The sequence below is a fragment of the Mytilus galloprovincialis genome, chromosome 10 (assembly GCF_965363235.1).
Source record: "Mytilus galloprovincialis chromosome 10, xbMytGall1.hap1.1, whole genome shotgun sequence".
In the NCBI taxonomy this organism is placed as follows: domain Eukaryota; kingdom Metazoa; phylum Mollusca; class Bivalvia; order Mytilida; family Mytilidae; genus Mytilus; species Mytilus galloprovincialis.
The window spans coordinates 80,009,021-80,121,414 of record NC_134847.1 but is presented as its reverse complement, the minus strand read 5'-3'; the positions used below and the strand labels follow the sequence as shown (position 1 = coordinate 80,121,414).

Genomic DNA, 112,394 nt, shown 5'->3' with positions numbered 1-112,394 from the left:
ATAGAAACAAATAAAATGACAGTTTTTCGGCTAAATTACGAAGTATTTTATCATTTAACACCATATGCATAAGATTTCAATTTATCTATTACATAATTAAGCAGAACACCATTAGATAGCAAGTCGACCACATGGGTGTCTATTCAGTTGGATCTAAAAAATTCATAACCTCCGATTTAAAACTAAATCTACCAAGGACGAAGAACATATGAATCTATTTGTTCCTTAATTTTCGTTTCTGCCCTTCCATTATGTGACTCGAGAAAAAATTTCAAAAATGGGTAACGATTGCATCGAAAAGAGAAAATTGAGTGCACCTTTTTATGTTAGGGCGTGTTTGAGTTGAATATTTTTGTCTTGAAAACGTAAAAAGCAAAAGTATTTGACTAACATTTCGTTTCAGATTATATGATTTTTATATATTAAGGTTGACTTTATAACATCAAAAATTCAGTGTACTTACAAAATGAAATATATGGGTTAATTGAAATACCTTTCTAATGAATCATAAAAGCAGAGTAGGTGTGTTCGAATAGAATCACAAAAGCAGAGTAGGTGTGTTCGAATAGTAATTTTTTATTTGAAGTAATTGCGGACAGACTTTTGATCTTAAAAATGCATATCTTCGATTTAACGGTTTTTAAAGGTAAATTGGCAACGCGTCATCACTACAATGGCTTCCATTTTGACGGTTGTCAAAATGAACTTGCGTAATCGGGAGGACAATTTTGACGAAGCAGAATCCTGACTGACATGTCAATGAGATCAAATAAATGCCTCATTATCATAGGTAAAATACACATCGCCAACATCACAATTGTCGTTTTTTTTCAAGTTCAGAGTAATAGTAAATTATACTAGTCTATCATCCAACATGTAGGTCTGTTTTTTCTTTTTATAACTTAATTAAGTTGAAATTCAATGGTATAAAAAGTCAACTTAGTCTTCAAATATAAAAAAAACCAGCCCATATCCTTAATAAAATAGGAACATCTCAAAAATTATTTAAATTCTTAATTTAGATAATTGTCATCTGATCATTAAGAGCATTAAAGTAATATGTATGTGTCAAAGGACTTCAGCTATTCCCTAACCGAAAATATGTACTATATAGATCATTGAATGTGTACTTCGATACATATAAATGAACTGAAATTTAAAAAAAAAAACAAAAATTATATCATATTACTTTTTTTCTATTCAAAGTTTCATATATAAATTGCAGCCTTCGGGGAGCGACTTGAAACATGGCAGCAATTTCTTTTAAAGATAAGTGACAATCAAAGAAACGTAAACATATTACAAATATTAATAATCAGAATAGATTAAAATTACGAATCATCCTTTTGAATTGCATTATTCATTTTTAGTAAAAATGACAACTCAACAACAGATCGATCCTTCCATTGGATCGGCAATGAAGGTTATACACCGTGACGGCTGAAGTACATATTATATTCACTAATTACTCTAAATATCAGCAATTATCTTGACCGTTCTTCCATCGACGAGATTCGAATTTATGCTATTATAGGGATATTGTGACAATATGTATATATTTGTCGCTTTAAAATATTTTTGAATGTGGGATGTTGATGAAGTAAGTAAACCATGACAAAGTGTGAATCAGATGTTGAGATAATGCATACGTAAAAGGGTGGCTTTTTATGTATGTTTACTTATTTGATAGTCAATCATTACCCCTGAAGGGTTTTTCGTGTATGTTTACTTCCTATTGACTTATTTAGATTTTCCCATTGTTCATCATATCATCCCAAATATGTTATAATAGTAAGTCGAATGTTCGGAAGTCCTGTTTTTAGTTTAAAGGAGTAGGCCAAGTAAGACCCTTTTTTAGCCCCAAAATATAGAAGTTTTACAAAAATTTTAAAACGTAAACTTTTAGTTATTTATTGGAAAGTAAAATAACTGTTTTTGACAATACAGTGCACATCTATCGGACACTAGCATCATTAAGGCATGCTTCATTACTAAAATCTTCAAAATTTTCGCATTTTAGTTATATTTTAGACGGTTTCCATCTTAGATAAAAGTGGTCGCATTTGTGTTCATTCTTAATATTGAAATATAAGTTGTAATTGATGATAATACATATTATATATAAAGGTTGAGGATGAACACGGATGCGGCCACTTTCATTTTTGACAAAAACCATCTGAAAAGTGACATATTTTGGCAGATTTGATAGATTTTTAATATTTTAGCTACAATTGGAGCGATTTTATTGAGTAAATCAGTTGAAATCTTTCACATAAACTAATTGAATCAATTGAAATGGAAAAGTTTTTAAAAAGTGTCCAAAATCTTTCGTCAGATGAACCTGAAATTTGAGGCCGAAATCGGCCCTTACCGGACCTACTCCTTTACGATTGTCACTCAAATCTCAGTTCATTGCGGAAAAACTATTACATAACTTCTAAAGAGACAATAATTTATGTTTCTAACATGCGTATCTATATGTTAGGTAAATAAAGGCAACAGTAGCATACCGCTGTTTAAAAGTCATAAATCATAAGTCATCGAATGAGAGAAAACAAATCCGTGTAACATGACCCAAGGACGTCCTCGCATGACCTCATTTTTTGCAGATGTAGCAACGCTGTCTAAGTCTCTCAAATCTAAAGAAGGGGATAATCTCCGGAAATACGGGAGGATTACATCTGATTTACATGTAAACAACAAATAAACATTTACTTTTTTATCTTGTTTTGAAAAGAGCATGTTTTGGTTTTGATAAAACAAAAACAAGAAAAGTGTCATTATCTCAACATTCCAAATGCAGTACCACTCTCAGAAGATGTGTTTTGGTTATGGATTTGAAAAGAAATCTTCTTTGCTTCAATTTTGCTGTCATCAAATTGATACCTTATATATTGTATATCTGGGATTGTATGGCAATACGAATCGGTATGCTTTTTGGTATTTTTTTCGGGTTGAAATGCTGAAACCCGAACTTGTTGCTAAGAAATGATAACAGTTAAAATTTATGTAAATATAGCATACACCCCAAGACGTTCATTCGAAAAAAAAAACAATGAACTACTATGTGTTGCTCAATAGAGTTGATTGAAATACATCCTTGTTCAATCATGCCTGTTAAAGACATCAATTTAAACTAAAGTACACATTAACGAATAAAAATTCAAACTCAAAGGATATTAAAATTGCAAGACAACAATTTCAGCTGAAGGGTCCATTTCGACAGGATTCTTGCAAAGTGGTGAACATAACGAATTTCTGTTTAACTATTGGATGTCTGACGTGTGTTGTTTACATTCTAACATATACCTACTGCAGTGGCGATGGCAGTGGTCTGATTGATAAATACCACTTAAACAAACTTCAGTGTTCCAAGAACATTGCAACTTGTGATTAACTGCCGTAGATTGTACAAAGTCGTTTCGAAGCAAGTTTCGTACGATACCACAACAAGAAAAATAAGGTTTTGCAACCGGGTTCATATCTTGTTCAACTTTATATAAATCTGGAACACTCTGTTAACAATGAAAAACAAGTTCGTCTTGCATGTATAAGAACTTACAACGAGGAAAATGTGGACGATTTGATCGCAATTAAAGGCAAGTTGATGTATCTGTTATGATTAAGATCCCTAAACAAGGACAATCACTTTGGATTACTTTTACCAATTGGAAAAAAATATATATTGTCGAGGAACTTAATAGGCTTTCCATTTCTTAGCTTTGAAGGGGCTCAAATCAGTTGAATTCATCCGTCCTAAAGTAAACGCTGTAACATTGTTTGGAGCCCCTTATTGATTTATAACATAAACATCAACCCAACAATGTTAGATCTGTAAATTTGCTTTCGCAAATTTTTTGTTCTTCCCTCGCCTGGATTCAACCCCATGCTACTGAAATATCGTCACACCTAATCTCCTGCACTGTAGCCGTCCCGTTAGACCACACGACCACCTGGGCTTCAAAAATAAAGCTTTCAGTGGCCGTGTGTTACCTTTCCTCGTCAGTTTTAATCTAGCGTCGTACTACAGTACATGATATATAAGGCATGGAGATGTTATTGTTACAGATCAGCTCAATTATCTATAGTTAAAGATCCTACAAATTAATGCAAGATTCAGTCACAGAAAATAATTATATATAATTATATATATGTACGTCTGAGTCAGTGACAACTCTACAACAGATTTATCCATCGGATCACTAGCAATGATGGTGACACATGGCTGTGTACATTATGTATATACAACTCGTCTAAACATCAACCCAACAATGTTAGATCTATAAATTTGCTTTACAGATCTAACATTGTTGGGTTGATGTTTAGACGAGTTGTATATATATATATGTATATATGTATCGCTTCATAATGAAGTTCAATTTTGTAATGTATGTACAATACTAAATAAGAATGCAATGAATTTGAAACATAATAGCTAAATAAATCAAGTATCCGCCGAGTGTTTAAACAGTCAGGATTCTACTTCATCAGAATTATCTCCCCATTACGCCAGTTCATTTTCAAAATCGTAGTAATGGAAGCCATTGTATGGATAACGCGCGCTACCAATTTTGCTCATGGAAACCCATAAATTTATCAACATTGCAACATTACGATCCTTATATGTCAGTTGTATTTTAAAAGACAAATGTATCAACTAGCTAATGAGCATCAGTTAATGATCTTGTCTGCATTGATTCAACTTAAAACTATTGCCTGATCGGTTGTCAGGTGGAATTTCCGAAAATTCATAAACATTTAAAAAAAATCTAATTAAAAATTTCGTGGAAGGGTAGACTAGATTTTTTTAGTGTATAAAGACTATAAACCCTAGTTTTCACACACAAAAAATTATATTTTTTCAAAGATATGCATTTTCATCATCCAACTTGAAAGACTGTCGTCAAGTACTTTCAGTGAAAAAATAGCTATTCGAACACACCTTCTCTGTTTTGGTGACTCATAGAATAGGTATTTCACTTGACCCATATATGTCATCTTTTAGAACTGTTATTTTTTTGTGTAATAACGTAAATCTGTAGCTTTGATATATAAAAATAATAGAATCTGAAGCGAGACGATGTATGAAATAATCTTACTTTGTACAATATCAAGACAAAATATTCAACTCAAACACACCGTAACATAAAAAAGGTGCACTCGATTTTCTCTTTTCGATCACTTGTTACCCATTTTTTGGAATCTTTTCTTGAGTCACATAATGGAAGGGCAGACACGAAATTTTTTGAACTAATAGATTGGTATGTTTTCCATCCGTGGTAATTTTTTTCAAAAAAATCGGAGGTTATGCATTTTCTTCATCCAACTTGAAAGATACCCATGTCGTCGACTTGAAATCTAATTGTTCTGCTTAACTATGTACTAGATAAATTGAAAACTTATGCAAATGGTGTTTTTAAAATAAAACACCTCGTAATTGAGAAGAAAATTGTAATGTTGTTTGTTTCTATTAACTATTAAAATTTTTATCAATATAGAAAATAATACAGTACAAATTTATCGCCTTCTCTAACAAAGAGCTTCGATTCTTTTGTTCTATTTCAGCCGGGTTTCCGACTGTAAATATCTCCATTAAGATAAAATTTCTTTAAAAAGTAAGCAATGAACTAAAACAATACAAACAGATACATATTAATTTTGTTCATAAGATGTTAAAATGCTCATGAACCTGACGTTGGGTTTATTATTACTTCAAAACGTCTGAAATCCTTCTTTTTGTTATCGCATGAAAAAATGTTAGTCTAATTGTGAGGTACATATATATATCTGTATATTTTTTCTGCTATTTGTAATGATCTGTAATAGGGAAGCATTTGGCTTTGTTTGTTGTTGTTTTTTATTGTTTTTTTTGGGGGGGGAGTTATAAATTAAAGATGATATGTCTTGTAAGTCTTGATTACTAGTATTATATAACTAGATTTCGTTTCAATACCTATATACTAAGACAATTTATGCGCCTTATGAGATTGAGCTACGCAGGTTATTTAGTGTGGTCCACATATTTTAGGTTATTTCTTCATAGACAGAAAAAATAATATTACAGTCCTTCCTTAAATATTCTTTGGCCCCGAGTCTTGTTAGTTTCCATCTGTAAGGTTCAAGGTAAACTTCACATTTTTTCCTCAATAATGCAATGGTTAAAGACGAAGATTTGGATAAAACAAAGGATGTTCTGTGGTAAAATGTCTATGTTTAAGCTATTATGGTAAAACACCTCGTAATTGTTGTTTTTTAATTGGTTTTTTTTTTTTTGGGGGGGGGGAGTTATAAATTAAAGATGATATGTCTTGTTAGTCTTGATTACTAGTATTATATAACTAGATTTCGTTTCAATACCTATATACTAAGACAATTTATGCGCCTTATGAGATTGAGCTACGCAGGTTATTTAGTGTGGTCCACATATTTTAGGTTATTTCTTCATAGACAGAAAAAATAATATTACAGTCCTTCCTTAAATATTCTTTGGCCCCGAGTCTTGTTAGTTTCCATCTGTAAGGTTCAAGGTAAACTTCACATTTTTTTCCTAAATAATGCAATGGTTAAAGACGAAGATTTGGATAAAACAAAGGATGTTCTGTGGTAAAATGTCTATGTTTAAGCTATTATGGTAAAACTAGCTTTTTAAATATTGAAAACCTATACATCTTTATATTATATTTTAAGGATCATATGTCTGTAAGCTATTTCTATACATTAGTTCATAACGATTTATATAAAACTCTTCATATGCATTGCATATTAAGCGTTTTCTTTTCAAAGATAATGATCACGCTATTGGTTCAAGACATAACATTCTGGTGGGTACAGATCGATTGCAATTCTTATGGACATTGGTAATCACAGACCTCTGAATATATTTCCAGAGATGATAAAAAAAAGTCCTTTTTAAAGTAAATTTCGTTAATAAGGGGTTGCATGCTATCAATATTAGAAGTATTTTCCCCAAAAATCTTTACAGGAAACAAGCTTTTTTCAATGTCAAAGCTACACCTATCATTATATATACCTATTTAGAACCTATAGTATCTCATATTGCCAACAACAAGAGGTTATTACAGACATTTGTCCTCAGGATTCGAGCCTCAATTATTCATGTACATCAATCCTATACAAATATTGTCCTGCTGGTATTGGAGAAAGAGGCCTTGACATTTGAAACAATGAAAAACATGAAAAGATGAAAGCAAATAGCCCGACATACCCAATTAACCTTTCAACTAGAAGAACGTCAGACTATTGATAGAGCACTATACCAAAATATGGATAATGATGAACCAAAACTGGACCCTTTAATTTCATTGAACACACCTGTTCACTGATTCATTTAGAGGCGCCTTCCAAATCTACGATGTACACTGAACGATTATTTCAAAAATAATTAATGTGGGTGTTTTATCATTTTTTTACAACATATATGTGTTTCTTTCTTGCAGACAAATCCTAAACAATATTGTTTTCTGTTGTTCTGTTGTTTTCCTCTTATAGTGGATGTGTTGCCCTCGGTTTTAGTTTGTAACACGAATTTATTTTCGCTTAAGCGATTTATATTTATTTAACAGCTGAGAACTACTTACTGTTGCCTTTATTTTGAATTAGTATTTGGAATCTCAAATTAAACTTAAGAACTTGAAATAAAAAAGTCCTTATATCATTCACGATAAAGCAGAATAAAACAAAAAAACATAAATCTGGTCTTTTCTATTGGACTACTAGAGACGATTGAAGTCTACTATATTTATACTGAATACATAAATTCCAAAATCCGTATACAGACCGATATTTAGCCATGCCATTCGTTTGACGAAACATCTATCTAAAAGCTTACAATTCTTTCTACAGTAACATATGGCTTTAAACAATATTGTGATATTCAACCAGCGGTGTCAGATAGATGTGAATTTGTACATTTTTTAACAATCTACTCCGATAATCTTCCATAACCATTTTATCAATTCTGAATTTGTATCCAAAGGTTTGATTTTATTACGCTTTACACTGCTATTCTCCATGTCTAATTAAAAGATATATTGCATCCTCTCAATTAACAGAATTTTTTATACAGATTCCGTATTCAAGGTCATTGAACATCTTACTAAGTGATAAACCACATCAATAAATACATCGTAGACGATATCAAAATGCTGGACTTTTGATCAACAACTTCTATGTGTTGAATTTGTATGAATTTTTATCTCAAAAGATATATGATATTCTAACGGATGATAATTGTGCATCCAAACGGGTCAACTTGTTTCCGCAGTCATGTAAAAGAGAGTTACCACCAAACCTCATCAAATACAAAAATAAATAAGCGTCTGTTAGATATAAAAAGATGGTCTGTATAACTCAATAACACACAGTGAGTGCCTGTAAACTGTTGACTAAACTTGGAATTTTTGAAATATCAAGGCTCTATTACCTCAGGAAAAGATGACCAAAGTTGCATTTGACAAAACCTTTAGAAATGTTATGTCATCAATGCTCTTCAACTTCGTTCTTTATTTGGCTTGATCAAAATTCTTTTTATATTCGAACTTCACTGATGAGTCTTTTGACAACAAAAAGCGCGTCTGGTGCAAATATCACATTGCCATCCCTGTATCTATGGTGAGTTTGTTTGCATGTCATATATAGTTTAGTTACAAATGTGTGTAATCATACCATTGGAGAAAGATTTGTAATAGCACTTTTGCTTGTTCCTTTCAAATGTTTTATAATGTTATGCAATAATTTTCGAAATAAAAAGTGTTTAAACTAAAAATACTTCCATCACTAGGGTGTCTGCTTCATGTTCCGATCTTTTTTTTTTTGTACGATTTCTTAGCAGTAACACATCTGTTACTTTACCGAGTGCGTAATATTTCCAATTTTGACCTTTTGACTTGAGTGTAGTCTAGTGGCGGGTGATGCATACATATCATGAGACGGTTGCCCTCTTGACACACTGATAGTATTGCTATTTTTTTACATTCTTGAGATTCCCTTTGACTTTGTCTCTTATCTTCTTAATCGATTTAAGAGATTTGATCATCCAATTCGTTTCACCAGTTAATGTTTATTTATGGACTTCCCCTTTTTTAATATATCCTTCCATTTGCTACTTTTGTTACACTTTAGTTGGTTCGAATAATATTTATTCAGATAAATCAACATTAAACAATACTATAAAAATGAAATGATATTAAGGATTCAGAAACAAGCAATTTGCTTTTACAAATCTGTCTCCTACACTTTTGTTTCTCTGTGTTTTCTTCATGGAAGACTCTATTTCCATATAAGCTTGCGCAAATACAAAATTTCAATCCTGGTATCTATGATGAATTTATTTATAACCATTTAGTCCATGACACTGTTGGTTGAGTTTTTTATTCCCCGAGGATATCCCTAGCTCAGTAGTCAGTACTTCTGTGTTGCAATGAATTATCATTGATATGGTCATAAATATACATTAACTGCTTTAAAAAACTTACCATTATTAAAATACTAACTTGTATCGGCTTTTCTACCTCAGGAATAGATTACCTTAGCTGTATTCGGCAAAACTTTTTGGTCCTCAATACCCTTCACTCACTTCGTACTTTATTTGGCCTTCTTAACTTATTTTATTCGAGTGTCCCTGTAGACAAAACGCGCGTCTGGCGCAAATACAAAATTTCAATACTGGTGTCTGTCATAAGTTTATATTATGACATTATAATTGAGAACAGCTGAAACGCAATGCATAAAAAAATGTTGTATTCTTATTATTTTCAAGTGTACAAGACTAACATTGTTGTGTTGCCAATCAGAAGACTGATTGGTGTTTTTTCCATCTTTTTTGGTAAAGATGTATTATTAAGTATATCAGTTTTTAATCAGATGAAAGATATGAAATAAAATCCAACGTTCAAATATGTACTTGTTTCAAAGATTTAACTTTAAGAAAAACATGTTTATTATTTTTTTTAATTTGTTTATTTCTTTCATATGCATTTTTTTACTTGTAAAATGAGTATGCGTGTAATTGATTTGTTTCCAGTTGTTTCCCTTTAACTACGAAAAGAAGTAAAGATTTATATAAATTACAACATCAAAATATACATTAGCCCTCAGTTCATTTATTTTGTTTTGATGTGACCTTTCATATCTCTTTTGAATAGTTCCTCACTTTCTTATTAGCTTTTAATAACCTACTGTACGGTTTTGATTTGTTCAGCATTGAAGATCGTACCTAGTATATATATATCCACTCATCGTAAACGACCTGCTCCGTTGCATTTGGTTTTCGTGTGCATGTAGTGTTTTTGTTTCATGAATTGTTTCCATTGTTACAGTAGTAATGTATCAGTGTTCTGTAAATGTGCTTTCAGATGCAGCGTGCATTCTTATGTTTATCATAAAAAGTAAAATCACAAAAATTCTGACCTCAGAGGAAAATCAATTCGGAAAGTCCATAATCACATGGCAAAATCAAATAACAAAACGCACCAAAAACGAATGGACAAGAACTGTCATATTCCTGACTTGGTACAGGCATTTTCAAATGTAGAAAATGGTGGATTGAACTGGTTTTATAGCTAGCTAAACCTCTCACTTGTATGACAGTCGCATCAAATTCATAACTTTGATAATAACACTTAAAATAAATAATGTCCGTCTGAAGCCTTTTCTGTCATCATACCGATATAGATATATATAATATATTATCTAATTTCGGTTTTATAAAAGATATTAAAATAAACTTATTTCTATTTTTAACGTGGAAATGAAAATGAACTGACGTCGTTTTGGAAATTACAATAAAAAAGCTGCGGTGTTTTATGATGATTTATAATAAACTGGCATTGACGTAATAGTGGAAATGAAAACAAACAGACTGCGATATTATGGTGCATATTATTAATTGTGTACAAAAGTTATTGACATATTTAAACACGAATATTAAAGAAACAGCACTGCATTATAAAATATCCCTGGAGATGAACGAGTATGGTCGAATTTTAGATTTACACGGTCTAGAGATGTTCTTTCAGATAGATTCATTTGATAATATTTGTTATAAAGACAATAGATGTCGATGGCCTTTTTGTAAATTATTCAGATAGACATAAAATATTTAAACTTGATCTTACATTGATACAGTCAATATAACCAGATACACGCTTCATAAAACAATATAGATATTTACTTTGTAAACATGAAAATGCGTTCATGTTTGCACTGCTTTAGTTACAGTTGATAAAGTGACAATGAGATTTTCTTAAACTTTAATGGGACATTTTAGTCATAGAAAATGTTCCTTAGTGATAAGTTGTTAAATCAATTAATATAAACTTTCGTCGTGTTTTCAGTTTTGAATTGGTCGATGATACTATTCTGATTAAGTGAAATATAATGTACAAAGGCTTTACTCTTCAATGAAAATAGAAGATGACATCGCTTGTGTTGACCAGAAGTACCAGCGCTAGCGCAGATTTCTTTGGTAAGTAGCACAAGACTTTGTTTGTATTTCTGTTTGTTACCACTGTTATGTTTGATTATGATACGTATTATTGTGACTTGTAATTTGTTGGCAAAACATATAGTTTCGCCATTATGTTTACATCCTCTATTCATAAAGCGACAATATATCTTGCATATTTATTAATGTTTTGTACAATAAATCATAACAATAAGACAAACGGTTTCATACTGTAATCTGTACCAGGATTTGTAATTCTGCATAACTCTTTCTTTTCAAACTTACTGCTTGCACTGCATGAAGAAGAATTGTAGATTGCTAACATGTATATATGTAGTTACATGAGATTCGTACCAGATTAAAAAATAATTAGCACGTTTGGAATTTACAAATAGCCACTAAAGTGAGTCAAAGGGATATCATTTCCGTTATTATTCTACACATTAATGATGTCAACTCGGTGAAGTATTACTAATCTAGTACTAGTTGGTTTTACCCAGCGATACTCGAGCACTTGTTCAGTAATATATCTATAAAACGGACAAACAGTGTAACAATGAGTCAGTACGTGACCGATCTTGTGGGAATGTCCAAAGGCACACTGAGCCAACAGTTGCGGCCCAGAAAATCTGTTTTGGTTTGTAGCTCATCACTTCTTATGAAACATCTCGCAACTCCGTTCTGATGTCCAAAAAAAGAAATTTTGGAGGCATTTCTAAACGGCAATGTAGAAGAACGATTAATCAGTGATAACTGTTGAATCATCCGGTTTGCGTCACTAGAAATCAGTTTTATGAAAACAGGGACACTGCCCTAACAGGAAGTCCAGTAGTAATTTGATATTCAATACTCGGTTCTACCGAACGATACTCGATGATATCCCTACTGATACCAACAATAAATACTTTCAAAATATATTAGATAGTGGATTCGATATATTAGCTAGATCTGTCATTTACTTTCTCATATATTAATGTTTTCATAGTGTTAAATATTGCATAAAAGTTAAAATACTGCAATAGTCTTGGCATCATGGAATGTTTTAGTGTAACCTTCAATGTTACAATATTGTCAAGAGAAATGAATATCATAATGAAGTCCGTTTAAGATCACAATCCATTTCTGTTGACACAACTACAGATTTAGTCCATTCGGAACCTTCTACCGGTACTGGGCTTAGATTCGAACGTGCCGCTATAATATATATTGATAACTCCAATAGGTAGTCGTTCCATGACATTGTCCTGGAACAAAAAAGATAATCTTGATGAAAATGTCTGATGAACTATTTGAAGTAGATGTCTAATTACTGCTTATTATGAAATGAAAAGAAAAGAAGGTGCATTATTATGTCAAATGTGACGGGACAACTATCAAAATTGATCTGTCTTTTCTAGATTCGATTTCATATTCAAAGCTTTGAACAAATTGTTGCTTATCAATGTCAGAAAATTGACAACGGATATGATAAAAGTACTCAAGTATTATACATTCATCATGTTTTAAATGGTTATATCAGGATGTGAATTGTCTCCAGACTAATGTAGATTGGTCTTACATTGTTCCGTCTAGCCGTATCCTTTCAATGTAATTGATCCTCAATCTTAATTATATAATGTTGCAATAAATTGACGACCTAGTTAGTGGATACGTACTTAACGTAAACTATTAAATCGTCTGTTGTTCTATCAGTTTATATATGTAACACGATTGTGAGCTTGTTAAGAATGTACTAGTGAGTACATGTAATATATAATTTCAGTAGCAACTTAATATCATATGCGGGTTGTCATGATTGTGACGAAATGTATTAAACATATCATATTATATTCCTTGAAAGTGTGGCATATTGTAGGGTGTGCATGCCTCTTTGACATAATCATTTCAGCAAAATATTACGGGTTTTTTTTTTCTATTTAGCAGGTTTTACTTTTCAAATTTACTTGATGTTTATTCTATAAAAAATCCGGTTTAAAATATACCTTTCGCTGCTGGTTTCGTCGTCCATGGTAAACGTTAGATTTTCTGTAATCACCTTGCCTATATCTTCTGTTTTTACTTGTGACATTATTGCATATCTAAAATAAAAATAGTAATTAAAAATGATTATTCGACCGTTTACTTCCAATTTAAAGTCCACATGCATTCCTTGTTAAACGTTTTTAGCAAATTAATAAATCTCAATGTTAGTGATTCAAATATAAAATGTTGTAAATAAATTTAAGACTCTATCACCTTATCTGAAAAAAAACGTATTTGTAGGGTATGGACGGGGAAAAAATCAGCATATTAGTATTCAGACATGAATAATTTCTCAGACATGTAAATTATATAACTTTATACACCAAATAGTCTTTCACTTGCAGTGTATTGAGACTTGTCACTTATGGCCGGTGCTGGATGTAATATCTACCCAAAGTATTGGCGGACTATTTTTTGTATGGATGAAAAATATAAAGAACCTTTTACAATTTGCAAGTACCCTATTAAAGTAGTGTTCTATTTAATATGAAAGTTGAATGTTCTTTATTATCTTGATTTTTACAAAATGTTCATGACTAAATATTCGCTTCAGCTGGAGAGGAACAAATAGGTATATGCTTAATCAAAAGAATTACCGAAATATTTTAATATCATAATGGCGTTAATAAAATTTACGAAGGGATTATTTCAACTTCAACCTTTGGGAACTGTTGGTTTAATAGCTTCATTCTTAGCAGCAATTATTTATCAAGGAAATCATGATAAGTAATACAAGCCCTGGAATATCGTAGCAGGACAAAAGCAATATTAATTGGGACATATATTAAATAGGCACTGCTGGAATGTTGCTACATATAACTAGAAGGTTCATAATTGGGAAGTAGAAATTATCACTTTTGTCGTAAAGTTTTGTTTTCAACCGACACTCATTGTCTATTTCTAGATATAAGTCAAGATATTAGGCAGACTTAACTGTATCTGTTGTATCCTTTATCGCAAGCACCAATAGCGAAAAGTAAAGTTAAAGGATACTGCTAACTTCTTTTTTCTAAGATGTTTCTGTATGAAGTCCATAAGAACAAAGGAACAAGTCTGTAAGAAAGGGGACATTGGAATGTCGATTGTTTGTTGAAAAAACACGTCTTCCAAACATAACAAATATGTTATCAATCAAGAAACAATCAAAATATGTTTATCTACTAAAGTTCAAAATTTAAAATAACATATCCTGCTATTTCAAACTCCATCCTACCCATGTAGTGTTTCGTCTGGTTCCAGAAACAATGTATACCATGTTGCTATGGCCTTTCGTGCGTTGTGCTCTGATATTACGCCATCATGTTCCTCGTCATAAATCTGGAATAGTCGTCTAGCTAGTTCTATCTCGCGTTTGTGTAGTAAATGTAGCAATGAGTTCTGAAATTCCAAAAAAAAATGTTTCAAGTTATATTATGAAAAGCATATATACAAAGCAAATATGAAAAAATCGTAAATATACATAACGCTATACGATTACAACTTATACTTAGGGGCTCATTGTTAAAGACCGTACTTTATCATTTGGTATCTGGTGGAAAGTTGCCTCATTTTCAACCATACCACATCTTCTTAATTTATATTTCAAATGATAAATTCAGCTCATTTCAAATAATTAATATTAGTTTCCACACTTTCAGTAAAGAAACGCACCGCTATATGAAGATAAAATACCAGTACGGGCAATTAACGTTCATTCCAAAAATGCATACAGCTTATATTTTTAACTAGACTAAATTCTGCATAACTTTTTAAGTGTAAAACTAAATATTATTATTTGAGAACAATACAATACGAAACCACTAATTCGGATTCGGTCTGAAGGACATAAGAAGGTAGTACATATTTTAAACGAACTAGTTCCTTTACATTGCTGTCACTTCGTAAATAAGTAAAATGTTTCTTTATTTTGTTTTTATGTCAAATGAAAGCCGTAAGACAAAGGGCTACTGTAGAATCAGTGCTGAAAGGTTCTTTTGAATGGTTAAAACATATATGAAATTGAAACACATGTTGTTCGTTCCTCAGATCAGACGTGTCTGTTTTCCTACCAATCTTCATTGAATCAGTATGTCGTATAAGCAATTTAAAAAAAGATTTCCTAAATTTTTCAGCACAAGCAAGTATAACATATAGTCTTGACATGAAATACTTTATCTAAACGAGAAATAAATAGCTATGAATGTTTGAAATTTAAGGGTTTAACATAGAAAGCAACGGGGCTATGAATTCGAGGTTCAGGTCCTAAATTTAAATGAAACATGTAGAAAATGGTTCCCAAAAATCGCTAAATTTTATTTAAGGCCTCGTCATAGTATGATGTCACCATCACCTCACACTTTGCTCAATTTTGTACTTTTATGTTCTCCGAAACTAATTATCAGGTATCTATTGGGAAGAACACATCAATGATTTACGATGTACATTGACACCTCCTGTTATATTCCATAATGTGAAATCTTCTCAGACGTTAGGAATCAATATTTATTGCCAATGAAAGACCATAAGTGCTGAAATTATTCCTTAAAATAGGCACATAACATATATTTATATTGTATTCAAACATTAAAGTGTATTTTCGTCTGATAACATATCTTATGATCTATCTTGGTCGGCTTAATTTTGATTGCCTGTCTATATGACAAACCCGTTTAAGTCATTGCACTCACGAAGAGAACTACATTAACAAGGTCACGGAAAGTAAGCTTGTAGTCTTTGAAATAAGACTGGCAAACACATGCCCTTTTAAAGATTTAAGGCAACCAGTGGTTATAAAAATATTCTTTATATAAAATTTGGCCCTTTAATTTTTCATACTTGTTCTTGTCCCACTGTTAATATATTATATATATTAGTATGTATATGTCCCTATGAAATACTTTAAAACAACTATGTCAACTATCTTCAACTATATGCATGTGAAACTAACGTTTCCAAATGAAGATGTTAATTCAATATTCTGTGGTATTACCACCGACTGATACAATTAAAGCTTTATACTTACTTTATGTCTTAGTTGTAATATTCGTGTTGTTTCAAAATTAAGAAACTCCCACCACGTGATAGATCCAGTGCTATCTTTATCTACCCGGTGGTATGTTCTAGTTTCTTCTTGAATCTGTTCACGTTCCATTTCAGAATTAGTCAGCTCGTTATACACTCTTTTTCGAAAATCTAAATAATCCTCTAATGATATACTTGAGTCTGAAAGTAGTAAATAACGTCCATCATTACTTTATATTGAAAGTAGTAAATAACGTCCATCATTACTTTATATTGAAATTTAGGGCGGTGCTTAATCTACAAAGTGTCAATGTAAAAAACAATTATAAATCTGATATTCAGTTTTGACAAAAAAATACGATGGGATCAGTCAGAGTTTTTCTCTTAATGAATGTAAACCCCTTCAAATGCAAAAAGAATATACCTGAGATATTAAGAAAACTTTGATTTTTGCATTGTCGAATGCCGTATGACTACCTAAATGTGCGCATCCTTGTCCTTGTGTCTCTAGTAGATAATTGTCTCATTTCTACTAAAAAAAAACAGTACTTATTGTTTCAAAGACTTGCGGTAGCAAGAGCGGACAACTACGTGTACTAATAAAGGACATCATAAAATCGTGCAGGATTGAAATATATTGTTGAAGCACTGTTCAGTCAGTTAGCTGGTAGCGATTGCCATGGTATCGGAACTGAAATTTATTGAAAATATCCGATGAATGATTTCCAATTTCGTAACAAAAGAATACTATGTTAGAGGTGTGCAATGTCAGAAAGTCAAAACCATTCCCATGGTATGCATGCCTTTATTTCCCATTTAAGTTATATTAGTGAGGTTTGTTGCCATTATCGGCGACAGAAAATATTTCATTTATGCCTGAATTATTTCTCGTCCTCCGAAACGATCGTTCGTACAAGATTACCCTTTGAAGTACACTCCCCGAAGAATATAAACGGCGAAAGTCATTCGCAGAAACCATGCTACAGTTCTGGCATCAAATTAATGATTCACTTTCGTGGGTTTTGTGTTCAAACAATAATAACGCTATGACCTTGAATCTTCAGATTGTACATCTTTCCTTGTTAGGCATGTCGGTAGCGCAGACATTTTAAAATGTTTGACTGACAGTACACTATTTATTACTGTCTAATTTTCTGGAAAATAAATTATTGTCATCGATTTTGTTATAGATCAATGAATGAATGAATATCTTCTTTGTACCTGTTTTATCATTTTTTGTTTTGGCCTTTGATAATAAATCATGTATTTTTCGTAATTCCTATATATTTTCTGTACCTAATTTTAACGGTGATGTTATTTATATAGCACGTAGAATAAGAAACGATCACTGTTATGAAATCTTTAAAAACATGAAAACCCCGCCGCATTTTTTGCGCCTATCCCAAGCCAAGAACCCCTGTCCTTTGTTAGTTTTGCATACATTTCAATTTTAGTTTCTTTTATACATTTCGGAGTTTAGTATGACGTCCATTATCACTGAACTAGTATGTTTGTTTATGGTCAAGCAGAAACACGCCTTTGGGTGCGGGATTTTCTCGCTGTATTGAGACCCATTGCGACCCATTGGCTGTGTTTTGCTCCTTGGTCGGTTTTTTGTTTTGAACAGATATCAGGGGATTGGTTTTCTTCGTTTGGATTGTTTTAAAATTTACACAATAACAAGTCAATGCCTTAACTGGCTTACTGTACATTAAAGGTTTTGTTCATTGCTGAAGGTCGTACAGAGACCTTACGTTGCTGATATCTACGCAGTCTCGTCACTGGGTAATAGTTGTTGTCTCATTGCCAATCAAACCACGTTTTTTTTTTATTTCAATATTCAGACAAAGGTAAAAGAAAACACAAGATAAATGTTCAAATCTGATTTGGAATTTATATTTTCAAACCTGAGTATTTGAAATTAATTACTCAAGTATTAACATAAACGAGATTATTCAGCCAATAAGGTTTTAAACAGTATTTTTCCTTGTATACGAAATATAGTAAAAAAGACTGTTCAAATATCTCATCCAAATAAACACTGCAATAATTACATCTGGAATTTTGTTAAATCGTTCTCTGCTAAAGTGCAGCAATTATAGTGATGAATCTAGTACAAGGACAGTAAAAGTAATAATATAATTACGTCTTACATGGAATATTGTTAAACATGCCTACCTCGCATGACTTCGTGCCGTTCAAACAATGACATTAAATTACACATTTCTTCTTCTGTTAAAACATTACTCAGGTTGTCCTGTTAAAATAGGGGGAGATAATTACAACGATTCGAAATACTCTAAACCATGGTCGACATTTTATGATATTTCAACAATGTTCTCACTAATTATAATATGTGGTGACTATTTTGATCGCATCATTTCTAATTGCAACTGAAATAAATGTTCTAAGGATATTCGTCTTTAAAATGACAAATGAGAATCGGCTGAGAACTAAACTGAGATCTTTTCGATTTTCCTTTCTGAACTTTCCATTTGCATCAGTTACTATGTTTTTGACAAAGTTTACCGACAATAGTCGAAAATATCACATACACTGACTAAAAATCCGGAAAGACGTTACGCTACTTTTATTTAGAAGCCAAATCCATGTCCTTCAAGTTCATAAACGACGAAATTTTATATTTTCTTAATCGGTTTGAAATCTAAGTCTTGACTCTTTCGACTGTACGGGAAAATCAACTCTAAATAACTCATACATTTAATGGGTGCACTCATTTATTTCATGGGTTGACTTATCTTTTGGATGATTAACATCTGCATCACATGCTTGCTTTTTTCTATGTAAAGATAGTTTACATTTGTTCTGTAAGCAGTATGAGCATACAATTGACCAAGCGTCCGAACGCTTCTTACTTACACATTTATGACAGCTCCATCCAACAGGTTTCACAGCTCGTTTTAACAAAGCCGAGGAAGCAGGATCTTTACACTGTCCTAGTTTCCTCAGACAGCCTTCGTGGTAAACTTTGTAGCATATACGACAAGGATACGTCTCACGTCCGGTATAAACGCTGCATACATGACAAAGTTCTTCTGGCTGTACCTGGAAAGATATATCAAGGATCATTGTTTTATTCAATCTGTTTACGGCTATTATCTTATTTCTAAAGTGCAATCAAGATAATGAACGAAATTCAGGTTTTTTTTTATATTTGTTTTTTTTTTTTTTACTTTTAGTTTGCATTTTTTATCTTTTTCATTACAACTGAATTAATTATTTCTAACTTGATTATTGCAAAAATAATGCATTTCCCGGGAAGATGCAGAAAAGACTAATTACATGTTTTTACTTCACCGAATTATTTTCTCTGCCTTCATTTCCATACCAAACCAATAACGCCATGGTAATTATTGGACAGAATCTAACAATGTTTGATCATTTTATAAATACGTATTCTCTTTTAGACAATATTACTTTTTTTCTTAGATTAAAGATGAAAATTGCGTGATTTTATGTAATATTACATCATATAGGCGATATAGGAATTCGCTTAAGTGTTGCTGCAGTTCACGCGGGAATTAGTAATAATAAAGATTGATGTTTTGAACCTGTCGTCTGCTGGCGAAAAACATATACAATATTGCATAAATGAATTTAATCATTCCTCACGGGTACACGTCTTTCGATGTGACTGGGTGATTTATGAAACTGCTGCTGTGTTCTGTTTTCTTAGAATTCTCATTTGTTATTCTATTCTATTAGATAAATTAATGTGTCTCTATTTAGTTGCACCGTAAATGGTCAACTTTGCTTTAACAGGTCATTGACAACATAGTAAAGGTTAAAGCAGACGAACTTAGCGTTTTCGTTTCCGTTTTTCCTGGAATTGTTTTATTTTTATAAATGTGTACCGCTGTAAATACATCACTTTTTTATTTCTGTCATCCTTCGTAAGATGAACAGCTATTTCAGTAAGCATTCATCTTTCACTAATGGTTTACTACATTTATACAGATAAAAATTTATTTTGTACTGATAGAAAAGCATTTCTATTATTGTATTAGACTAATGTATTGTAATACAAAATTTTGCTTCATGTTAACTTTTGTTTTGTGGGACGTGCATTAAAAGAAAAAAGTTTATTAGCAATATCTTAGAAAAAAAAGTTGTTTTTTTTTTCAAAGGGAGTTGAATATAGTTGGTTTATGAATATTTGGGTAAAAGAAATCAATGTTTTAAGAGAATCTCGTTCCTGCATGTGATTGATTTCCCGTGCCCCAAAGTTGAATGATTGGTCCATAATATCTGTAAATGTTGAGGAAAGTAAAACTGAATACAGATGTTTTTATACCAGATTTTGATCCAAGAACTCCCAGATAACAAGAATATAAATAATCTTTGAAAGTTTTTATAGTACTTGCTTCAAGTAAACACTATTTTTCCATGTCATTTGTCCTACAGGGATTGTTACTGGACATTGACCTTTAAGATATTGAAGATGTTCCTTCTAATGCATATACATTTGTTGATATCAAGATTATTTACTTCAATGATCTAGAACACAAAAGTTTATATCTTTTAGCCATGTACATGCATCATGTATGACTTAGAGATTCACATTTAAATGTTTTGCCGAAACCTGAAATAGTAGAAAACTATACCAAAGTGGAGTTGTGATAATTGAAGCCAACAAACTACACAAACAGGAATGACAAAATCTATGGCTTTCTTGGAAAACTTGAAATCTAAATCGAATCAAGGAACAAAAAAGGAGGTGCATAATGGCTTATTATGGTCAAGTTTTGTCAAGCAGTTCAAATGCGGATACGAAAGTTGTACATAAGGTCGAACGGGCGAACAAACCAATGCACGGACTCTCATATCACTATATAACAACTGGTTTAGAAAGTATGAAAAACGGTAGTAAAGAATACAAGAATGACACTAGTGAGTCAAAATGTCGAACATTAATTATCAATTATATGTAATGAATCTAACTCCGAAAAGATTAACATTGCGGCAATGATGTAAAAGAAGTTCAGGGAAGAAGACATCATCATCTTCGATTATCAATAGTATGAACAAATTATGGAATAAAACTAAGAATGCGTCAGCATAAACTCAGTAGAATAGGTATAAAATACATTTCAGTGCTTATTCGACCATGTCAAGGACATCTTGAATACGAAAATTACCCGCGTCATATACGAACGTAATGAACTACTTTGCCATGCGAATAACTTCCATTAAACGCATAATTAATACTTTTTAATCTGTTTTACTGACATGAAATTTTAACAAAATCAAACTCCTGGTGTATAAATAGATCCTTTAAAGTGTAATGTGTTAAACATATACTGCCACATATACGGACCTCAATGCATTAAACTTCTTGATTTTTTACAATCCAATTTATCAAACGTGTACTTAATGTCAGTAATGTTCATTATATCATTTAATGTTTAATTAAAAAAGTAGCCGTTAAAATCATTTTAATACAACGACTACTAGATAAATTTCACTCAATTTGCTTTGCACATCGAGGATAATACACAGCTATTTTCGGTACTGTTATTAATATTTAACTGTCACTGAAAAACAACCATACTTTTGAAACTTGAGATGCCTAATCTTTATAAGTACAATTTACTGCGTTTACTGAAAAGGTATATTAGTAAAATATCTTAGTTGAAGAAAATCGACATTACCGTGCAAACTATGAAAACGACAGAAATGCAAACATGTTCGCACGAAATGAGGTTCATTCTGTAGCAAACTATAAAGGGCACTTAACATGTTAAATCATTAAAACAGAGAAATCAACAGTCTTATCTACATAAACGCTGAGAAATTACAAACACTTATGAACTGCATCAACAAACGAAAACCACTGATCATCAGGTTACTGACTTGGCACATGTGTAAACAAATGCAGCGTGTTAAAACGTTTATATAGGTACCAAGCTTCACCCTAAACTGAAATAAATGAACATCACAATATAGAGAGACAAACTATAAAATATCAATTGAAATAGCTTAATTCAATCAAATAAAATAAACAAATTATAATTGTTGACGTCGTATTTTGCACTCGACCTCTTGAGATTTTATTCCAAGAAAAGATCACAGCTCTCAAACAAATTATTTACTCTCAATTGTTTGTATTTTGCCTACTTCGGAAACTCTGTCGTCAAACATAATTGCGGTTTTGCGCCTAATCCTATAAATAAATGATATATAAATACATTACAGCAACTGATTATTTAAAACATTTTCGTCATATCAAAACCCACGGATGATCAATTGCAAAAGATTTTTTATTTTAAAGGAGACTTGTCTTTACTCCCGCCTTCGGTTGCGGGATTTTCCATCTGAGTGGCATTGGGCTGCTTTGCTCTTTGGTCGGGTTGAAGAGGCGGATTTAAGGGGGGGCTTATATAGGGAATCACTGAAGCATGACTGGAGCGGTCCCCCTCTTAGGCAGTCAGTGGGCCCCCACTTATGAAAATTTCTGGATGCGCCAGTGGGCTGTTGTCTCTTTTGATACATTAATTTCCCGTTTCCATTCTCTTTCCCATTTTGATAGCTACATTTGGTTTTCAGAAGTTGTTGCCATAATTGCATTCATAACGAAGAAAAGCTTTACCTTGAAAAACTAATTTGGATAAGAAATACATATTAACAAATGACTAAAGATATATGATTTGTGATATAGCCATGTTGACAGAAGTAAATTAAAATAACACCATAGATGTAGAATTCTTATTAAGCCAATGCTTGATGAATGTCTGTAACATCGATACACAACCTTAATTATAATAGTTTTACTTCCAAAGGTTGTATTATTCTTGACCTCTGTCCAAGCAAAATATGCATCTATATCCAACTTGGTCAAATGATAGACATTAATAACTTCCCTTATACAATTAGGAATTGAATACAAGTAATCTCCTAAAAGCGTAAAGTCAAGATATTGAAGCACAAAAGAGAACATTTACCTCACAACACTTGGCTCTAACTTATTAGATTTTCGCATTACTACAACAATAACCTTCAATGATTATTCAAAGTCATAATTGACTGATGAAAAAGAGTTGAGATTACAAAATACAAGGTTGAGTTTCTTCTACGTTCGTATCTCGATCCTTTCTGTTAGTTTCGGGAATACGGTTTTAAGGCATATCTTTGACAGCCTCAGATGTATTTCTTCTTACTTTTTAGATTCAGGAGTAGCAATAGTGCTGATATTTTAATTCATGATGTTAAATTTCCCATTTTTTAAATTCTAAATCGGGCCCTTGACTGTTTATTATCTGCTCTTTGGTCGGGTTGTTGTCTCTTTTACATATTCCATTCTCAATTTTAAATAATAATGTTGAAATTTCCTCTAATATTTAAATTCATGATGTTAAAATTTCCTTGTATATTTAAAATCATGATATTGAAATTTTTAATATATTTTGTTTTGTTAATTCCTGAAACTATGTCATTGTGATTTCAGTTTATCAGTTATAGTAGTTTTTTCCTTGTGTTTCACCAATCCGTGACGGCTGATTGCTTTATGACATAATATAATGATATCAGAAAACATGACTTGGGAAGTAATATTACAAAGTAGGATGCTAATTCATTATTTTCATGGCTCTAAAATTTATCTTTCATTTTCAGAAATGAATCACGACACGCACAAAATTAATTGAAAGAGTGTTTTCTGAGAATTCATATAAATCCAGTTCTGTGACTAGAGTACATTTTTCAATTTTTTTAAAGTTTAAGCAGAATATGCATCGTAGACCATTTGTTAGATTCTTACAACTAATCTCCAAAAACCCGTATGAAGTGGTGTCAATTAAGACAAACTTAGTGTATACACTTATGCTAAACCAGTCAGATTTTTTCTGTACCTGTCCAATGCTTGTGGTCAAGTGGATGTAGTTGGTTAATTGTTATAATTGTTATTTTTGTATGATGACCCTGTTTTGTTTTTTTTTTTTCGCATTTTGTTTTCCAAGACATTTGATAGCTTACTTTCTCATATGTTAAGTAGTAAATACAGTAATTTTGAATATTTGATAAATAGCCTGCTGTTTAATCCATATCGCGCAACTTTGATGCGCACCCTTTATCATACCTTTTATTACACCCCTACTCTTTATCACACCCTTACTTTTTTTTATTTTTATTTTTTTTTACATAAATTCAGTTTTTATTTATGTAAGCTTAAGAAATATTTTTCCTGAAAATAGGTCCAAAATGAACTATCATTCGGGCGTGACGCAATTAATTGAATGACGTCATTGTTTTGCATGTGACATCAGGAACGTCAAGTTTTCATATTTTTTGGCACACTAAATGCAACTATAAAAATACATAACACACAAAAAAATACAATATTTTTAAAACAACACCACGCAAATAGTAAGGTAACCCAGTTCTTTTAAAACAAGACAAAAGTCAGAACTGAAGGTAACCCAGTGCTATGGATCAGAAAACAGTTCATATAATATAATACTCTCCTGTTGAAATATATGATAAAGCATATAAAACATAGCAAAATCCGTCTCACATGCCGTATCACCCTCGACCAATATCATCCCTCGGGCCTGAGGCCCTTGGGCTGATATTGGTGTCTCGGGATGATACGACATATGATACAGATTTTGTCATGTATTATTCTCTATGTAGAGTATAGGTTATGATCATGTGTTTTTCTTGCTGTGGTGAAGACCCTTTAATGTCCATGAGCTGTTTTCTGCTTTTTGGTCGAGCTGTCTCTTTGACACATTCCAGTTATATTGATAAAGCTATACATTATCAAGAAAGTTTGTACATACTTGTCAGTGTGTTTTTTTTTCGTAGAGGGTTGTCTCATTGACAAGTTTGCTACCAACAAGCCTATTGTATACTAGCATAAGAAAAGACCAATTGAGTAATAGCGTATGTAATAACTGAAATGACCCATTAGCATTTTATGGACTTCAAAATCATAGCAACAAATTGACCAAATAAAATTTTAAAAAAAGATTTTGCTTATAACTAACTATAAATCACAGGAATACTTTTTAGATTTGGTAATTTGTTTAGATTTATTCTGAATTATATTACCTGATTAGATACTGTTGAAACGTTGAGTAGGAACAGAACTATTGTCCGTCGAAAACAACACATAAATACATGTAGGTCTATATTAGGATGAAAACAGTAGAAATAACTTTAATGAGTTACATAACGTCTATTGAAAGATAACTTGTTTGGAAAAAGTATCCCATACCACCAGTAAAACAAACTGCAATAGCTGCACCTAATGTTATCTGGTGAGATGTAACCAAATCAAATGTAATTAGTGTCTATTACCATAAACAATAATCAATAAAGGGTTTGTGTCTGCTGGGATGTTATACATGATAGACCATGATGTTTATGTTTTGACGAATTGTACTAGAGAGTCTGCTATTGATCTATCATAGGTATCTATTTGTGGGGTTGCTATCTTATTCACTTGTCTCATATATTCATATGTATTGTTTTACTTTGTTCAATTAAACCTTAATTGAATTTATAAACGCTTTTTTTTTTGTCTGTCTGTCTGTCTTTCTTTTTTTTTTTTTTGTCCTACCTAGTATTAGTGTGGGTCAAACTATTATGATAGTATCCGACATATTGGGAATAAGGTAAATTTATGGAAAAGAGAACACGAAAGACCAGTTGATACAGATGATATTGAACATGTTTATTAGCTACTGATACAATCGCACTTGACATTTTTCATTGTTTAATATCAATTCAGTTAGTTTTGCAATCTTGCTTGCTTCTCATTGGAGATCACTTATTAGAACTACTCACTATAAACCAGAGGCAAAGAAACAATTACAAGCATTACCAACTCATTGTAGTTAGTTCTTTTCGCATCAGGTGCATACCACAATTTATCAACGTTTGGTTGTTTGGATAAAAGATTTGTTGCTTTAATTGAAAAAAGAAAAAACAATTCATGACATGAAATCGGTACATGAACAGCACGAAACATACTAAAAGCAAAGGAACATCGCTTTTATTACTGTTCTTCAGCTCAAAGTCACAGTGAGAATTACACGTATTACACGAGTTTTTAACATGGAAGGATTTTAATGTTCATCATAAAGTATTTCAAACAAAGATGAGACTTTCCATAAATTTACAAAAACTGGAAAAGCACCCTTTTGAAATGAAATTTCTGTCTATCAAAGTTAAGGTCAAAACGTTCCAAAATTGTATTATTGCTAGGTGATTTCATTAGTTTTGAACGTGAATGGAAAAAAGTATTGACTGCCTTATGAAATCATAATTCGAATCAATATATGGCTCTTAATTTTTCAATCTATGCATAATACGTTTCAGCTATTGTACTGATTCAATGAATTACTTAAACATATGATATTTCGTCAAAGAGTGTCAAATGACACATATAATGAAGGAAGGATATCGTCAAGAGTTGGATGAGAGGTTTGCACGTGCTCAAAATTAACTGGGTTAAAAGCAGGAAAATACTTATATAATTAACTTATTTTAAGAAAATCAGTGTTCAGCTCATAAACTGGACATTTAAAAATCCCATACACACAAATTCTAGACAGTTTCGTTGATTCAAGTCAATTCTATACCCATCATTTGCTGGTTAGTTGTTATATTAATACTCATAACAGTAGGTCATATACGTATACATACATGTATGTCTAAAGATTTGATCAGCGATTCAGACAAAAAAATATTCAACTATATTTGTAATGTGATTTGTATTTTGTACTGAAAAGTTGATATTGAGTTGTTGATTTCTGGTATTTTCATATCTAATGGTAGGTGTTGTTCTTGCTTGAGTGTGGACCTTAACTGCATTGCAATCTAAGTACGCTCAATACAGGAACCGAATTGACAGATACTTGCAAATTATAGAAGTACATGTAGTTTCAGTTTCAATTAAAACAGTTAAAGATATCTTCATTGTCAGTATATCTTGTTTTACACATTGTTAATATCAGGCGCTTCTGTCTTTATGTTCGTCTATTTTGCTCCTTTTTCAATAGTCTTCATTACATATCGAATTATAAGGTTGTCATATATGATAGATTTTTGTATATAAATGTTACATAAAAATAAAACCTAATAATGACCATATAACACGACCTTGCTCTTATCTCTCGAGACCTAATCAATCATGTAACATATTGAACAGACAAAATTGTATTTTATTTTTATTCAAATGTTTACAAAACAGTGATTCACCAATAAGTGTTTGTACTTAATATTACATAAATAAAATATAAGTTTGAGGCGCTTTAATTTTATAACTCCAATAATTACTTCATGATTGATTAATCAACCAATAATTATTTCAATAAAAATAAAATGAAGATATTATACCATTAAATACATAGATACTAAATTATCGGTGAAAGTTTCATTGAAATCAAGTCTCTGGTTTGACGTTGACACTTAGATCAAATGTGACGGCTTACCCACGAAATAAACCAACGAACGGGTGGATAAACTGACAAAACGTTCACTATATGTTCATCCTTGCATTTTTCTTTATATATTTGCTTCAATATTTATTTTGTTTGCACACTTTTTATTAAAAACAAAGACCCATGCGCGAGATCTAGAAAAGAAAACCCATGCACAATCAGTGCAAAAGGGATCTGATATATCAAATTTATAAATTTTTATTTCAAATTATCTGCGCCCATCTGTTTTCTTGTTCATAATTGAAATTAAATTTCCTTTTGTTTATGAAATTGGCAAAATTTGATTGAATTAATTTTTATTGTGGTTAATTTTGAATTTGCTTTCAACTGTTGATTCTTTTAACATTTAATACAGGCGATGAAACAAACGATTTAACTAAAAACAAAATTATTCGGAAATTAAAAGCGGACAAAAGAATAAGCCGTTGACACCATTTGCGAGTATGATGGTCTTGTGAAGCAATGATGGTCCGTCGGAAGGGGGCGATAAATGACTGACCCGTGTTAAGAGAGAGCAATATATCTTGCATGTAAAAGTCACCCTTTTAGATTTCGAAAAGAGCAGGCCAAGGCTACAAGGAAGCACTCGCACCCTCAAAGTGGAAACGGATTAATATAAGTAATAACTTGTTTCCCAATCCACTATAAATAAATATTTTTAAACTAAACGAAAAAGCAGCAGAAAAGACTGTCACAGTAGTTTAAACTTAAAAATACCCTGTTTCAATCAAAAGAAAGAGAAAATATCTTTGCTCCAAGGTGATACTAATTTAAATGAATATTATTTTTTTATTTTAATTTAACTGTACTTAAAAAAAAAATATGTGCCGCTTTTGCATTTCGGTTCTATACGTAGCAAGTCAAGCAAACCGCTCATATAAATTATGCTGTATGATTAATTGAGCTGCACGAAATAAGAAAAGTACGACGTTATTTATACAATGCATGAAAAATAACGTCAAACTAACGTTACCAAAACTAACACCAACACCGTACGCGACGTCTATAAAAAGCCGCTTGCTAAAAGAGATTTATCAAAACTTTAGACATATAAACCTTCCAAATTGTTACATTACCAAGAAATATCAAAATCGAGTGCTCAGAAGAAACAATAATATTCCATAAACCAATACAAGACAGCCACATTATCTTGCTCCAAGTTAAGTACAAACGAACATAAAGATGGCGGGAAATAATTTAGGTTTTTTTTTTATCTTTATTAGCTTAACAATAAATATTTATATAAGTATCTAGTAACATCTCATGAAGATTTGACAATAGGATGCATGAAGAGTATTTAAAGCATTGGTACAATGGAACATATACGGTAATGAAAAATGGCTCCCACATACTAAGGAGCAACAACATACATTCTGACTTCTTGGTGGAAACACAAATCGGTTACGGTTTATATAGCTACCCTGACAATGTATACAGAAGAAATTTGTGAATGATATTTTTGGAATTATAGGAATGATTGAGATTAGTTGTTTGGGAATTAAAGTCAAGTTTACTAAGAGGTGTCAATTGCACCTGTCTTCATATGTGTCAACTATTTGACACTAGACGTTAAGCACAAATCAATCAATCTGTCTTATCATGTCTGAAAGGAAGGCTATTGTAAATAAAATTAAAATTAAAATCATAATTCTGAAAAATAACACAGAGCCAGTAGTTAAAACTTGCTCCCATGGTGAATTGTGGTATAAATATATCATCATTTAAATCATAAAATGTTATTTTACTGTTTACATATACATTAGTCATTGGGAAATACACATTTTATACTTATAAGAATACAGTTATAGGCACTTAAAACTTTTAATAGTTATATTAAGATCATAAAGTATATACGTCTTCTCTGCGTCATCTAATTGATGTAATTATATCCTTGATAACTTAACAACACTGAGTTTAAAAGTTTCTGAAAGTATATGGAATTGATTTGAATTCCAGTTGTTAAAATTGTAGAAATTTTATTTCAAGGTTTTCAGTATTGAAAAGAGTTACTGTTATGATTTTTCTCAATAATTCGTCAAACAAAGAACGAAAATGAAGACACACATCGTTTAAGATCCCCCGAAGAACGAATGAGTTTTTATTCAATTATATTTATGTTCAGTTGATATAATCTGAATAAAAATTGAACCCAAACACATTAAATGTGTTCATAAAGAATTTCTGGTAAAACATTTTAGTATTCAAAGTTTAATAAGGTAAACAATTAACTAAGTCTAACTGGTATCAACACAAAAAGCTTCAAAATGGGAAGTGGTAAGAAATTGTCTTAAGGTGGTAAACTTTGCAAGAAGGAGAACATGTCAAGCTGTCAGTTGTAACCTGACCATACTAGCTTCGTATATATGTAATTTGAGTCAGTTTATTCATCAATTGGCTGTTATAGACATATAACATTTTATTTCATTTCAAAATAATAAATATAAATTGATTGTTGATAGGTATGTACATTAATATGTAATTTTCTTACTTATACGAACTCATGTGAGGAAGAAACCAAACAAACTCATGTGAGGAAGAAACCAAACAAACTCATGTGAGGAAGAAACCAAACAATCAAATAAAAACAGAACAAACAACCTATGTAGTCATTTCATATCTGTTTCTTTTATATGACAACGTGTTTTTTTCATTTATTTTCTCATTACTGCTATCATTGTAATTTTGTGTCATTGTTTTTTTTTTCATATAACTTTTGTGTAATAAGCAATATGCTTATCTGTAACATACAGATAAACTTATACAAACAAAGCATTCTCCAGTTAGGAATTATTGGCACAATAACACAACCTTTTCTTTATGAATGTGACATTGGATTTTTGTAGTGTTTAAAATCTGATACATTTGTCAGAGAATACAGAAATAGCGCGATGAATGGCTTTTTAAACTGAAAACAAATGTAGTTTCTTTCTAATATGATGTTTAGTTTCAGATTAAATCTTTTAAATAACATATAATAGTATTAGATAGTATTGATACAATTCAAATTATTAACTTTTCTATTTGTGTGTGAAATCAATCAAGATATAATGTCAACTTCACTCAAACCAACCTAAAAATGGATTAGTTTGTTTATTTCTTATCGTATTTCAGATATTGAAATAGAGTTATCATTTAATATGTGTTCTAATTAGGGATTATGATGTAAAAAAAAATACGGTGTTAGTTTTATAAATAAATCTCGGGGACGGTATCAAATTTGTGAAGTCACGAATATTAAGTTAAGAAAATGAGATGTGAAATTCATGTCAACAAGAAATCAACCCAACGACTCAAATGAACAAAAGTAAACTAGAAATACTCATGGTATCTTCAACAATATATTTATGTTAACTATCTTATACCAAATCACAAATTCTTCAAGTTAAACAGCGACAGTCGAGTTGAAACGGTGTTCTTTGTATCCGTTACCCTCCCTAGTATCTATCATTCATTAACTGTTTATGTTGTTAAGTGAAATAAATGTATCAAAATCAATCAAAGAAAAAGCAACAAATTCTGTAACATATAAGCTTTAGAGAGGACACAATGTATAAGTATGTTCAAAGAACAATAAGTAAGTCGAGAAAATGTTTGAAAAGCTAGAAACATTCGATCTAGTGAAAATGGAATCATGTCTCCTTACATTCTGATAGCGGTCAATTTTGAAATTGTATTACTTTCACAAAAAGTATAAAAAGTGAAAGAATGTACTATCGTTTGTTTCGCAACGTTCATAGTACTTATAAAAAATGAGAAATTCCTAAGAAGTAAGATTTCACCAAACTTTTACTGAATCGATATTTAGTTGGTTGACCGTTATGGAATAACCGTTTCACAAACGATATCGGATATGTTCCTTACGTCGTAACTACAATCCCCTTCCCTTTCATAAATGTGACCTATCGAATTTGACTACTTACCGGATTTGTTATCTCATAAGCAACACGACGGGTGCCACATGTGGAGCAGGATCTGCTTACCCTTCCGGAGCACCTGATATCACCCCTAGTTTTTGGTGGGGTTCATGATGTTTATTCTTTAGTTTTCTATGTTGTGTCATGTGTACTATTGTTTGTCTGTTTGTCCTTTTCATTTATAGCCATGGCGTTGTCAGTTTATTTTCGATTTATGAGTTTGACTGTCCCTCTGGTATCTTTCGTCCCTCTTTTTTAGCCCACTAATAAAGGTACAATCTTTTAACGACACGAAACAGTGTAATTCAGAATGGACGGGAGTTTAGTTCATACGAAACATATAAACACAAATGAAATTTATAAAGGGAAGCAAGCCCAATAAAGCAAAATACGGAACTGAACACAATTGATACAAAATATAAATTCGTGATGAAGAAGTGTATCACAACTCAGAATTGAAGTCCTGTGTGTTTTGTATTTTTTGGACTCGTTCTTCGGGATATATAGTTCAGTGGTCATATCCAGAAAAAGCCAAGGAAAAAAATCAAATTATTTTCATTAATGAACTATTTAGCAAATTTCCTTGCAAAGGTTTGATAAGAAATCGCCCATGAAACCAAGATAATAACATACTAACGAGGTTTTGAGTGAATCTAGAAATTACATTTGCATTTCGTGCCAATTAATCAATTTTAACAGTGGTTTATTACCGCTCAAAATCTATTATATCGATGCAGAACGAAGTTTTTGATACTTTTAAGATGATTATGTTAACGATTTCGAGTTATTTTCTGAAGTGGGTAATCCTATACAATTTTCTGAATACGAAAAAAGCAGCAGCATTTCACTTAGATTACATTCAAAATTTTAAGTTTTCCTCTATATGGTAGAAGATATCAAGTATAACGTAACAATTTAGGTTTACCCTTATCACATCCTTGCTTAGTGAAGCAGATCGTTCAGTCAAATGTCCATTCGTTCGTTCGTCTGTCCGTCCATTCTTTCAATTTACAACTTATCTTAGATCAGTGACTAGACATCACCTGGGGAAGAAAGTTTGTTAAAATGTACAAAAGAGAGATGTTTTTTTTCAAACTTTAACTTCTAGTTTGATTTCAAAAAGATTTCCGTGGTTTTTTTTTAAATGATTTTGATTTGAATGTATTGATGACATTACAAACTCCTTCTTGTGAATAGAAATAAACAATCTACAGAAAGAGAGAAGAAACTTTGCTTCTGATATTCTCTTTATTCAATGACAATTGCACATAATCTTCAATACCAAATACCATTGTGAACAAGAGGAGACGTGTCTTTTATTTCTATTCACAAGGAAGAGTTTGTAATGTCATCGATATATTAAGCTTAGATGTAAATATAAATCAGCATTGTTAGTACAGTTCAAGGTCAAAGGTCAAAACATAACAGCTGATATTTCCTTCCTCCTTTCCTATAACATTTTAATGTGTTGTATTGTTACGAGTATACATCCTGATTTAAAATATGAAACATATATCTAATTCGGGGACCTTGAATGTATTAGTTGGCCCTACTCTTGATTCAATATAGTAAAGAAATTGTTTTAGTTGTCAAAGGGTATTTGCAACCGTGATTACTTACATTTTATTCTATTGTTACAGAAATGCTTTTAAAAAAGCTTCTGTCCTTTCAATATTATAATAAAACTTTAGCGCATGACAGAGAATGAGGTTGTTTGTTAGTCAAGGTTTTGTGTCATGACATTTTTAAACTTTTGTTTCATAATAATTTATACATAAGTGTACATGTGAGATTATATATATATATTTGTACCTCTATTAATATTCCATGACGGGTGTTTTTTTAAGATACATTACTTTAGGTTACTATATATCATCGGCCATTGAAATATTTATATCTCGCTAAATTTCATAGTAAATGCCTTCCAATACGTTAACCTTTCCTTAAGCAACTTATATTTCTAAAACCTGAAAGTACTTAACCAAAGGATACCCCAACAATATATAAAGATTTAAATTCCTATATAATTGTGAATAATCTTCCACCTGTCAGTGTGTGTACAGTTAATTGTCACTGGATTACGGTAGGTAGCAACTACTGTTGTCTCGGACAAATATGTAAATACAAATATAATCACATTCTTTTTTCAATGGTACGCGAGAAGTTAACATATATTTAATAATAACATAAGTACGTACAATAACATATTTGTAAAATCAAGAGGTATAAGTACATTTTAGTAGAAATATATCAATTTCTTTGGTATTTCGAAATAAAGTCGAATTAAAATCAATTTAAAAAAGAATATACAAAATTTTAGCACTTAAACAAATTAAACATAATTTTGCTTAATATGTTTGGACAAGTATAATTAATCAAACATATTGTAGATGCTCATATTGACATCCAATTAAAAAAATCACCTTTTCTGTTGTTTGTCCTTTACGAACTTTTATTTCCTAGGTCACCTGTTGGACATTATAGATTTGTTTACTATGATTATGATTAGAATATATTGTTTTTATATCACACGTTTCAGTCTGGGAGAACATGATTTATTTATTAGTTGTTATTAGCCTTGAACTAACGGTCAGTAACTGTGAGTACTCTAAGACTGGTACTATGGTTCATTAACTGTGAGTACCCTAATAGTAATAGCGGTACTCTGTGTCTTTTTATCTTAAGGCTTTTTTCGTACTGATCTGACGAGTCTAGTCATTTGCAACTTATTTTGATAGTCTGTTCATATGGTGTGCTCCATATTTGTTTAGATATTATTTCATTTGTTTGCAAATGCATTATTTCAATATTACATTGAAACATATGATTGTGAAGTAGATGGATGGGGACAAAATAAAATGTACTTGAGTTCATTGTTACCATATCCCCACTATTTTCTATGCCTCAATATTCCTACCCTACTGTTTTTATTTTCACTTTCAGTAGTGAATCATGACAAATTTTAGGTCTTTTAATAAAATATTGAATCTGAATCTGAATAACGGTAATCATAATGACTTCATGTTTAACTGATCTGATGTAATTGCAACTTCTAATGCGTACTTAAATAGTTGTTGTACGAATGAAAAATGAAAAAACATTAATGAAGTTTCTACGTTGTTCCTCAACTACAAAACATCGAATAACAACCATAACATGCTCAATATTATATTAGTACATTTTCGTCTGCTTTATGAAAAGTAGGCTGTTTTAGAAATCTGATATAGATATTGGTGTTGCAGTGTGTAATTAAAAAACATCGTGATCCATAAGCAATTAGTTCAAATTACAGACATTTTTCTTAATCTGGGTGAAACTGTCACTATACATACAAATCTCTTATTACTTGATTGGAATTTCAATACCAAATCATTTTCCATCTAAATCTGGCTGTTGAAAATAAAGGATTTGGTTTATCATCTTTTTGTACTGGTACTAAGTTCGTGATATTGAGACCATTGTACAACTTGGTACAACGATCCCGGAAAGTGGTGTATGGGATCGTGTGATAACGATTAGAACACGTGTTAAGTCGAAGACCAGGATTAAAGTATATAATACACAAGAGGAAAACATAAGAATCATTTCAGAAAAAAACCACTGTATCATAACATCTTCTTGAAAAGTCAATAAAACAATAACAGCATTTTAAGACCAATAATAGAAACATTTATAATCGGATTACTCCGTGTGACTTGGCTTAATATAGGAAATGACTTGTTGTTAGCTCAACGGCGTATCCAGATCTTGCTTTCAGAAAATTACACCAATTCAGTGTATTAAAGCAACATTTAAAAGGTCAAGGGACGAAATGACTCTTTCTAATTATAAGAGACATTTTAAAGACATTGACGGTCATTGTATCATTGTGTTTTAAGGAAGTAGTCAACATTTAATATTGAAAAGATTTGATTTCTATTAAAAGATAGACAACATATCGAATTCCGGGACTAAAACTTTTAACGGGAAGTAATAACCGATTTTGAACTTATATTGATTTTTGTCATAAAATGGTAACAAACTATTATACATTTAGATAATAGAAATGAAAGGATGTGTTGGTAACACGTTTTATACACTCATTGTTTATCAAACTATTCTGTTGAAGTTGCAATGTGTTTATAATTATTTATTCATTTTTATTCATTTTATAATAAAGACTTGAAAGGAGAGAAATATTCAAGACATACTCCATAAACTGCTATAAGGAAGTTCTAAACTGCCTTGCAAATTATAGCTATATATTTGAAGGGAATCCCTTGATTTACAACATCATATGTTAATTAATGTACCATAACAGAGCTCGAATGATATTTAAGGGAAAGATATAGAATAGCATATATACACGATAAAGTATAGGATCCATACTTTTCATTGATGTTATTTATAGAATGTCAACTGGTTTAATATTATTAGATATAATTGAAAATAGAATAGTATACATGTATGAAAAAGAATAAGATGCATACCTTCTCTGATGTTATATATGGAATGTCAACTGGTTTAATATCCTCCTCATCTAATTGAGTTTTACGTGTAATCTTATTAAAATCACTGAGTCTTAAAGACGTATCCTTTACGTGTAACTTGGATAAACTTTTCTCTCTTGCACGATCCCATCCAGATTGTTTACTTCCTTCACTCTTTCCATTCTGTTTTGTTTTACGCTTATCCAGCGGAGATTTTCTTTTTTCTCTGTGTTTACGTCCAGCTGATTCAAAAGCTGTCACTGCTTGAACTTTGACCCTGAGATTTGTTTGTTTTTCTTCATCTTCTCTTGAAACTCCTGTACCCATATTTAATGCAACATAGTATCCAAAAAATTTATAATCACACGTGATTTGACGACACGCTTCACATAATCTCCTCCTACAAACCTTCCGCTTTCAAAACGAACACTGTCTCTCTCCGTTGTTTTCCCAGTCACCATATACAGATCAATAGGTTGAATTCTGTCAGTATTATATACATATTTTTAACCAATACAATCAACTGCTAAAGTCATGAAAACATTGTCAGAAAGGTCTTTGTATTCTATTGAATTACTACTTAATTGAGTATCTTTAAATGTGATAATATAATTTCCGTTTTCTATGTCAAAATTATTTTTAAATAGTTATACAAACAGCTATTCGAATTTAATTTGATAGAAAATTTAAATGTTTCCGTGATTAAGATGAAAACATTTCTATAATATCAAAGCAGTGTATTTATTGTTCACCCCACGTAAACAAATCAAAATATGGAAAATCTCAATAAATCTGGTCTTGTATACATTCATTCATTCATTTCCACTATCAAAAGATTAATATTAATTAAGAATATACCACCAAGATCTTTCCTGCTTACATAGAGATTTAAACACTTTCTTTGCGTTTATCCAAAAGAATAATTATCTATCCAAGACTATGTGAGAGTTGACTGAAGTTATCGAATTCTCCAGATCCCTTAGTTATTTATAGAACCGCCAATTCAATTAGAATCGAGATGACACTGTAATTAAGAATGTTATAATTTAAAACTTAACTGAAATGCAGCTCTGCAAAATGGAATTTAGCGAGCTTAGAGTTAACTTCATTTCGTAGTTACTGGTACAAATGAATGTATCTTATTTAGGTCAGGTTAGAGTGAAGTGATGTCACACATGTTCATCAGATTTTGAAAATCAATCAACTTTGACACGCTATAATTGAATTAAAGAATAATTACATTTTCTTAAATATTACGCATGAATCTTAAAAAAGTATATATATATATATATATTGGAATGAACGCTAACATAGTTTGAACTATCTTATTCATATTTGTTTTGTCCTTCGTGTCGCTATCATGAGGAGTCTAACACTGAATTTCACAGTTTATTTTATGTTGAGCGAGTGTAACACTACCGTACTTTACGGTATTCAATTTCCTCGTTGGGTGAGGGTCTTATCCGAGCTTAGTTTACAGTAAAATATATTATATAGGTCAACTTAAAGTGAAAGGATACCATCTGTAGACTCATATAAGAACTCTTTGTTTGTTAAGAGCATTATTCATTGGGACTCACTGGAAAACAGTATGTCATGCACAAATACATTTGAGAACAGCAGCTCCCCCACATCGTTTATATGTGTTTCTCTCTCCCGTTAGATAGAAGCCAGATTTAGTGCCTTCAATGCATATATACCGGTACAGATATATACATTTTGCTAAGTGAGCGTCCAAAACATGTTAATCCTCGAAACATTCTCCACGGGTATGTCCAAAGTCAGGAGTATGAAAATCGATGGTTATCTCTTGTTGCTGTTTTAAAGCACTGTTATTGTGTGGCCATAATTCAGGTCGTTGATTATTCTCGTTTACCATTATTTAATGCAGTCAAGAGTGGAGTAAAGAAATAAAATGGGATTGTCAGAAATCATAAATGGACAAAAAAGTCTAAATGTCAAATAAAGGCAACAGTAGTAAACCGTTGTTCAATAGTCATACATTAATTTAACAAGAACAAATCCGGATAACGAAAGACCGTGGAAACACATCAATAAACTTTTATACTTGTTTTGGTCTGAGTGTCACTGATGATTCTTATGTAGACGAAACGTGCGTCTGGCGTATCAATATATTATCATGGTACGTACCTTTGATAATTATAGATTTAAACTGTAATAGGAAACAACGGAATGACAGAATCACTGAACTACTACAAAATAAAACAAACGCCAACATACATAGAAACTGACTATTTGATAACAACTGCCATATTCTTGACTTTGAACACGTTAATTAAGTACAAATGATGGAGTAAAAATTATTATTCGGGATTAAACGTGTAGGAATAAGCCATCTGCTGTTGTCAATACACCATGGATATAATAGCTAGTCTTCGAAAAATAACGTATATATTTGGAATTTTCCTGGTAGCAAAAACATTTTATCGAAATGATACAATTGTTTGTGAATATTCGTGTTGATTGCTCTGTTCTTTGCCATCAACTCATATGTATGATATACAGATTTATAAACTGGAAAGTATGAAAGATAGAAGATAAACTGTCTATAAAATTATTAAAAGAAACATTCAACTCTTTAAAGTATTGTAGTATTCAACAAACATGCTACATGATACAAACATAACAATACGACCTTTTCTTTTATTTTCTTATGCAACTTGGTGACGTTGAGCATAATGGGAGTGGATATGAATGGGGTTTACAGAATAGAGGACAATGTACTCAATATTACAGAATATTGAACCAAAAAGAAAAAATTTACCGATTATTAGGCCCCCCAAAAAAAGAAAAATAGCAAAAATTAGCCAAGAAAATAAAGAATAAAAATAATAGTGTAGAAATATGAAGAATCGAGAGTGATGGGCAAAATCAAAGGTACAAAATATACAGTGAATAAAGAAAAATGGCTTTACTAATTAAAGAATAGAGAATTGAGGGACGCACATCCAGACCCCATCGCAAGCGCTTGAATTCGTTTGATGTCTTTCAGCTTTTGATGATTCCATTTAAATAGGAACTTTCCGTTTTTAATTTCCTTTGGAGTTTGGTATTTTTATTATTTTACTTTTTTGCAGTATTTTAATGTTGCATTAATTGGGAATTCCTTAGCAATCGTTGTTCAATCAAAATTACGAATTACAATGAGGCATGCATGTTATGTAACTATAGATATCTAAAAAGAATTTTCCATACATGGTCATGTAGTAGCAGATGTCACTCAAATGAATAATGAGAGCCTAATCTGTAGGATGTTATAAAGTGGTAACATTGACAATATCATGTTAATAATTCACCGTACACAAAGTAAAGTTTGTGATTTCAGATTTCAAAAAGCAGTATCTTTTGTCGTAATACTATATTTAACTTCAAGTTAAGACAGACCAATTTTAAAAACAAAAAGATGAATTCAAGACAAAAAAACATTTTACAAAAAAAAATTAAAGTTAAAGGCAAATGATAAATAGAAGAATCCACAATATCTTTTAACTTGTTAGATATAAAGTCTATTTGAAAAAGTCGTTTACGGTATAGTTTATACACTAACATCAAATTAAAAATTCACATTTAAAAAAATCGAATTTATCCAGTATCGTTTATGTTTGTTCTAAACCAATCTGCACTGTTGTTGTTGTGTGTTGGTGTAACGGACGAGACGTTCTTTAGTTTAAGTTTAATGGAGTCGATTTTGAATTATTCATTAAAAGCAGATGATAGCTAGTCATTTCGTACCATTACCAATTCTTACAATTGCCATTCCGTACCCAAAATAACCATTTCATGCAATGCATTTGCCATTTCGAACCATACTGATCATAAACCATTTCTTACCATATAGAAAACAATATTTACCATTTCGTATCACATGGAAATAAAGGCAACAGTAGTATACCGCTGTTCGAAAGTCATAAATCGATTGAGAGAATACAAATACGGAAAAAATACTTTTCCATTTCGTGCAATATGAAAAAATGCTGTACTATTTCGTACCATATGAAAATTTAACTTCACCATATGATATTTCATGCTTCGTATATGAAACTTAATCAGTTTATATACATTCCGTCATTGTCTTTTATTTTTGCTAATATGCTTTACCTATAGGTGGCACGGTAGTATTTCCTGGCCCATAGGGATAATGATAGCCTTTTTAGAATTTTCAACACTTCCTATAACTGCAAAAAATTCTACATTCACAGTTAACTGAAGTACTTTCAATTTACTATTCAGAAATGAATTTGAATATGTATCATGACCGTTTAATTTTTTTGCTATTTTTGAAAACCTAAGGCCACTAGTACTTTTAGGTCTTTTATGGTGCAGTGAATAAAAATTTAAAAAAAATTCTCAAAAATTCATTTTCATCTGTATGTAAAATTATTTCATATTTTTCTACACCTGATTCATCCCTCAGTTTGGGAAAGTATGTTCAGTTAATACTGTATATTTTGTCCAATCACACTGTTTAGATACATTAACCTAAGTAGGGTACACAAAAAGAGCAACCTAAATTCTGGAATGCAAATACTACCGTGCCACCTATATGCGTTGTGTGCCTCTTTTTGACATATGACGTGGCTCTGTACTTATACATCCCGTCATTTTGTTATTGTGCAATGGTAAATGTTTTTTACATATTTGTTTGTTTTTATAGTGATTAATATTAACACTATTGACTGATGTATCCCTATTTTTTGACAGTGTTACCTATTATGTCTGTTTGGTTAGTCCACACATCGTTGGCAATATTATGGCATTTTGAGCGACTGTCATACAAATGAAAATCAAAAGCTCGAACACATCAAACAAATGGATAACAACTGTCATATTCCTGACTTGGTACAGGCACTTTCTTATGTAGAAAATGGTGGATCAAACCTGGTTTTATAGCTAGCTTAACCTCTCACTTTTATGAAAGTCGCATCAAATTCCGTTATATTGACGACGATGTGTGTACAAAACAAACAGACATTATAGGTAAAAATGTCACAAATACAGCAGAGAAGGAAGACGGATAATAGCGATCGCTTTTTGTTGTTCTTCACAAAACACGTGCATGAAATCTCTTCAAATGAATGTAGAATCACGACTTATAATCTGAGGGTAATGTTACAAAGAACAATTAGAGCTTCCTCTTGTATTTAATAGATCGTTTCCATGCACTCGGTCTGAACCGTTTTAGCATTTTGATTGAGTAATATTTCTGTAAAAAATATCAGTTAAGTTACAGAATTGATTGATAATAATTATGAGCATTCAATTAGTGTATTTAATAGAATTTTATATTTTTTTTTAAAGTTTATCACGATGAGCAAAGTAAGATAGCAAACATACCGAACTCAGAGGAAAATTTAAAACGGAAAGTCCGTAATCAACTGACAAAGTCAAAAGCTCGAACACATCGAACGAATAAATAGAAATTGTCATAATTTTGACTTGGTACAGGAATTTTCTTACATATATGTAGAAAATGGTGGATTAAATCTGTTTTTTAGCTAGTTTGGGAACATTTTTGTATAAGATACTAGTTATCTTTTTAATTTCGACATCCAATTGCGATCTTGATTTGAAAAAGAGGATACACATTTTGTTTTGTATACGTTTTTGAAATGTCACATAATTTCATGATAAAATATATGCTACATGTGTATTTTAATTTCCTTAATGAAACATTAATTTAGTTTTAAGCATCGCAAAATGAAACAAATGAATATGAAAATTATTAATAACGACATTATTGATTTGTAAGAACAAAGAAAACGTTTTGGTAGCTCTAATTCCGCATCCATTGTTTACTCTTATTTGTAATTATGGAATTTCTTAACAATAAATGAACTGATATTTTTGTTTTGGATCAATCAGTTCTTTTTAAGCTGATATTTAGGAACGTACAAAAAAGATACTTTAATTTTATCATTTGTATGATGCAACACTATTTCTTTAGTACTTTAATAAGCAGATTTGGCGTTATATCGCTCTGTATATTTTTAGATTTAGAGGACATAAATGAACAATATTGTTCAACATTTTACTGTTAAAGTTATGTGTTTAACATCGAGAAGAAAGTAGTATATGCTTCTTAAAGCGGCAACATATGCATGTTAATGATATGGTCATTTTTATAAATTATCTGTTTGCAAAAATTATGAATTATCCAAAATACTAGAGATTTTTTTTATCACAGGCATAACTGACCTTAGTCTAATATGGCACAACTTTTTGGAATTTTGGGTCCTCAATGCTCTTCAATTTTATACTTGTTTGGCTTTCTAACTATTTAGATCTGACCGTCACTGGTTAGTTTTAAGTAGACGAAATGCGCTTTTGGCGAATCAAATTATAAGCCTGCGGTTTAGTAGCAAATGCCATGTTCAAGTCGTTAATTAGTCCCGGCTGGGGAACGATCCCACGTGGCAAACACGCTTATGCGAGACGAACAAAATACTATTAAATTATTGACGATTGGTATCTCTTACAATGCACACAACACGTGTAAACTTTACTAAAATCGTCCGTTTATACATTCGGAAATTATTAAGAAACTAAGGTTTCAACTCCCTCAGGCAAAGTTGACTTTCGATGAATTTAGCTATTTATGTTAGGTATGTTTGACATATACTATAGCTCTTAAAAGTTTCGGTACTTATACATCTTCGGATTTCAAATGTTTGGCTTTGATCGTTCCTAATAAAGGTAAATCCAGAAAAGGGCTTCGGACGCAATAAATTATTTAACGAGTTGTTTTCCATTTTTTTTTTAGCGATATTAAGTCTTTCAATTGGAGACCAAATGAATTATTTGAAAAAATTTAAGAAAATATATGAAACGTCTACGGTAAATAGTTATCAAAGGTACCAAGATTATACGGTAAACTTTGCCTTTTAAGAAATGATATGTATAATTATAGTTGAATAATTTGATTTTCAATTCATATCCATCAAATCTTATAAATTTATTGTGAACGTATCAAAGAGAAGAGAAATGAATAAATAAATAAAAGAAAGAAAGAAAGAAAGAAAGAAAGGTAAAAAAGGTAAGAAAGTAGTTTTAAAAAGTTGGTAAATAAGTAACTGCAGTGTGATGAAACAAACCAAAATTAAGCTTGATTTGATGTAGAAAACAGAATTTAACACACTTTTGATGTATGTTAGTCAATGGACAATTATCTTTTATAAGTTCATGTTAACAAAATAGTAGTTCAGTTTTCTTAATTTGGACATATCAGACCGTTGATTTGGATATATCCGACCGTTAATTTGACCATAAAGACAATCAACTGAATAAAGCATTTAATCAATGGCACATACAAGTGAAACTCATAATATATATCATTAGATTATGAATAACAATGTGAGGGTCTATATTAGACTGATTTTAGGTTCAATTGTTTTATCATGAACTGGAATTTAATTCGTCAGTAATTAATATGGCAGGTATTTTGATTTGTTTCATCACTGATGTCTGATTTATTTCTGTGTTTCCCTAGTGACGTTTACTGTCTGAAGAATTTTAAAAATCATGTTTTAAGTAATAAATATCTTCCACAATAACCAAAGCGATAATTATGAAACAGTTTACATGTATTTAAAACAAAAGAGTATTTTAATTACTCGAATAAAGTGTTTGAGGTGTTTATTTAAGCATGCTTTCGAGTGTGTTCATTTTATGGCTGTTGTCTTTCAATTGTCATGTCCATTTAAAATTTTATTATACGTTGACGTCTCATTGAATTTTACTCCTTTTCTGTTTTAATTTGTGTGGGTTTTTTTTTCTGAAATTACATTATTATAACCGCATTGCTATAATAAAGAGGTTCAGTCAATTTTCATCGAATCTTACCACTTTGATTTTGTTAAATCCTAGAATTCTTTGATTCAAACTTTCGATTGAGAACTGAGGCTGTCAAAATATTGCGATTTCTACTGGTGAAAAAAATATATCTTCAATCTGTCAATTTGTTCATAGCTGTACAGTTACACCACAACAGTCCTAGGTTACATGGTTGACACGCCTTCAAACAAGTTTAATCCGTTACATTCTTTAAGTGCCTGTCCCAAGTCAGGAACCTGTGGTTCAGACGTTGTCGTTTGTGGCTGTATACCGTATTTGTTTTTTGTTCATAGATCATGCCGTTAGCTTTCTCGTTTGGATAGTTTTAAAATGTTATACCTCGGCCTTTTATAACTTACTATGCGGTATGGGTGTTACGAATTGTCGGAGGCCGTACTATAACCTATAGTTGTTAATGTATGTGTCATTTGATCTTTTGAAGGGAGTCTCATTGGGAAGCATACCACATCTTCTTATTTCACAGTAATATAAAAGCATATACGTATAAAAACGTACTTCTAAAAATGAAAAATCTCAAAATGAATTATTGTTCTTCTTTTTTCCCTTTTTTTGGACATTTGCATCTGTTTAAGGTTATAAAAAAAACATATTTGTAAATAAAGGCAATAAAAGTATTCCGCTGTTCTGCAGTCATAAATCGACTGTCTGAAACAAATTTGGGTGACAAACCAAAACACATCAACTATAAGAGGAAAACCACGGAACAACAGAAACACTGAACTGCTACAAAACGCCAACATGAAAACCGTAATATAACTTTTTTTTTAACAATGTAAATCAAACTTACCAGCCCAGTAATCAGAACTTCTGTATATACATGACTTATTACTGATTTGGTCATATTTATAAATAAATCGACTAATTGATCAAAATACTAACGATGTTCTTCCCGAGATATAGATGACACTAATTGTATTCGACAAAACTTTTTTTTTGTTTTGAATCCTAAATGCTCTTCAACTTCGTACGGTGTGTAGCCTTTTGTTAATTTTGATTCGGATGTCACTCATAGGTCAGATAGACGGAACGCGCATTCAGCGTTATACATATATGTTTTTTTTCAAATGAGTTTCCTCTTGATCCTATATGAGATGAATAATTGTCACAGTGGATAGTGTTTTTCTTTAATAAATGATTGATTTCTGAAGTAAAAACTGACCATAAGATCAAATTGCATTAGTAATAAGATGACAATATTACAAATTATAGAAATAACTGTCGAGATTGTGGATATATCGGATTTATAATTAAGAAATATATCCAGCTGTATACTCCAGCGATTCATTTCACAAAAAAATCTTACGAGAAATTTCGATAATTTAAAATCATTATATTGACAACAAAACCTTATCACGTGTTCTTAATTACAACGACATACAACGTTATAGTTACTTGAATTGGAAATCCATTACAAATATTGCATAAAGATGACAACAATGGTCTCAATCTGCAGGGAAACACATGTTTCAAATCTGATTGCATGATAGTATTGTTAATATATCACTTTTGTGGTCGTAGTGTATACCACCCCTTAATTTTACTTGTTTATCTAAAATAGGCGATAACAGTAGCTAACCGGTAAAAAAATCAATTCGATTTTGCATATGCACAACCCAAAAAAGTATATTAACGGTATCGCATGAACACAACCGCTGGACGAAAGGTTTTTGATTGTGAAGGCGTCTTATGCTTTTCTACTACTTTCTTGTAAGCATCACATAAACAGTAAATTTATAGATCGGACGACTTCTCTCGTACATTGCGATCTACGACGGCAAAAACATGTATTTTAGGACTTGTCACACAGACACATCGTTCCGATTATCACATTTGTGCTATTTAACATAAAATTTGCTTACGTCGATATCAGTTGTCCCTGGCTCGGTTTTCTTCGGTTTAGGACACGCGCCTGTTGATGGGGTCCGTTGAAAAAGAGTATGAATGAGCGTTATTTAACAAATGAAATATGTAATCGTCATACGACGGGTGTATCTAACTGAATGGAAGTTCAAGAAAAATAACTCGGTATGAAGTAGTCTTTTGAATGTCCGTTATATGCAATGGTTGATTTATAGTACGGCAACGTTATTGTATCTGTTGCGTAATGTACGAAGTTACCAATAAAATAAAATCATATTTAATAAGATGGTACATGTTATGTGCTTCTGAAGGTGTCAATTTAAATGTCGAAGCATACAGTAGCAAACTTTGTTTCGTTTATGATTTTTCACATTTATACCATACTAAAAGCAGTATAATATTGGATCCAGTTTAAAGAACGACAATTCAGATTCAACTATTGAAGGAAAAATAAAATAAGTTTGGTCTACACTTAAATTGATTTCATTGTTTCTAATCTATAAGAAGGATACAAATAGTGCTAGTTGAAGATAAATGTGTAGATTTTATGCTTTGAAGGCTGATATTGAAATGAAATTTATATGTAATACTACGCTGATTTCAACTCAACACGTTATTTGCAAACGAAATCCTTTGGTGAGAGCACAGCCCATGACTTGCCGGCAACTGGTGGTGGTCCTTTGCAAACGGAAAGCCCGGTATCCTGTATCAAGTCTGGATGATCATCTATCATTTGTCGGAGCCATCTTATATGACAGTCACAAATCCAAGGGTTAAAGTCTAAATAAATTACAGATAGATTTTTGTTGTATTTCAAATCAAATACTCCCTCTTCAAGTGTTGTTAAATTGTTCGAACTGAACCAGAGTTCCTGAATAGCCGTCATTCCATGAAACGTTCCAACTTCAATTTTACTTACTTGATTTGAATCAAAGAATAGTTGTTTCAATGCAGTGAGTCCATTAAAGGTGAGATTTGTTAAAACCGACGAGACGTGATCTTCCATGAAATCCAAAATTGTTAGCTGATTAAGTCCATAAAATGCGTTGTCCTCGACTGTTGTAATAGCGCCATTCCATACTTCTATTGTTTGTAGATTGGTCAATGTTCGCAGCGCATAAGCAGGAATTACTTTTATTTGATTTCCAACCACATCAAAATGCTGTAAAGATCTTGGGAAATGTGTTGTATTTGGGAACGTCTTTAGAGCATTAAATCTGAATTCTAAATTCAATAACTTCTGATTCTTTACAAAAGATAATGGAGAAAAACTGCCATCTACCAGTTTGTTAAAACTGATATCAATTTCAGAAGCATTGACCAACGGATCAAAGGCGTGGTCTTCAATTGTTTTGAGTTGGTTGTATCTAAGTTCGAGGTATTCAATTGAAGGTGCATTGACAAAACTATTGGCTGTTAAAGTTGTTATTGGATTATCGAAGAAATACAATGTAGTAAAGTTTGGGGGTAAACCTTGTGGTATTGTCATATATGATCCACCTGATAGATCCAAAGTTTGAATGCTTGATATGTTAAGGGCGCCATTCAGAAAACTGGTTTCTGTGAACCGATTACCACCCAAACCTAGATACTGTAGTTGTTTAAGACCCTTGAATGCATCTTTTGGTATCGATTTGATGTTGTTATATCCAAGATTTAAAGTCACTGTGTTTTGAGGTAAATGTTTTGGAACCTCTGATATTCCAGTACTATTACAGAAAACTATAGTATTATCATCACGGCAATCACAAGGAGAAGGACAGTCGTCTGCTATGGTAAACGTCAACCTCACTAATGATATCACCACACATGTAAACACAGAGTTCATCATGGTTAATTTGGTTCTGAACTGAAATTTTAAAAATCTTGAAATATGTAAATCAAGTCGAAATGAAGTTGACTGACTTATAGTAAACTGTTTATCAGTATACTATCAATAAAATACAAGAAATGGTTTTAAAACATATATTTGATGAAGAAAACAAAGTACTGAATTAATTGTTTTAGTATGCCTTTATTTGTCTTGGTAAATTATTACTTTTACTGTTTAGGTCTACTTTTGGTAATATCCATTTGACGTGGGTCGGTTCTTATACATCACGTTATTGTGTCATTGTGCTTTGGAAAAGTTTTGTATTCTTGTATTTCGTTTTTGCTAATGTGCTTTGTTTATATGCCTTTTTATTAATTTTATTCTTTTGTGTTACATAATTGTTTTTGGTTATGGTGATTTAGATTATAAAACAATGTTGACTGCTGAATGCATATTTTTGACATTTTTACCTGTTATGTCTGTTTGTTTTGTTCACACATCGTTGTTAATATAATGGAATTTTATTCTATTGTCATATAAGTGCAAGGTTCAATTCACCATTTTCTCCATAGGAAAAAGGCTGTAAAAATCGGAATTATGACAGTTGTTATCCATTTGTTTGATGCGTGTGAGCTTCTGATTTTGCCATTTGATAAGAAAATTTACGTTTTGAATTTTCCTTGGAGATCAATGTTTTGGTTACTAGTATTTTATTTTTTGCTTTTTGCTTACATTAATTAATTATCAAAGATTTGAGACTGTTAACCTATTTATCCGCATTCGCTTTGATCCAATATTTTGCTTACCTTAGACAGTTGACTGAGTTATATATAGGACAAATTCTGGTATATCGGGATAATAATGATACCGATTGTCCTAAGGTCACACATTTAACCTTACAACTGATAGATAACTATAAGTAATTCTTCAAGGTTAATAAATTTTCATCTTACTTCTTATAGTATTTGAAGTGATTAAACAATCACAAATATAGATAACATTCGACTAACACACAAGCATTCCCACAGTTTTATATGTATACACGATATATTTGTCATAAACAAATTATACCCCCGCATCACAACTAGCGTTCCGAATTCTGATAGAAAGGTTCATGTCAGTATGCTCAACTATATCATGCATTTTTTCCTTGTTTTATTAATTCACATTTTTTCTTAGCAAATTATGTATGTAATGGACCAGACGTATCATGTTTCGTCTATCTTACCTTAGTACTTCCCTGATTAAGCTACTTACCACTTAATGATGACTGTGGATAGTATGACGGGTGTTCCGTTTAATGTAGGATATGCTTACTCTTTCGACGTTCCCGTTCGTACTAGGTTATATCCTCATGCGGTATATGCTGTTACAGAATTATACTTTATCTTTATTCAGTAGTTTTACTTAGGTTTTTCACGGTTTTAGTTTGCTAACCGGATTTTTTTTTTCTAAATTGTTATTTTATTTTTGCTCAAATCTTATTATAAACTGAATTTCTTTTATTTTCACGATTAATCATGAAATGTTTTTCATCGTATATAAGGCAGACAGTACTTAATCCTTTGCAAGGTTCTATTCAAAAGAAATTCTACCATAACGTTTACGAAACAGTAGGCACAACTTTGTAAGATTAACAATCTTCAAAACTACATACACGTCTTGATGTTACTACTTTAATTAATGTGTGATGCGTTTGAGAAAGTTACCTTTCATGCTTAAAAATAATGACATAAAATTGATTTTCAATTTTATTATTACCTGTGGGTATACTAATTTTGTCTGAATAACTAGATTAATTTATGTAACTTCTTATTTAAGATCATTTAAAGAAATCAAAGAAAAAACAAAAGTTTGCTGATTTTAAATTGCTCAGACTGTTGAAGTGTTAATTTTGCGATCAGCACAAACGAAGTCGTTTGGTTGTAAGCTATCCCAAGCCTTTCCGGTCACTTTTGGAGGTCCACTACACACTATAAGATGTGGATCCTGAATAACATTAGGTTCATCGTCCATTTTCTGTCGTAACCATCTCAGATGGCAGTCACAAATCCAAGGATTGTCGTCGATGAAAAGAGCAGATAATTGTGGAACAAATGTTTTGTTGAGAACTTCTGGTACAAGTGATGTTAGTTTGTTGGAACCCAACCACAACTGTTGAATGCTTCTCGTAGATTGAAACGCTCCAGGTTCTATTTTACTTATATTATTCAAATCCAGGAATACATTCTGTAAACCAGTAAGACCGTTAAATGTTAAATTTGTAATAGAAGAAACATGGTCTTGCATCATGTCTAAGTATGATAGTTTATGCAAACCATAAAATGCATTGTTTTCGATATCGTTTATCTCCCCTTGCCAGAAAGCCATTGAAGTTAAGTTTGTGAGGGTTCGGAAGGCATAAGCTGGAATGATTTTTATCTTATTACCAACGAAATCCAAACTTTGGAGCGAAACTGGAAAATTAGAAGTGTCAGGAATTGTCTTCAAATTGTTGAATCTGAATCCCAAATTTATTAACTTCTGATTCTTGACAAAAGTCATTGGACCAAAACTTCCATCGACTAATTTGTTGAACGCAAGATCAATTTCTACAGCATTCACAAGCGGATCAAATGCATGATCTTCAATTTTGTTAAGTTGTGTGTTATCTAAGTACAGAAATTGGATCGTAGAATGATTGACAAAACTTGTTGCTTTCAACGTTGTTATTGGGTTATAATAAAAGTATATCCTGATTAGGTTAGGTGGCAGTTCCTGTGGTATTGTTATAAAGGAATTCTGAGTCAAATCTAACACAAGAAGACTCGGTATATTCAATGCTCCCTTTTCGATGCTACTTTCTTTAAAATTATTTCCTGAGAAATCGAGCCAAGCTAATTTATCTAGACCAACGAATGCGGTTTTTGCGACAAATTTTATCGGATTATTTCCAATATAAAGAGTCTCCGTGTTTTTAGGTAAATCACTTGGAACATTGGTGATACCGGTCATATTACAGTAAACAGTTGTGGAGATACATTCACAAGGTTGTGGACAGTTTTGTAACAATACAAAGTCGGGCACTAATATGAAAACCATGACAAGTAAGGAACCAGGCAACATCATCATTCTGTATACCTGGAAAGGAAATCATATAAAAAATAAGAAGATGTGGAATGATTGCCAATGAAACAACTCTCCACATGATACCAAACAATAAGTAAAAAATTCATACATGTACTTTCATATATTTTAAATTCAAATATTTAACTTATTACAATCACTCAACAAGGTTTACATATAAAGTTTATATTTCCTAGATAGTAAAAACAATAATTCATAGGGGTTCATTATCTCCATGATAGAGAACGTATTTAAATGAAAGCTATTGAACTAAGGGTTCTTGGTGGTGAAGATAATGTCATCTTTCCGATAATAACAAAAGCAGGCCATCATGCTTTGGTGGATCGGTATGGAATATTTATGTTACGGATGACCATGGATTTGGTGAAGTTGTCATTACCACAATCCCGTTCAAGTTGACTTACATATATTGCGTATAAATCATAATTCACAAGTGTCTCTCAAAAGAAAAATATTTTGAGGCAGTTGAATTTACAAATAAAAAAGTCGATACCAAAAGTTTCTCTTATGCTAACAGATTTGTTCCGATTGATTTTTTTTTAACTATCTTTCATCAACAAATAATGCACGACAAATAATGCAAAAACTTGGTATGAATACACAAATCAAAATAAATAATCATTTTTAAAGTTATTGATGATTTAAAACAAACTTACTTTAATTGATTTAGCGTTGTTTCATTGGGTTATCGTTCAAAAGTCACATATAGGTATTTTGATTCTTATTAACACTTTCAAAATGTTTTCCATAATACAGATACATAAAGTATAATTTCATTGGAAGATACAAGGACATTGTTGATAAATATTCGGTATCAACTTCCCAAATAATACACGATGGTATTGAAGTGTAAATACTGGGTACTTACGTTGTTTATCATCTTAATAACGTGTTAAAGTGTCCTTTTGTTTGTCTTTGGAAATTATTACTTTTACTGTTTAGTCTATTTTGGTTATATCTATTGGACGTGGCTCGGTACTTGTACATCCCCTCGTTGTGTTATTGTATTATAGTAAAAGTCAAAACCGCATATTCAGTCCCGAAAATGGCAAATTTTAAACAATTCAAACGAGGAAGCTAACAGTCTACTTTATATACAAATGATGAACTAAAAACAAATATGTTACACAGCAAAATAAGAATGAATAACAGGTTTCTGACTTGCCACAGGTGCATATAGAATGTGATGGTGTTAAACTTGTTTGTTGGTGCAAACCCTCTCCTAACCTGTGATAGTGGTGAAACGGCACTACGTATACACATGATCAAACACAACAAGAAATAAAAAAAACAAATTTGAGCAACTAGAACAAACGACAACCACTGAATAAAAGGCTCTTGACTTTGGACAGGCACATATGGAATGTGGCGGGGTTAAACTAGTTTGAAGACGCCAACACTATCCCTAACCTAGTCCAGAATCCATGCTAGGAATGACGATATTTTTTATAAAGAGTACTGTTGCCCGTTTAATACTATATTAGGTAAATACATAATGTACATAAAAAAGTCTCGTAAAACTGTCTCTATAATGTAGGACTTATCTACAGAATAACACGTACATAGTGTTGTCCTAAACACCTATTGAGTAATCATTCAACAGTCAGGTGTATTAATTTATACTATTAGTCACATCTATATCTATTTTTAATCAAAATAAAATGTTTAGTCAACAGTTTTATTCTATTTGCAAACAAAGTCGCTAGATTTAATATCGTCCCATGCCTTTCCAGCTAGCTTAGCAGGTCCATCACAAATAACAAGATGTGAATCTGGGATTCTAAACGGACCTTTGTCCATAATTTCACGTAACCATTTCAGATGGCAGTCACACATCCATGGGTTACCGGTGATAGACACCGCTACCAGATGTGGTAAAAACTGGGTATCTAGCACTTCAGGTTCCAATGACGCAAGTTTATTGAAGTCTAGCCAAAATATTCTGAGGTTTTTTAACGAACTAAATGTTCCATTTTGAATTTTGCTGATATGATTACCAGACAACCATAATGTATCTAATGACTCCAGACCGTTGAATGTCATATTTGTTACTATTGACACGTTGTCGTCTGCAATGTTTAGTTCATACAGATTGTCCAATCCGTTGAATGCATTATCCTCTAATCTTGTGTAGGCACCTTCCCATAATAACAGGTGTGTGAGACTTGTTAGCCTCTTAAAAGCGTTTGATGGAATAACGGTAATATTGTTTCCAAGGATACTAAGGAATGTCAACGAAGATGGAAAATATGACATATCCGGAAGGGTTCTAAGTCTGTTGATACTTATATCTAAATGTGTCATCTTAATATTTTTCATAAATATGCTTCTACTAATGCTGCCATCTAGTAACCTATTTCCACTCAAGCTTATTTCTGTAACACTGGATAAAGGATCGAATGTATGTTCCTTGATAAACGATATGAGGTTGTCATTTACATACAAATAAATGATGGACGTAGAATTCACGAAATCGTTTACTTTTAGTCTAGTTATATGATTATAGAAGATGGTCAATCTCAACAAATTAGGCGGGAGTTCTCGTGGTATTAACGTGAACAAGTTAGATGACAAATCAAGGGTCTCTATAGTAGATATATTCAAGGTATCATTTTCTATACTGTTTTCATTCAATTGGTTTCCACTAAGTTGAAGATTTTTAAGTTGATATAACCCCTGAAAAGCAGTTTTGGGTATATGACTGATTTGGTTGAAGTTAAGATTTAGATTCATTGTTTCTTTTGGTAAATCATTAGGCACTTCGGTTATTCCTTTGCCGGTACATGTGACAGTAATACCAAAGCAGGTGCACGGTTGTGGACATTTGTCTGCTATTATAGTCGTCGATATCAGAAGGCACAGAAATGTTTCCTTTTTGATAAATACCATCTTTAAAATGTGTTAGTAGTTAGGAACCTGTAAGAAATGAAATTGTGATATCAATAACACTACAATGAGTATGTAGTGATGTCCGTTCAAATAAAATTGATGTTCTTTTCGAATATATTTATACCTTATTGCCAACTCAGTAGTCAGCACTTCTAAGTTGATATGAATTATTATTGATATTGTCATAATCATAAATAAACTGTTTATAAAATAAAACAAAACAAAAATAAAAATACTAAGGAATTTCTACCCCCGATATAGATTACTTAAGCATTTTTGTATTTGGTAAAACCTTTGTAATTTTGTGTTTTCAATGCTTTTCGACTTCGTATTTATTTTGATCTTTTTTATTTTCTTATTTGAGCGTCACTGATAAGTCTTTTGTTGGTGAACCGCGCGTTTGGTGCAAACTTTCAACCTGTTATCTTCGATTAGTTTATTCGAGAATTAAATGTACAGTATCACCCCTAGTCATTTACCCTGGTTCATTAGCCATAACTATACTCATTTGTGTTGGGTGATTTTATTTCCTCTCTTGTATTTTTCAATAAGCATCTCTGGTCCATCAGAATAGCTTCCAGATAAATGATATAATTATAATTGGTTTGTGCCACTGGTATGGACATCCAAGGGGTATTCATTGGTGGATCGGGGGGTTTCGGGGGTTTGATCCCCCTTTTTTGACGATCAATGCATTTGAATGGGGACATGTAGATGACCCCCCACCACACCAACCCCCCCCCCCCACCCCCCCCACTCCCACCCCCTTACAATTTGTGGGTAATGCGATTTATTAGATACTTGTATTGTATGTTAAGTTTCGAGTGAATCAATTGGTTATTCGATGGTCGCGAATTAAGTTTACTGTCGACGTGTTTGCGGAGCCACTAAACGGGTCTTTGCTACATCAAGTCCCATATTGAAGCCGTCGGAGCTAAAATTGCAACATTGTTATTTCCATTCTAATGAAACTCCAAATAAAACATTTATAATATGTCATATGTCGTCTGCGTTTGTGCATACGTTTTCATCTACCCAAATCAAAACAACATCTTACGTATAATACTAACTCTCCATTTGTACCGCTGATGTGGACTGTCAAAATACCGAGGGTACCATACATCCAGTAGAAAATGTTGACCTAACCAAGAGCTTATACGAGATCGATACCGCTGCTGGCAGGTACAAATGTAGACGATGAGAAACATTGGGCATCATTCATCCAGTAGCAACCGCTGGCTTCATCCGTTCAAGATAGTGCATGTGGTCGATGTCGGTGATAATGGACTATGGGAAAACTAGGGTACCATCCATCCAATAGCCAGAGTTGACCTAATTAGACTCTCATTTAGCGTTGGTTTGAAATCGCTGCGGGTGACTGTACATAAACTGATGGTACAATATACTCAGTAGCCAGAGCTAGTCTAATTTAAGTGATACATTTTGACTGCATATTTACAGTTCATAGATTATGTAACTGTTTTGATGTCAAATCCCTCTGGCAATGTAGATCGTAGATAATTCCGGTATTTTTTGTTTTTATTCTCCTCAAACGATTTACTTATGTTCTTATCTTCCAAAATATTGTGGGCACTGAAATGGGGTATTCAGCATATATATTGACTCACTGGATAAATTGTATATTGCCTTGAAAAACAATATCCGCAAACGTTAGCAACGCTTCAAAAATAAGTTTCTACTTACAGAAAAGATTAAGTTCTTCGGATCTACAACTGAACCAGTTTTGACAGCCTTGTACGATACATTTATCTTATCTCTTTACAGTATACAATAAGTCAATAATTATATAGAACCTTTCCACACGTAGAACCTAGCGTAGAACGCTTTTTCGCTCAGTTGGAGTTGATATGTTACAATTATAAATAGTTGTATACCTCATATATAGCACGCACTATTTTAACAGTAAACAAAAGCTTATTCGTCAAACTTGATACGTCCCGGAATGCTGATCATAAGTGTAATAATGAAGATGTTCTACATGTGCCGATCCCAATTTTGTATTCCGTCGGTTTTTTTTCGTAATAACTTAACAACGTGTATTGCATCAGATGTACATTTCGACAATTAATCATGTCTTTTCTGTGATGCGATGCTTAAACTTTTGTAAATCCAAATCCTGATACATACGCTCAAGAGCTGTTCACGGAAAATTGTTCAGTGTATAATTCTAAATTGTGTCGTTAAAAGTCTTTATTCCTCCGTTTGTTAGTATTTCGTTTTTTTGTTTTTGCTTTGATAGCTTTCATATTTTTGTTATACTATTTGGGAATTTCCTCATCATTGAAGACCTGTAGAATATCGTATTTACTGTTCGGTCCTCATCAACAACTATGTCAAATTCATGTTTTATACTGTAGAAAATATCGTTTGTATCCAGGTATTTCTTAACAAAGTACCATAAACAATGTGAACAATTCAAATAAACTTTAATTGAAAATCTTACAAATTTTTCTTTATTATTAATACTTTACATAATTTTTTTGATGTTTTATTTCATAAATAATATATTAAAATCAAAAACGCTATTTTCACCTGCGTTAATGGATTATTTTTCAAAGAACTTGTGAGTGAAGCATCTGTAATTAAACTGAAATTAATTTTCGCATACAAAGTCCTCCGGTTTCAAGACATCCCATGCTTTTCCGGCAACTTTGGGTGGTCCACTGCAAACAATAATATGTGGATACATTATAGTGTATGTTGCATTGTCCATCTTCTCCCTCAACCATTTCAAGTGACAGTCACAAATCCATGGATTAAAATCCATGAATACTGAAGACAAACGTGGCATAAATTTGGTATCGAGGACTTTAGGGTCGAGGGTACTAAGCTTGTTATCACTCAACCATAAATCTTGGATGCTGGTCAAGGAATGAAATGCTCCTGTTTCTATTTTACTTATCTTATTGTCGGTAAGGTATATTGTTTTTAATGCAGTTAGTCCATCTAATGTAAAATTAGTAATTGTGGATGAAATTTGATTGTCCATGAAATTTATAATTGTTACTTTTGTTAATCCAAAAAATGCGTAATCAGCAAGAGTAGAAAGAGGACTATCCCTAATCTCAATAACTTGGATGTTCGGAAGATGTCGGAAACCATATGACGGAATGACAGTTATGGGATTTCCAACGAAATCAAAATTTTGCAAAGATGCAGGAAAATATGTCATGTTTGGAAATGTTTTAATATTGTTGTATCTCAAAGATAAATACGTCAGATTCTGATTTTTGAAAAAGGCTGTTAGAGGTATGCTTCCGTCCTCTAACTGGTTAAAGCTAATGGCAATGTTTATGGCACCGGTAAGTGGATCAAATGCGTGTTCTTCAATCTTGCTTAGATTTGTATTACTTACGGTTAGATACTGAATAGAAGGGTATTTAACAAAACTTGAGGCAGTCAATGTTTCAATTGGGTTATAAGCTATCGCAAATCCAATTAGTTTGGGAGGAAGTACTTGTGGAATTGAAGTGAAATCGTTAATCGATGAATCCAAATTGGCAACGCTAGGCAAGTCAAGTGCGCCATCTTGTATACTACCTTCTTTAAAATGGTTATCTGTAAGATCAAGTGACTGAAGATGAATCAATCCGCTAAATGAATCTGTTGGTACTACTTTTATCTGATTCGATCCCAGATATAAAGAAATTGTCGTTATTGGTAAATTCTTTGGAATTTCAGTAAGCCCTGTCCCATTACAATACACTTCAGTATTTTCGGTTTGACATGTGCAAGGAGAAGGACATTCATCTGCTAAGGAGATTGTCGAGAATAACATCAGATGAAAGTACAGGAGAAACATAATAACTGTCAGCATTGGCCGTTCAAGTGTGCTGAAATTAATTTATCTTTGAAAATAACTTATTTTGTCTCTTAAGGCAACATTGAACTTTCACAGTTTTGACCGCGTGTCGGGGGTTTTTTTTTTTTTTTTTTTCCTTACAGCAGAAGTATAGATATCATAAATTGGTTTAAGGGTTTTACCTGACGGCATCATAAAAAAAGGTTTAAAGTTGAAGCATAATTGTATCTGCATTAATTTACAAATGAGATATTTCGCATCAAGCTTTTGTGATCTTTAAAAGTTTTACAAGGTTTAGTAATTGCTCTTGAAGTCTTGGTTGTTTTCAGTCTATGTGTTTTTGTATTTACGGGATAAACAGAAACTTGATAAAGACTTATTTGAATCATTACTGCTGGTTGTACTTTCTAACGTTTTAAAATTTCTCACGTTGTGGTACCGAGCGTACTTGAAGAAACACGTTTTGTAAAGTCATAGTATTCATTTTGATATCAATACAAATTATTTAAATATGAAATTACAAAGCAGAACATTTGTGCCTTCTTAAAGTGTGCTTCATGCTCTGTGTACAAACTACTCTTGAAATATTATGTTACAAGGTAAACCGATTTCATAAAAAGAACATTCACTGACGCTTGTCTTTAGGGTGTGGTCTCAAATTTATAAATTGTCTTTTAAAATCAAGTCAATGATGTTGTGATGTGATATCGTAGCAAAGTATAACTGAATATGTATACTTACATTGTAAACTTGAGTCAAAATAGATGTGTATATTATATACTTTTATCTTTATTTGTCAAGCACTCTTGTTATAAATATATACACATATCTAAGTTATATACACAAAGCCTTTATTAGTTCATATATCACAAATTCAACAAACCAGAGCTAGACCTTTTGCCATATCTTAACAATAGTGATTATGATACTTGTATATTTATGAAGTCTTTGAAATTGTTGCAGAGAGCTAGTATTTTTGTTAGAAGTATTTCTAATTTTCTATTTTAACTAATAACCATGATAATAAACAAGAATTCGTTGTATTTTCTGTTTTATTTACAAACAAAATCACTTGGTTTAAGATCCGCCCATGTCTTTCCCGCGACATCGGCAGGCTCTGCACAGTCAGTAAGACTAGGAGAGCCTACTTTGTAAGAAGCATTGTCCATTTTCTCCCTCAGCCATCTTAAATGACAGTCACATGTCCATGGATTTCCGTAAATATAAACTGCCGATAATTTTTGAATAAATGTTGTATCCAGTACTGCAGGTTCTATTGTCATCAATTTATTCTCACTAAGTCCAAGTTCTTGTAGATTTTCCATAGGGTAAAAAGCTCCTGCTTCAATTTTAGAAACGTTATTTATGTCTAGTGACAAGCCTTGCAGTGAAGCCAGACCATTAAATGTTAAATTTGTTATTTTACCTGACAGGTGTCCTTGAGTTAAATCTAGGAACCTTAGATTGTCTAAGCCAACAAATGCGTTGTCTTCAATAGAGTTAATGGTTCCCTGTGCTACTGCCAAGTTTGTTAGGTTCGACAATGATTTGAATGCATATGACGGTATCGTTGTTATCTTGTTACCATATATATTTAATTTCTGTAAAGAACTTGGAAGATAGGATGTATCTGGAATAGCTTGTATCTGATTATAGTTCAAACTCAATTCATTTAGCTTCACATTTTTGGAGAACGCTTTTGGACTTAAACTGCTATCTTTAAGACTGTTTGAACTTAAGTCGATCACTCGAACATTAATCAATGGATCAAATGCATGTTCCTCGACCGTGTCTATTTGATTTGCAAGCATGTTAAGGTATTGTATGGACGTGGCATGTACGAAACTATTGGTCTTAAGTGTCGAAATGGGGTTGTTGTAGAAATTCAATGTTAAAAGTTTTGGTGGAAGTTCTTGTGGAATTGAGGTAAAGAGATTTGCTGACAAGTCTATCATGTCTATGCTTGACAAATTAAATGCTCCTCTTTCAATGCTATTATCTTGTAACTTATTTCTTGTCATGTCTATGTAACTAAGCTGGTATAGTCCATCAAAAGCGGTCTTTGGTATGTGCGAGATTTCGTTGGACCTAAGAAGCAATGCTATCGTATTTCTGGGTAAACCTTTTGGTATTGCTGTTATCCCTGTTAGGTTACACACAACAGTTGTGTTATTATATAAACACCAGCATGGTGACGGACAAGGATCAGATACGCTGTACTGTAGACACAGGAGAACTAAAACGACTGCAATTTGCTTCAATACTGTGTACATTCTTGTAGGTACTTTGCACATTTTAAAGTTTCTGCAATAAATTATGATAGCATGAGAGAAAATTTGCTTTTATATTTAGCAATAATATTTTTTATAAGTCAGCCGGGGTGCGGGATTTTCTCGTTGTGTTGAAAACCCATTGGTTGGCTTCGGCTGCTTTCTGCTCTATGGTCGGGTTGTTGTCTCTTTGACAAAATTCCCATTTCCATTCTCAATTATATAAGTGTATATGAAAATATATACTCTGATAGATATATCCAAGAAGCAGCCATTCTAATTTTTTCAATACGGACTTTAGATGCATTATTAAAATGTCGAACTGCAGTGTTTTAAAATATATAATTACAGATTTAAACATCTATGCAATACACTCATTTTTATGAATCGTCTCGAATTCTAAAAAGACTATCAAAGAAATGTCATTGATGGCTTAGTCTCTGTGCAATGGCTTCTCGGTTTTGGTAATTTTATATATGTAGATTTGATGAGGTTGACATCCCTCCTTAGCTTAAAAAATCGGAAGCAACGCAAAGGGTCTTTTTGTGACTACAATCGTATTCTATTAACTATAATGTTTGATTTATAATATTATCTATATGTATACTTACGAACCTTGTTTACACTTTTATTTCGTTTAATGTCTTATCTCCCTGATTATGTGTGTATCGCGTTATATTATAGATAAAGTTCTTAATTTTACAACGTGAGATGTACCATTTAAGATTTTATTTTAAACATGAGCGGAAATCCATGGGAAGATTTAGGTGTGCTTTTTTTTCTTTTTGGAAATATGTTAGACAATAATATTTTTGTATTTCTAATTTTGTATTTTATTTTTTTTTGGCCGGGGGGAAGGAGTAAAGGAAAATTTGTCTTCATAAGTTGTGATCACTGCAGAGTGGAAGTCAATTTTTCTTTACCCTTTTTGAAACCATGGACTTGGCGCTAAAATTCACAATTCATTATTTTGATAATTATGCTCGATATTGGAGTTCTTATTGACAAATCTTCCTTTATAAAATGAGTAACGCTCAATGCAATGAAAACAATCTTGATCTTTGTTCTCTATTAAGTTATTATACATTTTTGGTTTTCAAATATTCGGCTTTGGGTGTTCCTGCTCATGGAAGGTGAATCGAGAAAAGCGCTTCTGGGACATGAAATTGTTAACGTGTTGTTTTAATTTTTACTGATATAATATTGATGTTTTTTATTGAGATTTTGTTTTACCGGGTTTCCTTTATACAAATATTTAAAAATAACTGAGTGTAGCTGCCAAGGAAACTGTTTTTCTTGGCTTCATAACTAGGGTTTAATTGTTTCTTACAAGGACGCTATTGTTGAGTTTCATGTTAGAGATAAATGGCCGAGCAGAGGGGGCTGCATTTTCAGTTGTGGGTAGCAAATGTCAATGTTATACTTGTTCTGTCGCGGGAAATTTTATGACTGCAACCAACAGTTTTTCGCCATGATTATTTCAGAATGTTATAATTTAAAGGAACAAAGTGAGATTTTTTTACAATTCATAATCACATAATTCTTATTTAGAAAATACGCCTCCGGGTGCGGGAATTTCTCGCTACATTGAAGACCTGTTGGTGACCTTCTGCTGTTGTTTTTTTCTATGGTCGGGTTGTTGTCTCTTTGGCACTTTCCCCATTTCCATTCTCAATTTGATTATACATAATTTTAATAACTTTATTTCGATTTCATGAGCCTTCGTGGCTTACTTTTACAAATTGTGTCTTGGATTGAGAGTTGTCGCATTGGCACTCATACCACATCTTCTTAAATCGATCAAGTCGGGGTAACTTGATGGGAAAAACATCGAAATCTTACATATTTTTATTATAGATGTCACTAAATCAAGTATTATCAATCAGCGTTGTTCGTTAAATAGACATTGAACAAAAATTTCAGAGGCGTTAATTTAAAAAAAAAAACGTCAAACGGTTAACGGGTAACACATTTAAAGCGGTGGGTTTTTTCAAAAATATGTATATTAATTCGCCATTTATATATCAAATTAGCACATTTCTGGTATTCAAGTTTTCCCTTTGTATTACTTTTATCCATCTTTCTGTTTCTAAATTGTCAATAATGAGGGAGGTTTATGTTTTTGTAGCTAATTATTGCCTTTCAAGTCAACTTGGGCATAGCGTATGAAACCAGATAGACATATGCTTAAACATATTTTATTTAAAGAAAAATCAATCACAATCAGGGTGCCCTGATGATAATATTAAAGCATAACTAAGTTGACACCGTCATCTTTTTCTTTATAGATAAATAAATGTATAACTGGAATAAATAAATTAATATGATATTTTTAAAAGTTAGAATATTAAACATAATATAGAGGAGGGGGAAACTATTATTGGACTTAACTTAAACAATGATGTATTGCATTGGTCCCAATTTATACATTAAAAATACAGTAACAAAAACAACAGACATACGTGCAATTTTATTATTCATGATTTATCTGTCTAACAAAAATATTATTGCGTGCTGTCAACGAATTAATACTAGTTTATATTAAAAGCTTCTGAAAAAAACATGTTTCAGCTAGTTTCGGAATATGTTGTTTTTAAAACCTTGGACTATTAGAACCAATGATTTGTATATTAAGAGTCTTACTATACAAATCCTTGATAAAACCTATATTTTTGAAAGGTTTTTTATTTAGAGTTACTTTTCCTGAAATCAATTAAGAGTGAAACGTCCGTCAGATGTCGTGAGTGAAAGTACCTGTTCATGCGTGTAAATCACCAAGGTCACGGCTTCCTTTCCGGCACATGGCGGTGTTTAAACTTTTGTTTACATGTTTACAAAAGAACACGAATTAATTATAAGTAAAATCAATATGTAACGAGAGTCAATATTTAGGTTCAAACGTTTAAGTAAAAACGATACAAAATGTTGCACGTAACAACAGAAATTGGAAGACCGGGAAAGAAAGGTAAAATTAATATTAATTAATCAGCTGATCCAGCTGACATTCCTCCAGGTATAAAAAATAATAAACAAATAATCTTCATTTAGAATGTACATGGTACACAAATCAAAAACGTGACACCAGTTCAATTGAGCTTTCTATCGACAATATAGCCAGATGTATATAGACAATATAGGAGATGCAGATCCATGATTTTGAGAAAAAAAAGGGGGGGGGGGCAAACTATGCAGTGTTAGAAGTACAAATGTAGCTGCGAATACATAGCTCTTAAGGTCATTTTGATATGTGTTTTGGATTGTTTGAGTCACCAAACAGTGTTTACAATAAAAGATTTAACACATATTTATAGACATCATTCACGTACACAATGCATGTATAAAACGTTAAAACAGTCTTATCAGAATAACAGTCAGATTATTTTGATTTGTAATTAAAAGATCATTACTTTTTTTAGAAATACATGTAAATAAGGCTGTGTTTATAAATATACAGTGTATGTACAGTTAAATAGTAACCATAAATTATATAGATCTAAAAACATGTTGATTTTTTTTTATTGCAGAACGTGAAAAGCGACACTACCCACAGCTACAGAATATTTGTACTGATTATGGACCATATAAACCTAGAGGTAGACGATATATACCACACGGGTATGGATTCTATGATGAATGGACACCACACAACCAAAATGTACAGGTTCAATATTCAGAGTAAGTTATATCTTGCACCATCTAATTATTCTTATTTATTTCAGACACATTTTGTCCTTGGCAGGTTTTTTTTATTCAAATGGAGGCAACAGTAGTATGTTGCTGTTCAAAAGTCATAAATCGTTTGAGAGAAAACAAATCCCAGTTACAAACTTAAACATGTACAGAGGGAAACACACCATCTACAAATGTATAAGAGAAAACAACAACACAACAAAACGCTGAAGTGCAACAAGAAACAAACGACAATGAAAAACACACACACAAACATCTTGATATAATATCGTTATGTACATGTAGATGGTTAACCCTTAGGGCTACATTGATTTTCATCTTGATGATGAAAAGGTTTTCAATAATGTGAAACTTTTCATCTGATAACATTTACTTTATTATTTGATTAAAATCCAGTTTTATTGTCAGAAACAAACCTGTATTATATACAAATTTGTTCATGAATTACTTTAATTAAATTCAGTTTGGGTTAAGCATAGCATAAAACATGATAGCTATGAAGACAGATACAGTTGCATTTACATTGTATTTTATGAAGTAGCATTTAATAAAAAAAAATTGACACAAATCATCTATTGAAGTCCATTAAATTGGAATACAGAACAACTATGTACATCTTGTATACTACATGCAGCATTTACAAATAATTTGATGAGTTACACCTATGTTTTATTAATCACAAACAGAGCTGGTCCAGATTGGTCTTCCAAACTGAAATATATAGATCATCCTCAGAACCCAAAATACCCAGCAGCAGAGATCTTCCCTGAGAACTGGAAAGCTATGAGACCATACCCATGTAAGTACTCAGTGGTCTGATATATATATATATAACATGTATAAAAGTATAATCTACAATCAATGGATGATATTTACTAATAATTGGGCAAAGATAAAATTGAGAAAGGAAATGGGGAATGTGTCAAAGCGACAACAACCTGACCATAGAGCAGACAACAGCCGAAGGCCACCAATTGGTCTTCAATGTAGTGAGAAACTCCAGCACACAGAGGCGTCCTTTAGCTGGCCCCTTAAAAACATGTATTCTAGTTCAGTGATAATGGACTTCATACTAAACTCCAATTTATACACAAGAAACTAAAATTAAAAATCATACAAGACTAACAAAGGCCAGAGGCTCCTGACTTGGGACAGGCGCAAAATTACAGCGGGGTTAAACACGTTTATTAGATCTCAACCCTCCCCCTCGACCTCTAGCCAATGCAGAAAAGTAAACGCATAACAGAGTCAATACCCACATTAAAATTCAGTTCAAGAGTAGTCCGATGTCAGAAGATGTAACAAAAGAAAATAAACAAAATGACAATAAAACATAAATAACAACCAACTACATGTACTATCAGTTAACTCTACATGTTTATGACATGACAAAACTTTAAAAAAAATAAAAAAAAATTAGCACTATGCAGGGATCTCCATGGATGAAAATTGAACGATGGAGGAACTTTCACCATTACGAACCGTGTCTACGCTGTACAGTGTAGTGCGATCAGAAGTATTTTATCCTTCCATACAAGGAATGGTGAACATGCTAATTCATTGCTTATTTAAATTATATTTATTTGAATTTTCATTATAGAATTAGAAGTATCAATATTTTCATTTATTGCTGTTTTTAATCATTCAAATGCCAAGTCTTCATGGTCTCCCCTTAGTTGAGAATGACCAAAAGCTGTCATGAAGGTCCCCATGTAGATTTTTTGTATTTTTGGTAATTGTTATGGGGGTTAAAAATCATATGATGTGGAGCTTATTTTTCATGGACACTGTCAAATTCAAATCCCATTACCGGTATGGCTGATTTGCAGCAACAACAGAACGATTCGTACGGGTTATGTAAAAGGTTAAAGACATTTATAAAGCAAAAGTTGACAAATGAAAAGGTTTTTAATGACTTTATCTGGTAAATTGATGCTGTGCAACATGCATCTTTCGAGTCTGAAAAGAAACCGGAAACGCGGATGTATCAATTTGATTGTAATATACGAAATGAATTCGGAATTACGATACGATATTTCTTTACAGGAATTATTTAAGTTTTTACTTTTAAACTTTTAAAGTAATTCTAAATTATCGTTACAGCAGTACTCTAGTTATTTGCGATGAAATAATATTTACTGTTTTGCGTCTTATTTTGTACTTCTTAAAAAAGGGGGATGCTGATTGCGTAAGTCAAAATAAAGCACGTGTTCGACTTGTTAAACTGTTTTCCTTGTAACTGGATTATTAATTTATTTATTTAATCTAAATTATCATAATCATTTGCTGAAACTTATTTGTTTAATTCGACAAATGGATCGTCTATCCTCAGATAGTATTCTCCTGTCTGGTTTGTTGATCTACCTGTATAAGCTCAGGTACAAGTGATTAGCGATCTTAATCCGGATATCCCCCAGGCGCTAGAACTGTATTGGATTAAAACATAATAAGCCTAAGGGTTATGCAATTACATGCATTTGATTATAATTGATAAAAAAAATGGCGTCGGGCTACAAAAAACGATGAAGTTTTGAACGATGGCGGAAGACAATTTAAACGATGGCGCAAGACAATTTAACGATGGAGCAAGTCATTTGACGATGGCGCAAGACATTTGAACGATGGCGGGGCGCCATCGTTAAACAGGCCATGGAGATCCCTGACTATGTGTAACTAACAATATTGGTGTTATTTGCAAGCTGAAGTACCTGTATTTTGTACAAGAATTACTGCACTCACTCTATGGGAAATATTATATCCTCATACATTTATTAGATTAACTGAATTGATTGGTAATTTCTGTGTTTATAAAAACGATTATATAAGACACGTTAGACAGCAACTGAACAACTCAAATTAACAAATGTAGATCTTCCGAATTTATATTCATCTAGTCCATGATCTGTATAAAACTACATGTATTTAAAGTACTAATTTTCATAGATCTATTCTTCATAAAACATTTTTAAAAATGCATGGTCTAGTTTATACCAACAAAATCTATGAAGATTTGTATCCTAGAAATAATAATGAATCCACAATACAAATAAGTGATCTGATGTAAGTATGAATTAAAGAGGTTTGGAGTATGCTTCAGTGAGACAGCAACCTTAAAACACATATCAAACTTAAAATCATAGGGCCTAAAAACGGTTGTTGTACATGTATGTTACATCTGATATTCATTCCCTGTAGATATAATGAGTAAATGTTTGTGTATATTTCAGTTACTTACAGGAGGTCAGATAATGAGTGGCTATTAGACCCTGGACTGTCCAATAAAGGAATGAAATGTACATTTAATGGCGTTCATAGAGCAACAGACACTTCCTCTGATGAAATAACACATAAAATGTTATATGGTAAAGGCAGAAGGGGTAATACTATTAAATAATGCAGCTTTGTCATATCAGGGCTCTTTTAGCTTACATTTGTACTATGCAGTATGGGCTTCGCTCATTGTTGAAGACCATACATTTTGTATGTGACCTATAGATGTTAACGTCTTGTGTCATTTTGTCTTTTTGTCTTTTGTGAAGAGTTGTCTCATTGGCAATTACACCAAATCTTTTTTTTATTAAGGCCATAAAAAAGAATAGGTTTGTTTGCCCAAACCCTACCTACCCAGAAAAAAGCTGCCTACTCAATTTCTTTTATTGTCCTGATTTGAAGAAGTTTTTTTTTTAATCAGATAGGCATGAAGACTAATAAACATCCGATACGTAAATTTCTTTAAAAAAAAAAAAATGCCTACCTACCTACCAGCTGTCTCAACCTTGGGTAGGGTTTGGGCAAACCAAAATATTTTTAATTGTGGCCTAAGTTGAAATGAAGTTTGTTTGACATTTGATAGGGGTAATTTTTAAGCTGCAACACTGAATAGGTTAGGGAAGGGTTTGACACAAAGTCAAATATGCTTTAAAATGTTAAAAATCATGGGGAAAATGGAAAATAACTGTGTAAATTTTCATGTGAGGTGCCAAATGAAATAGGTTTGTATAATATTAATAACACAACAATTTCTTTATGAAATTGAGTATTTTGACCTGATTATCAAAAATCATAATGTTATTTGGTTGTGAGAATAGAGGCTTTAAAAAAAGTTAAATGTCTTGAAAACTGAAGGGATAAATTTGTCAGTAAAATACCATCTTCTTGAGAAAAATTCATGTGTTTGTTTTTTTATTTACAGAAGTAACCATAGATAAGAGGAATGGTTTACCCTATGCCTCTGAGGGAGACAAGAATTATCAAGCTCCAGAATATAGTTCTGGCTTCCATCGAGTGGGATCTTCACTTCCACTCCCTCAGTTCGGGTAATTATTTATTCATATATATTTATCTTTGTTGTACAAGTACTTCTATGTCAGTTATAGGTAAACATAATAAGGTTTCAATGGGGACAGTTAATAAATCTGTGAAAACAATCCAATTTTTTTTTTGTGAAAAGAGTTCAGGTGTAATAAGGGAGATAACTATCATTCTATACATTTTATTTTTGTAGCACTGTCAGGTAGTTACAATCTGTGTATTAACATACATTTGTTTGTGTCTTCTGTGTGTTGTAACATTAGTCATTCCAGTATCCCAGTTCTTATCCTTTTGTAAAGGATATACTTCCCTTGTCTAATGAATTCACAATATTATGAAATATTTAATAGGCAGTTGGTGACCTCACTTAAAATCGGTTCATTTAATCATATAAATGACATCTTTTGACTAAAACATAATTAAGTTTGATTGAAAATGTTTTCAGTTTAACATTCTTTGCCTATATTTATACATTCATAGCATTATTGTTTTAATTATTAAACCTCTATAAACTCTTACAATGTATATAACCAGTGGGTAAACAGATGAGGGAAAACAATAGAAAATTCACTCTTCTTATGATGAAGTAAAAAAAAAATTAATAATAAAACAATGCGGGTGATAATACTGATCAAAAATTATTTCTGATCAACAATCGTACAATTTAAAGAAATTATTTGTTAAATAAGTCATCTCTGCAGGTTCAAAAATAAAATGATAACATAATTATATAGTGTTTAGTTTTATTTTAATCTTATTTTATTGTTACTTTTTACCAGAGCATTTTCATGTGAATTTATTATTAATAGCATCCCTGCTAAAAAGAGACACACAGAGAAAAGAGTAAAATTTCTGTGTTTACAGGGGAGGTAATGTTTTGTCACTAGATTTCCCATTTTTGCTATATATAGTACCTACATTTTAAAGGGTTTGATTTTTGTGGCCTTTTAATAGAAATAGTAATGAAATTAATAGCTTCATCAACTGCAAAAAAAAGTATATCACAAAGACCAATTTGTATGCCCCTGTCGCAGAGTATGGGCTATAAGTGTTACCCTTGTCTGTCTGTAAATCAGTATGTAAGTCTCATATGGTTCCTCTTCTCTAACAGATATTGGCCTCAACCAAAGGTAAGGCCAAATAAAAAAGTATGTGTGGTTCCAGTTTTATCTGAAAAAAAGTTAGGGTAGGAGGGTAGGGATTTTTTTTTATTTTATGGGTTTTTTTTACATTGAGTCTATGGGAGCAACATTCTGACTTGAACAGTGCTTAATGAAAAATGACAATAAAATCTTTAGGGTAGGCTATTTTTAAGTCGAAAAAGTAGGGACAGTAGGGTTACTGGAACCACACATATATTTTTAATTGGCCTAATGAAACTTATACACAATGCTCATTACCACAAAATTGATATTTAGTTTGATTTTGAGTGGTTAAATTTTTACTCTTCTTAAGTTTATATGTCCTTTTATAATTTTATATATAGCCTGAGCATTGTCCCGTCCCATGGACACCTTCTCCAATTATTTATTTTGTAAAGAATTAAGCATGTAAAATCATCAATTTTCCTTTTCTCCCTCAGAAAGAATTTGTCTGGAATGTAATAAAAAAAAAGTCATGCCTAATCTAGCATTTTTATTAAAAAAAAATAGAATGAAGACACATTTTATTTATACAAATGGAATATAAAATACTGCTTTGATTGACTTTGTAGAATATATAGGTGGAATAAACCGTGGCCATCTATTGTCCACATACATGACCAGTAAGTTCCTGTAGAGAACTACATTTATAGGAAAGGGGGTCATTTATAAATAATATAGTTAGTCTTTGATGGTTTATAGAATATTTTTGGAGATATGGTTGCTTCTTTGAAAAATTCTATTGTAAATAGATTCATTCTTTTTTCTTATCTTTTGGGGGATGAAGGTTCACATATTTTAAAATTTATTTATTTCCAATTGAATTTATTTCTGATAATTTGAATTTTTTTTAATTAGATATGAGATTTTATTTAAAATGAAGTTAATAGATACTAATAATTAGGTCTAATGATAGCTACAAAACCAACATCAATATAACAGGCCAACTATTTGATAAGGGACCTTTGGATTTGAATATTCCTTAGAGATCATTATTTTTAATATTTTACTTTTTATAATATCTGTAAAAAATAATTTGTGTTAAAATAATACGCACTCTCAGTTTTACTTCTGAAATTGTTTTAACTGTCCCATCAAATAATTAATGCTTTACAGAAGTAAAAATTAATGAATGTTTACAATTATTGAAAAATGTTTCATTAATGATATTTTAAAACAAAATGTTATTTTGAAAAAAATAAAAACAATGTCAAGTATTAGAGAATTCCTAACACTGATCCCTTTGTAGAAGATACTTATATTGTGTTTTATCCTTGTGTTGAATGTTATAAACATATTAATACCAGTTGTATTTCAGTCTCCTTTTGGTAGACCAGGAATTTATTGACATCTGAATTGTTAGATTATTGAAGACAAGTAACACAAAATACCAATGTTCAACAAAATAGCTTGGATCTGTATTAGAAATGCTGTGAGTCCATCTGCTTCTTATAATGATTTAATTGTACTGTGCTCTTTGTAATTAGAAGAAAACTTTTGAAGAGCAATTTTGCTATCAGAAAAATATAAACCATTTTGCTCATTTACTCAATGAAAGGTGTGACTACATATGTGAAAAATGATAAATTCCTGGTATACCAAACATCAAAACCATTCCCAATTTAACCTTGTGTATGTGTTTTATATTGCTTACCATGTGTTGTGTGTTTGTTGCAGTGCTAATTTTGGCAAAAAACAAGTAGATACATTCGTACCCCTCCAGCCTTTACCATCCGTCAAAAGGTACCATATCTTTCTTATTAGCATGAATTTGTAGTATAATCTTTTAGCATGCACTTTACCTCTTTCACATGTTATACTTTGGTTTTTTTATTGTGATTCTTTATTGCATGTTCCTCTTGATTTACAATTTATTTATATTAACAGTCTTTTTCCTAAAGCCACTGGGGTTTTCGAACTGGTGGCAATTTGAATACTGCATTTTCTTACTTTGCTATGCTCTTTTTTGAAAAATAAGAAATTTTAAAATCTTGGTGAATGTAACATATATTTTTCATCTAACTTTTGACTAATTAACTTCTTACTTCTTTGTGAAACTTTTGTTCTTCAGTGTATTATTATAGCATGATCGACAACTGCATGGTTTATAGAAGTTTACAGTATATAAATATTGTTCTAGAGACACATTTCTATTGGTAGTGTATAGTGATTGTTTATTTTGTACAAGCACACTCTCGCTTGTGATCATATAATGTATCTCTATTTGAAAACAGAACTCAAGGCAAAGATCTCAGACAAATAGTACCATTTGATAGGATTATGCTAATTGTTCAATTATGTTAAATTTCTATTATTGTAGCCCAAAAAGTTAAGGCACAAAAGTTAAAACCAATTTTTACCAGGACGCTGAAGGTACTCAGACAGTGGGGAGCATTTATAATGTCGGCATAAACATACTTCTTTTCTTTATTATATTTGACTTCCAACAAAAATTTTTGTTTTAATCAGATTAGTTAATTATACTGTATCTAAATGCAACTATAAGAATTAATTTATATTGCAATAATTCAAGTTAAATTAAGCTATACATTTTACAATTAATAGTTGATTTTAATGCAGAAAGAATTGAAAAAAGCTTTTATTCAATACTTAAGTCTAAGTTATTGAAATTATTTTACACTTCATACTTCGGTTTTTATTGCCTGAATGTTTAATTGGGCATATCTTAACATTACAGGATAACTGCCAAATTATTGGGGAAAAAAACCCAAAAATATGAAAATTGAGTTATCTGCCCATTTTTATTTTCATGGTATCTTTTCTGATGAACTTCCTGTTGCTTTATAATGCTGTTTACATGTTTGTCCCATTAAACAAACAACAGAACCACATTGTCTTTGGAGTATTTTTGTTATACTGTTTGCATCAACATAAACTTGAAAATAAAATATTGTTATAGCAAATTGATATCCATTAAACAATGTTTACAAAGATTTATATTATTAATATATCCAATATATAATTACATATCTGTGTGTCTCATGATGATATATGACTGTTTTATTGAGTTAAATGTTGTTTTGGATAGTTAACAAATCTGTTTATTAACCTTATTTGAATTTTTTTTATATATTTCTTTCAAACTTAAATTTTAATAACCATTTTTTATATATTTTTTATTTAGAATAAAGTAAGGAAAAAATTTAAACGTACACCAGTACATAAAAATTGCATGAATGCAAAAATGTAATCAGAAATTTTTTACTAACTAGTTTCATTTTTTATATAGAGACACGTTTAGAGAAGTAGAGAAAAGAAAACAGAAAGAAAATGAAATCAATGTAGTGAAAAATTTAGATGTATGGAAACCTGCCACACCGCTGAACATTATACAACACAATGAGGAAGTGGCAGCTGCCACCAAAAAGTAACGATGCGCTACCACTGCCATGTCATCTGTTTTGGCTGCCATTTATATAGCAATGTTCTGCCATAGTTTTCCTATCAGTATTATGACATCCTATCAGATATTTTTCTTAACTTACATGGTATCATGAAATAGTATTATATTTTTGATATCGATTGAAATGCTTATGTTACATTGATTATATATTTCCTCAAAGCTTGAAAAAAAATAGAAAATTTTTCTTTCTGCATGTTTTTCTTAATCAAATCTAATAAATCATTTGGTGCAATGCATTTTGCTTTAGACTATCAGTATTTCTTTTTTCAAATTTTTAAGTAGCCAACTAAGATGTATGTAATATAATTTACAAAATGAGTTCATATAAAGACTTTTTTCAAGATAGAATACTGCCATATATATATAAGTAAGGCAATTCATATTTTTTTCAAAGGACTATAAACTTATGCTCACATAGATTTTGGTTGTTAGTGTCAAATTAGTGCTCACAATGACAGTGGCATAGTATATGTTGTCAGTTTCTGTGTAACCTTCAAATATCTTCCATCTATTATCTTTTGCAAACTGCCCTTTTGAAACGTTATACCTATTCTAGATTGTCCTTTTCATGAAAATTCCCTTCTATTCTATTATGAATCTGTATATCTCACAGTTTTTAATACAAAAATGCACAATAGTTATATTATCCTTGTATTCATAAAATACAAATTTACCTCTATGATTTGCTCAATTATTTATATAATTATATAAGATATTTATGTGTTTATATAAGATATATGCCATGTATGATTGATTCAGTTTTGTGATAAATGTTTTACACAGTTTATATTGAGTTATGTAGATGTTGTTTTGAAACAGAAAATCTGTCTACACCAAGAGAATGAACTTTATGTTGTGATAAAATATTATTTTTGTTCAAATATGGAATTTCGTGTTTGTTATTGAAATATAACAAAATTAGGTAAAGAAAAAGACAAGGTTCTGTCTTCCCTAGATGACTTGGGTTTGAGTATTTGGCCATACTAGCTTAAACATTTTCAGACCAGTTTTTTACATACAAATAATAGTTTCTTGTTTTTTCACAAGTTTACCTTCAACAATGCACCATGGTTTTCATATTGACACAGTAATCACAAATGGTCTTTAAATTGTACTTATTTCTAATATATTCATTAATGAAGTTCAAAAACCTAATTTTTTTAATTTTTTTTCATTCTGGAAAAAGAAACATATGATCAAACAAGATATTTTAATATGAAGCCTGAGACATATAGATTTTTATAAATTGACATCTGACAGTATGTGAAATAATTGTTATGTTACTGAAGAAATCAATGTTATATGTTTCATGACAATTGATGTTTTGTTAACGTTATCAGTATTTGAATATTGATATTACAATCTTATATCTATTTTTTTCTTTTTTATAATCGAAAATATTACTTCAGTTTGAATTCTGAGAAAAAACAAATCCTAATTTATTCTGTCAGAATGCTCTATAGAATATGATTTAAAATTTTGTGTGTTGAATAACTTATTTGATTTTATAATATCTGCTTTTATTATTCAATATCTTTTTGCTAATCATCAGTATTAAAGCTTTTATGTGATATATTTTATAATGATGTATGTTACAGGGTTTGCTATAAATATAGAGCTCAATGTTATCAAAATTTAAAATTTGTGAGAATTATGCATTTCAAATAAGTTTGTTTAAATTTAGAAATCTTTTATTTTGTGTTATGTTTACATAGATGTGATATATTTACATGTTTGTGTTGTTGTTTTATCTTAAAAACATTATATTTCTATATTTATGATTTTGAATTATGTTATTTATATATAAGAATCTGTGATATATTATACCATTCTTTACAATGTAGTTTGTTTGTATGCTTTTTGAAAGCAACTTGCACTGATAATTTTCATATTAAATAAGTTTTTGAACTGACAGTGAAGTTAAAAGCCTGAACTGGCTCCCACACAACTTAAAACTTATATTTGTTAAGAGTTAAATTGAAAGAAAGTCAATTACTATTTATTGAAAAAAAATATTTGATGACATATTGTTTATTCCCAAATCCGTCTATCAAATTGATGATAATCGCAGGAATTTTTAGACAAATTAATGAATTTTTCTGTAACTGACATCGGTCACTAAAAGTCTTTCAATTTTTTCTATAAAACAATTTTGTTTAAATATTTTGAATATTTTTAACTATCTATGACAATGTATTTACAGTATGTAATTGATTGCTTATTATCATATTGCTTCAATCATTTTACTCTTTATTAAAATTTTAAGAAAATCAGAAAATTCTTGTTTTGAATATAAAAAACTATGACTCAGTCTGGAAATAAGTTAGGTTGGACTATCTTTTAGAGCTTGATAAATTGATCTGTGATTGATTATACTGGTTGTCATATTTATATATGAAAATAAGAAGAGGTTGTATAATTGCCAATGAGACAATTCTAGCAGAGACCCAATGATGTAGGAGGTTAACCACTATTGGTCACAGTATGGCCTTCAACAATGAACAAAACCTATACCCCTAGAACTGTTTGTGTATAGATAAATTTGATTTCAACCTTATTCATGTGAAATCACAATATTAACAGTTAAAAACCTGCATCCATGATGTGGGATTTACTATCCATCTTTCCCCTTACAGTTGAGAAATATTTGCCGTTATGGGGTTTTAACAATTCTTTTAATTCAAAATCCGAATCAATACAATGATTTGAAAAAGTAGGTATTACAAATGAAGGTTGTAATGCTCAACAAACAGATAGTTGCTGTATGGTAGATGTAAAATTTGCTTACCCCCTACTACTCAACATTATGAACCTGCAGGCCAAATATGAAATCATCTTTTTAAAAGAAACCAAGAAAAGTTTAACCAATGTTTCCAGGTAACAACGAGTGTTGCAAGTTTTCAAACCTTATTGAACAGGAAGTTGCCGCATGGTAGAGGTCTGGATGACAGATGTAATATAGTTTAGCATGATTTTTTGGTCAAACTTTCATGGATTTTTATGAAATTTGACCGAAGCTTATCTGCAAGATTAAAAAATAACATCTAAAGACAATTTTGTATTTTACTGATACTGGTTCCACGGTGCCCTTTGCAAATTTTAGATTAATGTGTTCGTGGTATCAGACCTGACACCAACAACAAATCTTAAGCATTACAAAAATAAGACAACTAAAGATGAGTGATAACTGCCTCAGGTAATATAATCAGTTTAGTGCAAGATTTCCGTCTTGCAGGATTTACTTGTACTCATTTTCATAATTCATTCTTCAAAATATGACTAGATCAGATTACTGTATATTAAAAACAAACGGTACTACTTGTTCTGCACGAGATGCGCATTTTGACATGGTTAAATGATATCGAATTAAAATTAATTTTATTTCATTTTGTCCACTTAATGAGTAAAGGAGGAGGATTGGATATACAGTAAAAGCTATAGCTTAATTCTGCCAAATAAACAGTTATCAAGGGTACCAGGATTATAATTTAGTACGCCAGACACGCGACTCATCAGTGACGCTCATTTCAAAATATTTTTTAAACCAAACAAGTACAAATATGAAGAGCATTGAGGATCCAAAATTCCAAAAGTTGTGCCAAATACGGCTAAGGTAATATATCCTTAGTTTTTCGAAAAATTCAACATAAGACTGTTCCAAGTAAAAAAAAACGTCAGTCTTTTGATATATCTTAACTTACACAGCTACTTTTGCATAGGTACTATTTATGTACTTACAAAATCTGAAGTACTGGAAATTTACTTTTAATATTTAGTTCTATTACTTTTCTTTAAAATGATTGTAATATTTATGTAACTTTATTTAACAGTACTTGATTTGTGTTCAAAATTTTGGTACAGAAATAATACCAACAATGATCATAATATTCTATGTTTGAAAATCATAATTTAAGGGATTTGAAATAGACAAGCTTTCAAAATGTTGAAAATGTAACGGTGTAACCAATTATCTGTAGTACTTACATTTAAAGTACAAAACAAGTACCATAAAATACAGGTACCTGAATATTAAAATATTTTAAAGTAGCAAAATAATTCTGAATATTTAAAGTAGATTTCCAGTACTAAAGATTTTTGGTAATAGAATAGTACTTATGCAAAAGTAGCTGTGTAGGTTTTTTGTAATTTGGGGACATTTGGCGTTTGTTTCATTCTTTAGATACTCCGTTTGAAATTATTATCTTTACTTTCTACATCAGATTACATGTCGACATACTTTGGCCCAAATTTTTGTTTGTTGACAATTTCCCATCAAGAAATTGCAGATGCTACTCTGACTTTGTTTACAAAACGTCACCAATGTCTGAGCAGAAAATTGATAAACCAGGGGAATGTTTAAGAACGTCACGTTCTTTTTCTAAAAAGAAGATAATTGGAAGGATCCAAGACCTTGTTATTAAATATTTAGTACCTACTTCACAATTGTTACATGATAGTCTTGAAGAATAGATTCTGGGTACTTACCTTGTTTATCATCTTCATAACGTGTAAATAAACTCATCATAGATACCAGGATTGAAATTTCATATTTATACCAAAAGTATATTCTTTTATTTATCTTTTGAATATTGATTTTACTGTTTAATCTATTTTTGGTGATGTTCATTGACGTGGCTCCATACTTGTACATCCCGTCATTACGGTAAATGTTTATGTTCTTGTCTTTAATTTTTGCTTATGTGCTTTGTCTATATGTCATTTTGTATTTCTTTGTTACATATTTCTTTGTTTTTATAGTGATAAAGATGATAACACAATGTTGACTGTTGTACCACTATTTTGTTATTTTAACCTATGGACATAGGTATGCTGTTTCCGGCGACGGCGAAGGCGTCAACAATGTATTAGTTTGTGATTAGGTCTAGTTTATAGAGAACCACATGTGTTAGGTCAATTATATTTGGTATGCAGTGTATAAGCATTTGTATATCTCATTTCCACGGAGATTATTTGGCACTACCCCCTCAGTCATGGTCTATTGACTTCGAAACCTTTGCTTATTTTACATGTATTAGTTTGTGAGTAGGTCAGTTTATGGGGAACCACAAGTGGTAGGTCAATGATGTTAGGTATGCAGCTGTATAAGCATTGGCATATCTCATTTCCATGGAGATAATTTGGCTCCGCCCCCTTAGTCATGGTCTATTGACTTTGAAAATCTTTGTAAGTTATCATGTATTAGTTTGTGATTAGGTCAGTTCAATGGTATCATTAGTGGTAGGCCAATGTTAATTGATATTCATTTGTATAAGCATAAGCATATCTCATTTCCATGAAGAATATTTGGCCTCGCCCCTCAGTCACAGTCGACTTTGAAACTTATCTTAGTTTACATGTATTAGTTTGTGATTAGATCAGTTTAAGATGAACTGCTGCTGTTAAATCAATGGTATTGTTTCCATGGATATTATATAGACCCATCCCTCTTCATGCTTCATTGACTTTGAAACTTTTACATAGTTTTGTATTTAGATTTGGGAACGACTTAAAGTAAGTCGATGGTATTCGGTATCCATGGAGATAATTAGGCTCCGCCCCCTTAGTCATGGTCTATTGACTTTGAAAATTTTTGTAAGTTATCATGTATTAGTTTGTGATTTGGTCAGTTCAAGGGTATCATTAGTGGTAGGCCAATGTTAATTGATATTCAGTTGTATTAACATTGGCACATCTCATTTACATGAAGTTTGTTTAGCTATGTAACTCAGTCATGGTTCCTTGACTTTGAATGTTTGCAACTTAGTACACTTATTGCTTATGATTATGATATGATCTTTCTAATTTTGAAGCCAAATTAGACTTTTGACCCCAATTTCACGTTTCACTAAACATAGAAAATGAAAGTGGGAGTTTCAGGTTAAAGTTTTTGGTCAAGGTAGTTTTTGATGAAGCTGAAGTCCAATCAACTTGCAACTTAGTATACTTGTTGCTTATGATATGATCTTTCTCATTTTAAAGCCAAATTAGACTTTTGACCCCAATTTCACGGTTCATTAAACATAATAAACGAAAGTGGTAGTTTCAGGTTAAAGTTTTTGGTCAAGGTAGTTTTTGATGAAGCTGAAGTCCAATCAACTTGCAACTTAGTACACTTGTTGCTTATGATATGATCTTTCTAATTTTAAAAGCCAAATTAGACTTTTGACCGCATTTTCACGGTTCACTAAACATAGAAAATGAAAGTGTGAGTTTCAGGTTAAAGTTTTAGGTCAAGGTAGTTTTTGATGAAATTGAAGTCCAATCAACTTGAAACTTAGTACATATGTTCCCTATAGTATAATCTTTCTAATTTTAATGCCAAATAGATTATTACCCAATTTTACAGTCCATGGAACAAGAAAAAAGGATAGTGCGAGTGGGGCATCCGTGTACTTTGTACACATTCTTGTTTAAAACTATTTTAGACGTATAATAAAGGCAACATTAGTATACCGCTGTTCAAACTTTTATGTCTTTGGTTAAAATCACAGGTGTATTTTTGCAGCTTCCGAAGAGCATTCAGAGGACTCGCATAAAGAGAGAAATATCCGTAGATGTCATCATTATTTAATAATGATCAACACACACAGCTTGTAAGATTTATAGTATACAAATATACAATGTGTTGAGAAACACAGTTTAGTAACTCGTGACTTCATATCGGACTTATGCAAACATTTGACAATCTAACTTAAAAGACTTTAAAAGTACATGTAAATATGCAACTTGGCAGCCAAATAAAACAAAGAGCTTAAATTTATGGCTGTAAATAAAACATATAAGGTTACAGTTCATTAAATAAAATCCTATAGAGTATTCTTTGATGGACATTCAAGATTTTTTTGTTATTTTCAAAAATGTATGTCGGTCGACATAATTTATATTAAAGTGCTTCTATACCCTATATTCCGTAAGAAAACTGGCTACTAATCTTTTTTGCACATGCGACATCAACACATGGTCAACAACAAACAAAATTGTTGTAAATTTACTCAATAATTTTAAGTGTGGTGTAATAACCACATATTAAGCAAATTGCGATTCGTTCTGATGCTGCGCTAAACCTAAAATAAAATAGAGAAATATTTTTAAAAATCATATAAAAAGTAAAATCACAAAAATACTGAACTCCGAGGAATTTCTTTTATGAAATAACGAAAATTTATACTTTCTTCATACATATTTCTGTTTAAAATGGTTTGTTATTTATTCAGTTTTGAACATGGTAAACATAAACGCACTCTCCTCCATTACTTGTCAGTACCAGCTCATTTGTTCTGTTGTTGAAATTTACATGAGAAACACTAGCTATTCCATCCTTTTCTGTCAAGACAGTATTTCGTTCGCCAGATCTCAGTTTCCATAGTGTATTTGTATTAGGCTCACAAACATATACACCACCAGACGCGTCGCTTGCAATACGACAACTGTTACTTATATCGCTGTTTTTATAATATACCACGTTTTCTCCAATAACCGATACCTCTGAAATTTCGTTCCGGTTCTTGTGAGTGTAGATGAACGAATCGCTGCGAAAATTCATGCACATATCACTTATATCCGTTTTCAAAGGAATTGATTTTAATATTTCACCCTCAAAGTTTATTGAACAAATATAAGTTGAGTCTTTTCCTTTGATACAGCACTGGATACACACCCATATCTGGAAGCCTTTTCCAAATATAAATGAACACTCGCTATGTTGACATGTATCTTTTCCAACCAGACTGTCAATGCATGGTCGAATATATTTCCTGTCTGTTGTGATTGATTGCACATCAACGACAACTATCGGTAGTTTGTTCTTACAAGTGACTAAAACACGCGATTTCTCAAAAGAACACAACTGGTTGGGTTCCTCGGGTAGTGATATCGAAACTCGCCCAGTTTTTCCAGATTTGATATCGAAAATGCTTAGTTTGTATTTTGAATCCCATTTTGATTCTGTTAAAACGATTCGATTGTCTTCAGTAAAGCAACATGCACCAAATGTGAACCCTTTAGTTGGCGTTAGTGTCTGCATTTTGGTTGCTGTTATAAATTCTGTAGATATTTTGCAATGAACATGTAATTTTGTTTCGTTTAGCAAGGAATGATCGGTATATCCTGTTCCTTCTAATGAGGAGATTAAATCTGTCAATTTCCTTGTAAAATTTGCTGGTATCATGTTAAGTTGAATTGATTCAAGTTCTTGATTTGTTTTTGCAATGTCGTTTTCGTTGGCATCCTGTATTGTCCTGAGGTGGTGCAACATTAGAAAGATATGTGTTTGATTTGAATTGTAATTAATGTGATCTGCTGTTTCAATATTTGAATCTAAATCACTTTGTAATGTTTTTAACTTGGTCTCAATTTCTGATATTTTGTGATTCTGTTGGCTAAATCTGCATAATACCCCTTTCTCTATTTGATCTAACTTTCCATTAACTAACTCACGAATTTTCAAAATTTCATTGAGAATTGAGGTCTTTTGCTGATGCAATTGTTTAGAACGATTTGATATTTTGAACACGACATCCTTTGCGTGTATGTTCAATCGTTTCAAACTTTCTTGTAAACTTTTTAAAGCAAGTCCATCCTTTAATTCTTCAGAAGCCTTTTCTATTGATTGTACATTTTTACATTTACTGTGAAAGTCAGATATACACTTCTGACATAACACCTTTCCGTGACATTTACAGAAAGCGTTTAATTCTTGGCCGGCATGGCGACGGCATATCTTTATAACAGTCCTGTCCATTATTGAAATTTTATGAATGTCATTCACTTTATGAGGAGTTGCAAATTTTCTATGGACTTTCCCGCATGGTTCGCATAATGCTTCCAAACAATCATAGCACCATACATTTGCCTTATTCTTCTCATTGTCTCTTAGACAAGCTGTGCAATTCTCTGACTCTTGCATGTCTGAAATGAATTCCAATGTTTTTAGCTAATAGAAAATTTAGAAGTTCAAAGAGTATTCCCATACCGATTTAGATATTCAACACAAAACAAAAATTGCATTATTAAACAGTTCATATGTGAACATATAGATAAATATATAATAATTAATTACAACCATTTTCATTTAACACAGTAATGTTTCAAAACAGTGATTTTTTTTGTTAACATATTATGAATCAATATGTTATATATAGGATATTTATAAACGGAAGAAATGTCGTACAAACCACACATTCGATCATATTTGCTTTTGCGTCTTAAACATTTGTTCCGAAGTGACACAGGTACATCATGATACGCAGCTAAAGTAATTATAACTTATAATAATTACTTACCTTCTACAGAGATCCTGCAAGTACTTCTGTCTAATATTCCAAGTATTCATATATCAGTCCAGTTATGTGCCAAGTTAATTACCGATATGTTTGTATTTACATGTACCACGATACAAATTGTATTTTAATTGTACAGTGACGTCAATGCAAGAGATTTCAATTGTAGATATATAAAAGGTATAATAGTATACAAATAACGTATTTATAATTTACACACCTGAACAATATTTCATTTTTATGTAAATAAGGGTTAATAATAAGCCATAATCAATCATTAGGTATTAAATATCATTTAGACGTAGTACAAGTTGGACGTTGGTTCTTGTGATAAAAATGCAATTTTTTTATTGTTCTTTGCTTTAAACATGACGCAATTATAATATAGTAGATTACGTTATGAAATTAATACTACAATGGTCACGTGTAACTAGGTTATCTCAGTCCATTTTTCAAACTGATTTATTATTTGATATAGTTAACAATTCAAAGTAAGAAGTCAGAATGTAAATCAAAAGTATTAACAAACAACGTACGCTAAATGTGATTGTGAATTGTTATATACAGGCTGGATATAAAGCGCCACACTAAAGCGCCACACATTTGAAAACCATATGGTCATAGACCGGCGTGTATAAGTGGTTTCAGAGGGATCGAGTCCGAGGGTTCGGATCCAATTTTTTGACAATCAATGCTTTTGAAGAATATACTAGTAACACAATACTGACTGCTGTACCCTTTTTGACAGTTTTACATATTATGTCAGTTTGTGTTGTTCACACATCTTTGTCAATATAATGAAATTTTATGTCATACAAGTGAGAGGTTTAGCTAGCTATTAAACCTGTTTAATCCACCATTTTCTCCATAAGAATATGCCTGTACGAAGTCAGGAATATGACAATTATTATCCATTCGTTTGATGTGTCTGATCTTTTGGTTTCGCCAGTTGATAACGAACTTTCCGTTTTGACTTTTCCTCAGTTTATTATTATTGTGTGATTTTACTTTTTTGAATAGGGACATATGGTTAGAACCCCCTTATATCTTGAGTTGGAACCCCCTTTGAAAATACCAGGATCCGTCCATGCGCGTGTGTTATTTCTCTGATCGTTATTTATTCTATTGACAGAAGTTTGAGTGAGCTATATACAGTAACGGACAAAATAAACTCGTAGATCTTAATTTACAAACTAACAGCATAGAGTTATAGATTATCGTTGATCATCTCAACGAGATTGATTTTCTTGCTTGAGCCGGGACGACGAAAGCGAGAAATGCAATCGAGTTGAGATGACCAATGATAATCTGTTTATCGCTATTTTACCTATGACGATGTTGTCAATTTCATGTCAATTTCGTTAGCAACGCCACGTGCCTCCTTAGTTTCTAGTGATAATTTTCCATGTCAAGCAAGTAGCATGATATGAAAAATTATCACAGTCAAATAATGATAAAAGGGAAAATGCACAAAATATCGATAATGCAGCCTATTTACTGTTATGATTATTTTTCCACTGGACTTGGTGTACGGACGATTATACTGAATAAATTGTAATCTAGGCATTTTTTGATGAGGTTTTTTTTTCACAAACATCGTTTCCTTAAAAAATCAACACTTCTTATAAATGTATCTTTTTGTATCATAGATGCAAACATGTTATAAAAAATCACACAAAACGACAATGTGTATGATCCTTGAATAGACTTTACCCAAAATTAGAAAACATATGATGTTGAAAAGGTCTTTAGAATTAGAAATGAAATTAGCATAAGTTTCTTTTCTGGTCGATTTTGATCAAATTCACAAATGAAAAAAAAAAAGATAAATCATTCTCTAAAAAAACCTTTTTAATGATGAGTCTTATATAGTTTATAAGATATCTCATATAGTTTATAAGATATCGTATATAGTTTATGAGATATCTTATAAAGACAATTATATAAGATATCTGATAAACTATAAAAAGAGGGACGAAAGATACCAAAGGGACAGCCAAACTCATAAATCTAAAACAAACTGACAACGCCATGGCTAAAAATGAAAAAGACAAACAAACAACAGCACACATGACACAACATAGAAAACTAAAGAATAAACAACAGGAACCCCATCAAAAAAACTAGGGGTGATCTCCTGCTCCACATGTGGCACCCGTCGTGTTGCTTATGTGATAATAAATCCGGTAAATAGTCTAATTCGGTAGGTCACATTCATGAAAGGGAAGGGGATTGTAGTTACGACGTAAGGAACATATCCGATATCATTTGTGAAACGGTTATTCCATAACGGTCAACCAACTCGTGATGGCGTCCGTAAAATTTACGAAGGGATGATTTCAACTTCACCATTTGGAACTCTTGGTTTAATAGCTTCCTTGTGAGCAGCAACCCTCTATCAAAAAAATCATGATAGGAAATGCAAGCACGGGAATATCGTATCAATTGGGAGATATATACACCGCTTGCAGGTGCTGCTGGAATGTTGCTACTTAGAAATGGAAAGTTCACAATTAGAAAGCTGAAATCATCTCTTTTATCGTAAAGTTTTGTTTTCAACCGACTCTCACTGTCAATTTCTAGATGTAAGTCAAGATATGAGTCCGACTTAACTGTATCTGTAGTATCCTTTATCTCTAGCTCGATAGGATAGATGCGTTCCATACAGTCACCAAATTTTGAATTATTTAGTGAAAGCACATCATCTATATAGCGGAAAGTAGAGTTAAAGGATATTGCTAACTTCTTATCTTTCTTCCTAAGAAATTCCTGCATGACGTCAGCCTCATAATAATAAAGAAACAAGTCGGCATGTAGAGGGGCACAGTTTGTTCCCCTTGGAATGCCAACAGATATCTTATAAACTATATAAGATATCTTATAAACTATATATGATATCTTATAAACTTTAGGAGATATCTTATAAACTTTAGGAGATATCTTATAAACTAGAGAAGATATCTTATAAACTAGATATAAGATATCTTATAAACTAGATAAGATATCTTTTATAATTTATACGATATCTTATATTGTTTATAAGATATCTTATATAGTTTATAAGATATCTTATATAGTTTATAAGATATCTCATATAGTTTATAAGATATCTTTTATAGTTTATGAGATATCTTATAAAGACAATTATATAAGATATCCGATAAATTATATGAGATATCTTATAAACTATATGCGATATAGTTTATAAGATATCTTATACACTATATAAGATATCGTATAAACTATATAAGATATCTTATAAGCTATATAAGATATCTTATAAATTATATAAGATATCATATAAACTATATAAGATATCTTAATCTTAAGAATAAATAGCAAAACGGCTTGTCATAAATCCGGGTTACAAAATTAAACTGAAGGAACACATCAAATATAAGAGGAGAACTACGACACAACAGAAACATAACATTAAAATGTAACACACACAGAAACGAACTATAATATAACAATGGCCATTTTCCTGACTTAAATTCAAAGTCCATAGTTATGGATTGTTTGGGTAAATAGTACTGATGGATCGATGTCTATTTGACGTTTACTATGCCTGTACAATTTTGTATCATTGATTTCAGTATAGCACACACAGAATTAGTAGTCCATGCTACTAGTATTTGTGAGACAAGTTGTGGTCTCATGCAAAGTGTTACATTTTTTTACTAAATAGAAATGAACACAATCGCAAGTTGGGTCAATAAATGTGTATCCCCTTTTATATCAAACGTATCATTTTTCAACGTGATTTGTTGTTCCAATGTTATTCACCTAATGAAAGTATTATATACGGCAACACATAGTTCTTATTTGGTTTATCTACGTGTATATGCATATGCATATCATCTATCTGACACATAGTCAATATAATACTTTCATGATTTATCCTGACTGTAGTAAAGTCAGAGATTTGTTTTTACCGTTACTTTTTAGTGTCTTTAAAAGATCCTTATATACACTGTATGGCTATAAAACCAGTTTAAACTCAAAACGCCGTATTAAATCACTGAGGAATATGACAATTGTTTTTCACTCGTCTCGTTAGGGACGACATAAAAAAATCAATGAAGGATAAAAAAACCTTATTCAAATAGTTTGGGGTGGGGAGGGGGGTTCAAATTGCTGCAATTTTTGTATAAATATACATCAATTTTACATATATCCTTATTGGTTAATCAATTTTCCCAAATTAAGTTAAGAGGGGGGTAGGGGGGTCAATGAACAAACTATATGAATTAAGTTTTGTATCCTTCATTGAACTTTTGATGTCGCCCATTAAACGTGGAAAGGGATAAATATAAGTTTAAAAACTTGTTTCCCAATCCACTATAAATAAATATGTTTAGACTAGCAAACCAGGGTAGTCACCCATTTTTTCTTAGATTACATATTAAAATATATCACGACTGTTAATTATAACAATATGTCATACCTTTCTAATATGTATCAAGTATACATGTATTAGAAAAGAATTAACAAAAATACTGAAGTTGGAAGTTGATAAAAACGAAAAATTAAACGCTCAACTAAACAACATACAGAACAAATGGAGAAAAAAACTGCTTTGATACGTAAACTCAAATATTTCCTAGATAGCATTTTTGTTCGCTATGGACATTCCGTAAATCGCCAAGTTACTGGGATTCCAATGGGGACTTACTGTGCACCACTTATTGCTGCCCTGTTTTTGTATTGTTAAAATTTATTAAAAAAAAACACATTTTATTGTAGAAAAAAACAATAAAGGTCACAATTGTGTTTATAGTATATCGTTTGTCCTCTCGCTGTATTTATTAAGGACTTTTCTGTCTTCTATAGTGAAGTGCCTAGTAAGTATATTTGATGATGTAACCCTCGATTGTCCTGGTTGCTGTCCACCTATGAATAATTGTATCTTTCCTGAAAATGAAAATGAGATGTGGTTTGTTACCTTTTTCTTCACTATTTATATCCATTGCTTGAACCGATACAAATAAGGCATTGTCCTCACTAACACAATGAAATATATACCATTGTCAAAAGCAAACCATTATGTTTAATTCAATTATACAAATTATGTAAGAGTAAAAATTAAATATAGAAAAAAAACCAACAGCCTTAAAACGGTTTGCAACATTATTCTTTTTTTAAGCTGGACACATAATTATGGTTAAAACATATTTCTGGTCAACACAAGTGCCATTGGTTGGGTCTAGTAATAATTCTTTCGCGAATAAGAAACATAAATGACCTTACAATAGTTTTCAGAAAGAGAAAAACAAACTGGATAATGGATGTGTTATTTTAAAGAGAAAAAGTATTAAATTGAGCACATTAACGTCCTTTTGATAAACCTGTTCGAACATTACAAACGCAAAAGACATCAAATAGGAAAATGGTATATGATCTTTAATCTTACATTCATATTTTAGAATTAACAATATCAAACACAATAAGAATTACCTGGTTCAATAACAAATCCTTCCTTGTCGTCCCACACCGCCATAGATTCAGGTGATATAAATAACAAGAAGTTCAACACCTGTTGTGGTTCAAGATGAACTCTCTTAAATGACACTAACTGAATATTTGGCATCTCTTGAGTAATGTTTGTCCATTTAAGGTAAATCTGTACTATCTGTAACAAAAACATTCAAAACAATAACAATATCTGTCCGTGTTATCTATGTCAGTAATGTTGTTATAGAAAAATATAAATCTAGTGGGGGTTTTACTAGTTTTTCTAAGAGCGTTTGCAATTTAACACATTGATCTGTTTAAACGTCTTTTCTAATGATACCCTTATTGTAAAAAGTAAAATCACGAAAATACTGAACTTAGAGGAAAATCATTTCGGGAAGTCCATAATCATATTTGTAAACATTTTCAACGATGGTGTAAAATGTAAAGAGATGAACACTCGTTTTCTCCGAAGAAACAGTCGAACAAACATGTATCATAGTGACAAATGTTAAACCAAATTTTAGTATATATTCTATTTAGCATGTTCCTATTGGATATGTACAAGAATATACAGACTGCACGTATATTGTAATTATGTATACCTCATCTCCAGCATATGGACCACTATTTCCTACTTCAATTCTTATCCCTTGTTTAGTTCCAGCTTTGATATATGGATTCATCCATGCGTTATAATAATAAAATTTGGAATATGATAAGCCATAACCAAACGGATACAGCGGTTTTCCAGTAAAATATCGATAGGTTCTCTGTGTCATGGAATAATCTGTCATTGATGGAATCTGGAATGGTATATATTTGCATAGATTATTTGTTGGAGTGCTGTGAAGTTCTTGTACTTATTAACAAAGGTATAAAAATATAAGCAGTTAATGAAATGGTATGTTTCAAAACTACTAATTTGTGCTTGATTTCTTGACATGTTTGCTTGCTCACTAATTATTCCATTCATTTTTATTTACATCAATGTTAAAGAGGTACCTAGTATGCATCATCATGATAAATGTTTGTCGTGCAGGTGATTTCGAATGGTTTCTGAGGGTATTGTACCATTTAATCTCCTTTATAGAATTGTTTAAACTGGTTTAAACCAATAATAAAAATAACTAGCTGTGTGTTAAATATTTCTTTCTTCCTTTTATCAAAATATTTTGTTACTTGATCAGTAACTTGGCCATTCTTGATGACCACAAATTTGAAATATTAAATTGATGTTTATCAAATAGTAAATAACCTGGATGATATAAATATCTCTATGAAAATTTCATTATGTTAGATAACCTGATTCCTATACTTATACCACGTAAATGGCAGCCTTCCTGCAGGATTTGAGTTGTTTCCACTGTTGGTCAACACCTGCTTAATGGCCTCACCAGTCGCTTGAGCAGGAAAAAAGCATTCCATAATAGAATATATACGCGGATGTTCATCCATCCAAGTTACATTTAAGGGTCCAGCATTGAATAACAAAAGTACAATTGGAGTTGATCCTAGGTAAAAATAAAACTTATAGGTTTAAATTTAGATTAACACGCATTCAATAAATCTAAAGTACTAGTATATATGTTTCTTAGTTTTCAATGATAATTTATTGTAAATAAAGGCAACAGTAGTATACCAAACTTATTCGAAACTTATAAATCGATTGAGAAAAAACAAATTCGAGTTACAAATTAAAACTGAGGAAAACGCAAAAAAAATATAAGAGGAGGTCAACGACACAACAGAAACACAACATTAAAATGTAAAACACACAGAAACGAACTATAATATAACAAATTCGGGTTACAAACTAAAACTGAGGGAAACGCATAAACTATAAGAGAAAGACAACGAAACAACAGAAGCACTGATGTGCAACAAAAAACCAAAATGCAACACACACAGAAACGAACTATCAGACAAAATAGAAATAAACGTTTCACCTGCAGATTTTGAAATATTTCCCTTCTCAATACAAACTTATTAGAATGAATTAGAATAAACCCAGGTACTTCACCAGGAAATTAAGTATAGTACTAAAAATTGTATCTGATGTAAGTGGATTCTACAACTTCATACGCTGACTGCATCTTTTACGCAAAAGCATGTGTTTCACACACATTACCTTTGAAGTGCGTCTGTAATTATCCATACAAAACTTTTCATGTGACTATCTTTTTTGTTAGCATAGCTTTGATATTATATGTTGCGCTAATTTCAAATTAAACTTCGGTCATAAATAAATACAACAGTAGTATACCGCTTTTCAATACCCATAATTCGATAAGGCTAAAACAAATCCGGGTAACAAGTTTAAACCGAGGAAAACACATCAACTATAAGTGTAAAACAACGGGACAAAGAGACGATTAACTTCAACAAAAGCAAACGCCAAGATAATATGAATATTAAAAATACTGTCAAAGATATGTCATTGTATCATTGGCTTTTGTCGGGAAATTTTCAATGGTGTTTGTGTTGAAAATGTGTTTCTTTCCTTTCTTTGACTTGTCACATATTAAATAAAGGTTATTATTCCACTGCATGATGATTTTGATAGCGAAATCAATATTTGATTGGTTGAAACTGTCACACGTGACGTCGTACAAAACTTCATATTCCCCTCTGAACGTCGGGATTGTCTTGTGCGACGTTACCTACGGTTAATGTTAAAATAAAACATTTTAATACGGGTTGTTTTTTTGAAATTTATTTCAAATCTAAAAATAATTAGAAAAGAATTGAAAAATAATTAACTTTAAATCAGTACTGATTATCATTGTGTATGTTGTGTTAAGTTATAAAACAAAACGGATAACAATTATGTAAATCTTATATTCAGAAGTAGAAGTAAAAAAAAAATAAAGGCAGTGAAATAAAATATTCATTTCCCTTAGCTTCGGGAGATTTGTTAACCCTCGAAAAATCATATTCTTCAACGGGTGATGTCCTCGTGAAATACGATTTTCTTGGGTGAACAAATCTTCATACTTCCCTCAGGCACGGGAAATAAATGTATAATATTCACCATTTCCTTTCTCAATTTTAATAGTAAACTAAAATATAAATACTTTCTATTTATAAACATATTTCAGGAGCCTGTAATTCAGTGGTTGTCGTTTGTTTATGTGTTACATATTTGTTTTTCGTTCATTTTTTTACATAAATAAGGCCGTTAGTTTTCTCGTTTGAATTGTTTTACATTGTCTTATCGGGGCCTATTATAGCTGACTATGCGGTATTGGTTTTGCTCATTGTTGAAGGCCGTACGGTGACCTATAGTTGTTAATGTCTGTGTCATTTTGGTCTTTTGTGGATAGTTGTCTCATTGGCAATCATACCACATCTTCTTTTTTATATTACATTGGGATTAAATTGCAACTTGATATCTTTTGTAACATTTCGTAACATTAATCCTATTTAATTACCAGAAAATTGAATGACGTCTTTAACAATTTGAGACTGATTCACCGGAAGTTCCATGGACCCCCTGTCATTATCTTCACTTTCTAATTCTAGTCCTGTAATGAAAAGTGTTGATTTAAAAAAATGTCATCTAATATACCAGGCTTAAATGTTGTATGCCAGAAAAGACTCATAAGTGAAGCTGGAATCAAAGTTATTAAAAGGCCACATATAGAATAAAGCATTGATGATAAACAAATCAAAAAGAATTTGAGAAATACAGCAATAAGGTTGTCTTTTTCTTGGATAGAAAATCCAAAGTGTTAACAATACTAATGTATCTCAATATTATTAGTTACATAGTGTGCTAGTGATCTAATACGGTATATAGGGGGTCAGTAAATTCCATATGGGATGAAAGCAAAGCTCGAATCCCCATATGGAATTTACTGACCCCATATATACCGTATTAGGTCATTAGCACACTATGTAACGAATTTATCTTACCGACTATCTTAACAGGTGAAATTTTGACCTATCCAAATGAACAAGTCTTCAATACGGTTAGCATTAAGAAACTACTTCCATTGATCTTACAAAAACAGATACCAACAATAACAACGTGTTAGGTTTAAATGTGTTTTATGAATTTATTTCAATCTAAATCATTAATTTCTTCGTCTGTTGAAACTTTAAGTTTTTTTCTCAGTACCGTTTTGTTTTTATAAAGGGAGGTAACACCACTACTAACCGTGTATGAAATAAGCCCCGCCTCCCTTCTACCTTATATGGAATATAAAGGGACGTAACACCACTACTAACCGTGTATGAGATAAGCCCCGTCTCCCTACTAACCTAATATCAAATATACACGGTCTCCACGAGGGCACTTTTAACTAATCACATTCCCAGAAATGTATAGGAGGTAAGATCATGTTTTATACATTTTAGACGAGTTCAATATACAACTTACAGAACATAAATGCAAAACCCTACCTGTTCCGAGACAAATAAATATGACATCAACATTATGCACTGCTGACTTCACTGCCGAACTGCTGTAATGGATGCATCTATTGTCTTTGCATCCGGCTGCGAAGTTAGTGACATCTGACAACTGCTTAAGACTATCCAATGGAGTTGTGGTATACATTGGCATAACATTTGGGTTGTAATTACCAAACTGTTGGATAACATTATTTGCCATGGGTCCTAAAACCTAATTACACAACAAAAAATATATCAGAATGCAAATATTTAGTTAAACATTTTGTAATTCACTTTTCGTTGACTTCGATGTTGATAAGTTAAGTACGGTTTTTGGTTGCTTTTTCAATTGAAATTATTAACAAATTGCATCAAAATCAGGCTTCATGAAAATAACATTTTATAAATGTCGTGCGTCTCAAGCTTTTCCTGGATTAACCATCACCAAGAACAATCAAACATAATCATTTGGAAGCCAAAGCTGTACATTGACGTTAAAAACCTACATTTCATTTCAGAGCAATTTTGACATGCTTCTGTCTATGTTTTTTTTACTACAAACAATCTGAAATTAAAATTATTTTGCTTGTTCTGAATGGTACATAAACGAATTTTTAATAAGATTTCCTTGTCCGACTTTTCCAACATCTATTTAGTATTTAACTTACTGCAATTCTCTTTAGCGTCTTTGTCAGTGGTAGAAAGCTGCCATTATTCTTCAGAAGAACAAATGATTTCTTAGCGGCATCTAAAGCAATCTGTCTGTGATCCTCACTCTGGACTAATGACATATCAAGATAATTGTAAGGATTCATTTTCAAAGGATCAAACTCTCCAAGCTTCATTCGAGTGTAAAATAATGGCTTCGCTGATTCTAAAACTGTTTCTTTTGACAATTTTCCAGCTTTGATTGCATCGACTGATAAAATAAAATGGTATAACAGTATTAAGCCAAGTTGTCGAAATCGCAGACCAACAGGTCAGTGGTAATATGCGACACAGACATTCCTTGATGGTAAATCAAATCAGGATGGCGTCCCTACAGCATTCGAAGGGACGATCTTATTTTTTTTACCATTTAAAACTATTGATGCAATAGCTACCTAGCTTACTTGTAAGTAATTTAAGATAGGTGGGAATTACTAACGAGCTCCCTAAACTTATGTGTCGAAACAAAACTGACAACTTTAAGGCAAAAACGTAAAATGACCAAAAGTTAAACGACATTCTACAAAACACAACCTTATGACCGAGCAAAATGAAACCCACTGAAAACCAAGGGTAATGTCAGATGCTCCTGAGATGTATACAGATACTTCTCAATACGTAGCACCCATTGTGTTGCTGCACATGAAAGTACAAATTTTGTGATGAATCTTATTCGGTAGGTCACATTTGAGGGGTGAAAAAGACGACGGAGGACTTGATTGTTGTAAGGCAACCGCTCAAACAACTTGTGGTTGTGTCCGAACTACTTTATCAACGAAACCATGAACAGATACCACTCAAAATCTCAAACAGCATATCAACAGGGAAATATATACCTCATGTGCCGCTGCTAGTGGAATATTGCTATAAAGAAACATAAAGTTCACAATGACAAAACTTGATATCCTAGAATTTGTCGTCATTGGTGATCAAAGTGATTTTTAAAGGTACTTTTATGTCACTAATGTATTTCTACAGAATGTATCTTACGCATAGAAAAATAAATAGGTTTCTCCAAGTTGGTCGACAGTTCCAAGTTACATCCAGCATTAACACACAAAGCTACTGTGTCTATAGAATTGTTGGTATAATGGTGATAGTCTATGATGTTCTCTATAGCAGCCTGGTCACTCACCACGTAACCTGTAAATCCAAGCTCTTTACGGAGGATATCTGTCAGGAGCTTCCTGTTACCACATGCTGGTACACCATTGATCCTTGAATATGACTGCATTATTATAAATTTGTATGTTGTCATCAATTGAACAAATAATTACAAATAAAAGAAGTTAAGGCATATAAGACATATAATACAACAACGCAATAAAAAAAAACATCATGTGGACATACAGTCCTGAACACATTTTTAAAATTTTCCTAAATGGACAATAGACAGACATCAAGTTATATCTATAGATGGACAATAGGTTTTTTTTTCTTTCAAGAGAGACCAAGCCTTTTCCTTTTTGACGTTTGGAACAATATGATTTAAACAAATCTTTCGTTATAAAGTTTATTTTTCAGCAAGATTATTCATCTATACCTATTGAAGCTACACATGAAACTGTAAGTTCCAGCTTCTACACACTTTTTAAAGGCAGGTAGAAATGTCAATCTCCAATCCCTTTCTGTCACCTGTAAAGATAGATGATGTAGAAAATAACTTTTAAATTAAAAAATAATGATTATGATGACAAAAACATTTAGAAATGAAAACAGTTTCACATCGCATTAACACATTTTTCTTTATTGTAAATAGATATACCTTACCTTTGCGTCAAATGAGAATCTAGATACAGGAATATTTTCCGGTCCACCATGGACATCCAGGTGTTTACAGCCAGCATTAGTTCTGACATAACGTGGATTTCTTCCTTGTAATCCCTGGACAAAACTATAAGCTAGGGTTCCCGACAGAAGGGGATCTTCTCCATATGTTTCCTGAATAATAAATAAAGAAATCCTGACAAATATCTAACTTCCTTACATAAATAAGCATTTTCATGATAAAATCAGTGATACACAATTAGATTACGAATGAGGTTGAAATCATTTTTTCTTGAAAAAACGCGGTCACCTATACTCCTCCCTATTTAGAGTAGAATCCATGTTTTAGAGTCTTTAGGTTTGTGAAGGATTCATTGTTACACAGAGACGTCCAATCACTATAACCTACCTGTTATATAGATGTATAGTAAAATGTATTTTGGTCTCTCATGTAACATTGCAACTTGACGTTGGGCAAAGTATAATTACGTAACCAATTACAGAGCTCAGCTATCAAACAGCTTAAAATGAAACAGTACCGAAACATTTGTATGTATATCAGTTTAATTTTACCAAGGAAATATGGTTCATTAATATTTATAGGGACGAAAAGTTGACAAACCATCAATTTATTTTTTTACTAATTACACGAAAGTTCTAAACTAAAGAAGATATGTGGTAGACCCTCAGTCAAATGATAATAATTGATTGGTTTGCGACGTCCAAGTGCAAAAACTAATGCATTTATTTGTGTGCTAGTTCGCAAAGTAACAGACATCTTGTAACACCTTCAGTTTTTACTATGAGCCGATTGATCTTACTTCTCAATGCTGCATGCTAACAGTCTTTGGTTGACTTGGCAGAGGAGTGAATCTACTACTCCAAAGTTACTCACCTGATTACGCCCCCATAGTGGATGTCTCATAATATTAACTACAGGACTAAAACAACTGATTCCCTTGTGGTCACCGTATTGTTTATTTTCTCGGAAGAAGTTATATTTAGCTCTGACTTCTATACTTGTAGCTTCGGAAACCTTGTGGATTACATCTGTGCTACAATAAAATAAAAGTAAAACTGCAAAGTATACTAGTATAGGCACATGAATGTATCAGTCCTAAATGAATAATCTGAATACGAAACAATTATTGAAATAAATGTGCATTAAAGAGTGACAGTTATACGTAATATAATATATTACAAAATACCACTTGAATTAGTGATTAACTAATCCAATGGTACAAGTTAAAATAAATACACTATTAGACCTTACAACAGCCTGACCTAACTAGTACATGCGTTAATACGTATTAGTTTGTTTTCTAAACAGAAAAGAGAATAATAGGTAACTTATTTTGACGCAGTCTTATATATTTTCTTATAACTTTATTTACGTATCCGAGACATACCTCCATGTAGCAGCTAATCCTAACGCCTGAGGAAAAGCCGTGGCATTACCAGAATCACCATCTCCACGAAGACATTCAGTGTTCCAACTCCAGGGATCAATCTTAAATCTAGGGATAGCTGGTGCTGGACCACCATGAGGTCCGGATCCACCTCTACTCATCTGGACCATTATCTCTTCTATTGTCAGGCGGTTGATAAGATCGTTGACTCTGTCATGCCATGGAAGTGATGTATTTCGAAATGGAAGTTCTACGGCGATAACTAAAGCGAGTGTTGTTACAAACAAAATTGAAATATCCTCCATTTTGGAATATTTATAATCACATGATAATGAATTGATGAACAATAAGAAATGTGTAGGTGTCAAAATAGTTGTCATTTCAGTTTAATACCAGTCAAGATCATCAATTATAAAACATTGTCATACATAAAACAATCATTTTGTTTTTATCGTATTATACGGTAATTTTAATTTGTCTACCTGGTTATGTTTTGTCACAAGTTTGAATGGTATATATCTTTATCAAAAGTTTCCTGTTTACTTGAATAAATACTTTAACATTTTTTTTTGATTATGCGGATTCTATTCTTTTGGCATTGTAACTTTTTACTTCTATGAAAAGATTTGCTCTCTGCAATTTCTCTTCCAATAGATTAACCCGTTATAAATTGTGTGCGAAAGTGCAACAACTAGTTTGCGAATAACTAGTGAATAAATTTGATCATTGATTAACCTTAAAGTAATGTGTTAAAGATAATAATAGGTTTGCTTTTTCTATAACAAATTATTTGAAAGTTAACATTCCTATATAATAAGTGATCATCTATTTTAAATCTATACACAATAACTTAAGGGCGTTCGCTTCTCAGTTTCAAAATAATTAACTTTTCAAAACACTAGTATATATGGTAGGGGATTAATAAAGGAATGCAAAGAGAAGACAAATATATAGGTCAATATGCTTGTTTTCGAGATAATAGCCTTTGAAATTTTGGCGGGAAAATGTTCTCTCTTGACTTTTCATAGCTTTATCATTGACCAGTTTAAGTTCTCAAAAACTATTAAAAAATAATTAAAATTTTATAAGACTTTTACAGATTGCTTATCATTATACATGTAAAACTGTTTATAAAAAGAAAAATGGGGTCAATGGTTATTCAAATAGATAAAATCAGAGGATTCCGAAAGTTTGACAAAATTCCAAAACATGACAAGCGAACATCCTTAAACAACGTGGTCTTATATGTATTTCAAATAATTTAGCCTAATCCTGCAATAAAGAACTGGTTCAATCAAGCTTGGCGTCATGTTTAATTTGAACTCAATACCTTGACAATGTGAAAAATAAAAAACAAAAAGTAGTCGATCTATAAAGTCATTTTAGATCCCCTAGCTATAAGTTATGTCTTGTTGATAGTTCTGTAGCTTATAGTAAGAACTAGTAAAATTGTTCATTTAAGGACAGAAACTCCATAAAGATTTGATTGAAATAGACGACGTCATGATTAAAAGCTGGAAAATATGCGTGCACTTGAAAAGGAAATGTGGTTATGGTGGCGATCCTATATCTGAAGATTTGGTTTTAAGCCACCATAACAAACAAAAAAACAAAGACCTCATTTCGGCAAGTAGGTTATTCGATGACTTATTGAAACATTTAGTAAATAAAGATTTTAGATGTTTATCGGAATGGTAAAATAGCGAAGCTGCATATACTTTAGGAATACAATGATATTAAAATTAAAATAAAAACGCATACAATTTCCGACTTATGTATTTAAATGTGCTTTTGGTTTCTTATGCTTCTCTTTCACAGAATGCGAAAACACTGTCCGACATATAAATGGCTCATAAATATCCAATGCCGACACGAAATGCCGAGCAACCGAGTAATTAATTATATTGTAGAGGTGTAAATCCAACATAAATGTACAACTTTTTTTTGGTAATGAACTGACGAATGGATTGATTTATGGAAGTGGGATAATGTGAGCGCAAATTTTTTTCATACAACATTCGGTGGATGTACACTCAAGGCGAAGAAACCCCATATGATCCTGAACAAAGACGAAGTACCCTTTCCAACAACCCAGATGCTACACTGTATCAAACAGGAATCGTATTAGGTTTAAATATTACCATTGCACTTCACTACAATACTTTAAAAAGGACTTCACTTGATATGTGAAGTAGAGAGAAGACCAAGCTTTTAATGAAAGGTTGCTAGTCTATGTTGTTGACGAGATAAAGGTATATGCAATGGATTTAATTCGAAATAATAATCCCATTTGATCATTCATTTGTTCCAATCGACGCCATATTTGTATGTTATATACAGCTGATAATTAAAAAAAACCATTAACAGTACCCAATTTCAATTCCCTGCACCATATGTGTAAGTCGACAACTAATGTCTCTTTGCTGATGCTTGCAGCTTATATATTCGAAAAATAAAACTCCTTATACAAACGTTAAAAAGCTGATTATAAACGTTAAGCCAAACCTGTACCAGGAATCAGATATAAGAAGATGTAATATGAGTTCCATTCAGACGACTCTCCAACCAGACCAAACTTTGGGTCAAAGTACGGTCTCCAACACGGAGCTTTGGCTCACACCAAATATCAAGCTATAAAGGGCCCAAACAATCACTAGTGTAAGATCATTCAAATGAGAAAACTAACGGTCTTAAATATAAAAAAAAAAAGAGAAAATATAAATATTCAAGAACCACATCAACAAACAACATCAACCGAACGTCAGGTTCCCAACCCATGACTGGCGCAAACAAAAACAGCGGTTTCAACCGTTTCTTCAGGCACCAACCCCTCAATTGTTGACATATTCGGGATGACCAAGTACTGTAAGAACGCAATCCTATCAAGGCCTGCTTACCGCATTGAAAACGGCTTTATATGGTCTCAGTCGTGTTCTGTAATTGTGATGACTCTGACGTAGGTTGTCTTAACAAATATCGTATCTATTACGGGACCGTTCTTGAACGGTTTCGGCTACGATGGTTTGCATTTGGGAGAGCTTGATGCATCTGTACTCTATGGACAAAAAACGGCAATGACAAATTTTCGAAGATCATGCCTGTCTCACATGACATTGTCTAGAAAAACACGATACTGCAGAATCTGTCACGACATAGTTACGATTGTAATGTTGCGGAATTTACCTGACTTGCGTGGGCTATTCGCCCCATCCTTTTCAGACCATTCCGATCCATAGAAATCTGTTACGAACGTATACGAATAATCTGTAGGATTGAGAATATGACAGTTGAGACAATTGAGACACGACGGGAAACGGCCGAATTTGAAAGCGTATAATTCAGGTAAATTTTTTAAATCAATTTTGAGTTCCTTGTCTCAAATCGAGGGATCTTATTCAGACTTTAATTTTAATCAAGAATGGTCCCATTAATAATTACAGTTAAATGGAAGTTTAAATATTTAAAAGAAGTAATTTCTAACTTAAACATTCTGTGGTACACTTTCAACTTAATTTTTGTTAAAAAATTCCTTTAAAAAACGTTTACATGTTTGAAAGGAGACAGTCAAATGATCTTAATGTCACAATTAACTTTTCAACAGCTAATATGCTGTCAATACTGACGAGGAGTCGTGAAAGCCTAAGGTTTTTGTTTCGTATGTTAAGCATCAAGGTAATTTTGTTTTCAAAATAAACTATTAATGGACGTATTGACAGTCTTGCACGATGAACTTGTCTTTTTTTGAATGAACGTTAGATGTTTGAGATAAATTTTAATTGGGTAGAAATAAAACACCAGGAAGTAGATACTTGAATAACATGTATTATGTATAATATACAAAAAACTAAAATAAGTAATAATTGCAATCATTTTGAACATAGGGAAAGAAAGATTCGAAGCCTCAACATCATTATGATCATAATAGTTATTCATATTTTGATCCCAATACTCTTACGAAAAGGTAAATTTGTATCAGTTTTATCTAAAAATTTACGATATAAACATATTAAACCAGAAGACTGCATAAAAATACTACACAATTAAATCTGATATTAATGTCGTGCATCTACATGTATTTATACAACAGTTGTTAACTAAATTTAAATGAAGAGTTCTGATTTCATTGACGTAATGACCTAAAGGAGCATTAGCTGTCAAATTTATGATCAACGATCTCATTCAAATTCTCATATTAGCTTTATAACAATGTAAAACATTTATCCAAATTCTAAAAATTCTAAAATAAACATGAGCCCGATAATATGTTGCTTCTTTTTGTGTGTATTTTAGTCTAGATAATAGTTTATATAAGCAGACTTTTCAGTTTATGTGGTATCTTTTTTTTTTAAGTTCGATTGAAAATGAATATGTATACTTTAGGCAGCAACTTCTGTTATGAGAAAGACAGCATTATGTATAGCGGAAGACTAAGTAAGAGGACAATGCTATTATTGTTTTAGTTCTTCCTCATAACCTCATTATAACGTCTGCATTTTGTGAATAATCGAACAAATTGGATGGACGAAAAACACAGTGAATTTCTACAGAAGGCGATGTGCGTTGAAACGTTAACAATCAACATTTATTTACAATGTAGAATTTAGACAACTTTTTGCTTTTAAGTACGCAAATTATTTATTCTTTCCTTAAAAAAAGTAACTGTTTATCATATTTTTAAAACGCAGTTGAGCCTACTTCTCTTTGTCTTTAGTTTCAAGCTAGGAACAACGTTTTGTGTGTTATACTATTGCACGTGGAAAATTACATAGTATGTATTTACTGTATCATATTGGAATCCCCACTGATTCACACTGTACCATGAGTAGGTCGTTTAACAAGCATATGTTGCATACCTACCGAAAAGAATAGAGGTTTCACAAATTATTTTACAGACCTAGCAATATAACATGTTTTCTTGTGACGTTGATATTGTAATATATCTCGTAAATCACAAGCATATCAATCATTTTGAATGTATTGAACTTGACAAGCTTCATTGAAAAGAGCTGTGACTGTTCATATTAGGATTATGACAGTTGTTATCTATCCGTTTGATGTGTTCAAGTATTGGATTTTGTCATTTGATTTGGGATTTTCCATTTTGAATTTCCCCCGGAGTTTGGTATTTTCTGTGATTTATCTTTCAATACTAAAATTGTAAATCATGAAGTTGAGTGATGGTTTTGTGACTTTCTCTAAACATTTAACAAATTATTTGTGATGAAGGAAAAACATGTTTGAATAATATATCTAATTACTGTGTGTTTACAGACACATTTATGTTTAAGTGTTTTTTTTTATGAAGAGCCTAAAAGCCTTAACACTTGTTTTTATTTTTACAATATTTCCATGAACTATGATTTGAATGAGACTTTATGCAAAACTAAGATTGACATTCCTCCTTCTTGTAGTTGAAGGTTATATAAATGAGAGGGAATGCAACGTTCACAACACCATTGTTGATTGTAGCCGTTTAGCCTTGACAACTATACCGAGACACTTACCAACTTATGTCACTAGTCTAGATTTTAGTGGAAACAAGATTACAGCAGTCAGAGCCTTTACCTTTCAGGATTTTCAAAACGTTACCGAGCTCCATTTAGAGATTAATCGGATACAATCAATCAACAAAATGGCTTTTCATGGATTACATCGTCTACAACAACTACATCTTGGCGTAAACTCATTGACAATGTTATCCAGTGGAGTGTTTGACAACCTGAATTATTTGGAATATCTTTTAATAGATAACAATAAACTGAAAGACTACCAGGCTGACCAAATAAAAGAATTATCAACACTCCTGTCACTTAGGACTCTTTCGTTTGACATATATCCAAATTTCCAATTTCCAGTTCAATGGTCTACATTCAGTAAGTTGAATGGTTTGGTGATTTTCCCTAAATCGAAAAAAGTGCAATTTAGCAAGGAAATGTTCGCTCATATTAACGTAATGCCAATAATGTCTTTGCACTTACATAAGGTACCGTATATATCGGAGGATTTTTTTGAACATTTTCCTAAATTAGATTCAATAACACTATGGCTAGGTGATGATTTGCCTAGAAATCCAATTGAATATTCAGATCTTTTGATGTTTTAAAAGGAAGGAACATGACAAATATTGAAATAGCATTTAGCATGTTTAGTAATCAATTTAACTTAGATTTCAACAAAATGAAGTACTTATGGCCAATCTGTTTGAAACGACTGACGTTACACGATTTATACATTACTTCTATAGATCTTTATGCTTTTGAAAAATTTTCTGTTGCAAGCAAATGTCTTGAATACCTAGAAGTTTCAGAAAACATTATTCTTGGCCAAGGATTAACTCTCTTTGGCTATATTCAAAACTTTGAAAAATTGAAGGTGCTGAAACTTTTAGATAATACACGTAACAATAGGTTGAAACGCTCGGAACCTAAGAACCTTAATGTTATTTTACCAAGAACACTAGAAGAGTTGTACATAGAAAACGATATACACGATCATTTGTGCAATGTAATATTTAATAACAGCCTAAATTTGCGAGTGCTAAGCTTGAAAGACAATCCTATGAAGTCTTGTAAAGGAAGTTTTAAGGGAGCTTTAAATGTAGAGTATTTTGATATGTCTGGATGGACATGTACACAAGTATCGGTTAATTTGCTCTATGGTTTTCCAAATTTGAGGACACTAAAAGCAGAGGTATCACTTCTAGGAAAAGGATTTAAAAACACTGCTAATGCTGGGTCTTTTTTAAGTAAATCACTGAAAATTGTAGATATAAATCTGTCATTTAATAAAATAACTACTATACCAAAAGGATTATTTATGCGTCCGTTTGAGCAGTTATCATCGGTCAACATGTCCCATAACAATCTAACAGTATTTCCTCAATTCCATTCACGAATTAAACAATTAAAACGTATCGATTTGACTTTTAATGCTATTACACATCTCGTAGAAGATGACATAGATCAAATTGAAAAGCTTGGAGAAGTGGAATTACTTTTGAAAGGGAACCCCTTCCAATGTACTTGTAAAATGCTGCAGTTTTTGAAGTGGTTAGGTGAGTCAAAACGAGTACGCGATATTTTAGATGTGACATGTGTTACTGATACTGCATCTCGTACGTTTATGTCTGAAGTTATTTCAGATCTAAAAACATTTGAGATTTCCTGCAAAACGAAGTTTTGGTTGCCATTTGTCGTGTCAATAACCTCCATTGTCGTACTTGTCATAATATCAACCGTCGTATTCTTTCGATATAAATATGCTATTGAGTATTTATTACTGAGAATCAAAATGAAAATGAAAAATTACAACGAATTGCAACAGGAATATACTTACGATGCTTTTATATCATATAGTCACACAGATTCGGTATGGGTAAAACAGTTTCATGACAAGGTAAATAGTATGGGCTTCGAATTATGCCTGGACGCCAAGGACTTTATTGCTGGTGAAAGTATAGCAGGAAATGTAATAAATGCAATCGATTCAAGCAGAAAGGTGATATTCATTATAACTCACGATTTCCTTATGAGCGCCTGGGGGTCGTATGAAATGGAAATGACTCGTATGCATGCATTTCAGAGAGGAAGAGAAGATATGGTTATTATTGTTGTAAAGGATAAGATTACAGTTAGCGATATGCCTAAAATACTAAAAAGTATTTGGTTTAAAACTATTTGTATCCAATGGCCAAACAATGACAATCTGCCATACAATACCGAAGAACATTTTTATGAAAAGATTAAGATTTCTCTACAACAAAACGAAGAATCTACAGGGAATGTAGTTATATAGAGCTGTTGTTTTCATGAATTTAAAAAAATGATTACATTTTCAAGTTATGTTTTGATAATAGTGCTAAACTTAATTGAATAGTTCGAGTATATCATTGTCACTACTCTTAACGATGTGACAATAGCCTTTTCAGCATTTATATATCAAATGCCATTGACTTTGATCTAGCTGTTAGTAATTGCGAGTACTTTTATAGTTATGCTGTGTGTCGATTTTTCTTGTATCAGTTAGTTCATTTGTGTTTTGTACCGATTTACTGATTTAGGCCATTTGCAACTGATTTTAGCAGTATGTTATGCTGTAACACTTTTTTGCAAAGGTGAATAAGGTTGGGGGGAGGAAGCGCTCAGAATCATGTTTGACCACCCCAGCATTTGTGTGTGTCTGTCGATGTCCCCCCCCCCCTTCCCCCCAAAAAAGCAACAGTAGTATATCGCTATTCAAAAGTCGTAAATATATTGAGAGAAGCGAATCCGGGTTACAAACTAAAACAGAAAGAAACACATCAACTATAAGAGGAAAACAACAAAACAACAGAACCACTGAATTGTAACAGAAAACAAACGATAAAGCGGGTCCCTTTATATATGACTATACCTTATTGGTTTTACACACTGTTAAAGATGTTAACGGACAGGCTGAGATTTATAGTTGCATACAACTTCGTCTTTTGAACTGTTGATGTTTTACCTCAATAATATATTGTAGGATCATTTATTTTCGTGGGAAAATATATTTGTTCGTGAACAGTTCTTTTTTGACGAGACTGCATAATATAGTGCAGAAATAGTTTACCTATAAACCGAAATCCATGACAATTGGTAACAATTTGGTAGTAAATACATAGTAATGGGTGCAAATATCGTTATCATTATCTATAATTGATTATTTTGCTTCAAAGGTATTTATATATATATATATATATGTTTTAATACAGTTTGGATTTGATTTTGAAGGCGTGAAAATACTTAAATTATATTTTTTCAAATCTAATTACGTTGCGTATATCGTAGTATCAAAGTACACAAGATAATTTAGTAACATGAAACCGTTTGCTTTTCTTATACAGGAAGATATACAGTTGAAATTTAGAAAAAGTTAAATCACAAAGATTGATCCAGTAACTCTTTCAAGCTCGAGTTAAACGACACCCAATCTAATTAAAAACCAAACTCTCATTACTCCCGTTTTCTGATATTTCGCGTGGGACATCTAACGAAACCCATGTTGAGGTCGCGTGTGATTGAACTAGAAGTTATAAATTTGTAATGATATGCAAATGAGTTGACGACCTATCAATAAGCCAAAAAAAAAGTTTATGAATTATTTTGACTGACGATTTCTTCGTAAATAAAATGAGTTACACCCCTTTACCTCACGATAAACTTTCAAGATCGTGGAAGACTCATTTTCATTGGTCGAAAAAGACGCACCTACAAGGTCACTCACATGTGACCTCAAAGCGGGTTTCGTTAGATCTCCCACGCGACATATCAAAAAACGGGAATGATTAAGATATAGATAAAAATCGATAGCAAAGAACAAACACAAATGACATTGCATACAAATAATTTTATAATTTTTAGCCAATCAGACGGAGCTCTCTTTATGTTTCTCGATGTACTTTTCTTGAACCACTTTTATTAAGAACAATCAAAGCTTAACATGTCATAGTCAAAGATATATAATTACACGTGTATTATCAAAGCTTCTAGGTATAAGCGTAATACTATATAGATATAAGGAGATGTGGTATGAGTTCCAATGAGACAGCTCTCACTAAGTCACAATATGTAAAAGTAAGGTAGTCAATACGTACGGAGCTTTGGCTAAAATTGAACAGCAAGCCATATAGGTCCCCAAAATTTACAAGCGTCAAACCATTCAAACAGAAAAACCAACGGTCTAGTCTATATAAAACAGAGAAACGAGAAACACTTATGAACCACATCAACAAACGACAACAACTGATCATCAGGTTCCTGACTTTGGACAGGTGCAAACAAATACAACGGATTTAAACGTTTTAATAGGCACTAGCTACGGTTACATGGAAATGTAACAATAACAAAAATATTATTGTTACATTGGAGACTAAATGCCGGAATGCATGGTTGAGTAAGGACCTGATTAATTACGAATGTAACAATAATTATTGAGGCTACGGTTACATTGCGTTATTGTCACATGAAAATCAGCAATATACGATGGGACTAACTAAATAATAAAAGTTGGAGACATTTATTCTATATTTACAACACATACAAGTATTACATACAATTTCTTTATTTTTTTTATATTACGTCCTCCAAGGATACATGTATACATAAGTTCACAGTTAGCAAACTTTGCTTTTGGTGTATCATCTTTTTTAGAACTGTGTTTGTATGAAATGTGTGCCTTGATATTGTTTCAGTTTCTTTTTCAAACGCATCCCAAGTTTAAATTTTTTCACCCAAAACAAACTTCATCCATGTCCATTTTCAACTTTATTCAAAGTATAATGACAGTAATAAGACTGTAGGTGTGCAGTTAGATACTTAAAAGTGAACACTTTTCTCAGTCAGAGTTCTCAACACCAAACCATTGGACTATACTGTTTCGCCTTTGGCACTACTAATCTGAAGTAGTATATTTAAGAACATAAAAACCATTAATGCATAAAACTATTTAAACACCATTTGTTGAATACTAATATTTATTATTTATCATTATTACAAGTATTATTTAGTACATATGAAAAAAATAAGCAACAAAACTATAGAAGATTTAGGTTTAATAAATCTAGCATATACATTGCTGTTTTCAGTTCATGTAACAATAACGCAACTTGAATGTAACCGTAGCCTCAATAATTAGTGTTACATTCAATAATTAATCAGTTCCATAACCGACTTTGCATTCCGGCAATTAGTCTCCAATGTAACAATAATATTTTTATTATTGTTACATTTCTATGTAACCGTAGCCAGTGCCGTTTTAATAAGCTCTAACCCTTCATGAAACAAGAGTGTAACATTGTAAGAAAAACTTTAACATATCAATCGACCTTATTATCTATTTGTTATTTTTTGGACTCTAGGATAATTGTGTTCTTCCTGGTGTATATAATGAATACCTTGTTTTGCTGTACTTTTTAAGAGGTCTTTAAATTTCGATTTCAAACTTCCGCATTCATAATCTAATTACATAATTGAACTAGATTTATTTTTCTTTGATTTACTTGATGAAAAGAATGAAAATTCCGCTTTATAAAATATATCCATCCTTGGTGATATTCACTCAGGGTTTACCTTCAATAAGATTGTTGAAGGTCAAAATTTAAAAGATTATGGTCTATATGAACCAAGGCGCTTGTAGAGGGTCAAGTGTTTATATGAAGTTAACATTAATGTGACATCTTATCTTTTTGATAACACCAATTCAGTCTTCATGATCTCAAATGAAAAAGTAAATAACAAAAATACCGAACTCCATGGAAAAATCAAATAAGAAAGTCCCTTATCAATTGGAAATATCAAAAGCACAAGCACAAACATGGATGGAAAACTGACATAATACTGCATTGGTACAGACATTTTCGTATGCGTATGTAGAAAAGGGTAGATTAAACCATGTTTTATTTAAAGTAGCTTAACCGATTGCATGTAAATCCATAATATCGACAACAATGTGTGGGCAAAACAAAAAGACATAAGAGGCGAAATAATCGCAATGGAAATGAGATGTGCCAATGCTTATTCAACTGTATATCAAATATCGTAGACTTATCATAAGCGATTCCCCTTTAACTGGCAATAGTTTGAAAGTCTTAACCCTCTTGATGCCAGATTAAAAAAATCAACGTTTCGACGTTGTCAATAGGCAATAACAATTTGACGTCGCCAGTGCCGAATTCTTTTGACGTCGTCTTTTTGGCGTAATTTTTTTCATATTGATTTATAAAGTAGTTTTTTCTACACGAACGGCATTCACAAGGGCGGTGACCAGGAGAACATTTTGATAATTCTATATTGACTGATTAAAATATTTTTATACAAATTTGCATCTTGATGGACCAAGGAGATTTGCAAATGTAAAGTAAACTGATATTTTTTTCAAAATGCTGTTGAATTCGTGCAATTATAAAAATATCTTTTTTAATTGAGGGAGAATTTTTTAAAGTATTATGCGCCGCCTACAATTTTTTGCTACATATTTTCATATCATAAAAGTTTATAAAAAGATATTTTAGGGTATTTATGGGCGGATTTTTACCAACCTTATGTTGAAAGACACGGAATTGCCGGAAATACATTTGTTTGTATGGTCATAATTTTATCTTTGATTGTTTTTATTTTCTACTGATGTGGACATCTATAGTAATATTTTTCAAACTAATTTTGGTAAAATATATGGCAAATTTCAGGATAAAAAAATAGTGTTTATATCTCCAGTAAAAGATAGTTGTTCAATGATAAATATAACCTGATAAACAAATAGATATGTGATAACAAAGAAATCTTTTGGTTGATTGACATCCCATAAGAAATAACTTTATAAAATTTATTCAAAAATGCAATATATAGCACAAAGTTGTTCGTGACAATATTCTTCTCGCCACTGTATGAAAGGGGTTCGTACATCATTTCTTCTAAAAGGGTAATAAAGCGTCAGTTATAATCGTTTTTTTTTTTTTTTTTATCCATGTCCAAGAACTTTTATTTTTCTATAAGTAACATTTTGATATAACAATTACCGATACAAAAGGAGGCGAATAATGTCGGGATATTTTAGCCTTATATGATTGTCCTGTGCTGTCTGAATACATGAACCATGCGAGCAGAAGCCTTTTTTTATATCTCACATTTTTTTCTTGCATATAATGTGTAGGGATAAATTCAGAAGACTGGCTTGAATTTATCCCCGTCTCGATCGACACGGGACTATTTACTTTATGAAGTTTTATACATTTTGTAGATGTGATTACGTATTGAATGTTTGTTTTAATTTATTGTGTCTTTTGATGTTGGCCCATATAAAAAAAAATAACATGAAGGTCACGAAATTCCTTTTGTGTAAATTTCTGAAGAACCACATACATTTCAAAAACCTAGCAAATACAAAACAGTATGAAAGGAAGTATTGCCAGTAACTATTATCTAAAATGATTTTAGTATTCATACTCCTTGTATTCCTCACGTGCAAAACAACTTATATTATTTCTTAATTGTATATGTTACATCATTATCCGAATCAAAAGATAAAAATAGGTCCAGATTTTAAAGGCCTAAAAACTGCTGCTGGTTTTGTGTAACAAAATTGTGCCATTAGAGGGTGTCTCCTCTTATATATCTTTTCGTGTTCTCTTCTAAGTCTTCTAACGAATGCCAAAAAAATGGGTGTTCATTTTGGATTTTTTAGTGTGAATCATCGCACAGATAAATAGAGAATTATTTTATCGACAAGATCCTTTTAAATTAAATTACAAAAATGAATGCCAAACACTGGGAGAACATATTGTTCCATCAGTTTATTCTCTATAATTTGGTTATGAATATTTCATGACCAGGTCTTTGGTTTCCCGTTTAGTGAAATTCAAATCCCTAGCTTCTATTAAATCCGGAAAAGTCCGACTTCAAATAAAAAAGACTGGTGCCCTTAAAATTTCAAGCTAGTTACAGATGCATGCATGCATGGCTAAAAAATACCAATTATAATGTCATGAACCTGTATGCTTAAATAAGGATCTGTAAAGGGTCTATATGGAATTCAATTAAGATGATGCTAATATAGATGAATAGTCCCTGAGCAATATAGTCTCCTAGAAATCATATTGGATATAGAAATACAGAACCCGTTACAAATATTTAAAGGTTAAAATTCGTTAATTTTCATTTTTTCCCTCTCAATTAAATGATTAATACTTATTTGTTATACACGAGTATGAATAAGCCAAATATAGTATTATGAATCAGGCCATTCATTTTCTCGATTAAATTGTTTCCCATTTTACATTTCAGGGCCTTCTGTAGGCGATGAGTTGTTCTGTTTTTTCTCATTGTTGAAGGCCGTACGGTTGCCTGCAAAATTGCTAACATCCACTTCATTTCAACGTTCTTTGATTGTTGTCTCATCATGTTCATTGGCAGTTAACCAAATCCCCTTATTTTTATATTATAATTATAAGTATGAAATATTTGTCGCTGAACTAAATGACACGCAATTAATTAATTGTAAATTCAGTTTTAAAATAGCTTTAGTTAAAATTTAAAATTAAATATTTCGTCTATCAATTATGTGAAGCCGACTGAAAGTGTCCGTCAATAATGCACCATATATATATAATGTTTAATAGCGACACGATTTCAGTCCTAAAATAAATGTTTATAAATATTTCTCCTACGGGATTCAGACAAAAAGTCTTAAGTTTACGAAACGTATGTTTGTAAAAAAAAATGAATAAACCCTTTCCGCCTTCATAGCAGGAACTAAGCTAGCAATTATAAAGAACACTTTAAACATCAAAAGGAGTAATTCCAATGGGCGAAAACTAATAAATATGAAATTTAGTTTATCAAATTAAAGTCAACTTGCAAGTATTTGTCGCTTATCAATCAAACACCATTTGGATAAAAGGAACTCAATTTAGATAGGAAAATGTGAACATTGACAGTGTGTGTTTTATCGATCATTTAAGGTGAATTTTGTTTAGTTCCATGCTGAAAGTTAGTGTTTTTCTAAATTTTCATAACTCCAAATCTTAACATTCTTTTCAGTGTTAATAATCGAGTTTTCTTGTGCCATTATTCTGTCATGAGTGGACGGGCCGATTTCCTGTTTCGGAGTGTCTTAGAGGATAAATACATAAACATTAATATTCGAACATACGTAATGTGCGAAACTTTATAAGTCATTTTTCAACACATAGTTTATCGAATATGTCGGAAATGCGTCAATAAAGTGTTTTTAATTATGTAAGTCTAATAAGTAACGATGCAAAAAAAAGGGTGATCCGGTTTTATTCAATTATCTTGTGTTTCCAGCTCTTATGTCAATCACTAAATTTAAGCACCAGTGTCATGTGCTTGCAAAGATCTGCAAATATAAAAACCAACGTTGTCGTTTGCCGCTGGTTAACGTGTTTTTTTTTCTGAGAAAGAAAATTCAATTTACTTTTGCCATAATTATAACGTCATAATGACGTCATGGATATTACGTCATTGCTTCAAAATACACTAAGATGACCGATGGTCAACAATGTTCTAAAGGTTTAATTATTTACTGAAGTGAAGATTGCAAAATTTTGATTTATAGTATATACTATTGTTGAAACGACATATATGTCGCCTTGGCATCAAACCCCCAAACGACGTATATGTCGCTTTGGCATCAACACTAGAACGACATATGTGTCGCTTTGGCATTGAGAGGGTTAAGACCATGATTGGGGGGATGATGTCAAAACATTTCAAGGGAAATGAAATGTGACAATGCTTATTCAACTGCATAACATACTTGTACATCTTTCTCTTGTCATAAGTGGTTCCCTTAAACTGACATAATCATAAACTTTAACATGTAAACTATATGCTGAAGTTTCAAATGCCAATAGACAGTCAGTTACAAGATGGAAAACCATCCCAACTTCAAAATCTGCTGTTTGGAAGGAAAATCCATCCAAAGCAAAATGGATGGTAATCCCATCCACTGACGAATTGGATGGCCATGCCATCCATTACCAATTGGATGAAAATCCCTTCCAAAATTCAAGTGCTCTTTTTGGAAGGAATTTCCATCCAGTTCTTGGAGATTTCACATGTGGAAGTTCATATTTTTACATAAACTAACTTGAACTTCATTTGTGACAATTCTTTAATGCAATGGAACCTGACATTACTGAAAGAATAATCAGAATTGATTGGTCAGTAAAAGGGTACCATGCTTTCCGTCTGAAACCACATTCAGACATATGCCTAAATGTTATTGAGGAACCAAATAATCCATACAGTACAGATGCTATGAGTGTTGTTATGCCATCATTAGTAAACATTCCAACATATCTGCATAATGCAGAGAGTGATTTTGCAGGTCAACATGGTGGACAACAAATGAGAAATATTGCAGGTATGTCTTGTTCTAAGTTATAAATAAATAAGAAAATGGGGTATATTACCAATGAGACAATGCTCTATCAAAGACAAAATGACAACAATCAACAGTCACCCTATGGTTCCAACAATGACAAAACCCATACCGCATAGTCATTATATATATATATCAGTACGAGTGAAAGGAATGACAAATTTTTCACTGAAATTGTTTTGAATTTCAATGAACAAACATATTCAGTAAATTGTAAATGTGGAATAATTTCAATGCCACGTACTGTCAAGCATTTAATTAATCATGCATACTAGTTTGAATTACTTTATTTATCAACAAACATTTTCATGATGTTATAATATTCAATTTGCAGTTGTCAGCTGATACTAATTTTTTTTAAACAGGAAGACAGATTGGAAGGGTCCCAGCAAATTTGTGCTCAGGTTTTAAAAATCTACTCCAGAGAAACCTAGTTAACAAGATTTTATGCAAGATCACAGGTCCACCACAACTCTGTTCAAATCCACCGTCACATCAAAGATTTCAGCAAAGGAACAATCCTCGTGTACGAGACAGGCCTGGTGGTGGAGCTGAACTCCCATGTTCATATTATGTGTTCATAAAGAAACAAACATTTGAAGATGCTATGCATGTACTGGAGGCTTCTGTGTCCTTAGCTGAACTAGATGCAAGAGTCCATGCATAAAATGTAATAAAAAAAAGTGTGAAATTTTCAATGCACAACTTTTTATTTCAGCAACATTGTAATATGTACAGTTTGATATAAAAAAAGATTAAAAGAACTATATATATAGTGTTTTGGATAAACTAAAGAATTGTTGTTTTTTGCTGATACATTAAAAAAAGAAATACAGGGATGAAGTGTTTTTGCCTACGAGACAAACTTATACAGTTTCCTTTTTGGCCTTTAACACTAAGTAAAATAA

General features: G+C 31.7%; 6 protein-coding genes and 2 long non-coding RNA genes across 18 annotated transcripts; 2 read left to right on the top strand and 6 right to left on the bottom strand.

The window, feature by feature from the left end:
- The first annotated feature begins 11,329 nt into the window (after positions 1 to 11,329).
- LOC143048528 (spermatogenesis-associated serine-rich protein 1-like) lies at positions 11,330 to 74,832 on the top strand. Of its 6 annotated transcripts, none has more exons than XM_076222229.1 (7): positions 11,331 to 11,485; positions 63,512 to 63,662; positions 64,364 to 64,476; positions 66,905 to 67,054; positions 67,870 to 67,993; positions 70,808 to 70,873; positions 72,381 to 74,832. In XM_076222229.1, the coding sequence occupies exons 1-7, from the start codon at positions 11,434 to 11,436 to the stop codon at positions 72,520 to 72,522; spliced, it is 798 nt and encodes a 265-aa protein (XP_076078344.1). In that variant the 5' UTR covers positions 11,331 to 11,433; the 3' UTR covers positions 72,523 to 74,832. The 6 variants fall into 6 exon arrangements, with proteins under 6 accessions (XP_076078346.1, XP_076078349.1, XP_076078344.1 ...); XM_076222230.1 differs by lacking the exon at positions 11,331 to 11,485 and adding an exon at positions 62,757 to 62,952; XM_076222231.1 differs by lacking the exon at positions 70,808 to 70,873 and having other exon boundaries at positions 11,330 to 11,485.
- Positions 11,630 to 36,870, bottom strand: LOC143048526 (PHD finger protein 24-like). The gene is made up of 7 exons (XM_076222228.1): positions 36,335 to 36,870; positions 19,367 to 19,552; positions 18,665 to 18,743; positions 16,488 to 16,687; positions 14,700 to 14,863; positions 13,447 to 13,542; positions 11,630 to 12,708 (listed from the first exon to the last, which is right to left on the bottom strand). Exons 1-7 carry the CDS (start codon positions 36,659 to 36,661, stop codon positions 12,552 to 12,554), a joined length of 1,209 nt encoding a protein of 402 aa, XP_076078343.1. The 5' UTR covers positions 36,662 to 36,870; the 3' UTR covers positions 11,630 to 12,551.
- LOC143048525 (leucine-rich repeat transmembrane protein FLRT3-like) lies at positions 46,665 to 49,325 on the bottom strand. 3 transcript variants are annotated; one of them, XM_076222226.1, is made up of 2 exons: positions 49,137 to 49,325; positions 46,665 to 47,915 (listed from the first exon to the last, which is right to left on the bottom strand). In XM_076222226.1, the coding sequence occupies exon 2, from the start codon at positions 47,895 to 47,897 to the stop codon at positions 46,680 to 46,682; it is 1,218 nt and encodes a 405-aa protein (XP_076078341.1). In that variant the 5' UTR covers positions 47,898 to 47,915; positions 49,137 to 49,325; the 3' UTR covers positions 46,665 to 46,679. The 3 variants fall into 3 exon arrangements, with proteins under 3 accessions (XP_076078341.1, XP_076078340.1, XP_076078342.1); XM_076222225.1 differs by lacking the exon at positions 49,137 to 49,325 and adding an exon at positions 48,686 to 49,091; XM_076222227.1 differs by lacking the exon at positions 49,137 to 49,325 and adding an exon at positions 48,350 to 48,515.
- Positions 49,618 to 55,714, bottom strand: LOC143048523 (podocan-like). 4 transcript variants are annotated; one of them, XM_076222220.1, is made up of 2 exons: positions 55,599 to 55,714; positions 49,618 to 50,999 (listed from the first exon to the last, which is right to left on the bottom strand). In XM_076222220.1, exon 2 carries the CDS (start codon positions 50,988 to 50,990, stop codon positions 49,752 to 49,754), a length of 1,239 nt encoding a protein of 412 aa, XP_076078335.1. In that variant the 5' UTR covers positions 50,991 to 50,999; positions 55,599 to 55,714; the 3' UTR covers positions 49,618 to 49,751. The 4 variants fall into 4 exon arrangements, with proteins under 4 accessions (XP_076078335.1, XP_076078334.1, XP_076078336.1 ...); XM_076222219.1 differs by lacking the exon at positions 55,599 to 55,714 and adding an exon at positions 51,874 to 52,020; XM_076222221.1 differs by lacking the exon at positions 55,599 to 55,714 and adding an exon at positions 51,662 to 51,749.
- On the bottom strand, positions 58,752 to 60,669 carry LOC143048524 (keratocan-like). Its single transcript, XM_076222224.1, has 2 exons — positions 60,603 to 60,669; positions 58,752 to 60,021 (listed from the first exon to the last, which is right to left on the bottom strand). Exon 2 carries the CDS (start codon positions 60,009 to 60,011, stop codon positions 58,770 to 58,772), a length of 1,242 nt encoding a protein of 413 aa, XP_076078339.1. The 5' UTR covers positions 60,012 to 60,021; positions 60,603 to 60,669; the 3' UTR covers positions 58,752 to 58,769.
- Positions 74,833 to 79,142: 4,310 nt separating the features above from the next.
- On the bottom strand, positions 79,143 to 81,979 carry LOC143048521 (uncharacterized). The gene is made up of 2 exons (XR_012969874.1): positions 81,836 to 81,979; positions 79,143 to 81,461 (listed from the first exon to the last, which is right to left on the bottom strand). It is a non-coding gene; the product is annotated as an uncharacterized LOC143048521 (long non-coding RNA).
- Positions 81,980 to 86,548: 4,569 nt separating this feature from the next.
- Positions 86,549 to 96,084, bottom strand: LOC143048520 (uncharacterized). The gene is made up of 12 exons (XM_076222218.1): positions 95,569 to 96,084; positions 95,055 to 95,214; positions 94,163 to 94,333; positions 93,936 to 94,027; positions 93,383 to 93,609; positions 92,353 to 92,603; positions 91,694 to 91,916; positions 90,721 to 90,813; positions 88,592 to 88,800; positions 87,892 to 88,092; positions 87,290 to 87,464; positions 86,549 to 86,746 (listed from the first exon to the last, which is right to left on the bottom strand). Exons 1-12 carry the CDS (start codon positions 95,946 to 95,948, stop codon positions 86,607 to 86,609), a joined length of 2,322 nt encoding a protein of 773 aa, XP_076078333.1. The 5' UTR covers positions 95,949 to 96,084; the 3' UTR covers positions 86,549 to 86,606.
- A 3,339-nt stretch (positions 96,085 to 99,423) lies between these two features.
- On the top strand, positions 99,424 to 103,762 carry LOC143048519 (uncharacterized). The gene is made up of 2 exons (XR_012969873.1): positions 99,424 to 99,529; positions 100,980 to 103,762. It is a non-coding gene; the product is annotated as an uncharacterized LOC143048519 (long non-coding RNA).
- The last annotated feature ends 8,632 nt before the right edge of the window (positions 103,763 to 112,394 follow it).

Coding starts and splice junctions, on each gene's coding strand:
- LOC143048528 (XM_076222229.1), top strand. CDS start 11,434: ATGACATCGCTTGTGTTGACCAGAAGTACCAGCGCTAGCGCAGATTTC. Junction 11,486..63,511: donor CGCTAGCGCAGATTTCTTTG/GTAAGTAGCACA, acceptor TTTTTATTGCAG/AACGTGAAAAGCGACACTAC. Junction 70,874..72,380: donor CCTTTACCATCCGTCAAAAG/GTACCATATCTT, acceptor TTTTTTATATAG/AGACACGTTTAGAGAAGTAG.
- LOC143048520 (XM_076222218.1), bottom strand. CDS start 95,948: ATGACAACTATTTTGACACCTACACATTTCTTATTGTTCATCAATTCA. Junction 91,917..92,352: donor AGACGCTAAAGAGAATTGCA/GTAAGTTAAATA, acceptor TTGTGTAATTAG/GTTTTAGGACCCATGGCAAA. Junction 86,747..87,289: donor AGGATTTGTTATTGAACCAG/GTAATTCTTATT, acceptor TTTCATTTTCAG/GAAAGATACAATTATTCATA.
- LOC143048524 (XM_076222224.1), bottom strand. CDS start 60,011: ATGTGCAAAGTACCTACAAGAATGTACACAGTATTGAAGCAAATTGCA.
- LOC143048525 (XM_076222226.1), bottom strand. CDS start 47,897: ATGATGAACTCTGTGTTTACATGTGTGGTGATATCATTAGTGAGGTTG.
- LOC143048526 (XM_076222228.1), bottom strand. CDS start 36,661: ATGGGTACAGGAGTTTCAAGAGAAGATGAAGAAAAACAAACAAATCTC. Junction 13,543..14,699: donor CCAGACGAAACACTACATGG/GTAGGATGGAGT, acceptor TTTTTATTTTAG/ATATGCAATAATGTCACAAG. Junction 12,709..13,446: donor GACGAAACCAGCAGCGAAAG/GTATATTTTAAA, acceptor TTTTTGTTCCAG/GACAATGTCATGGAACGACT.